At 46.7% G+C, this 144,179-nt stretch overlaps 2 protein-coding genes, 1 long non-coding RNA gene and 1 other non-coding gene across 8 annotated transcripts; 2 read left to right on the top strand and 2 right to left on the bottom strand.

Annotated features, from left to right (window-relative positions):
• Nucleotides 1–84,172: 84,172 nt before the first annotated feature.
• CUNH5orf15 (chromosome unknown C5orf15 homolog) lies at nt 84,173–96,835 on the bottom strand. Its single transcript, XM_040240110.1, has 3 exons — nt 96,629–96,835; nt 87,859–88,385; nt 84,173–85,620 (listed from the first exon to the last, which is right to left on the bottom strand). Exons 1-3 carry the CDS (start codon nt 96,765–96,767, stop codon nt 85,489–85,491), a joined length of 798 nt encoding a protein of 265 aa, XP_040096044.1. The 5' UTR covers nt 96,768–96,835; the 3' UTR covers nt 84,173–85,488.
• TRNAC-ACA lies at nt 85,928–85,999 on the top strand. Its single transcript has one exon. It is a non-coding gene; the product is annotated as a tRNA-Cys (tRNA).
• A 2,361-nt stretch (nt 96,836–99,196) lies between the features above and the next one.
• On the top strand, nt 99,197–103,685 carry LOC120863665. Its single transcript, XR_005721056.1, has 2 exons — nt 99,197–99,481; nt 103,125–103,685. It is a non-coding gene; the product is annotated as an uncharacterized LOC120863665 (long non-coding RNA).
• On the bottom strand, nt 99,640–134,238 carry VDAC1 (voltage dependent anion channel 1). 5 transcript variants are annotated; one of them, XM_040240107.1, is made up of 9 exons: nt 134,121–134,238; nt 117,006–117,078; nt 116,418–116,467; nt 115,362–115,514; nt 115,214–115,266; nt 106,334–106,561; nt 103,214–103,364; nt 101,489–101,546; nt 99,640–100,584 (listed from the first exon to the last, which is right to left on the bottom strand). In XM_040240107.1, exons 2-9 carry the CDS (start codon nt 117,070–117,072, stop codon nt 100,493–100,495), a joined length of 852 nt encoding a protein of 283 aa, XP_040096041.1. In that variant the 5' UTR covers nt 117,073–117,078; nt 134,121–134,238; the 3' UTR covers nt 99,640–100,492. The 5 variants fall into 5 exon arrangements, with proteins under 5 accessions (XP_040096041.1, XP_040096039.1, XP_040096040.1 ...); XM_040240105.1 differs by lacking the exon at nt 134,121–134,238 and adding an exon at nt 128,312–128,418; XM_040240106.1 differs by lacking the exon at nt 134,121–134,238 and adding an exon at nt 128,312–128,402 and having other exon boundaries at nt 117,006–117,075.
• Between the last annotated feature and the right edge of the window lie 9,941 nt (nt 134,239–144,179).

Here is a 144,179-nt window from a genome sequence, read left to right as displayed (position 1 = left end):
AAACTATGATGCAAATGAACCTATCTATAAACAGAAACAGATTCATGGATGTAGAGGACATGTGGCGGCCAAGGGGGAGGGGATTGAGGGAGGGAAGGAGTAGGAGGCTGGAGTTAGTAGATGTAAGCTTTCATGTATAGAATGGATAAACAAGGTCCTATTATATAGCACAGAGAACCCTATGATAAACCATAATGGAAAAGAGTACTCAAAAAGAAGACTATATATGTGTGTGTGTATACAACCTAATCAATTTTTGTGTAGCAGAAATTAATACAACCTTGTAAATGAACTATATACTTCAATTTTTAAGCCACCAAATTTGTTATAGCAGCAACAGAAAACTAATCGAACAGCCTGGTAAAATGTAAGTCAGATGCTGTCATCTCTCTGTTCAAACCCTACACTGACTTTTAATCTAACCCAGGGCAAAAGCCAATGACCTTACAAAGATTTTTAAGACCCACACTATATGAGTCCCACTCCATGCTCTGACTGCACTCCTGCAGCTTTCCTCCAGTCTCCGAGGAGTGTTACCCATCACAGAGGTCTCAGATTCCTGTTCCCGATGTGTGGACATCCTCTCCCAGTACTCACCATGTCTTTTCCTACTTTATTTTACATCTTCACATGTACTAAGGTCTGAATACTTGCCTCCCAACAAAGTAATATGTTAGGACCTAACTCCCAACGTGATGGTATTGGGAGACAGGTCCTTAAGGGCATAATCAGGTCATGAAGGAGCAGACCCTCACCAGATACTGTCAGATGACACCTTGATCTTAGACTTCTCAGCCTCCAGAACTGTGAGAAATAAATGTCTATTGTTTATAAACCACCACCCAGTTGATTCTGAAAGAGATGGGTATACCAGACCACCTGACCTGCCTCTTGAGAAATCTGTATGCAGGTCAGGAAGCAACAGTTAGAACTGGACATGGAACAACAGACTGGTTCCAAAGAGGAAAAGGAGTACGTCAAGGCTGTATATTGTCACCTTACTTATTTAACTTATATGCAGAGTACATATCATGAGAAATGCTGGGCTGGAAGAAGCACAAGCTGGAATCAAGATTGCCAGGAGAAATATCAATAACCTCAGATATGCAGATGACACCACCCTTATGGCAGAAAGTGAAGAAGAACTAAAGAGCCTCTTGATGAAAGTGAAAGAGGAGAGTAGAAAAGTTGGCTTAAAGCTCAACTTTCAGAAAACTAAGATCATGGCATCTGGTCCCATCACTTCATGGCAAATAGATGGGGAAACAGTGGAAACAGTGGCTGACTTTATTTTTCTGGGCTCCAAAATCACTGCAGATGGTGATTGCAGCCATGAAATTAAAAGACGCTTGCTGCTTGGAAGGAAAGTTATGACCAACCTAGACAGCATATTGAAAAGCAGAGACATTACTTTGCCAACAAAGGTCCATCTAGTCAAGGCTATGGTTTTTCCAGTAGTCACGTATGGATGTGAGAGTTGGACTGTGAAGAAAGCTGAGCGCCAAAGAATGATGCTTTTGAACTGTGGTGTTGGAGAAGACTCCTGAGAGTCCCCTGGACTGCAAGGAGATCCAACTAGTCCATCCTAAAGGAGATCAGTCCTGGGTGTTCATTGGAGGGACAGATGTTGAAGCTGAAACTCCAATACTTTGGCCACCTGATGTGGAGAGCTGACTCATTTGAAGACCCTGATGCTGGGAAAGATTGAGGGCAGGAGAAGGGGATGACGGAGGATGAGATGGTTGGATGGCATCACCGACACAATGGACATGGATATGGGTGGACTCCGGGAGTTGGTGATGGACAGGGAGGCCTGGCGTGCTGCAGTTCATGGGCTCGCAAAGAGTCAGACACTACTGAGCGACTGAACTGAACTGAACTGAACCCAGTTGATGATATTTTGCTACAGCAGCCCAAACAGACTAAGACAACGTTTATCACTACTGATATATATTTGTTAATTAATCTCTCCACAAACCTCCCCCAACTGAAAAGCTCCATGAAAGCAGGAAATTTGTCTTTTTTCTTTTACTGCTCTATTTATTCCCAGATCCTAGAGTAAAGCCTTCCAATAGTCAGTGGTTTGGAATATTTGTTGAAAGATGGATGGCCTTGCTCCTTGTCTCACAGAGAAATCATATTCTGGGGGAGGCAAAAGGAGGTAAGGAAAGCTGATTCTTCAGAGGGCCCACACCCCCAGGAAGTTTGCCTCTGCTCTCTTTTCAGCATCTGCAATGAACCAGAGAGTCCCAAGACCTGGTCTGCTGGCCATCTGGAGAGAGAATTGCATGTGCAAAGGCCAGAGGGGGACCCTAGCACTCCCAGCTGTCCTGGATCCCCTAGGAAAAGGCAACCGTGAATGACAAACTATCAACTCCCACAGGGCCAAAGCCTATCCCACCTCCCCACCCTCTAACCCTTCCACACGTTCCCCAAGAACAGGCTCTAGACCGACACTGCCCAGCATGGTACCCACTAGCCACATGAGGCTTCTGAGCACTTGAAATATGGCTCATCTAAATGGATACATGTAAATACGAAATACGTGGCAGATTTCAAAGGCTTTGTACAAAAAAAAGAATGTCAACTAGCTCCTTAACAGTTTTGTATATAAATCACACATTGTAATAACAGCATTTTGGATAGATTGGGTTAGATGTATTGCTCAAATTAATGTTACTTCTTTTCTACTTGGCTTGCATTCTATGTATGGGACAGTGAAGATCTAGAGGAAAAGGTCATCTGAGCAGTAGTTCTGACCACAAGTCGGGGAGGAGGGGGACTTACCTCTGAAATCCCCAAGCTTCATGCTTATCACTGTGTAGCACCGCAACTAGGGAGCTGGGTCCCCCTCCAGAACCAGGATGCACTGAACACTCTGGGTGCCTATGGAGCCCAGACCCCTTGCAGCTTGGGCCTCAGACACCAGCCAGAGGGGTCAACCACCCCTGCTCCATGGGGGGCCCCCTTTGCTGACTGTGGCCTTCATGCCCAGAGGGCCCTGAACATCGCCCTTCCCTAGGGTGGGCCTCACAGGAAATGTGGAAGGAGAAGCAATGAGTTAGGAGCTCACCCTCCTCACAACAGGCTCTCTGTCCAAGTTAGAACTGTGAAGACATGGGACCCAACGTGGACACCCACCAGGATGATCTGTGTCCCCAGCACTCAGGAGTCACCAGGGCTGTGCTTGTTTGATGACGTGGTCTGAGTTGTCGGCGGGAGCATCTGGTGATATGACACCTTGTTTTTTAAAATAAGATGAGACCCACATTTCTGGCACTAATGACTCTCAGGTCCAATTACCCTTAAAAATATCCCCCAGAGACGACTATTGTCACTGCATTTTTAGCACGTTCTGACTATTTCCAAGGCTGCAAACATTCCGGGGCCCAGCTGGGGTGCAGATTGCAGATGTGTGAGTCTGTGCGGGGAGCAGGAGCGGAGGAGGTGGGACCGGCCCCCTCTGATGTGGGCAGCACCTCAGCTGCTGCTGGGGAGGGGCAGCAGCAAGATGGGGTGCCCAGACCAAGACTTCCTGGGTGACCTTTCCTAGAGAGCTCAGAGACCAACCATCAGCCCTCCCCCAAATCCACTTCTCACCTCCCCCACATTCACAGGTTAGAGGTCTCTCAGGGACACATTGAGCCAGATACTCTGTGCATCTGAGAGTCCCAACCCCCTGGGTTTCCCAAAAATCTAAAGTGCATGTTACTGATGTTTTTGTTCTTTGAGCTTCGGAGATGCCAAACTGGAATAGTGAAGATTTAGAAACTGATGCAGGCATCTTGGGATTAAATCTCAGGAATTTTTTTTCATTCCCTGTATGGTTTTCAACTTTCCAGAGTCTTCCTGAAGTTCAGAGCTATCTCAGGCAGCTTCTCTCCAGGTGTAAAGTATCTGAGATAACTTCTAACTGCATTCTGGTTTCTGTGCTCCTCTAGCCCTGATCAGTGCCAGCAATTCAGAGAAGGGAAATTTACCTGGGTGTGTGTCAGCTAATAAAAACAGCAACGTGCTAACAAGCACATGCAATTTTGTGGCCTTCTTTATATTGTGCATTTCAAAATTTAAATGTATACATTAATTTCACCAAACATACCTGTTTTATCTTTTGTTCATTGGTAATCTTACATGATTCATCTGAAATAGTCTCTTTGGCTTAGAGAATGAACTTATGGTTGTGTGGAAAGAGATAGGGAGTTTGGGATGGACATGTACACACTGCTATATTTAAAATGGATAACCAACAGGAACCTACTGTAGAGCACAGGGAACTCTGCTCAATGTTATGCGGCAGCCTGGACAGGAGGGGAGTTTGGGGAAGGATGGATACATGTATACATATGGCTGACAACCTTCGATGTTCACCTGAAACTACCACAGCACTGCTAGTTGGCTATATCCCAATACAAAATAGAAAGTTTAAAAAAAATAAAAACAGCAGTGGAGGTCCTGGGTGAACGTGGACGCCCACCAGGATGATCTGTGTCCCCAGCACTCAGGAGTCACCAGGGCTGTGCTTGTTTGATGACATGGTCTGAGTTGTCGGCGGGAGCATCTGGTGATATGACACCTTGTTTTTTAAAATAAGATGAGACCCACATTTCTGGCACTAATGACTCTCAGATCCAATTACCCTTAAAAATATCCCCCAGAGACGACTGTTGTCACTGCATTCTAGGGTCTGGCATGACAGTGGGATGGCCATCACTGTTTAGAATAATCTTTAGACAGAGTCCTAAGCCATGGTTGAGTGGGCTGAGCTGGGAAGGAGATTCACAGAGGGGCTAGGAAAGCCACACACCCACCTCTGCCCCCTGGGACTAAAGGTAGAGGACACTGGGGGCGGGGCCAGGCCAGAAGTGAGCTGAACCCCCTTCTGAACTTTGGGGCACCTCTTTGGTCTCAGAGTATAGCAGGGACTTGGCTTCAGGTGCTGGTAGAATATGGGAGACTGGCAGGGAAGCTAGGCCCCACCTCTGGTCTCCTGGCCTTTGTCTCACCGGGCTATTGACCTCAAGAGCTAGTGAGCTTGATGGACATTTTCTTCCGTATGAATAGTCTGGCTGGTGGAAAGAAAGGACTCAGAGAATGTAAGTTCCAGAAGGGATCGAAGACTAGGCTTCCCTGTCCTTCATCATCTCCTGGAGTTTGCTCATGTCCATTGAGTCAATGGAAAGTGAAAGTGTTAGTCGCTCAGTTGTGTCTAACTCTTTGTGAACTTATGCACTGTAGCCCTCCAGGCTCCTCTGTTCATGGAATTCTCCAGGCCGGAATACTGGAGTAGGTTGCCACGCCCTCCTCCAGGGCATCTTCTTGACCCAGGGGTTGAAGCCAGGTCTCCTGCACTGCAGGCGGATTCTTCATCATCTGAGCCACCAGGCCCACCCCAATTATGAAGTTGAGGGCAGTGGGTACATGGAAACACAGACGTGGAGTAAAAGCCGCCTGGGTGCGAACCCCAGTTCTGCCACTTTCTGGTTTTGAGACCATGGGAATGGGAATAAAAATAACATCTGGTTTGCAAGGTAGCCGTGAGCCTTGAGTGAAATGCTGCATGGCTGGCCAAGCTTGCTGTCCATTGCTCGGGAGGTGGGCTGTGTGGCCACGTGTGCCCCAGGGCAAGACTGTGTCTCATATGGTGGAGGCTCTGGCTTTCCTTGTGTTTTCTGTATTGCGGCTCCACTCCATACACAGTGCTGTTTCTGAATCATACCCAGAGCATGGCCCCCACCACCACTCTCTGTTCCTCCTAAGATGGCGCCAGAGGAGTCACTCTGAGTCTTTGGGCCTGAGTTCGGGCATAGAGTCACCAGAGTTGGTGATTTATTTCCAGGCTGCCAACCGTTTCCCATACGGTTTGGTTTATGGGCTTTTAGGGCCACCCCCTCATGGCCGATGAAGATCAGGATAAATAAATTTGGCTAAGTTAGAAGTCCCAGGCCACAGAAGGTCACGTGAAGACTTGGACCCATGGCTTTTGTTAATAGGGCTTATTTCAACAGAGGCCTCTTACACTGTGAAGGCTCCAGGGTAGAAGCTGTAGGAATGATGGATGCACTCACTCTAATGGCTGGACTGGAGCTGGAAATCACAGTGAGGCAAGAACACGTGGTGCCCAGCGCTAGAAGGCCCTTCTGTCCAGGCCCCTGTGCTGGCCGCCAGGACCAGCTCAGAACAGGCCGGCCAGGAAACCAACTGCTTTAGACTCGGCTGTCTCATTTGGGTAGAGAGACTTGGGTGACCAGTACGGATGCCCTGGGCTTCCCAGGTGGCGCTAGTGGTAAAGAATCCATCTGCCAATGGAGGAGACATAAGAGACACAGGTTTGATTCCTGGGTGGGGAAGGTCCCCTGGAGGAGGGCACAGCAACCCACTCCAGTATACTTGCCTAGAGAATCCCATGGACAGAGGAGCCTGGTGGGCTACAATCCATGGGGTGTCAAAGAGTCAGACACAGCTGAGCACACACACTCCACCAGTGTCCACCCCGAGGGCCAAGGGAGCTCCAGCTTGCGAGTCAGGCCACTTGCCACCAGCTCACTGTGGGCTGTCACACTGGATCGGTTTCTTCACCCATCCTGGGAGCCAGCTGAACTGGATGGTCTGTAAGGATGGTGAGATTTGGGGCCCTCTCTCTTGTCAAAGGCCAGGATTTCTTAAAGTCAGGGGCACAAGAGACATCAGAATATGAGGCACTGTTTGCAGGGCAGGGATAGAGACACAGACACAGAGAATGGACACAGCGGGGGAAGGAGACAGCGGGGAGAACTGAGAAAGTAGAATTGACATACACACACCACCATGTGTAACACAGACGGCTAGTAGGAGCCTCCTGAATAGCTCAGGGAGCCCAGCTCAGCGCTCTGTGACGACCCAGACGGGAAGGGCGAGGGGCAGGAAGGAAACCCCAGAGGGAGGGGTACACGTATGCACATAGCTGATTCACTTCATTGTACAGCAGAAATTACCACAACGTTGTAAAGCTATTACGCCCCAATAAAAATAATTAAAAGGCACTGCCTCCCAAGATGAAAATCAGGCGCTTTACTCCAGAGAAGCCCAGTTTTCCAAGGAGTTCTTGATCACGATGACAGCAGAGGGTTTACAGATCCAGCTCACTCAGGAGCTGAGAACAAAGAACAACCTGAGCTGCTCTCAGCCCCCCACCCCCCACCTACGCCAGAGGCAGAGATAGTGGGTCGGGCAGGAAGGGCCTGGGTGCTAGAGACAGCAAAAGGAACGATGTGAGACCATCACAGCACTTTGGCCACCTCCACCTGAAATTACATCTTCTCCAGGGAACAGAACCCGGGATACCCCCTATTAAGTCTCTGGTTACGAGAGAACTACACTTCTCTGAAGAGCCTTAAGACCCCCAGCCCTCCCTTTTCCCTGTATCCTGCCCTCGTGTCTTCGCCCCCTGCTCTCCTTCACTCTTCACTCTCTCTTTTCTGGCTGTGACAGAGGAGTCCGTCTGTGTCAGCGCCAACGTGGCTTGCAGACGAGCTGACCCCCCTACAGAAAGAAAAGCTGATACTTGAAAAACTCCCTTGAACTCTGAGGTCTGGGAGGCCAAAGCCAGGGATGCAGGGCATCTCTGTCTCCAGTGCCAATCCTGTGCCTGTATATAACATCTTCATGATAAGTAATCCTCAGAAAAACTTCACGAGTAGACTCTGAAACTGTAGAAACCCTAAGAAAAACCTTAGCAAACCCACCCCTAAGTAGTAAACGCTAAAATATTGCTCTAGTATGCAAAAAAAAAAAAAATTAACCAAGTTACATTATAATAGATAAAGCAGACGATAGCAAAGAGTATTATGAGATACTCAAAGGTACAACATGTGTGTGTGTGCATGTGTGCACATGCAGGCAGTCAGTCGTCTTCGACTCTTTGCAACCCGCCAGGCCTCTATCCATGGAATTTTCCAGGCAAGAATTCTGGAGTGGGTTGCCATTTCCTACTCCAGGGGATCTTCTCCACCCAGGGATCGAACCCATGTTCCTTGCATCTCCTGCATTGGCAGGTGGATTCTTTACCACTGAGCCACATGCTAAGCCCTTGAAAAAAATTAACCAAGAATTACATTGTAACAAAGTAGATGGTAGCAAAGAGTATTATGAAGTACCCAAAGGTACAACAGAATAGATTTTTCTTTAATGAATCAACAATGGCAACAAGACATATGTGTGACTCAAATACCATGGCCACAGAATAGCACAGACACAGGAAGATGGACACAAATGCCCCCTGACTGTACATTCTACTCTCTGAGTGACAGATCAAAAAGATCAATAAATAGGGAAACTACAGAAGAACATTACAATTGTGATCCAACAGCTGACATAGGGAAGGAACCTGTGTTAGGTTCCTAGGGCTGTTGTAACAAAATTTCACAAATTGAGCGACTTAAAACAACAGAAATTCTCTCACACTTCCAAGGGCCAGAAGTCTGAAAGCCAGGAATCTGCTGGGTCATGCTCACTCTGAGGCTGGGTGCAACCTTTCCTGCTTCTTCACAGCCTGTGACAGTGCTGTCAACTCCTGGCGCCCCGGGCGCACAGCTGCATCAGTCCAGTCTCTGCCCTGGTCATCACAGGGTGTTTTCTCTCTGTGTGTCCACATTTTCCCCTCGTCCTGTAAGGCCTTCAGTCAGGCTGAATGGAGACTGCCCTAATGACTTCATCTTCCTTGATAATACCTGCAAAGGCTCCATCGTCAAAGAAGGTCACATTCAAGGGCACCAGGTGTTAGGACTGTGACCTATCTTGTTGGGGGAACACAATTCAAGCCATTACAGATCTCAGTGACAAAGCAAGAAGATACATTTTCTTTGCAAATGTGCTAGAAGCAGTAGAAACTCTATCTTGCATTTTTGCAGATACATGTCCGTATCTGCATATTTATCATATAAATAAAGTCAATACTCTCCTTAAATCGTACAAATCTTTTTTATATTATCAGTTGCATCTCATGTTTCATTTCTGGTTCTATTTGCTTCTATATATGTTCTTTCTTTGATCAATTGAACTAATGGCTTTGTGAGGTTTTCCAAAGCCTTAAATATTGGTTTTATCCATCAATACTCATTTTTTCTGTCTTATTTATTCAGTTTATTATTGCTTGCTTTCCTAATTTTCTTACCCTTTTTTTACAAATCTAAGAGCTTCAGTGGATTCAGTTCACTGTGTATATGGTTTTTTATCTTGTTCTCTTTTTATGTTTCCTAGAGACATAGGAATTTAGAATTATATAGTTTTTCTAAATGAACTATTCTGGCAACATCCCATATGGTTGATATTTTGTACTTTCAATTATTCTGGGTTTTGTTCTGGATTTTCCTCTTGACTTAAGCATACTTCCAGGCAACTTTTTAAATGTCTGTGTAGTAATACACTTCACCCTCAAATTACTTTTCATTTATTTCCAAACTTCGTGGGTTATGGTTGGAAATAAGGTACATGCAATTTTACCCACAGTTCAGCATGTTCTAGGGAGAATGTTCCTGTGTGGGGTGCTCAGATGTGATCACTGGCTCAACACATGTGACCAAGGATGGGCCCAAACTCTCAGACATGAGGCCCTAATATATAAGCCATGCAGAGCTGGCCCATCTCATGGGCATGCGTATGTGTTAAGTCACTTCAAATCATGTCTGACCGTGACCCTGTGGACTGTAGCCCTCCAGACTCTGCCCATGGGATTCTCCAGGCAAGAATACTGGAGTAGGTTGCCCTGCCCTGCTCCAAGGGATCTTCCCGACCCAGGGATCGAACCCAGATCTCCCACATTGCAGGCGGATTCTTTACCACTGAGCCATCAGGGAAGCCCAAGAATACTGGAGTGGGTAGCCTATCCCTTCTCCAGAGGATCTTCCCAACCCGGGAATGGAACCGGGGTCTCCTGCATTGCAGGCGGATTCTTTACCGCTGAACCATCAGGGAGCCCAACCTCATGGGTAAGTCTGGGTAAAACTTTGCTTTTAAAAAAGGACCAAGGGGTTCCTGGATGGCCCAGTGGTAAAGAATCAGCCTGCCAAAGCAGGAGACACAGGTTGGATCCCTAACCCAGGAAGATCCCCACATGCTGTGGAGCAACTACTGAGCCTGTGCTCTAGAGCCCGGGAACCACAGCTACTGAGGCCACATGCCATGACTATTATAGCCCAAATGCTCTAGAGACTGTGCTCCACAACAAGAGAAGACGACGCAATGAGAAGCCCACGCACCACAACCAGAGAAAGCCCGTGCAGCAACAAAAACCCAGCACTGCAGAAAATAAAGTTGTTTTGCATTTTTTTTTTAAGTACCAGTTCAAAAATTAAATTGCAAAGCAAGCTGAAACTTTATCTCCAAGAGGAAACTCCTTCATAAAGCATAGTAAAAATTCTTAAAATCTTCTTTCTCCACTTTTCAGTCTGTCAGCATCCCACCCACCTGCAGCTGTACCCACCCTTAAAAGCTCTCCCACCCAGGCTCTGTATGCCCCTGATCTCTTCTGTCCTTCCTCCTTCTTACATCAGTCTTTTTGCCTCCAACTTGTGGTTCTCTGGCCTACCTGGTGGAAAGTTGGCTGTGGGGCTCACCATACACAATCTGGGTCCTCCAGTTGGGGCTGGGTTGGGGAGGAAGTTGGCGAGAAGGAGGGTCTGGGTGCTTTCATCCTGCTCCCATCTGGGAAAGTGGCATCTGCGGCTCCAGTCGGAAGCTGGTGGCTGGATACAGATCCTGGAGTCAACAACCAGGGTCTGGGGACCTCGTTCTGAGTGCCAGACACGTGCACATGTGGCCTGGTCTTGGCTCTGGACCCAGCCCCAAGGACACCAGGGGCTAAGCCACCACTTGAGAACACCCACTCCAGCTCTCTGAAATGGCGCCCCCTGCTGTCTGTTCCAGGCCTTTCCCTCCTGTAATGGCCATGACCATCCCTACACTCACTCCACCAGGCTGGACTCCTCTCCCTTCTCCTCCTCCTCACCAGCCCTCACCCGACTCCCAGAGGCAGGAGAGCGCGCCAAGATGCCCACCAGAGAGAGAATCTTCCATGAGTTCTCCCACCTCTGGATTCTGCATGTGGCAGTCCCAATGCTTAGAATGCTCCATCTTCGGCTATTTCTTACTCAGCCTGCAGGTCTCAGCTTACTAGCTAGAGATTTGAGCATAGTGCTAGACACTATTCTAAGTATATTACATATATTATTCCATTAAATCCCCACAATAACCAGATGAGACAGAAATTATCATCTCCATCTCAGAGATGAGGAGACCGTAGCTCAGAGAGATGAACTCACTCATCCACAGTCCCTCAGCTTGCACAACTGGGACTGTGACCCCATGGGCTGTATCCCGCCAGGCTCCTCTGTCCATGGGATTCTCCAGGCAAGAAGACTGGGGTGGGTAGCCATTCCCTTCTCCAGGGCATCTTCTTGACTCAGGGACCGAACCCAGGTCTCCTTCACTGCAGGTGGATTCTTTACCATCTGAGCCAGGGAAGCCCACATCCAGGGCCACCAGACCCCAAATCCCCTATATTAAGCACCTGCTCTTCTGGCCTACCCATCACTGGCTCTGGAAGGCAACTCCCCACCGCATTTGGGTCTGTGCCTCCTCTGGCTCCTATAGCCCCCTAACCCTGCACAGTAACTGCTCGCTTGCCTTTCAGCCTTAGCCAACAGGCAAGGAGCTTTTAGAGGGCAGGAAATGGATTTGGGTTGTTAGCTGCTTTATTCCCAGCACTTATAAAACTCATCAAATGCTTGGTAAATATTGTTTAGATTAATGGATGAAGAGAGGGATGAGTGCACAGACAGGCAGATGGATGCTAAGTGCCGCAACATGGAGATTCATACCTGCCTTCAGGGAATACTCAGGACAAAAGAGGAAAGACAAGCCAAGAATAAGGATGCAGGGACTACGAGAGGGTGAAATGTGTGATTGGCTGGTAGAACCAGCCTGCTAGAGGTTTGTTCATGGGACACAGGCTCAGTGAGTCATTCTCAATAAATGATCTCATAGCTAGAACCTAAGATTGGTTAAAAGTAATGAATCAATGCTACAGTGAACTTCCTTCCTCCATGGGTATCTTAAAGGATTAAGAACAATCTCTAAAAGGCTTCTGCAAGGTGTTGGCACATAAGACATTTTGTCCATCATTTTTTTTTCTAAAGTATGTGCTGTTACTATTATTATTAGTGACAAGGGAGTCCATCCATTGATTTGCTGCTTGCCTTTACCTCACTTGGGAGTTCTGGTTCCAAGAATCCTATCTGGCATCAGGAAATACCTTGGTAAGATGAGATCAGGATGAGAACTCTGCGGCTTCTAAGCACAGCTCCATGGACTCCTAAGGGCTCCTTGTGTAAGATTTAGGGAGTCTGGGAACTTGGATGAGAAAAGAATGATGCCCTTGATTTCTTTTATCACTAAATGAAATTGATCATCTCCTTCAATTATGAAAGGAGATAACAAACCACAATAGATGAAAAGTACTGTGCCTTTGTCACCCACAGAAATCATAGTTTCATGTCAAATCAGAGGTTGCAGAAACCTTGTAATATCACCTATATCCATACAACTTCATAATTATGAAAGCTATAGTGATATCTTGTTTAATGTATTAATAAAACGATATATATATTTCTATAGCACAAAAAAAGAATAATCTCTAAACTGCAAAGCACATTTACAGCCTGCGCTAAACCTGAGAAATAAAACTATTGTTACCACCTTCTGCCAGTTTCATTTTCCCAACTGCAAAGTGGGATTATGTTTGGTTAAGGGAAAGTGGGCCCTAAAGAACTTTGAAACATGATGCCATGGTGCAGTGAATCACTCCCATGGAGGCCACAGCATGAGCAACAGTACAGACAGGGAATGCATTCATGCCCAGGGAACCACAGAGGAAGGTGGGGAGGGGGGGCGGTGCTCATTTGACCAGAGCAGAAGGAAACAGAGGTTAGAGGGCTCTGAAGCTAGTCTGGTGATTTCCAGAAAAAGGATTTCAGAGATTGTTGTGCGAACAGTAGGGTCACACTGACACTACCAGAGCACGGGGTGGACTGTTTACAGCTGTGCCTTAGGATGGCACCTCTGGAATACGATGTGTGCAGGAGATGCCTGAGTGGGGAGTGGGGAGCAAGTTAGGAAGTGGGCACCTCAAGGGCTCTGGCTGGTCACAGGGCACCCGCTCTTTTGGCCTGGAAGGTCAAGTGCCCACAGCATGGTCAGAAGCCGGAACTGAATTCTGGGGATGCCATTCTGGACAAGTCTGTAGGAGCCCAGAGTACTTCTGGGAACTAGATAGGGAGGTATGGGGGAGTGGGGACTGGTGGACGGAACCGAAAATTACAAGCTATCAGAGAATTTTTCTGCCTAGTTACACTTTAGCAATTTGAATCTCCAACACTAATTTGAATATTAATCATTTTGGGAAAAACATACACATGCAAATACTTTTCCTTTTGAATACCTATCACCGAGATCCTGACAGATGGCTTGCTCAGCATCCCTGCGTGCCTCCAGGATCTGGGCCAGTCATCCTGTTTTCTTGCACAGCCTCACAGATTCCTCCTTCACATAGTGCTCAAACCCTTCCTCCCTGGGCAGGTTGGGTCTTCCCACTCTGTCCTGGGGCTCCCTAATACTGAGGATTCCCCCAAGACATCCACAACCAGCCCCAGCTTGTGTGCACTGATGAACGATATTCCAACTCAATTAACCAAGTGTCAACCCATGCACCCCTGAGGGCATCTAAGCTGGACCTAAGAGTCTGACCCAGACTAAGGCAAAAGCAAAAATTGGAGCCAATGAGGAGGTTCTGAACTCCCAAGTAGTGGGTAGTATGCAGTGCGAGAAAGATGCTCAGCATAGCCTCAGAGAAGCTGTGAAAGGGGCTGGCAGCGTATATATCTCCTCCCCCGGTACCCCCATACCCATCTGGCCAGGACTCCAGGGAAAGCTCTGCAGTTTGGGACAATTGACAAGTGCCTAGAAACCCATGACAACTGGTACAATGATGAGGGTAGGCTCATGTGTTCTGAATCCTCCCTGTAGCCCAGGTCCTGTGCTAATAGCTTTCAAAGTACTATCTCATGAAACGGACACCACAGTACCCAGTGCATTTCTCACCTCTACTTCACAGATGAAAAAAAATCAAAGTCTGGAGAGGTCATGGCCCTTGTGCTGTGGTGGGCCCTGGACTGACCCTAGGTCTGAGCCAAGACCCTGTATCATCCTCCTCCAGGCCAGGCTGCCCTTGACCGTAACCTCTGCAGTTCCAGCCCCTAGTTCCCTCTCCCGCCAGTCCTTCCCAGCTGCTCGGCCGCTTCCCTCCCCTTCGGTGAGGGTGCCCCAGATCTCAACCTCACCTCCATCACAGCCCTGGTCACCCCAGCTGCAGACCTCGATCCATCCCACAGGCCCCATCCAGCTTCTCCCCAACCTCCCCCTCAAGCTGAGTTCCAGCTGGGATGCACGTGGGGACCCAACCTACATTGTCCAAGTAGGATTGAAGGATTGGTCATTCTTTCAGGAGGCACCTGCTGACGATGCCATTGCCAGCACTCCACCAGGAAGTGCTGCCAGGCCTCACCTGCCTCTTTCCCTGCTCTCTGGAGCTCAGGCTGCTCCCTGAGGGGGCCTATGGGCACCATATCCTTCCTTCACCAACAGAGTTGTTCAGACAATCACACCACAGCTAGCTCCATCCTCAGAGTCAGAAGCTTTGCTGTCCCAGCACAGGTGACCACCTCTCCTAACCAGAGTTGTTTCTGAGAATGATATCCAGGGGTACAAGGACAGAGGACAAAGGCAGGTCCTGGCTTATGACCTGTGATGGCTACATAAACAGAGAAATGAAAAGATTCTCAAATACTAGATAGGTGTTGAGGAGAGGGCCAGAATTACCTTTAGCCATGAAATTAAAAGACACTTGCTCCATGGAAGAAAAGCTGTGGCAAACAGAGACAACATATTAAAAAGCAGAGACATTACTTTGCCAACAAAGGTCTGTATAGTCAAAGCTATGGTTTTTCAAGTAGTCATGTACGGATGTGAAAATTGGACCATAAAGAAGATTGAGTGCCAAACAACTGATGTTTTCAAACTGTGGTATTGGAGAAGACTTTTGAGAGCCCCCTGGACTGCAAGGAGATCAAACCAGTCAATCCTAAAGGAAATCAGCCCTGAATATTCATTGGAAGGACTGATTCTAAAGCTGGTGGGCTTCCCTAGTGGCTCAGATGGTAAAGCATCTGTCTGCAAGGCAGGAGACCCAGGTTTGATCCCTGAGTTGGAAAGATCCCCTGGAGAAGGAAATGGCAACCCACTCCAGTATTCTTGCTTGGAAAATCCCATGGACCGTGGAGTGTGGTCCTATATTTTGGCCACCTGATGCAAAGAGTCTACTCATTGGAAAAGAGCCTGATGTTGGGAAATTGATGGCAGGGGGAGAAGGGGGTGACAGAAGATGAGATGGTTGGATGGCATCACTGACTCAATAGACGTGAGTTTGAGCAAACTCTGGGAGATAGTGAAGGACAGGGAAGTCCACAGGGTCACAAAGAGTCTGACACAATTGAATAACAGGTATTTATTGAGGACGGTATTTATTGAGGACGGAGGCTTTTCCTGAAGGAGGCAGCACTGAATAACCTGGATAGCCCTATAAGACTGCAGTTTGCAAAGGTTTTGTATGCTCATTACTTCATTTTCATCTCTCACAAAAACCCAGTAGGTTGAGGCATCTTAAGAATACTGTAACCAGTTTACAGATAAAGAAACCAAGCCCCAAAGAAGGGAAGAAATTCCCAAAGATAACTTACTTAATAAGGGATGGAGCCAGAGCACTCCACCACCACCAACAGCAACATTAAAAATAAGGTTAATTTCTATCTGTGCCCCGCCTTCCTGAAAGGAATATATGGATGCGGGAGAGAGCGGAGCCTTTTTGTAACTGTCACTTGGCAGAGTTCCCTGCTTTGCACACAGAGCATGGACCCTAGACACATTTCTGAGTTGAGGGGCCTCAGCGGCAATATCCAGGGCTTGTTGAACATCTTCAATCCAGATCTGAGCAAGGGAGACTGTCATCTGGGAAGGACCCACTCTCCGCAGCAACCAAACTCCTCCGTGACAAATGACAATGCCTATTATACCCTCAGCCCTGAGCAGACCTGGTCTCTTGAAGCCAAGATCCAGGTGTTATGCTAACCTGGGCTAGACCCCCGCTGCATGGCCAGCACCCCTTCTCCATGCCCCACGGGATGGAGAAGCTAATTTATTCAGATGTGTGACAGTTAACAGGCTTATCTAAAATAATTCTCTGAATTATTCATGTGATATTTGAAATCATGATTGTAAGAACAAATTAGCCACCCCAAAACTGGAAATGAAGGCTGCCTCATTAATAATGCATCGGGCAGGGCAGGCTGGATAGCAGGAGTTTGGGTGACTCTGAGCATTCCGATGGGAGAGTCCCAGCCCTGGGGCCCTTCCAGCAAGCACTGCCGGGGTCAGAACCGAGACATACCTGTGTTCCCTGTTTGAGGATGGATGTGCTTGGGCCTCTCAGGGTCCTTCCCTCTCTCTTCAGTGTCCCTAAGTCTGACCTTTTATGTTTGGCCAGGATTGCTCTATCTGCCCTTCTGACTCCTCAGCCCTGCCCAGGTCATGAACCAGAAGACCTCACAGAGGCCAGGAAGCCCTAGCCCTGGTCCTCAGAGTGAGAGCATGTCTAGTTGGGAGCCCACCACATCCACTGCTGAGCGATCCAATCCCTCTATTGTCCCAGGAGGTCTGCATGTGAACCTCAAGTCACACTCACCTCTCAGTTAAGGTCTTAAAGCGAGTGTGCTGGACAGGGTGACACCAGCAGCCTGTCTCTTTCTCTGAGACTTAGATCATGGAGGGACAGGAGGGGTGGGGAGAGAGTGCCTCCTATCTGTGCCTTAAACCTCATTTCTCCGGACAAGCAACCAAGAGCAGGGGCAGGAAGCATGTCGTACATTATGTCTTCATAGCTCTGCTACAAACTGACTCAAAAACAGGAGCTAGTCAAGCAGCTTCTCTGGCCTCAGTTTTCTCTTTTGGCAAGTGGGATGAGCAGTACCTGTATGTCATAATACCCTATGACAGACAGGACCATTTTAGAGGGAAATTATCGAGAGCCCAGTTGGGAAGCCCTTTGGTAAGCATAAACATAACAAGGGAAACCACTGCTGTCCAGTTCATTTATTTACCTGACTACACTCTAACCGTCCCACAAAGGGTAAGAGTAACATCAGCAATGATCTCTCGAGCCACACTCCTAATGCCAAGTTCTGGCCTCAGAGATCTGGAGACCCCTCCTGGCTCCATCCTAGATCTTCCAGGAGGTCTGGGAGAACACAGGAGGGCCTCTCCTCACCCCCACCCCCCACCCCGCCAGGGTGCCTCCCTGAGACCAGTGTGGCAGGTCGGGTGTTTCCACAATCAGGGCTGGGAGTGACCTTGGAAATGACAAATGAGGTGATAAAAATCAACTCCAGTGTGAGGAGGGAGTCAGAGCCCTTAGAGCGTGCACTGCAAGTGAGGCCCTTTCCAGACTAACGCAGAGTGGACGAGAGCCAGGGGTGAATGCAACCCAGCCAGTGCTTGCTGCACAGTCATGGTGTGAGCCCACTCTCACAGATATTAGAGGAAGAGGGTCAGCAGATACAACGCTGGCCACCAGCCCTGGCACCCTCGGTGGGAGCCAGAGGCACCGAGGGTTAGGTTATGGTTAGGCCGCCCTGGGGAAGCGTCCTCAGCTGACCTCCCTTCTCTGCTCCACAGCCCATGTCCTGATTCTACATTCTCCTCCCTGACCCAGCTTACTTCGCTCATCTTCAATCTCCTCAACCTCATCACTTCCTCCAGGGTGCCTTCCCTGACTTCAATGACTAGGTCAAACTTCCATGCTGTAGCCTCTCAGGACCATACCATGAAGGTGTCCCCCTTCCCTGGAATTTATCTTCGTTGTCGATTTTTATATAGACAGATTTGTAAACACAGATCAAGATTTATATAAACAGACACACTCAGGAAATTAGTAGGTAAACATCCACCTTCCCCCAGCAGGCTGAGCTCCGTATGGAAGGCTTCACGTCTGTGTGCCCTGCTGCCCGTCAGGCCTGGCTCACAGAACACCGTCAGTAAACACTTGTTGAATGAAGTAGCGAAGAGCAAGTGGGTGATCCTCTCTGTCCTCGGCCTTGGACCCAGGGGAGGCTCCAAGGTCACTGAGCTGACCGCAGAGGCAGGAGTAATGAGAGTAAGGACAAGGGAGCCCCCTCCTGCCGAGACCTGGCACCAGGCACAGTGCAGTGGGGAGACCAGCGCCTGGGAAGGCCTCACCTCTCACTCCACGGACCAGCCCCCTGCCATGGGGAGGCCAGAGAGACCCAAGAAGTCTCCCAGTCAGGCACCCGGAGAGCCTGAGCCCCAGAGCTGAGCAAGCCGTAGCACGAGCCCAGGAAAAACACACCAGCTAGGGGCTTCCGGAATCAGCCAGAAAGCGTGGGTTGTCAGGAATTTAAAGACAGAACAAGGGCCCGGACCTGCCCCCTGCCAATTTAATCCCAGTCCCTGAGGTACAAAGTAGGTCACTCGCTCCCCAGTGCAGAAGTGCTGTGTATTTTTATAACTAGGTTTGAACATCATCAGGTGATGAGCTTATAACATTGCTGTCCCCTAGGGCATGGCCTCAATTTATGAGCCTTATTTTTAACTGGAGAGAACAGTGCTGGATCAAACGCTACTTGTGTGTTAAGATCCCCTGGGAGGAAGTGATCAAACAAAGGGTCAAGGTGGACAGCCTAGCCTTGGACGGCAGGGCCTGATGAACTGTGCGTGCTGGGTACCTAAGTATCCTCAGGTTGAGTGTCCACAGCCTTTTGAGGGCTGTGCCTGGCTGTAATCAGCCTCCCTTTCCTTCTGCCTCCTCCTCCCTTCAGCACTTTATATTCTCTGCGTGCCTTTACTTGCTCCTCCGACCACTCAGGGAGGCAGGGGGCTCAACAGGTATTAGAACCACAAGAGGTACAAGGCCTCATGTGTGGTCACCCGCACATCAGTCAAGGCACGAACCCAGCCTGCACCTCCCAGGGCCCTGATCCTGCAGAAGCTTAGGGCCTTCAGCAAGGAGAGATGCCAGGATTCTGCGGATGCAGATGGCCCCCACGTGGCCAAGACAGGCCTCAGAGCAGAGTATTGCATGCTCACCAAAGCATGTCTCCTCCTGGGTCTTCAGCAGAATGGCCTTTCCCAGCTGCCCCGGTGGTGAAATGTGGCCATGAGTCCTGATCACAGGGAATGTGGACATAAGCGATGAATGCTCCTTGTATGCTCCTTGCAAGCCCGGACAGACCTCCCATGGGGGAGTCACCCTGGCTGCTTTCCATTCTGGCTGGAGGGGAAATGACCCCTAAGTGTCCGCGGGTCACTGAAGTCAGCAGAGTCATGACGCAGAGAGGGCCTGAGTCCCTGAATCACTGTATCAGCTGCCTGACCAGAGTCACCCCTACCGCTGTAAGAAATAAACTTCATAACCTTATTGGTCTAAGCCACTGAAACGAATTTTCTGTCTTGCCCTGATAGACTCCAAGAGCCCCAAGGGGCCATAACCAATACTGCCTAGCCTCTCCCAGCTCAGAAGGCACAGGGGATAGGTGCAGAGTGACAGCTGAAGGACCAGTTATCCAGCCAAGGGCAGAAAAACACCATGCGGGAAAGGAAACCAGAGGCCCTAGTGAGCTTGGTCCTGGCAGGAACTTTCCACAGGCAGGCACACCTGGGCTTCAGATCAGGCCTCCAGGGCTCTTGCAAGTCTGATCACAAAGGGAGGCAGAAGGACCTGATGGGAGAAGCACCCGCCTTGGTGGAGAAAGGATGGAGAAATGAGCACAGGTGCAGCGCCCGCTGATACCTCGGGCCTGGTCTCTCTAGCCCCAGCTGTAAAGGGGGAAAAGACTGTGAGGGTGGGATTAGGTGCTGCGTATAAGGCACTTTGCACCCAGTAAGCCCCACTAAAAGCCTCTGATCTTCTTAGAGAAAGTGGGGAACAAGGAGGCTGCTGAGGGCTCTGGCTGAGCTGCAGACACTCCTGAGCCTCTGTCACTTTCCCACCTGCCAAACCCCGAAGGCAGATCGCCCAGGCTCAGGAGCTACATTCAGTGGAGAAAACAGCCACCCAGCCCTCGAGTGCTCAGCTCTGAGCAGCCATACCCTCACAGGGGAGCATTTTCACCTCGGGCTGCCTGCTCTGGGTGACGTCACACCTCCAGGGATGATCCAGCCAAGCACGGCCAGGCAGGTAGGCTGGAGCTGCTGCTCTCGGAGGAGCGAAAGGGGTCTCGAAGTGAGCTGCAGCCATGGACACTCCAAACAGCCCCACAGGCAGGAATGCAGGGGGCAGGGTGAGCTGGCTGGGAGGCAGGCCGGCCTGAGTGTGCAGGACAGACGCACAGGGCCCGGAGTAAAGTCTGGAGAACTTTGGCCTAACACCAAAGACCACAGCCTACATGCTCCTTGCAGACTGGCCATGGGCCAGCAGGATGCCAACCAGATAGGGGCCAGGCCGATGGCAGAGGAACAAAGGGATCTTCGAAATGTCAGCGTGGGAGCTGCCCTGAAAGGACCACCTTGCCCCATAACCCTGGTCTCTTCAAGCCCAGCATGGGACCTCCGAGGGCCCAGGTTCATCACCCTGAAAAGTTATTGTGGCTTCGCCTTTGTCCCAGGCTCTCCTCACATCTGGAACACACCTCCATTCCATGCAAAGAGCCTGGTGCAGCCTCCTCTGCCCAGCACTCCGTCCCCCACCGAGTCTTCTGGTGTGTTCTCTTCCCTTCATGCCACCTCAGCTCTATTCAGGGACCCGGTAAATAACTACCCCTTCTCTGCCTGAACCTGAAAGTGAAAAGGGTTAGTCGCTCAGTTGTGTCCAGTTCTTTGTGATCCCATGGACTACACTCCACTAGGCTCCTCTGACCATGGAACTCTTCAGGCAATAATACTGGAGTGGGTTGCCATGCCCTCCTCCAGGGGGATCTTCCCGACCCAGGGGTCTAAGCCTGGTCTCCTGCATTGCAAGCAGATTCTTTACCATCTGAGCCACCAGGGAGGCCTTAGTCAACTGACAAATAAGATACTCAGGGAGGGAGAAACCAAAAGGTTACCTTGGTTTTTGAACAGGATGAACTGAGGAATTCAATTTCTCAATTGAATTGTATCTGAGGGCAAGGGGCTCTCTGATACTCGACCTCAAAAATAAGTAGGCTTTCCCACCCTGTCAGCTGGGGACACACCAGAGGACTGACAGCAATTAGGAGCACAGGCTGTCCCAGAACCGAGAGGAAGAGAAGGGGCAGGGCGGTACACCCACTTCCTCCCCAAAACCTGTCCACCAGGGACAGTAATGGGCAGGGCAAGGGGTCAGAAACGGTCAGGGAAAACCGGAGGTGTGGGAAAATGATATTTCCCCCAACTTCATGGTGAATAAAAACACTGACAAATATTTAAAATAGAAAACCAACCAACAAGGACCTAATATATAGCACAAGAAACTCTGCTCAAAATTCTGTAAAAACCTATATGGGAAAAGACTTGAAAAAGAATAGATACATGTATATGTATAATTGAATCACTTTGCTGTACACCTGAAACTAACACAATATTGTTAATCAACTATACTCCAACATAAAATAAAATTTTAATTAAATTTAATGTTTTTAATGTAAAATTTTTTAATTAATTAAAAAAAAATTTTTAATTTTTATTTTTACTTTATTTTGCTTTACAATACTGTATTGGTTTTGCCATACATTGACATGAATCAGCCACGGGTGTACATGAGTTCCCAATCCTGAACCCCCCTTCGACCTCCCACCCCATATCATCTCTCTGGATCATCCCCGTGTACCAGCCCCAAGCATCCTGTAAACTGTATCGAACACAGACTGGCGATTCGTTTCTTACCTGATAGTATACATGTTTCAATGCCATTCTCCCAAATCATCCCACCCTCTCCCTCTCTCTCAGAGTCCAAAAGTTCATTCTATACATCTGTGTCTCTTTTGCTGTCTCGCATAGACGGTTATCATTACCATCTTTCTAAATTCCATATATATGTGTTAGTATACTGTATTGGTGTTTTTCTTTCTGGCTTACTTCACTCTGTATAGTAGGCTCCAGTTTCATCCACCTCATTAGAACTGATTCAAATGTATTCTTTTTAATGGCTGAATAATACTCCATTGTGTATATGTACCACAGCTTTCTTATCTATTCATCTGCTGATGGACATCTAGGTTGTTTCCACGTCCTGGCTATTATAAACAGTGCTGCAATGAACATTGGGGTACACGTGTGTCTTTCAATTTTGGTTTCCTCGGTGTGTATGCCCAGCAGTGGGATTTCTGGGTCATAAGGCAGTTCTATTTGCAATTTTTTAAGGACTCTCCACACTGTTCTCCATAGTGGCTGTACTAGTTTGCATTCCCACCAATAGTGTAAGAGGGCTCCCTTTTCTCCACACCGTCTCCAGCATTTATTGCTTGTAGACTTTTGGATTGCTGCCATTCTGACTGGTGTGAAATGGTACCTCATTGTGGTTTTGATTTGCATTTCTCTGATGAGTGATGTTGGGCATCTTTTCATGTGTTTGTTAGCCATCCGTATATCTTCTTTGGACAAATGTCAGCAATCTGGGGGCAGGAGGTGGGATGGGAGTGGTTAAGAGCACAGGTTTCTGGAATCAGACCTGGGTCTGACTTTTGGCTCTAGCTGTGCAACACTCACTGAGGTTCTTGACCTCTCTTCAGTTTCCTCCTCTGTAAAATGATGGTGGTGGCCACATCCCTACCTCATGGAGAGCTTGAGAAATCAAGTAAGATCATCCACATCAAGCCCTCCACCTAACACCTAGGATCTGATAGTGGTAGCCATGGCAGCAGCCAGAGAAACTGCTTTCATTCCCCTGAAGGCTTCAGAGTGCGGCAGGCAGGTGGTCACAGACAGAATATCAAGCCACAGGGCAGGGCTATGTGGCAGGGAGAGCACAGCGTGCTATGACAGTGGGTTTGGTCTGGGGGAAGCAGGGCAGGGACAAGCATCTGGGAAGAAGTGACGTTTCAAATAGAGCTTGAAAGATGCATAGGAACTGGGAGAGTGGGGTTGGAGGCAGTGATGCTGGGGATGGTGGGAAGGTGAAGAATAGGAGGGAATCCAGGTAGAGGAACAATATGTGTGAAGTGGGAGGGGTTAAAGGACCAGGAAGCAGTTGGGGGCAATGGCAGCTATGTGTTAGGTGGGATGGAGGAAGCTATGCAGGAGAAGATCAAAAAGGCTGTCTGGGCCAAGCTAGAGAGGGCCCGGGCTAGGATCCTGAAAACCCAGGGGAACGAGTGTAGGGGTTTGAGACACTGAGTGCATGCCAGACACTCACTGACCTAAGCACATAGACACAGTGATAACCCAGGTGCAAAACCCTTGCTTCACGGCACCTGCACTCTAGTGGGATAGACAAGAAGAAGCAAGATATGCTGGTTACACATGAAAAAGAGAAATAAAGCAGAGAATAGGAATAGGAAGTGTGAAGAGGGGTTGCAGTTCTAAACAGGGAGTGCAGGGAAGGGCTCGATTAAAGTAACACCGTGACCAAAATTGCACGTTCAGGAGCAGGGCTTGGGTGACCAGTGGAGAACGCATGGGAAGGGAGGCTGGGGGCTGTGGCCACCAGCAAGGCTGAGGCTATGGTCATGTTGGGGGAGCCCTGTGGCTCTCCCCAAGGGATCCCCTAGGCTCACGCTGGCAGAGCGGGGGGCTTTTGTGCCCTCTTCTTTCTTGGCCACACATATTCCAAGCTGAGCTGGGAGGGCTACTTCCAGCAGGCCTGGTACTGAGCTGAGCTGTGTTGCTGAAACAAGAGATGTACCACACAGCACTGCCCGCCACAAACAGTGCAGGAAACTCACTGATTAATAGCGTTGTTTTGCAACCATGGGTCCGAGGAGTTTCAGGGCACTTTGTACCCACTAGACAGCATCATTTATTGAAAACAGTGAGATTGATGATTTCTGCCTGGTCTCAAAAAGACCTCCAAGAGGCTCTGTTGTTAGGCCAGGATCAAGGCAAGAAATACGCCTTTGTGACCAGTTGGGGTAAGAGTCCTGGCCAAGACTCCATTTCAGGCTTCTCAGTTCAAGGTGTTCCGTGCTGGAGGTTCCTGGTCCAAGAGAGGGGACAGCTGGAGCCCAACCCTGGCCTCTCTGGGTGGTGCCTCAAGGCAGACTTTGGCAAGGACACAGGTCCTTTCTGTAATGCCCTCGCTGCATTGCATGCTTGTCCTGCAATAAGCTGCAGGTTCTCAAGCATCGTGTCCCGGGGTCCTGTGAGTCTGCTTTCCAACTGCCACGTTAGTGCTCAACCTGACACTCCTGTTTCAAGGCGGTAGGCAGGGGTCCTCAGAGATTCTAAACTAGACCTTAGAAGCGGGCCACCACTGCTACCATTTTTAAACGTCTTTCCCTCCATACTCCAGTCACTGCTGGCAGGATGGGGCTCAAAACTTAGACATATTAAATGTTAACCAGTGAAAACAAGAAAACCTTTTTCTGAATTAAAACTTGTGGTGGTGGAAACTTGAATTTAAAATCAGATTTTCTAATTGAATTGAAGGCTATGCAATTAAGCAAATGAATGACTAATGAAATGATTATAAAGCACTTTGCAGAAACGGTATGTAAATGCAGGCGGAGAACAGCACAATGTGATGACAGTTGCACTGCCAGCTGCTTGTGGTTTGGGAGAGCGCAGTCCCGAGCTGTCCCGCAGGGAATGGGCACCGGTATTCAAAACACATCACTGTCCTGACAGCCCTGAAGCCGGGCCCTTCGCAAGAAGGGGGCATCCTAACTGCAGGCTTTGGGGTTTACCTGTAAGCCTCGGTGTTAAGAAGCAAGGGCATCACTTTGCCAACAAAGGTCCACAATGTCAAGGCTACGGTCTTTCTAGTAGTCATGCACAGTAGTGAGAACTGGACCATAAAGAAGGCAGAGCATCAAACAATTGATGCTTTTGAACTGTGGTGTTGGAGAGGACTCTTGAGAGTCACTTGGACAGCAAGGAGATCAAACCAGTCAACCCTAAAAGAAATCAACCCTGAATATTCATTGGAAGGACTGACGCTGAAGGTGAAGCTCCAATACTTTGGCCACCTGATGCGAAGAGCTGACTCACTGGAAAAGACCCTGATGCTGGGAAAAATTGAAGGCAGGAGGAGAAGGGGATGGCAGAGGATGAGATGGCTGGATGGCACCACTGATGCAATGGATGTGAACTCGGGCAGACTCCGGGAGATGATGAGGGACAGGGAAAGCTGGTGTGCTGCTGTCCATGGGCTCGCAGAGTCGGACACGACTTGGAGATGACAACGACTAGGTGACCATCGCAGCCCAGAAGGTGGGCAACTGAGCGGCCTCAGTGGGTCAACTGGGAGAAGTACCGCAGCATCAGGAAATGTGCCTTGCAGTCCCCCTTCCCAGCAAAGCAACCTGTAGCCACACAGATTTCCAGCCTCTTCAGAGACCAGAAAATACCTGCACATAGACCCTAGCCAGGTGGGAGCAAGGGCTCTGCCACCCTAGGTCCTAGGTTGGTCCATATTCATAGCTGAGGGTCACAGGGCACACGCTGTTCGGGAGGTGGAACTCCCTACAGCAGCTCAACGGAGTGGCGCACCCAGCACAGTTGTCCCCTGTTCCTTTACCTGGAGAAGGCTTCTCAGGGGACACGGGAGTCCCGGGGGACTGTCTGGCAGAGCCAGCTGAGCGCCTTGGAGGGATGTTTCTGGGGTAAGTGGGGAGAAGAGCAGAAGCCTCGGGAGAAGGTGGCGCATCCATCGCCTGCCCCCACAGCCTGCTTCCACGTACAAGGTCCCAGCCCTGCAGTGAACGGTCCACCTGTAGATGGAGTACCTGAGGTCCCCACTCTCCACCTCCACCAGGTGATATGGTCCCTGCCCCTTCAGTGGCCATGTCCACACATTGTGCAGAAGTAGAATCAGTGCAGACCCAACTTTTTTTCCTTGAGGGCACCTTGGAGCAAGCCATCTTTTCATAGACCACCAATGCCTAGCCAAGCATCGCAGAACTACCCTTCCACAATTAAACTTTCTAGTCTGCAGTCATAACATGTCTATAAATAAAGCACAGTTTTCATTAAGTTTGCTCTCTGAGGAGGAAAAAGTCTCCTAGAATCCAAACAGCACGGGTGGACTCAAACAAAGGCTTTTTCACAAAGGCTCTCGGGATCCTGGGAAGCCCCCTTTCTCAGGAAAAGCCTCCACTCAGAGAGGGGTTTGGCCAGGCTGCTGGAGGCTTTCGAGACCCTTGGTGGGCGTGAACACGAGAAGGTCTTTGGCGAGGCTGAGGAAGAGCTGTGGAGAGGAATAGATGCTGCAGAGCCAAGCTCGACTGCTGGCTGGAGAGACGGAGGATCTCATCCCCATTGAAACGGTAATCACTTCACTGGGTCATCACTTTGAAAAATAATGTTGCAAGAGGCACAGAGGCAGCTGGCTGTGAACAGCACACAGGAGGAGCGCACAGGGCTGCTGCTCAGAGAGGGGCCTGGGCAGCTGGACATCTAGAGCTCAGGGCCACAGGGCACTCCAAGAGGGATTCTCCACTCCTGAGCTGGAAGCTGAGGACAGGCCCTGGACCTGGTCGGGGAGGCCAGACACCCCAATATTCTGGCCTGTGGTGGCGCTGCCACCTTTGGGAGCTGCCCTCAAGGAGTGTTCAGGACTCAAGTTAACACTCTGAGAGGCTACTCCAGAGCACCTTCGCCACTGAATCCCCTTCTGGCTTCACCATCCTGGGAGGTAGACATTATCACCCTCATCTGACAGACAAGAAAACTAAGGTGAAAAGGAGATTAAGTAACATGGCCAAGCCTCAGTCCTGTGCTAGCCTGAGACAGTCCAGTCCTGGAAGAACCAAGGGACTTTTCTTGAGTCTGGGGATGGACAGTGCATAGATCAGCCCAGACACCTCCCCAAGCTCTAACCGCCCTGTCCTGCTCCACCTCCCTGCCCCACCAGGGAGCCACACCTGTAGTCGCTGTGCCCTAGGGACCTCTCCCAGGTTTTGGTACACTCTGGGTGACTGACCCGTAGGAAACCTTGAACCTGCCCTCTGTGCAGTTTTCTGTGTGTGATCGTCTATTTGTCTATCTGGTCAATAGATAATAACATAATGATAACAAGAAAGCTAGGCAACACATATGTTTGTAATGTGCCAGCCACTAAGTTGCCATTGCTGCTAAGTCGCTTCAGTCGTGTCCGACTGTGTGTGACCCCATAGACGGCAGCCCACCAGGCTCCCCCATCCCTGGGATTCTCCAGGCAAGAACACTGGAGTGGGTTTCCATTTCCTTCTCCAATGCATGAAAGTGAAAAGTGAGAGTGAAGTCACTCAGTCATGTCCGACCCTTAGCGAACCCATGGACTGCAGCCCACCAGGCTCCTCCGTCCATGGGATTTTCCAGGCAAGAGTACTGGAGTGGGGTGCCATTAAATAGTATTAAATTTATAATTTTTGGCTTCCCGGGTGGCCCAGTGGTAAAGGATCTGCCTGCCAGTGCAGGAGACTCAGGTTTGGTCCCTGGGTCGAGATGATCCCCTGGAGGAGGGCGTGGTAACCCACTCCAGTCTTCTTGCCTGGAGAAACCCATGGGCAGAGGAGCCTGATGGACTACAGTTCATGGAGTTGCAAAGAGTCAGACAACTGAGCACACACACCCAGAACAGTCACTCAGTTAAGCATTATCTAGCATAACCGTCAGAACCTGAGGGAGACGCTGCTATAATCCCCATTTTACATATGAGGCTTGTACAGACAAGTCACCTGTGGTGAGGTGGAGTCTGGAATCCGGGATCCCCCACTTTTAACTCCTGTGCGTCTACAGTTGTTTTCAGAAAACCCAGTTCACAGAAATCTGATAGTTCAGGGACAAATCATCCACATAACAAAAGGATCTTTCACTTTGGGAACGGACCCACCTGGGGTTGGGCCATGCTTCCTTAATGCGTTTAAAACGTGGTCTGATTTCCAGTGTCCTGCCTGTGTCCCGATGGGAAGCTATGGGAACCCTGGGTGCCCTGGCTGCTGTCCTGCCAATTTCCCTACAGGGAAGAAAGCTCAGTGTTCTGAGCCCAGGAATGCGGGCTTGGTTGGTGCCCCTCTGTCTGGCTGGGCTTCACCGTCTACCCTTGGAGAGGAGTCCAGGACACTCTTCTTGGGGCAGAGACCTGCACTCGGGCCCAGACCTGCTTGGTGACCTTGAGTGGGCTCAGCCACTCACACTCTGCTGGCAGTAACCCTGGCCACGGTGACTCGCCCTTGCTGGAGTTTCCGGGTGTATCTAATTAACGATGTAAAGCACTTAGACACACAAGTGCTTGATGGCTGGAGCTCATAAATTACCAGAGATGGAGCCCTGAGCGTTTTGATGCTTCACTTGTACTTGTTCTCAGTGATGAATAATTATCTTCTTAGACCTACAGCCCAACTCCACAACCAAACGTCCCCCCCTCCTCCCAGCCTGGAGGAGTCAGGCATGGACCCCTATTGCTGGGCTTCTCGAAGGTCATAGGCAACAACCAAATGCAACGCTTGGCCTCTGATTAGACACTAGTCTGAAGAGACGATTCTATAAGCCATATTTGGGGAAATTTGAATGTAGATAAGGTACTAGGTAGTATCAGGGGTTATATGTTAGGTACAATAATTACTGTGATGGTTAATTTCATGTGTCAATTTGACTGGGCCCCAGGGTGTTCAGACATTTGGTCAAACATTATTCTCTGCGTGTCTGGGAGGGTTTTTTGGATGAATAGGTAGACTGAGTAAATCAGACTGCCCTTTCTCATGCGGGGAGACCCATCTGCCCAGCTGAAGGCCTGAAAAAAAACAAAAGGCTGTCAGGCTGACCCACGAGTAACAGGGCATGCTTCCTGCCAGCCTGCTTGAGCTGGGACACTGGACCAAAGCATCAGCTCTTCCTAGGTGTCAAGGCTGCTGGCTTTCACAATGGAACTACTCCTGGGCCTCCCACTTGCTAACAATTAATACCAGTCTTAGGACTTCTCAGCCTCCGGATTCACATGAGTGAATTCCTTACAATAACTCTTTATGTACCTATATACATCCTGTTTCTCTGGAGAACCCCTACTAATACAATGGCATTATGATTTTGTGTCAGTAGTATCTTATTTTTTGGAGATGTGTATTAAATAACTATGGGTAAAATGTAATAATGTCTGTAATTTACTTTTAAATACTTCAGAAGTAAAAAGCAGATGAAGCACATATGACACGATGTAAACAGTAGGTCAGTACGGGTGATAGGCACAGGAGTGTTCCCTGTTACTGTAATACACATCATAGTATATATGCCCATTATCCTGTTCATTCTACTTTTCTGTATATATATTTTCATAATACAAAGTTTAAAAACAACACAAACAAGAAGAACATGATTTCTGAGACCTGCTGTAGCCAAAGGCACAATTTTCCCTCATAAGCAAAAGGCTGAGGGAGATGAGTACGTGACTGAGGAAGCAGAGCCTGGGGGAGGGGGTGCTGGAAGCAGAGGGCTCATACTAGTGTACAGACTAAGGAGGACAGGCACCCAGCCAGCAGACCTAAATATGTGTGGGGGTGTTCCTTCCTTAATAGTAGTTTACAGCTTGCTTGCCTGTCAGTTTCAAGCAAGTGTCCAGGAAGTGAACAGCATCCTCCAAACTGTGATTCAAGGCCCCAGGATCATTATTTCTGTGGCTCTACCATCTCTTACAGCCTTTGGTCATCTTCATACAGCTAATGAAAGGACAAAGAATCTGGCCCTTGAAGTGACATCTCTCTCTTCCATTCACATTCTATGGTCAAATGTTAGTTACAAAAAAAGGCTAGTCACACAGTCATGCTTAGGTGCATGGAATAGGGGTAGGGAAATGGGGATATAGCTGGAAAATGTTCCTGGATGGGCCTTCCAGATACTGCTCTTTGCAATGGCTGTGGGAGGGTGGATTTTGGTGGGCAGCCAGCCACCTCTGCCATACACAGCTTTGGCTTAGGTGTGGTTGAGCTAGTGATAGAATCACTGTGGTTTTAGAGCAAGTAATGAGTCTCCCAAGGGAACAAGAACAAGTTTAGCAGGAGGCCCCGTTCTGAGTCTGGCCCAGTGCTCAGACACGCTGTAGGAGACCACCAAGTGAGCAGCGAGGCCCCAGCCTCTAGGACCCACCAGATGTATTGGAACTCTAATGCATGAGATCAGCAGTCACCAGCCCAAGGCAGGAGATAATCAAATGCTGAGTGGTGCCTGGCACAAAGATTAGGGTGTAAATTTTGGGAGAAAAGGAACTGTTTCTGTATGTTGCTGGCTGACTCTTCTGTGCCCAGCACAAGGACTGGCATGGAGCCAACCTCATAAGACCTCTGCTGGCTCAAATTAAACTGCCTGGAGGAGACGGGGCAGAAAAGGGGGCAGGGTGGCCCTGAGTGCTCTGTTGACCTCCCTTGGAAGGATTTCTGGAGATGGAGGATTAATTAAACAAAGGCCTGAGGCCGGAACCAAATCCATCAAACAGTAGAACAGCATGGACGGCCTGGCCAGAGGGTAGCAGGGGTCCTTTAGGGTGCTGGGGAGCTGACTGGGCTCTTCTCCTCCATGACCCTGATCTTCGATGGGGACACATGTGAAACTATTGCACCAGACCATGAGCTCCCTGAGGGTCAAAGCCTGTCTTCCCGGCATCACCACGCCTGCAGGCCCTGACCCATGCTAGGTGCTCAGTGAATGAACTCAAGGGCTGCTAACGGGACAGTCAGCTGCTATGTGCACCATGAAGCTGCCCAGGGCAGGGAGGTGGCCCTCTACCTGTCTGCCCATTCTGCCTGGAGCTGGATTTTACTTCCCGCCAGAACTTCCTTTGTTTGCTCATTAACTTAATGTTTATTGTGTTCCACCAAGGGACCTCAAGAGGCCTGTAAGTTTTCCTTCTCCTGTACAAGCAAACTCATATCTGTCCTAAATGTCCTCATTTACCTCAGGTAATTAGTACAGAGGACCCCATCCTGGTGCTTCACACTCCCCCACCTCCAAGCCACCCTAGAAGCAGCAGCCAGCCTGCTATGGTAGCCCCCCGCCCTCCCCCACCCCACACCATGTCTCTAGAGAAAACCTGAGGACTTCCCTGGCAAGGACTGGGGGACAAGGGTTAGCTAGTGGATCTGAGGTTCCTCCAGGGGCCTCTGCAGCTGCTCAGGCTCCATCAGGGAACATTAGCCCCATCTGCGAGCTTCTCATCTGGCTTGCTTTCTCATCCCCTTCTCATTGGTTGGAACACTGATGCACTTGGGTATCATTTCTTACTTTAATTAGAAAACACACGCAAACAGCATCAAACATTCATGAGACGTGCAGGGGAGGGTCTCTTACAAACAAACTTTAACTAAAGTGTGGCTGAGCCCCCTCCCCACTGCCCAGCTGCATTGTTCCCAGCGTCCCTCTGGGCTGGTCGGCCAGGACAACTCCCTGTGGCCGCATTCAGCAAGGCCTCCGGACCAGAGCCTACCGACGGCTGTGCCGCTGGGCCCAGGACTTTGCAGCCTGTTTCCACCCTGACAACAGACTTTCTTTGCTGTCCATTTATCCTCATATTGATTTTGCTATAAACCCACACGGCACTCCCCTCCCAGGCCAGAGGGAGAAACCTCCATTGATTATATTGGAAGAAGTTTTGTTGTAAAAAAGCGAAATGCCTAAACCATCGAAATGAAGTAGGCTTTTTGAGGGTCCATAAATCACCCACGATAATGCTGCAAATGAACAGGGCTTCTTAAACACCCGGAAAATACGACACCATAAAACAGCTCTGACAAGAAATCACAGCCCCTCTCTCTCTGTAGCTGCCATGTGAAAAGCGCCATCAATAACAGTTATTGCTGTTTGGTAAGCAAAAGAGGGAAGTTGTGTCGGACTCCTTTTGAAAGTTCCCTCAAAGTCACTTTGCTCGAATGGCAGTGTGGCGTTTCTTCGCACGGTAAATACATCCCAATTATGAGCATGTCGTGTTAGCTTTTACAGTTCACTAATCACAAACTTTTTTGTATGTCATTGCCAACCAGTGTCTCCCTAATCGGGATTTATGATTTTGTTTGCCCGTTAGTGGTGATCAGGAGTGTCATAGCGATGCCCCAACTTTAGAGCTAGAGGGCTCACCTTGGGCCCAAGGTCATTTCCTCCTGCCCTCCTCTAGTCTGAAGGCCAAGGTTCTGCCTGTCCCAGGGAGAGACGGGTAGGGGCTTATGCAGAAACACTCCTCTGGAGTCCCCTTGTCCCCAGGGCCTAGGTCACGAGGCACCCTGGTCTGGTTCACCTTGAAGGTCCCACCTTCTCAAAAGCTCCAAACCACTCAGGGGGCAAAAATACTCAGCAAAGCCTGCAGTCAGACACATCTCAAAAGCAAATCAGCTTTGGCTCTTCTAAGAGAGATGCTGAGCCCAGAGTGCCTGTCTCTTCCCTGAGTCACCAGGCAGACACCGGGCTGGGTTTGCAACCAGCCAGCCTCTCAGCCCTTTGGGGCTCATGCCATGCCCTCCAGCAGACACACGTCATCAAGTCATCAAACAGGCTCCAGCCTCCAGGCCTCATAGAGCCAGGCTCTCTCAGAACCCCTGGCCTCTCCAGCCCTCATCTGGTTTTGTGGTTTGGCCCAAGTGCGTGCTCTGGCTGCTCCACAGCCCAGCAATTTCAGAATTAGTCAGCCAAAATTCACCGCTGCCATGACAGTGACCCCAGACCAGCACACTGGTATCACCTTAGTGTTGTCCTGGGCCCCAACCCTTCTCCAGTCCTATGGCTGAGTGTACGCACCAGGGGACAGGGGATGCAGACAACGGATGCCACCAGGCACTTCCTGCACTGGGGAGGACCATCAGACTGGGTGGCAGCACCCTGGGTGAGGCAGCCCGCAGACCCCTGGATGCAGGTCCCAGAGCAGGCCACTACACATCTGGGGGGTTACATCAGACCATAGCAAACGCCACAGAGCCAGGGCCACAGTCATTAGGAACACAGGGCAGAGCTGGGCCTATCAAGACCTTAGAGGACTCAAGCAGTGACTCCAGATAAAAACAAAACAAATCATAGCAAAGTGTAAGATGACCTCGCACTACTCTATGGTAAATACTTGCATGCTTTATTCAGGCAAAGTTTTCTCTTGGTGCCTGTATGAGTTTCCAAGGCCTGCCTTAACCAAGCACTACAAACTGGGTAGCTTAAAACAACAGGAATTTATTCTCTCACAGTTCTGGAGACCAGCAGTCAAAAATCAAGGTGTTTACAAGCCTATGGGAATTTTGCTGTATGACTCAGGGTACTCAAACTGGGGCTCTGAAAAACCTAGAGGGGTAGGATGGCGTAGGAGGTACGAGGGAGGTTCAGGAGGGAGGGGACATATGTATACCTATGGCTGATTTATATTGATGCATGGCAGAAACCAATGCAATACTGTAAAAGCAATCATATTTCAATTAAAAATAAATAAATTTTTAAAAATAAATAAATACATTTTTTTACAACCCACTCAAAAAGTGGGCAAAAGACCTAACAGACGTTTCTCCAAAGAAGATATACAGATAGCTAATAAACATATGAAGAGATGCTCAACATCACTCATTATTAGAGAAATACAAATCAAAACTACAATGATATCACCTCACCCCAGACAGAATGGCCATAATCAAAAAAATCCACAAACAAGTGCTGGAGAATGTATGGAGAAAAGGGAGCCCTCCTACACTGCTGGTGAGGATGTAAATTGATACAGCCACTACGGACAACAGTATGGAGATTCCTTAAAAAACTAGGAATAAAACCACCACATGACCCAGCAATACGCCTGAAAAAACTGAAAAAAGACACATGCACCCCAATGTTCACTGCAGCACTAGTAACAATAGCCAAGACTTGGAGGCAACCTAGAAGTCCACTGACAGAGGAACGGATAAAGAAGCTGCGGTGCATTTATACAATGGAATGCTACTTAGCCATGAAAAGAATGCATTTGAGTCCGTTCTAATGAGGTGGATGAAGCTAGAGCATATAACAGAGTGGAGTAAGTCAGAAAGAGAAGAATAAATATCATATATTAATGCATATATAGAGAATCTAGAAGGATGGTACTGACAAATCAGTTTGCAGAGCAGCTATGGAGATGCAGCCATAGAGAACAGACAAGGGTGGGGGAGAAGAGGAAGGTGAGATGAATGCAGAGAGTAGTATGGATGCATATACACTAACATATGTAAACAGACAGCCAATGGGAATTTGCTCTATGACTCAGGGAACTCAAACTGGGGCTCTGTAATAACCTAGAGGAGTGGGGATGGGCGGGAGGTGGAAGGATGATTCAACAGGGAGGGGACATATGTATACCAATGGTTAATTCATGTTGATGTATGATAGAAATTAAATCAATGTTGTAAACCAATCATCAATCAATTAAAAATAAATAAATAAAATTTTTTAATGAAATAATTTTTAAAAAAGGTATTTACAGAGCCAGGCTCCCCTAAAGACTTTGGGGACGATCCTCCCTGCCTCTTCCAGTTTCTGGTGGCTCCAGGCCTTCCTTGACTTCTAGCTACAGAACAATAATCTCTGACTCTGTTTTTACATGGCCTCCTCCATGACTGTCTTTCTTCTTTAGCTCTCATAAGGATACTTGCTATTAGGTTTAGGGCTGAGGTAGGCTTTCCTGGTGGCTCAGGGGTAAAGAACCTGCCTGCCAATGCAGGAGACCTAAGAGACGTGGGTTTGATCCCTGCGTTGCGAAGATCCCCTAGAGGAGGACATGGCAACCCACTCCAGTATTCTCACGTGGAGAATCCCCACAGACAGAGGAGCCTGGCGGGCTAGAGTCCATGGGCCACATAGTCAGACATGACTGAAGCGACCGAGAGCACACACACCCAGGCCAGGATGCTCTCAAGATCTTTAACTTAACTACATTGGCAAAGATCCTTTTTTCCCCACAAGGTCACATTCACAAGTCCCAGAATATGGGCATAGCTTTTAGGGGGCCCAGTTCAGCAAAAGCAAGTGCCTTGGTTTTGCAGGTACCTTAGTCCATGCTTAGCACTCTGGATGATGGCGAGTAACTTTTTTGAGCCCTGGATTTGTGACTAATGCTAATATCATTAGCTGTTACTAACTAAGACTTAATAGGTGCCAGTCACTGTGCTGAATTCACACCCTTTAGCCCAGCTAGCCCTCCCAGCTGGCCTGGGAGATGGAAATGATGTCATGTCCATTGTACAGAGGGAGAAATAGGCTCTGAGACACAAATGAAGTTGTTCAAAATCATTATTCAATATGTCAGTCACAAATCTAGGGTTCAAACAAGGTTCTCTGGTCCTTTCTTGGAAAAACTACACCATGCTGTGGACAGCTGCATACCCGTGTTAACATTTTCTCGTGTGTGCATGTGTGTGTGTGTGTGTGCACTCGGTCGTTCAGTCACGGCCCACCCTTGGCAACCCTATGGACTATAGCCCGCCAGGCTCCTGTCCATGGGGTTCTCTAAGCAAAAATACTGGAATGGGTTGTCATTTCCTTCTCCAGGGGATCTTGTCAACCCAGGGATCAAATGCATCTCTCTTGTATCTCCTGCACTGGCAGGTGGATTCTTTCCACGGAGCTTCTTACCCACTCCATGTTTCCCTCCTTATATATACAAAGACATGGTTTTGTTTTTATTTTTTTCTTTGATTATCATTATGGACTCTCGGATTTTTCCCCCATTAAATGTCTTAGAATTTCCATGATCATCATTCAGTTCAGTTCAGTTCAGTCGTTCAGTAGTGTCCAACTGTCTGTGACCCCATGAATCGCAGCACACCAGGCCTCCCTGTCCATCACCATCTCCCGGAGTTCACTCAGACTCGTGTCCATCGAGTCAGTGATGCCATCCAGCCATCTCATCCTCGGTTGTCCCCCTCTCCTCCTGCCCCCAATCCCTCCCAGCATCAGAGTCTTTTCCAATGAGTCAACTCTTCGCAGGAGGTGGCCAAAGTACTTGAGTTTCAGCTTTAGCATCATTCCTTCCAAAGAAATCCCAGGGCTGATCTCCTTCAGAATGGACTGGTTGGATCTCCTTGCAGTCCAAGGGACTCTCAAGAGTCTTCTCCAACACCACAGTTCAGAAGCATCAATTCTTCGGCGCTCAGCCTTCTTCACAGTCCAACTCTCACATCCATACATGACTACTGGAAAAACCATAGCCTTGACTAGACAGACTCTTTTTGTTACTAAATTTGTCCGAAATTTGACCCTTGGGATCCCCTTATGGCTGGTTCTTATGTCTTTCAAACATGACCCCATTAAACCTTGGATCAGTTCCTTGCTTTCCAGTCTATGATATTCCAGGTCCACTTTGTACTTTCCCTGCTCTAGAAACGGCATCAGCTGTTCACAGCTTAACAGACTTAACCTCCCAGCACGTCAGGAGGAGTTCTGACTCAGCCACCCCTGATTTGCTCTGGAGCTTCTTATGGGGCCAGGGATTGGGGGCGGGGGGGTGGGCGGGGACACAAAACTTCTCAGGAGTGATGGGTGTCTCCTTCCAGGTCTAGATGTTAAGGCAGTTCAAGGGGATGGATCATCTCTGGTCTCCAGGGCAAAGAAATGACTCTTTGCAGTGCAATTTTCCTGAAAAAGACACAATGCAAGAGTCCTCTTCTAGACCGAGAGAGTAGGAATTGAGGGGTTTCGGGCTGGAATCTGTGCAGCAGCTCACACACCACCCACTCTCTCCTTCCCTCCCAGTGCCCCCTTCTCCCTGGCTCCCCTCCAGGGAAGACTCAACCTTGCTTCTCCTCTGAGCTCCTGGGCACAGGCTCTCCGCCACCCATGGGGCACAGAGGCCACCATCTGTCCCTCTAGACTCTGAGCCGCTCAAGTACAGGTGGTATGGGGTCTGCATCGAGAGTCACAGTAGGTGCACAAGTGGGCTATGACTGTCTGCAAGTGCTGTTTTCTCTGCCTCTTTTTAATATTATCTCAGGGCTTGTGATTGGTTCTGATCATTCAGCCTCCGGGCGTGCAGAGCTCTTGCTTTTGGTAATTACCCCAAATCCTCCCAGCTTCAGACAAAGGGAGCTGTTGCTCTGTGCAATGGGGTCTGGATGGTGATCATTTGTGACTTATATTAATATTTACAACAATAACATTTTTCATGGGTAAGGTGGGTTTTGCTTTTTTATTTTTTTTTGGTCACTGCAGGAAATGAAATGCAAATTAACAACTGTAAAGATTATAACATAATGAAATAGGACATAATGATGAACTAATGAATTAAGTGACTCCGAGGCGTAGAGGGAAAAAAGGCCCTTCAAAAGCAAACACGTAGACGGAGCAAGAGACTAGCAATCTGGGGAGAGGGCCGCCCAGCCCCGGGCCTGAATTTACCCCTCCTGGGGGATGGTCTCTCTCAATACTTTATCGGACTCAATGGCTCTCCTCTGTCCAGCCAGTTGCTTTAGCCAAAACAAAACAAAACAGGAATCCTCCTTGACAGCATTCTCTGCACATCCCCTCAAGTCAATGTGTCACAATTCTTAAAGATTTCCACTTCCCTTGAACCACCACCCTGCCTATTCCTGAGTTCAGGAGCCCATTCCCCTAAATACCCCTCCCCACCCTGCTGGAAGCCTTAGCCCCTCCAGTTCACCTCTATCAGTCACTGGTGCAAAATATAAGTATGTGCCTGTCATTCCTCCTTTTTAAAAAAATGAATCAATAAATTGAAGGACAGGGAAGCCTGGCATGCTGCTGTTCATGGGGTTGCAAAGAGTTAGACGTGACTGAGCGACTGAAAAATGACAACAAATCAATAAAGCAAATAATAAGAAAAATACTTTCAAATAATAAAAAGCAAAGCAAATAATAAATCACCAAACAAACAATAAATATCCTCTGCAGTGATTCTCCATTGCTTTCTCCTTAGTCCCTCTTTGTTCAGCCTCAGATAAAGGAAACTATTGAAAGACGTCCCTATGAAAGAAGGCTCAGTGCCACACGGAACAGGTGTGCAACACTGGGAAAGGGGCGCCTCAGAATGGCAGCGGGAGGTGTTCTCCACATGGATAGTATCAGAAGAGGGGTGCATCACTGCTGCAGTCAAAACTTTTTTGGTTGCAAATTCAGAAATCCAATTCAAAGTGACTTAAGCAAAATGGGAAACTAAAAGTCTAGGGATTTCTGGCATGGTGGGATCCAGGGCAGAGACGATGCCTTCAGGGCTCTGTCTCCCTCTGGGTCTCCTCGGTTTTGATTCTGTGCTGGCTGTTCACTCTTATGGGTAAAATGTCCACTAATAGCTCCAGCTAAGAACCATGAGGCAAAAGAGAGCATGTTTCTTATTCTCTGTAATTCTAATAAGGGCCCTAAGTGTACTCCAATTAGACCTACTTAAGGTCATGCATCGGAGAAGGCAATGGCACCCCACTCCAGTACTCCTGCCTGGAAAACCCCATGGACGGAGGAACCTGGAAGGCTGCAGTTCATGGGGTCGCTGATGGTGGGACACGACTGAGCGACTTCACTTTCACTTTTCACTTTCATGCGCTGGAGAAGGAAATGGCAACACACCCCAGTGTTCTTGCCTGGAGAATCTCAAGGACGGGGGAGCCTGGTGGGCTGCCGTCTATGGGGCTGCACAGAGTCGGACACGAGTGAAGTGACCTAGCAGCAGCAGCAGCAGGTCATGCGTGTGAACCAAACACTGAGAAACAAAAAAATGCAATAGGCGTCTTCCTTGAAAACAGCTTCCAGCAAGCATGTCCTCCTGGTTTCCCCCCTACCTCCCTGGTGCCTTCTTTTCAGAATCTGTCAGTTTCTCCCCATCTCTCCCACTATTCAACATTGGCCAGTTGAGGACACAAGCTTCAGGCATCTTCTTCTGCTAACAATCCTCCACTTGTGATATCATCCAGTCTTGTGACTTTAAATGCACTCCATCTGCTGACCCTCCCAACTTGATTTCTCCATCCCAGACTCACTCCCCAGCTCCAGGGTCTCTTGACAGCATCACTCTGGACATCACAAACCTTACGTTTCTAGGATGGAAAGCCTGTCTTTTTGCTCCAAGCCTGCTCTTCATACATCAGCCACTTCTCAGTGGAAATCCATCCTTCTATTTGAATATGCCATAAACACCTTTACTTCCTCTCTCCCTCCATATCCAAATGGTCAGCAAATATGTCAAATTCTGACCCCTTCCACTTCCTCCTCCCCAGTCCAGGCACCCAGTGCTGTCTCTCATCTGGGTTACACTGAGCCAGCTTCCCAGGAGGCCACCCTGCTTCTACCCTTGCCCAGCCATCCATTCTCAACAAAGTGCTCCTGTCCAAACATGGGTGAGGCACCATCACTGCTCTGCTCAGAACCCTGCAGGGGAAGTCTGAGGTCAGGGTGCCAGCATGGCTGCATTCTACTGACAGCTCTCTTCCTGGTTTACAGACAGTCTCCTTCTCACTGTGTGCTCACACGGTGGAGAAAGGCAGTTCTGATGTGTCTTCCTTGTTTCACACGGGCATTAATCTTATCATGGGGTCCACACCCTGAGGACTTCATCTCAACCTAATTACCTCCCAAAGGCCCCACTTTCCAAACACCATCACATTGTGGGGTAGGGCTTCAGCATGTGAATTTGGAGGAGACACAAACATTTGGCCCCTAGCACCACACTGAGATGAGGTACTAGTGGACTAAATTTCCACACTCATAGGGAAGGGAAAGGGACACACTCCCTGTTTAGTCTCAGCAGGCGGGGGCCAGTGCTGGCCCTCACCCAGGCGCTAACACCTCACTCCATATCCTCTTTGATGGCTCATCTCCAACCCCGTTGGCCTCTCTACAGTCATCAGCCCAGGACACCACACTGGCCCTTCCTGGCCCAGCAGGCTGGCCTCACTCTCTGGCCCATCATGCCCAGATGCAGGCAGAGAGCTGCCTGGGGACGGCACAACATTGAAGTAGACACTTCCAAGGTCCAAGAAGGCCCACTCAGGCCATAAACCCAGGCTGGGTGGTGTCCCAGTCTCTGAGAGGCTGGGGGAACCTCGCGTGGGAAACCGGGTAACTGCATGGATGGGTACCAGGCTGGCAGGTTGTCCCCCAGCGCCTCCTCTCAGGCAGCCTGAGCAGATGAGCCCTTACAAACACCGATTCTATTTTCATACAAATGTCTGTGGTTGTGGCAAATACACAACTGGGAGACAGAAATATGACATAAAAGCCAAGTCAGTTCTGCAGAAGGTGCTTCCTGGTGTTCAGGGGGCTTCAGAGAGCCGTGTTAGCCACCTGTCAGAAACAGTGAGGGAGCCAGATGGAGCTCTTTGGAGAAGCATCAAACAAGTTGGAGATGAATCTTCATAGAAAGGGGTAATGCAATCAGGCCCAGGGAGCCGCTGGTAGGGGTAGGCAGTGCTATTCAGGAAAGCAAATAATTAACGACAGTCTGCTCCACTCAGCTTAGGAGGGCAGCTGCCGCCACAGGACTCAGCTCTCTCCTGGACCACCACCAGCGCCCCTAGCTACTGCAGAGGTCCCCTTCCTCCTGGGGAGCCCAGTGATTCCTGAGAACATCACCGAGTCCAAGAGCCCAGGAGGACTCGGTACCAGATCTGCGGCTTTGCATGAATTTCCTGCCCTGCGCCTTTTTCCTCTCCAGTTACCATCTGAAAATGGCAAAGGAGGGCTCTTCTTCTGAGGAGAAACCAAAGAATTGATGAGTCCAAGTCATCTACTGCAGCATGAAGTGAAGTGAAGTGAAAGTTGCTCCACCATGTCCAACTCTTCGCGACCCCATGGATTATACAGTCCATGGGATTCTCCAGGCCAGAATACTGCAGTGGGTAGCCTTCCCCTTCTCCAGGAGATCTTCCCCACCCAGGGAATGAAGCCCGGTCTCCCTCATTGCAGGCAGATTCTTTACAGCTGAGCCAGGACTGCAGCATGGTTATTCTTTACAGAAATGAAGGGAAGGAGTAAGGAGGGAGGCTTCTAAGGTCCAAAGTCACAGGCAAAGCCAGTGCTCCAGGAAGTTAAAAGGGCAGCCTTACTGCAGGGCTCCTTAGACATGCTGATGAACGTGCAGGTGACATATTCCCTTACACCCTCTGTGCAAGAGACCAGAGTTTGCTGATTTTTTTCACAAAGCTACTTGAGGGCCCAAAGTTCTCAGAGCACATTCTGGAAAACGCTGGGTGGGCCAGCTGTTTTCTTTTTCAATGTCAAAATTAGCAAGTACTAATTAATGTCCCTTACTGATCCAGGCTACAAGACCTGGACCTCAGGCAGGAGTCAGGCTCACCCCCCAGACTGTGGCAACATGGACGTGTCGTTTCACCCTGTGCTGCCTCAGTTTTCCCATCAATCGCACAGTAGTCATAACGCCTGCACGGTTCAACCCACAAAACGCCCCCTGCACATACTCTCCAGTATCGTGGTCTCACTTTGCTTCTTCTTCTTCAGCACCTCGGGCTTTGGCAGGAAGAATATTCTGGAAAGGTGGCCCAGCAGCTTTGCAGGATCCAGAGACCAGAGAGAGCCCAGAGTGTGTGGTGGCGACCGAGGACTTGCCAGTGCCACCTACAGCTTGGGTCTTGCTTCTCAAAGCACCTCTGGAGGCTATGGGAGACCATGGGGGCCCTTCCAGAAGCACCAGGGGTGTCCTCTATTCCAGGGTAGCTTCGGCAGGGCCTGGGGCTGGCCGAGCTCCTCCAGCCACAGTGAATCCCTTTCCAAGAGGAGTGTTTTTCCAGAGGCTCAGAGCCTGACCATGAGTCACAGCAGGGCCCCCACATGAGAGCGTGACCACCCTGCTGGCATTTTCAAGGCTCCTGCTCACTGCATCGATGCAGTAGGTGGAGGTAGACAGCAGCTCTCAGCTGAATAAATGCAGAGGAAGTGTGAGGCTCAACAGTCCTGAATTGGGAGCATCCGAACACCCACTGGAAAGCTGGGGTGCTTGAAACACAAGCGGAGAAAGTGCAGTGCAGTGATGGGGGCAAGCGAATGGCCTCTAGAGATATTGGAGAGGTGCTGTAGACACTACCCCACACACACACTCTGCACCACGGGGGGAGTTTGTTTTTGTTTGAGTCCAGTACTGCCACTTACTGACTCTGTGGCCATGGGTGATCGACTGGCTCTCTCTGTGCCTCGGTTCCCTCATCTGTCCAGTGGGGGCAGGTGTAAACAAGATCACGTAAGTAGAGGGAACTTTAGCTCTAAGTAGAAGAGAGCTCCAAAGACGGGCGTTGGCCTCTGGCTTTGGACCTTGAGGTCAGGAGACCTCCTTGCCTCCCAAGCAGAGGCTTTGCACGGTGACACCTGACAAAATCACTTTATCAGAAACATACATACAGTTTGACACGCAAGGATATTTACTGCGGTGTTACCCATAATAGCAAAAAAACTGGAAACAACCCAAATTACCCAAAATAGGGAAAGTGTTATATGACTGCACATCCACAGAGTGGAATACTGTGCAGCTGTTAAACCAAAGGCAGAAGTAAAACTCTGTTTACAAGTGAACCTCCACCCTGTAAACCTCTAATACAGATAAGGTGTGACTATAGGGTAAGATACCGGAATGGGAGTTGTGCCGACCTCTGCCTGAGGTTGGTTGCATGAAAATTTTTTCATTTGTTCCCAATTTCCTGAGACAAATTACTTGAATAAAATGAGCTTGAAGAGTTTCACGCGCGTGCCACCCACCAAGGCTGATGAGAAATCAAACATCTGTTGGGATTTAGGGAGGCCTCTTTCCCTTTCCTAAAGTCGGGCAGTATTCTTGGGGCACAGAGCAGAATTTTCAAGAAGAAGAATCTAACATCTTCAGTCCTCTCTGCTCACCCCTGATGTGGCATCAATGGTGGAGCTCTGCGAGGCCCATCTCACACACTGTCCTCCCTGAGGTCCTGCCCCTCCTTAGGGACCGCCTAGGCTTGGGGCACTATCTCCGTTGTTGTAAAACCTGCAAATGAAACCACCAGCCTCTTCCCAGGTTTAGGAAAAGGGCCCCAAATGTTTCAGCGAGAACAAAACTGACCTATATTCAGATTAACTGCCGCCTGCGCCCTGTATGTCACACACACCTCGGGAAGCTGTACCAGGGACCAGGACGTTGGAGGACTGCTGCTCGGTGTGCGTGGCACTGGAAAAGGTCTATGGAAGGGCAGCTGGCATCCCAGCAGGAGCTTCAGGAAGGCCAGGGGGAAGGCCAAGGTTTCGGGGTCTGGTGCCGGGCAGGGCCGGGCAGCAAGGCTGCGGGGAGGGCGCAGAGGCTGCCGCAGTGAACAGCACACTCGGAGTGGCTCACGTGTCACTGTGAGAAGGTGGAGGCAAAGATCGTGACCCAAGGGCAGAACCATGGAGATCTGGAATATGTGACTCCGGGCCATATCTTTCTATCTTGCCCCTGGCTCCCCAAGGCCCTCCATGAGCCTGGTTCCAGAGTCTAGGGATGGGGGGTAGCAGTGGACACTCTGAGAGGTTCCCCACTTCCCAGAAGCCTGAGCCTGCCCCTACCAGGGTCAGTCCATCCCCCAGTGGCTGGGCTCCAGGCCTTGCAACCCCTCGTCCACGGACACTCACATTTCTGTTCTCTATCAGGTCAGAAAACGGGGCTGTGCTCTAGAGGGAGTAAGCTTGATTTGGTCTAAACATAGCAGGACAGACTCAAGAAGCACCCACAGCAACATGCCAGCTAGGGGAAACCTTTCATCTGTCTCAAGCTCTCAATGAGCCCCCTGCACACACGGCTGTCCGCCCTGTCTCAGCCTGTGTCCCCCTCTTCCACTTTCACCAAGAGCTCTATGACCTGCAATTAAGGCCTAATACTATGTGCTTCTCGGCAGCTGGTGAAGAGGGGAGGGCCTCAAACAGCCCACCTGCTTTGCCCCTCCCTCAACCTGCCCCCACAGATAAAGTGCCCTGACCAATAACCTTCCAAATCACAGGGGCCAGGCACAGTTCCTGCTTAACCCTGAGTAACAGGGCTCAGTTCCCCGCCAGTCACTAAATTGCTCAAACAGGCCAGTCACATCCTCCCACAGGAACGGAGGCCACCTCACCCCCTTCATACTACAACAGCTGCCACTCATCAAGCCTGGTTGTCCACTCCATCCCCACATGCAGCCTCCGTGTGGCCCTATTTCATGTGCTGCGTCCTCCTTCCCCAGGCTGGGCGTATACATGACCCATAAATCGTTGTCAGTCTCATCTGTCCAGTTCTGGGAGCTAAGTGTCCAACATTCCCACCATCCTAGGGTGAACAAAAAGCAATGAAAATATCATTATATTCTCTCTGCCCTGAGGTGCATGGTGGCCTAGGCAAAGCCAGCAAGGGGAGACACCCAGAAAAAGCACACAGGTCCAGACTGGGCCTAGGGCTCTGTCCCTGAGAAAGGCGCTCTCTGCCAGGCTGCCCACAGCCAAGAGGTCTGGACCACTTCCACTTTTCTAGTCCTCTGATTAAAAAACAAAGACATGCCAAGATAGAGCTATAAACCTGTGGCATGTTTTAAAGACTTACATTTAACAAATTACTTCTTTCAACATTAAAATCTCACTTGCAATAATTCCTAAAGTCTGAATGTAAAGAGGTAGTTGTGAATGGGAGGCTTAGGTGCCTGCTCCCTGCCCTGGCACCAGGCTAGGCCCTGCACCCCATGGGGAGCACTGGGTCCACATGTGACTGGCCAGACCTGTCCCAGGGACCATGAGGCCAGAGCGTCTCCAACTCCTTCCTTCTCCTGCCCTCCTGCCGCCTCCCCCCCGCCCCCTGCCCCCCGCCCCCGTCCCGTCATCCTCCTGCTTTCAGACCTCTGAGCTATGGAGACCTGGCTGTACCAACTGCCCCCTGCTGGCCAATTCTCTGCTTGCCCCTGGGACTTGCTGGGCTGGGGTGCCCAACTTCCAGCTCTCTGTCAGGGAAGCCAAATGACCTTGCCATCAAGCTGCTGGTTTCCAGCTCTCTGTCAGGGAAGCCAAATGACCTTGCCATCAAGCTGCTGGTATGGAACAAAGCCTGGATTCATCAGGAAAGGCTAAGGGCTTTTGTGAGAACTGAGGCCAATCCCTGCCTCATCGCTGTCTCCTGACAAACCCTGGAGCGTTGTGTAACCCCTCCTGAAGTCTGGCAGCCTACGCTCCCCTCCTAGGGGAGCACCCCTCCCCTAGGAGGCTCTACCCCTCCACAGCCTCCCTTGTAGGTATTGGTGGTCTCCCTGACCCTCTGAATCAGGCAATGGCACCAACCATGAACCAATGTAAACCCATCATCCTGCTCCCATCACTCCTCCTAGCCAAAGGCCTCAGCCCAGTGCTGCCTGCTCGACATCCTTCATACACCCCGGTCTCAGAGAGACTTCAACTGACCCTTCCACCTCCTTCCGCTGGCCTCCGCTGTCGCCAGAAGTTTCCAGGCAGGTGGAGGAAGCTCTCAGCCATGGAGCATGGGTGCCTCTGGTTCTCAAGTAGTGTAGGCTCGCTAGACAGTCCTTCTTTTACTCACTGCACACCCACTGCACACCCACTGCATGCCAAGCCCTGTGCAAGGTGTGAGCAACACGGGGAGAAACAAGCCGAACACTGCCCCTGCCCTCATGGAGCCTACACTCTCACAAAGGTGGCAGACAAGCAGCTAACAGCACCACCAGTGAGGATGCAATAACGATTAGAATCAGAGGTACCCAAGAAAAACCCAGAGCCTTACAAGTGTGCCCTAGGGGGTGCCCTCCACCAGGGCAGGGGTGCAGGGGTTAGGGGAAGCCCACCTGCACAAGTGAGGTCAGGATGTGAAGGTTGAGGGGAAGGGCAGTTAGGAGAGCAAGAAGAGGAAGGTGTTCTGGGCAGGGAGAGGAGTACTGTTTGGAGCCCAGGGCTGGTGCTTATGAAGTCCCAAAGGAAGGTGCCTGGGGTCGTGGTGTGAGAAGCACAGTGGAGGTTTGGGGGTGCTAACAGCAGGCCATAGCCAGCCCCTAGCCCTGGGACATGGTCCACTTGAGTGAATTGCTCAAGCAAGATCCTCTGAGCAGGGTCCCAGGACTGCCTCCGACGACAGCTGGCTCCTTCCAAAGACTGCCCCCACTGTGTCCTCCACTATCTCAGTCTCCAGAGAGAAGCCAGTCAGGACAGAGGACCCAAAGATCAGCCCAGATGAGGGACAGGGAACTGGCAGGACCACAGGAGGGGGCTGGGGTGGCACCTCCCTCTGTGTAGCTTCCAGGGGCTCCAACTGTGCTCCTCCAGGCCAGGCCTGGTGGTAATGACCAGTGTGGGGTGGGTGTGTGGGAGGAGGGTGCAAGCAGGGTGAGGGGCGCATGAAGCCAGGACTGCCTGCCGCACTTCAGACCGCCTGCCCCTCCCTGCACCACCAGCCTCACTAGTCACACCCCAGATGGTACTTACTGTCAGCTCTGCTACTGGGTAATTAAGCTCCCAGAGGTGCTATATTTAAGGTTTTGTCAGCACTGCTATTTATAAAATGCTGCTTCTCAGGCGTGGATTGGAAGCTCAAGGGGAGCTGGGGGGTGAGCACGGTGCTCCTCCAGAACTCAGAGCCACTGGCAGCCCAGGTTCAGGGCCACAGAGCCGGTGGGAACATGCAGCGTCAGCACAGTAGACACAGCCCAGCAACACACCACCACCATCCTGGCTGCAAGGAGGCCAGCGTGCAGGGCAGGGCTGGTCTCCACCCGCGCTGCTCTCTGCCTCACATCCCCGCATCCCCCTCCTATCTTCAGTTGTTCAAACCCCACCATCCTTCAACATTCAACTCAGCCGCCCCTCCCCCAGGCCTCCTTTGTGTCTGCAGCCCGCTTCACCTTGATGCCGCAGCTGGCTGTGTTCCTGGTTTACAGAAAGGCCTCTGCTCCACAGAGGCAAACAGCCAGGGGCTTTGTGTTTTATTTTCCTCTCATCCCCGCCTCCAAACGCACTCCACTGGATCTCCTTTCCTGTCGCTTGGAGACATCTCAGGCAAATCCTATAACTTTGGGGTCACTTCTCGCTGTAAGGATGATCTCATCTTCAGGTATTAAAAAGCCTTAGCCAGCCCCAGTTTAAATCCAAACTTTACACAACGGGAATGCACTTAACAAAGCTGAACTGTACAATTTTCAGTGGTCCAGATGGGGTCGGGAGATAGGGATAAATCAGGAGTTTGGGACTGACATGTATTTATTGGGTGTGTGCTGAGTCACTTCAGTTGTTTCTGACTCTTTGTGACCCCATGGACTGTAGCCCACCAGGCTCCTCTGTCCATGGGACTCTCCAGGCGAAAATACTGGAGTGGGCTGTCATGCCCTCCTCCAGAGGATCTTCCCAGCCCAGGGACTGAACCCTCATCTTTTAGGTCCCCTGCATCGGCAGGCATGTTCTTTACCACTGGCGCCACCTAGGAAGCCCGTGTACACATCACTATCCAAAATAAATAACCAACTAGGACCTACGGTACAGCACAGGGAACTCTACTCAATATTCTGTAATAACCTAAATGGGAAGAGAATTTGAAAAGGAATAGATGCATGACTGAATCACTCTGCTGTTCACCTGAAGCTAAGACGACATTGTTAGTCAACTATTTTCCAATATAAAATTAAAAAAAACAGGTCTTTAAAACAAAATGGTCAAGATGTTACACGTTATATAATGTGCTATTTATCACAATTAAGAATACATTTATTTAAGGGTTTTTTTTTAAGTTTTACTTTCACAGCCACTTTTAGCCTTTTTGTAGCCCCTAGCACAGGCCCGTGCCTCAACTCAGGAACCGGTGGTCAGGGCATGTCACCTGCAGAGAAAGAAGCAGAACCAATAGGAAGCATATACGTGTGACAGAGAGGATGACTAATTTTAGGAACTGGCTCACATAATTATGGAGACTGGCCAGCCCAAAATCTGATGTTCCAGTTCTAATGCCGCCAGGCAAGAGAATCTCTTACTCAAGAGAGAGTCTGCCTTTTGCTCTAGTCAGTCCACAGGTTGGATGAGGCCCGTCCACACTGGGGAGGGCAGTCTGCCTGACTCAGCCTACCGATTCACATGTTCATCTTATCCACAAACACCCTCACAGACACACCAGAATAATGTTCAAATCAACAACTGGGCACCGTGGCCAGTCACGTCAACACACAGCAAAGACAGCAGAAGAGAGCCAGGAGGCCCGGGTTCCATGTTTCTGGCCCTTACTCCTTGCTTATCTCTCCGGGCCCAAGTTTCCAAGTCTCAGAGGATGAAACAAGGCCTGTGAACCTCTCCATCAGCTATAAAGTGCTCTACACCACGTGAGCTGTGGTGGTGGCCGCGGCAATCATTTTGACAATTTTAGCTGCTCTCGGCAAATGGCCGGAAGGTTGCTGAGGGCCTTGGCAGGGTTCCTACCTGCAGCTGGGGTCACTATGTGGGTGGAATAATTGCCAAACACCTTCCTGGCATGTTGATTTCCAGAGGGGATTTATGGGCCCTGGGAGTCGTTATTTCAGAGCAACTTAACAAAAAAGAAAAAAAAGTAACTACGGCCTCATCATAAGCACTTATTCCTCTGGAAAGTTGTTTGCAAAACACAACAGATATCAATAATGATGTTCATGGAGTTGTAAATCTTCTAAGCCTGCTTTCCCTTCCTGGGGACTAAGGCACTTGATTTGGTTCTCAAAGAGCTCAGAAGTTTCCAAATAGATAACAGAATCCCAGAGTCCATTAAGCAAGGTAATTTACAATAGTGGCAGGCCAAATTCAGGGAAATGCATTAGAGAAGCTTCCCATTTGGCTTGTAGAAAAGACATTATTCTGAGCACACACACAATGAATGCCGTTAGGCGACAATGAGGACACTGGTTAGCTCTCCTGATGAGTTTATTCACCCTCCTCACCATGCAGTGCATTAATTTTGAGTGAAAGCTGTACCACCAGATAAGATTCTCAAACCCTTGACTAGACACCTGGGACCTCATTTCCGACCCACTAAATAGGCATCCCTGGACATTGTAACAAGGAGAAAGGGGAAGAAAAGCAACTTCACTTAGAGCTCTGACTCAGACCTTAAGCCATCCCTGGTCAAAGGTGTGCAATAAAGAAACAATTTCAAACTTCGTACTTGGAGAGATCCTGGAGAGAGTTTAGGGGGAGAGAATTAAACACAAACTGATGACTGTAAAATTGCTCCTTTTTTGTTTCATTTTTCATGTTTTAAATGCCAACCAAAAGTTTGGCTCTGTTCTCTGCTGCTCTGTCCCGTCTGCTCTTTCAAGCTCCTGGGGTGCACTGCAGTGTCCTGGAGTGCATCAAGACAGGAAGCTCCCACCCAGAGAAAAAATTAAATCACACTTGCTTTTCTGTGACCCACCTGTGGAACAACCCAGACAGATAGAAGAGAAGCTAATCTATTGATATAATTCAGTAATTACTGAGCTCCTATTGTATATCTTTGTTGCAGAGGACAGAAAAGCAACTCTAACTTAAGCAAAGCAATGAATTTACTGGTAATTGGGCTTGATCAGTAAATTAACTCTTTCTCTGCCCGCTGACTCAGTGTCATGAGGAGCCCAAAATGGCCAGATGGCAGTCTCAACTTCCAAGTCTACTGTGTGACTGTTATGTTTGCTGGTGAAAGCTTTTCTCCCTTGGAAATCAAGACTTCAAAACAAGCTGAGCCCAGAGTTGCAGGACCATGATGCAAAAATCATCTGAGTGAGTTACTGGATATAGGAATGCAGGGAGCCGCCCCCACACTCACTCTCTTGATTCTTAGATCCCTGTATACTGGCTGGAGGAGAAACAGTGCCATAACTGGTCCTTGATTCAGACTGTACACTGCATGGTATAAGACAGAATCCCAGTCATTCAGGATGTTATCTCCCAACTGGTGCCATACATGAATCCCAGAAGGCCAATCCACTGTCATATTGAGCTGAATTATTGAAATTTCCAATTTTCTAAGTCAAAAACAATTGAATAATGACAATTTCACATGTTTCAACCTACTTTCAGGCAGCTACTTCTCAGCAATGGGTTACATGGTAAGACCAGTGAATTCCATAGGCATGTATCCATTGCTGTGTCTCTTTTGCAGTGAAATGAGTTCCTTAGTCAGAAGTACGTCCCTGAGTATTTTACACTGAATAAGGCATTCTATAAGTCCGTTATTGCTGGTGCCAGCAGGAGGCAGGGAAGACAAATCCATACCCAGAATATCGTCTATTTCAGAGAGAACAAATGGCTGTCCCTCCATGACAGAAGAGGTCAAATATCCCATGGAATGCTGGTGTATCAGGGGCTCAGCACTGGTCTCTGCTGCTGGCAGGTTAAGCACTCAGCAGCACAGAGATAACCAGATCAGTCGCAGAGCAGACAAGCCCAGGGCTTTTGAGTCCATGTGCAGTCCTGGTTCTTCCACCATGGGCTCTTGGTTGACGGGCCCATTGAGCAAGCATTGGGAACACTGGGGAAAGAGGCTGACTAACTTTACAGAAGATATCACCATGTCTACCTTACTCCTGAAAGCCTCCTTCGTGGTGGACATGATTTGGTGAGGATTCACATGGGATAAAGCCACTTTCATGCCTTGTGTCCTTCCTGAGAGGGAGGGAGGGAGGGATCTGGGAGGAAGGGAGGGAGATAGACTGATAGGTAGGTAGATAGAATATATCCTTTATCCAATGCCGTGTGGGGCCACCTAAGACGGATGGGTCATGGTAGAGAGTTCTGACAAAACGTGGTCCACTGGAGAAGGCAATGGCAAACCACTTCAGTATTCTTGCCCTGAGAAATCCATGAACAGTATGAAAAGTCAAAAAGATAGGACACTGAAAGATGAAATCCCCAGGTAGGCAGGTGTCCAATATGCTACTGGAGATCAGTGGAGAAATAACTCCAGAAAGAATGAAGAGACAGAACCAAAGCAAAAACAACACCCAGTTGTGGATGTCACTGGTGATGGAAGTAAAGTCCAATGCTATAAAGAAAAATATTGCATAGGAACCTGGAATGTTAGGTCCATGAATCAAGGCAAGCTGGAAGTGGTCAAACAGGAGATGGCAAGAGTGCATATCAACATTCTAGGAATTAGCGAACTAAAATGGACTGGAATGGGTGAATTTAACTCAGATGACCATTATATCTACTACTGTGGGCAAGAATCCCTTAGAAGAAATGGAGTAGCCATCATAGTCAACAAAAGAGTCTGAAATGCAGTACTTGGGTGCAATCTCAAAAACAACAGAATGATCTCTGTTCATTTCCAAGGCAAACCATTCAATATCATGGTAATCCAAGTCTATGTCCCAACCTGTAATGCTGAAGTAGCTGAAGCTGAATGGTTCTATGAAGACCTACAAGATCTTCTAGAACTAACACCCCAAAAAGATGTTATTTTCATTATAGAGGACTGGAATGTAGAAGTAGGAAGTCAAGAGATATCTGGAGTAACAGGCAAACTTGGTCTTGGAGTACAAAATGAAGTAGGGCACAGAGTTGTGCCAAGAGAAGGCACTGGTCATAGCAAACACCCTCTTCCAACAACACAAGAGAAGACTCTACACATGGACATCACCAGATGGTCAACACTGAAATCAGATTGATTATATTCTTTGCAGCCAAAGATGGAGGAGCTCTATACAGTCAGCAAAATAAAAAACAGGAGCTGACTGTGGTCAGATCATGAACTCCTTATTGCCAAGTTCAGACTTAAATTGAAGAAAGTAGGGGAAAACCACTAGACCATTCAGGTATGACCTAAATCAAATCCCTTACGATTATACAGTGGAAGTGTCAAATAGATTCAAGGGATTAGATCTGATAGACTGAGTGCCTGAAGAACTATGGACGGAGGTTCCTGACATTGTACAGGAGGCAGTGATCAAGACCATCCCCAAGAAAAAGAAATGCAAAAAGGCAAAAGGGTTGTCTGAGGAGGCCTTACAAATAGCTGAGGAAAGAAGAGAAGTGAAAGGCAAAATGGTTGTCTGAGGAGGCCTTACAAATAGCTGAGAAAAGAAGAGAAGCTACAGGCAAAGGAGAAAAGGAACAATATACCCATTTGAATGCAGAGTTCCAAAGAATAGCAAGGAGAGATGAGAAAGCCTTCCTCAGTGATCAGTGTAAAGAAATAGAGGAAAACAATAGGATGGGAAAGACTAGAATTCTCCTCAAGAAAATTAGAGATACCAAGGGAACATTTTGTGCAAAGATGGGCACAATAAAGGACAGAAGTGGTATGGACCTAACAGAAGCAGAAGATATTAAGAAGAGGTGGCAAGAATACACAGAAAAACTATACAAAACAGATCTTCACACCCCAGATAACCATGATGGTGTGATCACTCATCTAGAGCCAGACATCCTGGAATGCAAAGTCAAGTGGGCCTTAGGAAGCATCACTACGAATGAAGCTAGTGGAGGTGATGGAATCCTAGTTGAACTATTTCAAATCCTAAAAGATGATGCTGGTAAAGTGTTGCACTCAATATGCCAGCAAATTTGAAAAACTCAGTTGTGGCCACAGGACTAGAAAAGTTCAGTTTTCATTCCAATCCCAAAGAAGGCAATGCCAAAGAATGCTTGAACTACCGCACAATTGCACTCATCTCACATGATAGTACAGTAATGCTCAAAATTCTCCAAGACAGGCTTCAGCAATACGTGAACCGTGAACTTCCTGATGTTCAAGCTGGTTTTAGAAAAGGCAGAGGAACCAGAGATCGAATTGCTAACATCCACTGGATCATCAAAAAAGCAAGAGAGTTCCAGAAAAACATCTAGTTCTGCTTTAATGATTACACCAAAGCCTTTGACTGTATGGATCACAACAAACTGTGGAAAATTCTTAAAGCGATGGGAATATCAGAACACCTGACCTGCCTCCTGAGAAATCTGTATGCAGGTCAGGAAGCAACAGTTCGAACTGGACATGGAACAACAGACTGGTTCCAAATTGGGAAAGGAGTACATCAAGGCTGTATATTGTCACCCTGCTTATTTAACTTATATGCAGAGTACATCATGCGACTTGCTGGGCTGGATGAAGCACAAGCTGGAATCAAGATTGTGGGGAGAAATATCAATCACCCCAGATATGCAGATGACACCCCCTTATGGCAGAAAATGAAAAGGAACTAAAGAGTCTCTTGATGAAAGTGAAAGAGGAGAGTGAAAAAGTTGGCTTAAAGCTCAACATTCAAGAAACTAAGATCATGACATCTGGTCCCATCACTGCATGGCAAATAGATGGGGAAACAATGGAAACAGTGACAGACTTTATTTTGGGGGGCTCCAAAATCGCTGCAGATGGTGACTGCAGCCATGAAATTCAAAGATGCTTGTTCCTTGGAAGAAAAGCTTTGACCAACCTAGATGGCACATTAAAAAGCAGAGACCTTACTTTGCCAACAAAGGTCCATCTAGTCAAAGCTATGGTTTTTCCAGTGATCATGTATGGATGTGAGAGTTGGACTATAAAGAAAGCTGAGTGCAGAAGAATTGATGCTTTTGAACTGTGGTGTTGGAGAAGACTCTTGAGAGTCCCTTGGACTGCAAGTAGATCAAACCAGTCAATCCTAAAGGCATTCAGTCCTGAATATACATTGGAAGGACTGATGCTGAAGTTGAAACTCCAATACTTTGGCCACCTGATGCAAAGAACTGACCCACTGGAAAAGACCCTGATGCTGGAAAAGATTGAAGGCAGAAGGAGATGGAGGAGACAACAGAGGATGAGATGGTTGGACAGCATCACCGACTCAATGGACGTGAGTTGAGCAGGCTCCGGGAATTGGTGATGGGCAGCAAGGCCTGGCATGCTGCAGTCTATGGGGTCACAAAGAGTTGGACACGACTGAGCAACTGAACTGAACTGACCTCTTATCTAAACCTCTACCAATTTCTGATCTTGTTCTTTTCCAGTCCCTGAGCATCCCGTTAAACTGTCAGCCACTGCCCATTAACTACAGTAGATTCACACTTAACACCTCTGAGCCCAGAGAAGATGGTCAGCCACAGGAGGTTCTCGAAGCTCTGTCCTCTTGGAGGATTTCTCTTCAGTTCTTTCTTTCAGAGACATTCCTACCCTAGCAATCCTCCTCCACAATGTGCCAGCATATCCTGGAGAACCTTTAGCAAACTAGGCCCTTCTTTTTCTCTCATTCAAGTAGTTATAAGGAAACTCCCCCATTTGGCCAAAGGTGTGGGTTGAGGGAGAGAAGGCAGTGAGGTAAGAGCAACTGCTTACTTACTCATGTACCTTACCTGTACTTGCTGGTTTCCTCAGCAACCACTTCCACCTGAGGGACTGCTGCTATGGAAGCCCAGGCCATGGCTGTGGTCATACAGGACCCAGTGCATGATGGGTAGTTCAGGGTCCACGTTCACTGACATTAGCAATTTAGTTTACGAGGGCCTGAGAGGAAATCGGGAGTTTTTTTCCAATGGAGAACCGTTATTTGCATTAAAAAGTATGGCTTTTTTTTTTTTTTTAATCCTAAGGGTCTCTGCCTTGATTATTATCGTCTTGGGGTTTACTAGAGTCTCCGTGAAGTGTCCTATTTACCACAGACACTTGCTAGGTCCTAAAGCCCAGTCTCAGAGCCTCTGTGCTGCTGCCTGGACCTCCTGCAGAGTCTTCTCTTGCTCTGGGCTCTGTGCAAAAAAAGAAACCTATAAATTAATAAATAGGTCCAAGCAGCACACTCAAATTTTTTTTCACATTGTATATATTGCTTCCAAGATCTAAAGAGGCCCCTCGAGCATTGTGCCTCCTTAAAAGCAAGGGGCAACTTTCCTTTCACTTTGAAGAGTTTTCATGAGGTTAATCTCACATCCTCTGGCTTGTATGTGTCTTTCTTTCTTTTTTTTTTTTTTTTTTTTGTATGTGTCTTTCTAAGGGTTCTAAGATGATACTAAGTACTTCCTGCTCATTTGGTCCAATCAGCAAGCTGTCATCAGTGAAACGTATCTGTGTGATGCTCTGTGGAATGCTAAGATGATCAAGATCTCTACTATCTATATCATGGTAAATAGCCGGGAAGATGACATAATCCTGAGATGACCCTAGAAAGGTGCCCTGTCAGCAGTACCTGACAGGTAAAATCCAAAGTACCTGGCAGATCATACCAAGTACCAGGGGCTGTGTTGATTTGTTCCAATAAAAATGCCACAGCTGGAATGGGGGCTGCAACCAGAATTACCAGCAAATCTACATTTATGATCATCCATAGTAATTTTCCAAGATCCCCTCACTTTCGACATGGATCAAATATATGACCAGTTAAATGGGCATATGGTAGAAACCACTACCTCTACATCTTTCAAGACTTTTTGATGCTAATCTCTGAAATCCTCCCCCTACCCTCCACCAATCCCTCCAAGAATGCAATACTGGTTTTCCTACCATCTTTGCGGAAAAGGGAAACTGTATTAGCTCTCACTTCACAGGTCAGGGAGCTAGTGTGATGATTCTGCCAATTGCTGAGTATATCTAAGCCAATTACACATCTAGAGACCAAGGCAACATCACAGAGCAGGGCCGTGGACCCAGGCTGAGATGAAGATTGTCCAAAACCTCATCGATCACCTGACCGTCATAAACCTTTTCTGTGACTGGTAGACTATACCAACATGTTGAATCCCCAGGACTTAGCAAAGAGTAAGTTTCAGTTTCAAGTTGCCCCCAAAAGGATTACATATTTCCTTAGTCCACACCCCAGTAAAGGGCTCTGGGTTCCCTTGGGGAAAGCATGGGAGCACAAGGCACTGCTGTAAATTTCTTCCTCAGGAGGACTAAGGATCCCTCTTCAGTCACGTGGTTTCAGGTATGTGGCCTGGCATAGATCTGAAAAACTGTGAGAGAGACCATGGCTATTCATGGTGGGTTCTGCAGTCAGGCTTCTGGCCACTGGACCTCATCTTTCCTATGCAGAATAAGTAGTATTTGAGTATGCTGCCCGTCTACTTCATCTCTGGGAGCACCATGATAGAGCAGCTACCAACCAAAATGTTCATGAACAAAAATATTCTGGTTACCATACTGAACACGCGGCAAGGAGGAAGATACCCGAGTCACCAGTGCCATCTGGCATTGGCTTTCTCTGGTCACAACTTTCTCACTACCGTCCTCTCTTGAGTGCTTTGTGGATTCTTTAGAGACCAACTTGGGAACATTTAGTTGCCTTTTCCTTTAGATGGCTTTGGATTTCCTCCCTCCCTCAATCTGTGGGAACGTGTGGGTCTACCTGTCTTTAGGATTGCCTTCCCCTCCTAGTCTATCTTTTTGGACCAGCCCTCTGCCCCTGTGTCCACATCTGGTCTGTAAGAGCGTTTCCATATCAATGGCCTTGATTGTGGCAAAAGCATCGCTGTTGTTGCTTGGTCACCAAGTCATATCTGACTCTTTGAAGCCCGCCGGGCTCCTCTGTCCATGGGATTTCCCAGGCAAGAACACTGGAGTCGCCACTGGAAAGTTGCCATTTCCTGCTCCAGGGGATCTTCCTGACCCAGGGATCAAACCCACGTCCCCTGCGTCCCCTGCGTCCCCTGCGTTGGCAGGAGGATTCCTTACCCCTGAGCCACCAGGGAAGCCCTGGCAGAAGCACGGCTCCAAGTGTTCCTCACCCTCCCTCTCCCTCTCCTTCCTCCCCTTTCTCTCCTCCTCCCATGTCTTCTCCTTTCCTTGTGATTCCTCTTTCATCCACGCCCTTCTATCTCACATTTAGACTCTTCAGGTGTCTATCCAGACCCCCAACTCCAGAGACCACACAGAAGTGATTTTCCTACAAGTAATCTTAGCAAACCCCTCCTGCTAGACTTGCTGGGCTTGCAACCTAGGATGAACCTTAGGTAGAAAACCCATTTCAACAACCTGTCACATATCCATCAGTTCAGTTTAGTTCAGTTCAGTTCAGTCACTCAGTCATGTCCGACTCTTTGCGACCCCATGAATGGCAGCACGCCAGGCCTCCCTGTCCATCACCAACTCCCGGAGTTCACTCAGACTCACGTCCATCGAGTGGGTGATGCCATCCAGCCATCTCATCCTCTGTCGTCCCTTTTTCCTCCTGCCCCCAATCCCTCCTAGCATCAGAGTCTTTTCCAATGAGTCAACTCTTCGCATGAGGTAGCCAAAGTACTGGAGTTTCAGCTTTAGCATCATTCCTTCCAAAGCACACTCAGGGCTTAACATATGCATAGATGATTACATAAGCATGAACTGTCTCTAGAAGGACACACAAGAACAGTGATCATACAAGGGAGAGGATCAAGGGACAGGAGTGGGAAGGAAATTTAGTTTTCACTATTCACCATTTTATACTATTTGGAAAAAAAGGTAAGATCATGGCATCCAGTCCTGTTACTTCATGGCAAATAGATGCAGAAAAAGTGGAAGCATTGTCCTGGGCTCCAAAATCACTGCAGATGGTGACTACAGCCATGAAATTAAGAGATGCTTGCTCCTTGGAAGAAAATCTATGACAAATGTAGACAGCATATTACAAAGCAGAGACAACACTTTGCCAACAAAGGTCTGTATAGTCAAAGCTACAGTTTTTCCAGTAGTCATGTATGGATCTGAGAGTTGGTCCATTAAGAAGGCTGAGTGCCAAAGAATTGATGCTTTCAAACTGTGGTGTTGGAGAAGACTCTTGAGAATCCCTTAGACTGCAAGGAGATCAAACCAATCAATCCTAAGGGAAATCAACCCTGAATATTCAGTGGAAGGACTGATGCTGAAGTTGAAGCTGCAACACCTTGGCCACCCGATGTAAAGACTTGACTCAATGAAAAATACTCTGATGCTGGGAAAGATTGAAGGCAGGAGGAGAAGGGGATGACAGAGGATGAGATGGCTAGATAGCATCACCAACTCAATGAACATGAATTTGAGCAAACTCTGGGAGATAATGGAAGATAGAGGAGCCTGGCATGCTACAGTCCATGGTGCTGCAAAGAGTCAGACACAACTTAGCGACTGAACAACTATTGTTAATTAATCACTCATGTAGATAATTCAGCAGTTTTTTAAAATGCAAATTAACCTATCACATTTTAAAATAAAAAAATTTTAAGTGACCTCCTTGCTTCTGATCTCACTGGACAGTCTTCTCAGACAGAGACATTCAGAGTCTCAACTCAGGAGCTATGTGGTCTTGGAGAAAGGTGCTAGTGAGCCAAAAAAAAAGCCTGCTGTTGACTTGAGAGGGCCCCTGGCCCAGCTTCCCCATCTGCTAGGCACTTGCCCGGCCATCCTCCCTGAATTCCAGGGAGTCAATCCATCCGTCACATCCAAGTGTGGCAAAAGGCCTTTCTCAAGCCTGAAGGCCACGGTCGTTCCTCCCTCCTCTAAGACTGGACAGGGCAGGCGGTGCTATCCTTCCAAGCTTCGGGGTCCTCCAGATCATGTGAGTAGCTGGGATACTAAGGGCTCTGAAACATGCCTCCTGCTCCCCAGCCAGCCTCCTGTGAGCTCCGTCTCCCAGATTCTGCCTCAGCAACGTCAGCCCTGAAAAACCTCTGAGTGGACCTCTCCACGCCTCCGACTCTGTCTTACACAGTGGGAACTCTGTTGCTGTTGCTCAGCTGCTCAGCCACGTCTGACTCTGCGACCCCATGCACTGCAGCATGCCAGGCTTCCCTGTCCTTCACGATCTCCTGGAGTCCGCTCAGATTCACATCCATTGAGTCACTGATGCTGTCTAACCATCTCATCTTCTGTCACCCCCATCTCCTTAAATTAAATAGTATAAAAAATACATGTATAATATCATATGTGTATATATATAGCAGTTATATCATAAAGTCTCTTGCAAAAATGCAATTGAGTAATCTATGTGAAGAACCTAGCTAGTGTTAAAGTGGTCAAAACTGTCAGTTATCATTATTACCCTTATTGCTCTTATTATTTTAATACACAGAGTACGCAAACAACCCCAACTCATCTACCAGGTAGGACACAAGCCCTCCTCAGCTCGGGCAGTGAAAAGCAAGTCTCTCAAAATGGACTTGGAGTGAACAGGCATGCACACAATTCCCTTGAACTCAAGCCCTTCTACAGTAAAAGCCAGTTTGGGTGGGGCCTGGTGGTATGGAGCAAGAGGCCTCGAGCGTGGGCACTGCCTTGAACATGCAGACATTTTACCATTACAACACTTTCTGATTGATCTCTTCACTCTGGCTGCCAGTAGGTAGATGGTTGAGGGGTGGAGGGAGCAGGCTGTGAGAGATTAGCATTTTCTTTTCACAGGGCCCTAGAGAATAGGCGAGGGATTTGGAGTAGCTACAAAGATAACTCAGGGCTGCTTTGAACATCTGAACCGAAAGCACTTCTGAAGCCAAGAGGCTGGGCAGCGACACTGATCTTTAAGTTCATCAGAACTAGTACCTCCGATGTGGGCTGTACTGAGGGACCCGGGATCTGAACTCCTCAGGGAAGTCAGTCAGGGATCTCCTAGCCCATCTTTGCTGGGGACCAGAGGGACAAAAATCCTTCCCAAAGCAATGAGTCAGCGTTCAGAGTCCGGAGCAGATCCTGGTGATGGCAGCCCTGTCAGTGGAGTCATTTCTGGGACGTGCTTGCCTGTTTCTCAAGCAGGAGACAACGGCCAGAACTGGGTCAACAGAAACTTCTCAGAGCAGAAGCCAGCTCATACGTTACGTTCTCACTGAGGCCTTCCACGAGCAAGAAAGGTCAGGCTGACACAACTACATCCCACCAGAAGCCTTCCCCTTCCCCACTGGGAAAAACTGGCTCCCAGGCTATGAAAAAGATGAGGTTTTTTCACAGGCTTTTACCTGAGCAACACTTGACAGCTAGAGATTTGCCTACTGAAACCAGTGCCCCATGTGGCCAATTGGTCTCTCAAAAGCAGTACCGTCCACTAATGTGTATAACACACCTGGGGATCTGCTCACCCCCAATCTCTAGCTCCGACCAAGTAGCTGTCTGATTTGGGAACCATCTGCATATCCCTAAGGAAGCAAGGTGTCAAGGACTTGCCATGGAATCAGCTCAGTCCACTGAGGCCCCTGCCATTTCTCCAAGCTCCTGGAGTCAGTAGAGCTGCAGGCCAAACACAGGATGACTTGACGTTGGAACTGACAGACCCCAAGTGCCCAAGGCTGGAGGGAAAGGGGAGCGAAAGTTACACAGCCTTTTACTCTGTCAGGCGGAGCCTTGGACCCACTGTCAAAGCCAGAAGCCCTCTTCCAGGATCTTCAGAAACTGAAGCTTCACTTTTCCTGAGAACACAGGTGAAGGAGGGTCCCCTTTAAGGTGTAGTCACACTGCCCCCTGCTGGACAAAAGGCAGAATGCCAATAAGGGCCAGCCACGGCCAGCGTTTGTAGACATCGGCCTAGAAGAGTGAGCTCTGGGCAAGTCACCAGGTGTACAGTAAGGGCTCAATACATGTTCGCCATTGTTACCATAGCTGTTTAGTTTCTGTCACTGTTGTCAGTGTTGGCATACAGTAAGCACTCTGGGAAGTCAGTGTGGCCCGAGACGGGTAGTGAAGCAGGGGTCCGGAAAGGGCTTCAGATGTGTGGGAGTTAGAAGAGCCGAAGGGGGACCGTGAGCCAGAACGGAGTTGGGACGCATCAGGTGAGGCAGCGTGATATGCTCCACTTCCTGACCTTGCCTTGGCCACCTCAGTGACCAGAAAGACAGCTTCCGCAAGTGTGAGCCCTGCGTGCAGGGCCCTTCCTCTTGAGTTTAAAGTAGTGGCACACACCTGCAACACCATTGCTTACAACACTGTTGCCTGCAACAGCACTTCCCACTCCCAGGGACGGCCTGCCCCCAACCAGCCAGAACAAACACCTGTGGGTACAGAGTCCCTCAGCCCCTTTCCACTAGCGAACCCTCTGCAAACTTGGGTTTCCCCCGTACTACACACGTCAGCTGAGCTGACCCAGCTCAATCTGAGCTGTAGCAGACCAAAACTTCAAGTGAGCTAACATGACCTTGCTGTTTTCATTTCCATCAAGATAAAAAGATGCCAAGATAAGTAACTATCAGAGTTAATACTTTAACAATGCAATAGACCTTGTAATTAAAAATAAGCTGAAGGAGACCACAAAGTGATTGCAGTATTGTTTCAAGGGCCAATTATATATATTTTTAAAAAGCTGCCTCTCACTCTGATGGGAGAGTGAGAAGGGAGAAATTGAACTTATTAGGGCTGAGAGCAGTTCATGTACCATGAAAACCCAGTCCTCGAAGTCTTATCTATGGGAAAGCTTTGGATCCATTTGGCCAGTATTGGCTCACAGCTTCATATATTTTTGCCATTCATTAATTTGTCATCTTTGGTTTTGTTTATTTTTGTTTTGCTTGAGTCAGAACTGTGAACTCCCCCTTGTCTCCCTGTCCCCAACGCTCCTCCCCTTCTGGTACATTCCTGGAGAGTCCAAAGCTCCGTTTCTAAGCCTTGGTCCCATTACTCCCTGGTGATCATAGCTGGTATTACCAAAGAGCTTACTTGCTTTGTACAACAGAGGTTATAGAACAGAGTCCCCTTTCTTGACTAGCACTCACACCTATTCTGAGAACTAGGAGGCGTTATAAATACTGCCCGGGAATGCGGCAACTGTGAGTTCTGTCGCCACCTAGAGGTGGTGCCGACTAGCTTCCCTCTGATCCTCTGGGCAGTCTCCCGTTCCTGTTGTCCAGCTGTTCAGTCATATCCCACTCTTTGCAACCCCATGGACTGTAGCCCGCCAGGCTTCCCTGTCCTTCACCATCTCCTGGAGCTTGCTCAAACTCATGTCTATTGAGTCAGTGATGCCATCCAGCTATCTCATCCTCTGTCGTCCCCTTCTCCTCCTGCCTTCACTCTTTCCCAGCATCAGAGTCTTTTCCAATGAGTCGGCTCTTCACATCAGGTGGCTAAAGTATTGGAGCTTCAACTTCAGCATCAGTCCTTCCAGTGAATATTCAGGACTGATTTCCCTCAGGACTGACTGGTTTGATCTCCTTACAGTCCAAGGGTCGTAGCTCCTGAGTCAACCCCATTCCAGCCACAGGCTATATACTATATAGTCCACATACTTCTACCTAGAGAACCTCCTCTAAGCTACCTTTTCCAGACCCAATTATTTATTTTTAAATCCATAAATTTCTATCACAATTAATTCTAACCATGATATTATAGACTTTGTTTCCCTCACACACACACACAAAAATATGTGTTTCCTTAAAAATCTAAGCCTGCCTATGGACAGACACCATGTTGGTTGGTAAGCAGCACCATCAGGCCGGGACATTGGGCAAATGGGAAAAAGGGCTGTGCAACCTGGTGGGAGGAGCAGAGAGAGAAGATGGGGAAATCAGGGCAAGGAATGCTAAGGGTACTGTCCAGGCGCACAGGCCTGGGCAGCATCTGACCTCACCCTGGAAGGTTTATCCACCAATGTGGCCAAGAGAGCCTCAAAACTACACCCCGTGGGCAAGAAAGCCCTGCCTGCCTTCCCTTACTCTACAGCTTCAGACCCACTAAGCCAGGCGGCTCACAGAGCATGACCAAGGAAGGAAGTCAGAGAGGTATTTGTAAAACTAACAATAAGCAAACCCAGAAATCATCTGTGGAAACATAGCAAGTCTCTGGAGTCTCAGGACCCTTAGATGCTGCAGAGATCTCCCTTCAACAGAAACTGGATTTTCAGAGAAAATACCAACACATTATTTGAGGATGGAGATTCACTTATTCAAAGAACACACAGATCTGCAAATGTTCACCCTGACCAATGGTCTCCCTGCTCCAGAGTGAGGCTAAATAGCATCTAAAATAGAGATTCCCCATTTCTACCTCCCAGAAACCCACCTACAGACTGAGGGTCCCAAGAGGGCAAGAAGAGAGGGTGCAGTCCCAGGAGTAACTCAGGAATGGAGTCCAAGGATTCACACCTAACCCTACATGTGGGAGGAGGGGGTTGCCTCAAGCTCAGACAGCTATTCCTTAGAGAAGAGAAGGGAAGTCAGGACTCCTCAACCCTCCAGAAAGACCAGCGTCCTCTCATACCTTAAGCTGTGGAAACAACTAGACATGGGCTCTGGAGAGGACCTGCTCTAAGAGTATGTGGGTCTCCCAGAAGGCCAGAGGTCCACCTCTGTGGACCAGTGCCCCAGCCTCCAAAATGGCATCTCTGGGTCCCTTTCCAGAAAATAAATTCAGTCTGTATGTTCTTTTATTCAAATAGAAATATGGGAAAAATTAGTTTATTGCGATTTTTTTTCCCTCAATTTTCTTCGGAACCAAGATTTGACGCCAGAAGCCAACTCAAGCATCATATCCCGGATGAATCATCCCCTTACCCTGCATCCCTGGCTGCCAGCATAGGACCTGGCTCAGTACAGGCAGTCATCAAGTGTCTATTACATGAATGAGTTGCCTGTGGGCTCCTGGAGCAGGGTGAAATGCAAACTTTATACTTCGTTGTAGGCGTAGCATGTCTCAGAGTTACTGCTCTGTTTTGGTGTTTGACTTGGCAGTGTCCCCTTCCTAATGGGCTGAAAGACATCGCTTGTGTGTCCTCCTCTGCTGAAACACGGTCTATGACATGCCTTTCTGCCTTCAGGCCCAAGGTCTGGAGTCTGGTCTGTATGCCAATGACTTACAACAGCAAAGAAGCCAAATAGATTTTGAAAGTGTTGTGTTCCCATCCACCTTCAACCAGGTAACAGGACAACCTTAACTTCCTTGCTGCAAAAAGGGCAAGCTAATGTAGGCAAAGCTGACTTCTCAATGAGAAATGAACACACTCTTTATTTGTTGGCAACAGTGAGGTGGAGGACCTCCAGGGTCCATGAGACTCTTGCCATCAATGCTCATATAGTAGAAGTCCCCTTGATTGAAGTACACTAAGGACAGGGAGATCATATCTATTCATTGGCAGAGCCTAACAAGTGACTGTCCTACTGCTCAGAAAGAACTGACAAAGGCAAGGGGTCAGAAGTGGCTCGCTCTGCCTGACATCTGTCTCAGCACTTCTGCCGACACATAAAGCCTTTGACTGTGTGGATCACAATCAACTGTGGAAAATTCTGAAGGAGATGGGAATACCAGACCACCTGACCTGCCTCTTGAGAAATCTGTATGCAGGTCAGGAAGCAACAGTTCGAACTGGACATGCAACAACAGACTGGTTCCAAATAGGAAAAGGAGTACGTCAAGGCTGTATATTGTCACCCTGCTTATTTAACTTATATGCAGAGTACATCATGAGAAACGCTGGGCTGGAAGAAACACAAGCTGGAATCAACATTGCCGGGAGAAATATCAATAACCTCAGATATGCAGATGACACCACCCTTATGGCAGAAAGTGAAGAGGAACTAAAAAGCCTCTTGATGAAAGTGAAAGTGGAGAGTGAAAAAGTTGGCTTAAAGCTCAACATTCAGAAAACGAAGATCATGGCATCCGGTCCCATCACTTCATGGGAAATAGATGGGGAAACAGTGGAAACAGTGTCAGACTTTATTTTTGAGGGCTCCAAAATCACTGCAGATGGTGACTGCAGCCATGAAGTTAAAAGACGCTTACTCCTTGGAAGAAAAGTTATGACCAACCTAGATAGCATATTCAAAAGCAGAGACATTACTTTGCCAACAAAGGTCCATCTTGTCAAGGCTACGGTTTTTCCTGTGGTCATGTATGGATGTGAGAGTTGGACTGTGAAGAAAGCTGAGTGCCGAAGAATTGACGCTTTTGAACTGTGGTGTCGGAGAACACTCTTGAGAGTCCCGTGGGCTGCAAGGAGATAGAACCAGTCCATTCTGAAGGAGATCAGCCCTGGGATTTCTTTGGAGGGAATGATGCTAAAGCTGAAACTCCAGTACTTTGGCCACCTCATGTGAAGAGTTGACTCATTGGAAAAGACTCTGATGCTGGGAGGGATTGGAGGCAGGAGAAGGGGATGACAGAGGATAAGATGGCTGGATGGCATCACTGACTCGATGGACGTGAGTCTGAGTGAACTCCGGGAGTTGGTGATGGACAGGGAGGCCTGGCGTGCTGTGATTCATGGGGTCGTAAAGAGTCGGACACGACTGAGTGAATGAACTGAACTGAACCCATTTCATCCAGAAAGAGGGAACATGCTGCCTCTAATTATGATAAAGCAGACAGTACCAGTCCAGTCCTCCCACCATAAACAAATATAAAACTGGAATACTTATTTGCTTGTTCATTCATTGATTTATTTCCCAATCATGTTTCAAAGAACCGGAGTCAAAACAGAGCATAACAGTACTGCTTACTGAGCTGAAGAGGCAGAGATCAGAGTTTAGAGCAGCTAAAGCAGCTATAATCTGAGAGGTAGGTCACTGAAAAGACGAGAGCTGTGGGACTTCCCTGGTGGTCCAGTGGCTAAGATCCCACACTCCCAGTGCAGGGGGCCCGGGTTTGATCCCTGGTCAGGGAACTAGAGCCCATAGCCATAACTAAGAGTCTGCATGCCGCAACAAAAAGATCTCACATGTCACAGCTAAGATCCCGCGTGCTGCAACTAAAAGCCAGCACAGACAAGTAAATAGATACATATTGTTTTAAATAAATAACTTTATTCCTTGAGGAACTAGAAAAAAAGAAGAGCAAACGAGCCCAAAGCTACGCAGAAGGAAAAAATAAAGATTAGGAAAGAGATAGAGAACAGAAAAATAATAGCAGCAGGAAAACCAAAAGTTAGTTCTTTGAAAAGATCACACAAAACTGACAAGCTTTCAGCTAGACTAATAAAGGGAAAAGGCAGGAACATACAAATTACCTAAATGATTCAAGATAAAACAGAAAATTTTCTACAGATTTGTGACAAGTAATGAGACTGAATCAGTAATCAAAACCTCTGACAGAAAAGGTCAGGACCAGACGATTGCACCGGTGAATTCTACCACACATTTAAACAAGAGCTAACACCAATCCTCTCAAATTTCTCTAAAAAACAGAAGAGGAGGAAACATAGAATGAGAATGGCCTTTCATTCTATGAGGCCAGCCTCACCATGATGCCGAAATTAAATAAAAAATCACAAGAAAAAAATTATAGACCAATACCCCTATGAATACAGATATAAAAATTCTCAGCAAAATACTAGCAAACCAAATCCAAGAGCATATTAAAAGGATTATACTTCATGACCAAGTGGGATTTATCCCAGGAATGAAAGGGTGGTTCAAGTACGAAAACCAATCAATGTGATATATCACATTAATAGAAAAGGGGGAGGGGAGGAAATCATCTTAATTGATGCAGAAAAGGCATTTGACAAAATGAAAGAACTTTCCATGATTTAAAAAACACTCAAAACTAGGACTAAGAGAGAACTTCCTTGACATGATAAAAAAACATTTACAAAAAATACACAGCTAAAATCATACTCAGTGGCAAAAGACTGATGTGGAATAAAACTAGAATACCCATGTTCACCAGTGCTGTTCAACATTATACTGAAAGCTTTAGCCAGAGCAATTAGAAAACAAAAAGAAACAAACTACATTCAAGTTAGAAAGGAAGAAGTAAAACTATATTTGCAAATGACATTATTCTATATACTGAAAATCCTGAAGAATCCAGTTACTAAAACTAATAAACAAGTTTAGGAAAGCTGCAGAGTACAAGATGAAAATACAAAAATTTGTTTCTATACACCACCAGTGAACAATTCAAAAATGAAATTAAGAAAGCAAATTCATTTACAATAGCATCTAACAGGATAAAATGCCTAGGAATAACTTTAATCTAGTAAAAGATGTATACACTGAAAATTTTAAACATTGCTGACAGAAATTTTAAAAGGCTTAAATGCAAAGACATCCTATGTCCATAAGGCAGTGATAGCTTACAGTGAACCATTGATGTTGGATTCAAGATCTCCAAAGAAGAAAATTTAGCTTCGGGACCAGGCTTGATCACTTGATTCTCTGTCCCTTTTCATACTTTAATAAAACTCTGCTACACAAAATTTCTTGAGTGATCAAGCCTGGTCCCTGGTCCCGAAGCTAAATCTTCTTCAGAGATCATGAATCCGAAAGCTATCATCTTGGGGGCTCATCTGGGATCTTCAGGACAAGGTAAGAACACTCAGAGCTCCAGCCTCTCTGCTTTCTCAGGATACACATTTTCTGCTTTACTAACTCTACGGTGTGCTTCTGTGAATGAATGACACACCCTGTGCAAAGCAAGTGAGGAGCCCTGCTCTGCGGTTTCATGGTGCCTCATAATAACTGAAGGCAGGCCCAAAAAGGGAAGCCTTGTTGGGGGGTTTATACCAACCTGCCAATGCCAAGAGACACCCAACGTCCCTCGGAAGGGAGCAGCCAGAAATGGGCGAAGTATGTGGACCAAACTTTCCTTTCTCGGTCACCTTTTCCTGGTCTCTTTGACCATTTTGTAATTGAGCGGGGAATTACAACTACAAACATAATCTGTTGGATCGTAGACTTTCAAGGGACTTGTGATCCATGCTGTTATTGTGCACTTTTACTTAGACCCCATGTATGGAAGCGCTTAGCCTTGCTAGACTAGGCAAGCCTTGCTAGAAAGCTACTAAGAGCACGTTTGGGAGTGAGGCGGAACTCTAGCTCCAGGAACATCCCTCAGGCTAGAGGGTACTCTCTTGGCTGCGTGCCTCAGGGGCCAGCGACCTGAAAGTGAGTCTCTGTCACGGCTGTGCCTCCTCTCTATGTGGATAGAAGCCCTGCTGGTGACCATGAGGTTTCTGAGGACACAGATTGGGAACTGCAGGATCTCGTCAGATTGGAACTGCAACGGGCTTCTTCCTTTGGTAGCGCTAGCTCTTGGCAGACGGGAGAAGGCTCTCTGATGGCTTCTGTCTCAACTCCTTAGATATTTCTTTTGTGGAAGCTGTGGAAATGAACTAGAAGGGTTGGCCCTAGTAGCTTGAGGAAAAAATCACTCTTTCCTCATTGGCCAAGCCTCCACAACCTCTTTTGCTATCACATATACTGGTGTGGTGACACTCTTGGTTGTTGTTCACCCCTTTATGAGTCACCATTGGTCAGGACTGTACTCAGGAATGTGTATAGGCACGTGAAAGACAGATGCTTCCCCTATAGTGCTAGCTTGGGAGGCATTCCAGGCAAGCTACTCTGTTACGCTCTGGGTGGCATCAGAGCAAAGGGCAAGTCAAACAAAGGTCTTGGTGGCATGGAACTAAATCAACCTGGGATGCCATCAGGTCTACCCCTGGTGCATCTCCACCCGGCCTCAGTGGTAGAACCGGGAGGGACGAGTAAGATGCCTGTGTTGGTAAGGGATGGACTAAGTCCAACCAGGGAAGGAAAGCTTTGGTGGAGAGTCTGTCTACACCCCCATCTAGAGCAGGGAAGGACGCTTCCGGTGGAAAAAAGCCATGGCTGTGGATGCCGTTTTTTTCTTTCTTACAGGTGGGAGCTAAAAGGTCCAGAACCACTCCTTTAAAATGTACGTAAGAACTGGGACAAGTTTGATCCCTAGAATTTAAAAAGACACTCCTGATCTTCTTCTGTGATACTGAATGGCCAGAGTATCCTTTGGGAGCTAGGGAACGCTGACTGGTGAAGGATCTCAGTTATTACTGTTTTGCAACTAGACCGGTTCTGTAGAAAACAAGAGAAATGGGTAGAAGTGCCGCATGTGTTGCTCTTTATCTCTCTGTGAGACGTGCCAGACTTGGGTCCTAAGGATGCAGGTGTGGATGTGTAGCCTTCAGCTCCCTCCTGTCCTCTTACTTTGCCCCTGTATCCAGGGCTCTCAACTGAACAGGCTGAGAATCAGGGCACCCTTCCAGGAAGGGTTGCCTCAGTCTCGGTAGAAATTCAAACAGTACCAATTGCAGTGGAGACTATTTAGAGGAGCCAGAAAAGTATATAGAAGCTGTTACAGGACTAACTTTATGAGCTTACTTGAAGAGATGTAATGTATGTCTGGGGATAGGCACTGACTCCTGACTCAAAAACTTGAGTTTTGGAGGAAGCTACTATTTTGGAGATGAATGGCTTGAATGTGAGACAAGGGGAAAGAGGGAACATGAAATAGACCCCCTTTCTACTAGGAGCCAAATGGTTCCAATAACAGAGCCACTTTGCCAGATGTATTCTCAAAGAACTTAAGCAAGCACATGATAAGAGTTTAGACTATGCTAAGCTGGCTGACACAGAACAGGGAGAGAAGGAGACTCCTGGTAAATTCCTAGATAGACCTTGGGAGGCTCTCCCCAGGTTTACTGATGTTGATCTTAAAAGTGCAGAGGGAGAAATGATCTTCAAAGATAGATTTCTCACTCAGTCAGTTCCAGATATCTGCCATAAGTTATGAAAACAGGCGTTTGGACCAAATCAGTCTTTAGAAAACTGTTGCAGCTGACTCAGATGGTATATTACGGTAGAGAATATGAGGAGGAAAATAGAGGCAAAAAAGAACCAGGCAAAAGACTGAAGCCCCATCAATGGCTGTTAGATCTGCTCTGAAACAGCCTAAGAAAAATGCCCAGATGAAAAGGGATGGACTTGTTATTACTGTGGAAAGGAAGGGGCATCTCAAGCAGGATTTCCCTCAGGCATCTAAGCCGCCCCCAGCTCCAGGTCCAGTCTGCAAAGGACCACACTGGAGAAGAGACTGCCCTCTGAGGTGTAGGCCCCAGGGGTCGGACTCTCAAGACAATCTGGATGGAAGGTGCCCAGGGGTCCCCACAGAAGCTCCCGTCCTAATTACACCTGAGGAACTCCAGATATTAATAACTGTGGAGGGCCAATCAGTTGACTTCTCTAGGACACTGGGGCAACTTTCTCTGTGGTCACTGAAGCCCCTGGTCTGCTCTCCTCCCGATCCAGTACTGAAATGGGACTGTCTGGATGAGCCAAACGCTATTATTTCAGTCATCCTTGAAGCCACAACTGGGGTGCTGTGCTGTGTTCACGAGTTTCTAATCATGCCCGAGTCTCCCTCACCCCTTCTGGGGAGGGATATACTGAACAAGGTCCAGGCCTCTGTTTCCATGAATATGGAACCCACTCTTTTAACTGAACAGAATGTAAACCCTAAAGTATGGGCTGATGGAAAAACTGTGGGTCGAGCACAAAATGCTGTACCTGTCTTTATCAAGCTCAAAGACCTCACCTATTTTCACATCGAAAGCAGTATCCCATTAAAGCCTGAGATGTTAAGGAAGGGTTAAAACCCATCATTGAGAATTTAAAGGAGCAGGGGCTATTAATTCCCTGTTAATAGTCCATACAACACTCTTATTTTGGGTGTAAAAAAGTCAAATGATAAATGGAGACTTGTTCAAGATACACAAATAATGTGTCTAATCTTTATACTTTATTGTCTGAAATTCCTAAACGAGCCAAATGTGACTTTAAGACAATGGAGAGGATTCTTGAGCATGACAGGCTATTGCCTCATTTGGACTCCAAGTTATGGGAAATTTGCCCAGCCTTTATATAAACTTTTAACTGAGACTCAGTAGGCCCAAACCAACAAGCTGGTTTGGTCCCCAGAGACACAAAAGGCTTTTAAGGCTCTTCAAACTGCTCTCTTACAGCCTCCAACTTTGAGCTTGCCCACAGGATCAGAGCTTAGTTTGTTACTGAAAAAAGGCTATGGCCACATTGCTTAAGGGTAATTGTTAAGATTGTTTTACTAATGCCTAAAGCTCATAAGTTTACTAATGGGTGAAATTTTACTGTACTGACTTCTCATGATGTAAGTGGGATCTTAAACTCTAAAGTTCAGAGTGACAATGTCTCTGTCTTTAAAGCTGCTGTAACGCAAGGGATGTCAAAAGCTCTAGGAATAGAGTATCACACTCTTCCTTGAGACGCCAATCTTTCGAAAAAGTTGAAAAGGCTAATGACATTATTAAAAGACATCCATGTAAGCTAACTCAGGAAACACAAGACAATTGGTTTACAGTTCTACCCATAGCTTTAATGAGGGCTCGAACTACCCCCCTCCTCAAAAGAAGGGACTGTCTCTATGACAGACTGTTTTTGTGCACAGATATTGCCATAGATCCTGAAGCCTTAAAATTAACTATGTGACTCAGCTTTTAGTTTTCCAACAGACATTGCTGCTGCTGCTAATTCGCTTCAGTCGTGTCGGACTCTGTGCGACCCCATAGACGGCAGCCTACCAGGCTCCTCCACCCATGAAATTTTCCAGGCAGGAATACTGGAGTGGGTTGCCATTGCCTTCTCTGTCAACAGACATTACCAGGAGGTTAACTCCTGACCCAGTCTTTGAGTCAAACAAGCCGCTGTTTGAGCCAGGAACAAAGATGGGCCTGAGAATCTAGGTGAGCTTGCTTCTGGTGATTCTGAAAGTCCTGAGCCTGCCATTCGACCCTCAAGACAACACCTTCTTGTCCTGGGCTCCTTCCTACACCACATTCCAAAATCGGTCTAATTGCTGGGTCAATGGAGCACTCCCCTCCTCATCAACTGAAGACTTCCCATGGTGGGTTTCTCTGCTTCAAGGAAAGAACTTTCTTCAACTCTGTGATGACATCTAACAATGCTAAGATGACTGATATAACTATGGACTTAATGTAACTTTTAATTTTGATTATGTTTTAACTTGGTTTAATGACTATTTTGCCTTATATCTGTAACTATAAAACGCGGTTTGTTTCTAACTGTCTGAAAGCTTTTAAGTTACAAACGGTCGTCCAAGCTCCTATGAGTGCCACAACCTCCTCCAACTATTACTTGAGGCCCCTGGATCAGAGACCCTCAATATGAGGATTAGGAGAATATGTTGTCTCAACAATTCAGGGACAGCGTCCCATCATAGCAGGAAGTAGTTATGGGATGAAAACGATGGCCCTTTCCCTTGACAACATAATTCACCTAAAAGAAAAGGGGGAAATGAAAGTCAATTGCTAGGCAGGTTGATAAGAAGTCCAGGGTCCCCAAGGAGGAGAAAGGGTCTGGGGCTCTCAAGGCAGAGATAGGGGTCTGGAATTCTCAAGAAAGAGGAAAGGACAAACATCTTTTTTTTTTCTCTACATTCCTTAGTCTTAGTCCCATAAAATGTCCTTTTCTTTAAGCCCTGAACTGATGATTACACAACAAACAACTCAGTTTAAACTCTGTACTAAGCAATACATGAACCGTGAAATTCCTGATGTTCAAGCTGGTTTTAGAAAAGGCAGAGGAACCAGAGATCAAATTGCCAACATCCGCTGGATCAAAAAGCAAGAGAGTTCCAGAAAAACATCTATTTCTGCTTTATTGACTACGCCAAATCCTTTGACTGTGTGGATCACAATAAACTGTGGAAAATTCTGAGAGAGATGGGAATACCAGACCTCCTGACCTGCCTCTTGAGAAATCTGTATGCAGGTCAGGAAGCAACAGTTCGAACTGGACATGCAACAACAGACTGGTTCCAAATAGGAAAAGGAGTACGTCAAGGCTGTATATTGTCACCCTGCTTATTTAACTTATATGCAGAGTACATCATGAGAAACGCTGGACTAGAAGAAACACAAGCTGGAATCAAGATTGCCGGGAGAAATATCAATAACCTCAGATATGCAGATGACACCACCCTTATGGCAGAAAGTGAAGAGGAACTAAAAAGCCTCTTGATGAAAGTGAAAGTGGAGAGTGAAAAAGTTGGCTTAAAGCTCAACATTCAGAAAACGAAGATCATGGCATCCGGTCCCATCACTTCATGGGAAATAGATGGGGAAACAGTGGAAACAGTGTCAGACTTTATTTTGGGGGACTCCAAAATCACTGCAGATGGTGATTGCAGCCATGAAATTAAAAGACGCTTACTCCTTGGAAGAAAAGTTATGACCAACCTAGATAGCATATTCAAAAGCAGAGACATTACTTTGCCAACAAAGGTCTAGTCAAGGCTATGGTTTTTCCTGCGGTCATGTATGGATGTGAGAGTTGGACTGTGAAGAAAGCTGAGTGCCGAAGAATTGACGCTTTTGAACTGTGGTGTTGGAGAAGACTCTTGAGAGTCCCTTGGACTGCAAGGAGATAGAACCAGTCCATTCTGAAGGAGATTAGCCTTGGGATTTCTTTGGAAGGAATGATGCTAAAGCTGAAACTCCAGTACTCTGGTCACCTCATGCGAAGAGTTGACTCATTGGAAAAGACTTTGATGCTGGGAGGGATTGGGGGCAGAAGGAGAAGGGGATGACAAAGGATGAGATGGCTGGATGGCATCACTGACTCGATGGACGTGAGTCTGAGTGAACTCCAGGAGTTGGTGATGGACAGGGAGGCCTGGTGTGCTGCAATTCATGGGGTCACAAAGAGTCGGACATGACTGAGCGACTGAACTGAACTGAAGGATTATATAACAACAATGTATCCTGCTTGAGGACTGTTTCTCCTTCCTGAAAACCTTCTGGCTAATCCTGTTGTCTTAAAATGTAAATTATGGGAGTGGGTCTAGTAAGATCTTTACAACCTTGAGACAGTCTTTTATTGTAATAACTAATTTTTAAAGTATATAACTCCCTTGCTAGCACTAGCAAGAGGGGCACTCTCCATCCCCCTTCTGATGTCTATGTCAGAAGTTTTCTCTATCCTTTTCATACTTTAATAAAACTCTGCTACACAAAAGCTCTTGAATGATCAAGCCTGGTCCCTGGTCCCAAAGTTAAATCTTCTTTGGAGATCACAAATCTAAGCTATCATAAGCTATCAGTAGGAAGACAACATTATTAAAATGTCTATTCTACAGAGATCTACAGGTTCAATGCAACCCCTATCAAAATTCCAATAGACTCCTTTGAAGAAATAGAAAAGCTGATCCTCAAATACATATGGACTTCAAGGGGCCCCAAACAACCAAAACAAGTTTGAAAAAATTTTTGGAAAAATTTAAAAATAACCTAAGACTCATACCGTCTGATTTCAAAACTTAGGACAAAGCTACAGAAGTCAAAACAGTGTAGCACTAGCATAAGAAGAGACACGTAGACCAGTAGGATGGAACTGAGAGTCCAGAAATAAACACACATATCTGCTGAAATTATTTTTGACAAGGATGCTAACTAAGCCTATTCAATGGAAAAAGAACAGTCTTTTCAACAAGTGGTGCAGGAAAAACAAAAGGTAACGGTCCTAAGACAAAAGAATTTCCACATTCAGAAAAGAATGAAGTTGTAACCTTTCCTCACAAGATATAAAAACTAACTCCCAACGGATCAAGAACTAAATGAAGAGTTAAAACCATTAACTTTTAGAATAAAACTATCTTTCATGACCTTGGATATAGCAGTGACATCAAAAGCATAAGCAAAAAAAGAAAAAATAGATAAATTGAACCTTATCAAAATTAAAAACTTTTCTGCATCAAAGAACATAAAATGGGAGAAAATATTTGCAAGTCATATATTTGATAAGGAATTAAGATCCAAAATATACAAAGAACTCCTACAACTGAACAACAAAAAAAACCAACCCAATTAAAATCTGGACGAAGAGATATAAAAATAACCAATAAGCACATGAAAAAATACTCAATATTCTCAATATTACAATAAGATACCACTTTATACCCACTAGGATACAAATAAATAAAGGAATGAATGAAAATAACAAGTGTTAGCAAAGATGTGGATCTGGAACCCTTCTACATTGCTAGTGGGATTGTAAAAATGACGCAGCTGCTGCGGTAGTTTCGTAGTTCCTCAAAAAGCTAAACCACAGCAATTTCACCCCTAAGTACATACTCAGAAAAATTGATAACAAGGACTCAAACAGATATATGTATGCCAGTGTTAATTACAGCAATACACTAGAGGTAGAAACAGGGCTTTCCTGGTGGTCCAGTGGTTGAGAATTCACCTGCCAATGCAGGGCACACGGATTCAATCCCTGCTCTGGGAGGATCCTACGTGCTGCAAGGTAGCTGAGCCCATGCACACAACTACTGAGCCAGTGCTCCAGAGCCCATAAGCCACAAGTATTGAGCCCACACCCTAGAGCCCATGCTCCACAACAAAAAGAAGCAATCACAGTCAGAAACCCATGCACCACACCAAGAGAGCAGCACCCACTCACTGCAACTAGAGAAAGACCACAAGCAGCAACAAAAGATCCAGCATAGCCAAAAACAAAATTTTTAAAAAGGTAGAAATAAGTGTGCATTAACAAATGAACAGATGAACAAATGGAATATTACTCATCCATTAAAAGGTACGAAGTTCTAATACAGCTACAACATGAAAACATTCTACTATGTGAAATAAGTCAGATACAAAAGAAACAATAGCATATGATTCCATTCATGTAAAATATTACACTAGGCAAATTCATGGAGACAGAAAGTGGATTTGAGCTTAATAAGGTTTGAGGGTGTTTCTATTGCATAATGACTGCAGTTTCAGCTGAGATAATAAAAAGGTTTGGAAACAGTGGCGATGATTGCACAACAGTGTCAATGTCATTAATGCCACTGAATTACACATGTGAAAATGGTTTAAATGATAAATTTAAGCTATATTTTACCACAATAAAAAGGTTAAAAAAGAAAACCAACAAGCAACCTCAATATTCATTGCAGCACTGTTTACAATAGCCAGTACATGAAAGCAACCTAAATGTCCATTGACAGAGGAATGGATCAAAACATGGTACATATATACAATGAACTATTACTCAGCCACTAAAAAGAACGAAATAATGCCATCTGCAGCAACAGGGTTGAACCTAGAGAGTGTCATACTGAGTGACGTAAGTCACACAGAGAGGAGAAAAACCATATGCCATCCCTTATATGTGGAATCTAAAGAGAGGATACAAATGAGCTTACTTACACAACAGAAACAGACTCACAGACTTAGCAAATGGACTTATGGGTTGCTAGGGGGAAGGGGTATTTAGGGATGTTGGGATGGTCATGTACACACTGCTATATTTAAAATGGATACCTAACAAGGACCTACTGTCTAGCACATGGAACTCTGCTCAATGTTAAGTGTCAGCCAGGATGGTTGGGGGATTTGGGAGAGAATGGATATATGTTATATATGGCTGAGTCCCTTCGCTGTTCACCTGAAACTATCACAACATTGTTAATCGGCTATACCGCAATAAAAAATAAAATTAAAAAAAAAAACCAACAGCAAAAAAAGGAAATATTTCAATTACATGAAGAGCCATTTCACCAAAGAGGATATACAGATGACAATCACATGAAAAGATGTTCTGTATCATCATCTATTAAGGAAATACAAATTAAAACCATAATAAGACATTGCTCCACAGCTAGCAGGATGCTTAAGCAAAAAATGGTGACAACACCAAATGCTGGTTGGGATACAGGGAAAGTGGTTCACTCATTTGTTGCTCATAGCAATGTAAAGTAATACAATCACTCTGGTAAACTCTTTAGCATTTATTTAAAAAACTAAATATGCAGCTACCATACAACCCAGCATTTGCAGTCTTAAGCATTTATCCCAGAGAAATAAAAACTTATGTTCACACAGAAATCTGTACCTAAATGTTTATAGCAGCTTAATTCATAACTGTCAAAAACTGGAAACAATCCAGATGTCCTTGAGGAGGTGAATAGTTAAAAACTACATGGCATATCCACACCATGGAATACTACTTGGCAACAAAAAGGAAGGACCCACTGCTACGTGCAAGGGCCCAGATGAACCTCCAGATGATTATGCTGAATGCAAACGCCACCCCCAAAAGGTTATATACTATACGATTCAATTTATGTTACCGAATCCCAAGTCTGCGTGCCAGGTCCCCAGACCCTGCCCAGCTGTCACCACTGAGGCAGCCAGGCACCCGCCAAACTGTCCCTCAACCAGAGGAGCACCAGGTCTGTCACTGCTGGTAGGTCACAGAGACGGGGGCGAGGGAGGTTCCCCACTGCCTCAAGTCCCGGGCCCGGCCAGCGGTGGGCTTGGTGAGGGCTCTGGAGCCCCATAGGACACAGCCCGCAGCCTGTTCCTGGGCCACCAGCTCACACAGTGGCCTAGGACTGGGTAAGCCGGAGGCCCAGCGGGGGAAGGCCAGCATCTGCCTGTCACCTCACTTTCCACCCAATGACCACGAAAGAACGTATACAATGCATACCACGTGATTCCATTTACATGCAGTCCAAAACTTACTACAGCGTTTAGGGATATATATTTACATGGCAAATCTAAAAAGAAAAGCAAGGTAATGGTTCCCATGAAGGTCAACTAATAACTCCTGACAGAGGGAGAGAGATGGTGATGGTCGAGAAAGGGAGCAAGGATGAGGGTGATAGCTATTACTACATAAGCATTTGCTTTTTAATCACCTTTAAGCTGTACATTTGTCACGGTCCTCTAGAGCGTTATGTTATGTTCATAATAAATACAATTTTTAAAGGAAGAAAAAGAGAATACACCTAAATGTTTAGGGCCTAAGAGGAGAAAAAGCTTTGGATAGTTTTTCTTCTAACTTTTGAGTAGCTGTCTCATTTTCTATATTAACAGGCAATTAGTAATTAAGGGAGTCTGGAGTCAGACCTTACCTTAATTCAAATCCCAGCTGTCTCTTATCAGCTCTATGACATCAGGAAAGTCGCTTAACTGTGTGCTTGTTTCCTGATCTGTGAAGTGGGGATAATAATAGTAACCACCTTATTTAGCCAGTCTGCAGACATGGAAGAGTGCTTTATCTGATCCGTGGGATACCCTCATTGTTAGCTGCTATTGTAACAAGTCTAAATTACCTTGACCATGAAGAAACAAAGCCAAGGGAATTCCCTGGACTTGTGGCCAGGACTTAGGTTAGGACTAAGCACTTTCACTGCCATGGGCCTGGGTTCAATCCCTGGTCAGACAACTAAGATCCCACAAGACAAGCGGTGTAGCCAAAAACAGCAACAACAAACAAAAAGCAAAGATGAACCCAGTTTTTGGTGTGTAATATTCATCACACTTCACTGTGACTGCTTAGTTTCTTTTCTTCTCTGCCTGACAGAGGGCACCACGGGGACAGAGACAGTGTCTGCCTTGACCCACCGTCCTCCCCATCTCGCAGCACAGAACCAGAGGCAAAGGGGCCCAGGTGTTCGGCTTTTAATGCAATCCTGTGGTAATGGCAGAAGGTGGACACCTGAGGGTGAACCTTGGCACCCAAGCCCTGCCTCCATCCTTGCAAACCCCCCCTCCCCTGCAGAGCTACACGATCCCAGCTCAGGCATACTGAGGAGCCGGAAAGAAACCTTCCCTGGGGTCCTGGGTCTCACTGCCTCTAGACGAAGCTTCTTGGTAGCAGCCCAAGTCATGATAGGAAGGAGGCTGCGAGGTTTCAGGGAGCCCTGGGGGAGCTGGGTAGGCAGTCCCGGGACTGTAGGCAGCTCCTAGCAGCTCCTTCAGCCTCTCCCCTTGGGGGACCCAAGGCTTGAGCTGGCTCTTCAGTGTCATCAGTGACAGGTTGGGAACTCTTCTCCATACACAAAGTTCTTTCACAAACATAAATCCGTTTTTTTCTTCCCTACAAACCCGTGATCTGATCAGCTGCCCATTTTACTCAAACATAGAGCTCAGACCAAAGTCATCCAGCCCTGACCTCACCCCACACTCCTCCTTCCCTTCCCTTTCTCCCAGGTCTGTCTTCCTAGAAGAACAGGTAGATACAACCTGAGCCAGGACATCCTTAGCCCCAGCCAACCCCAGGATGTGCAAGTTAGCCCTGGAGACCCCAGATTCTTCCTCACTCCCAGGGGATCAGGAAATGGGTTTGGCCTCTCCCAAGAGGCTGCAAAATGGCGTGCAAGGGACTCTTAGGGCCCAGAGGTCAGGCCCAGAGTGGGAAGCCAACCAGATCTGACTCCAGGGCCCACCAGAGCTCTAACCCATGGCAAGGCACTGCCTCCTTTGGAAGGGTCTCAGGTGGGAGTGCTGGCCTATCCATACTCCAAAGGGTGGCCTGGGAGAGAAGCCCAAAGCCCTATAAAGAAGGGCATGTTGGAAGGAAAGGATTCCCAGAACATGGCATCTCTAGATTTCCCAGCAGAGAAATAAGATGGTTTGGGGGTCTGAGGGAAAGAACTGTAAGGTTTCAGAGCAGAGATATTATTGGTGTGTTAGGTATAGAAAGGCCTCCTACCTTTAAAAACAGCAGGGCTTTTAAATCTAGAGCCTCATCAATAGTGCCAAAGGAGTCTGGGACTCCTTAGGAGGGAGTTTGAAGAGAGTGGGCTTAGAGCTAATGGGGAAAAAGCTGCTGCTTACAGGTCCAAAATCCCTGGAGTCACTTGAGTCTAAGCAGGTCACCACCACACAGGCCTCTTGAGATGGGAGTCAGAAGCAGCTCCAGTTCCATCTCCAGAACCTAGCCTGGCAACTTACCCTTCTCAAGGAAGTAAAACCACAGGTGAACAGAATTTAACTATAACTGACTTCAAACCTCAGGACAGCACCCTTTTCAGCTCCCTTGGAAGATTTCTGGCCTTCACAAGTTACTTGTAATCTCTTGAGCTTCTGCTGGGATGTTTCCACACCATTTTGAGCTTACTGCTGAACCCAAAAAGGAGGCAAACTGTTGCACCACCAGATCAGGCAGAAAAAGGGCAAAAGGCAAAGTCAGCTAGAGAGGGAGAGAGAACCAGAACACTGGTAGCTGTGCTCACAGTAACCTTCATCCCCTTCGCCTTCATGGGCAGCAGCTGCTCTGATCAGAACCTGGGGTTTGTGGGAAGAAGCAGTGTCTCACACAATTAACGTGGGCTTTCACTTGATGTAGGATTGTGGGTATTCAGACAAAGTGGACACACTCCATCATGGTTCTCCCCCACTCCCTGCAGTGCTAGGTCCCAGATGTTACTAGTATTAGACTGTATGCCAACTTCATGAGCCCATTTTCTCATCCTCTAATTTCACAACTATGTCATCAAATGATTGGTTTCAAGGGGCCTAGCAGGCATCATCGGAGAAGGCAATGGCACCCCACTCTAGTACTCTTGCCTGGAAAATCCCATGGATGGAGGAGCCTGGAAGGCTGCAGTCCATGGGGTCGCTGAGGGTCAGACACGACTGAGCGACTTCACTTTCACTTTCATGCACTGGAGAAGGGAATAGCAACCCACTTCAGTGTTCTTGCCTGGAGAATCCCAGGGATGGTGGAGCCTGGTGGGCTGCCGTCTATGGGGTCGCACAGAGTCGGACACGACTGAAGCGACTTAGCAGCAGCAGCAGAAGGCATCATGCAGTCCTGAGTAAGGGGCTAGAGATGAGACAGAGCCAGTCTCTGGTCTCAAGCTCACACTCTGGGGCAGACAAACTATAGAGACAACTGCTTCCTGCACACATTCTATTAAAGAGCTTGCACTCACCCTCTACAATTCACATATAAGATCAAATTCCCAGTGACTTCCCTGGTGGTCCCATGACTAAGACTCCACACTCCCAATGCAGAGGACCCAAGTTCAATCCTTCATCAAGGAATTAGATCCCACATGCCACAATTAAGACCCAGCACAGAGCCATGTGGCCTAGCAGTCCTGGGTTCCCTTACCCTACCACTCTCCACCCAGGCACCCCTTCACTATAGTCTCTTGCTTTGTCAGAAAATAAAGTCTGGGATAGCAGACTGGTTCCAAATAGGAAAAGGAGTACGTCAAGGCTGTCTATTGTCACCTTGCTTATTTAACTTATATGCACAGTGCTAAGTCACTTCAGTCGTGTCCGACTGTGTGTGACCCCATAGACGGCAACCCATGAGGCTCCCCAGTCCCTGGGATTCTCCAGGCAAGAACACTGGAATGGCTTGCCATTTCCTTCTCCAATGTATGCACAGAACATCATGAGAAATGCTGGGCTGGAAGAAGCACAAGCTGGAATCAAGATTGCCAGGAAAAATATCAATCACCTCAGATATGCAGATGACACCACCCTTATGGCAGAAAGTAAAGAGGAACTAAAAAGCCTCTTGATGAAAGTGAAAGTGGAGAGTGAAAAAGTTGGCTTAAAGCTCAACATTCAGAAAACAAAGATTATGGCATCCAGTCCCATCACTTCACGGGAAATAGATGGGGAAACAGTGGAAACAGTGTCGGACTTTTTTGGGCTCCAAAATCACTGCAGATTGTGACTGCAGTCATGAAATTAAAAGACGCTTACTCCTTGAAAGGAAAGTTATGACCAACCTACATAGTATATTCAAAAGCAGAGACATTACTTTGCCAACAAAGGTCCGTCTAGTCAAGGCTATGGTTTTTCCAGTGGTCATGTATGGATGTGAGAGTTGGACTGTGAAGAAGGCTGAGCGCCGAAGAATTGATGCTTTTGAACTGTGGTGTTGGAGAAGACTCTTGAGGGTCCCTTGGACTGCAAGGAGATCCAACCAGTCCATTCTGAAGGAGATCAGCCCTGGGATTTCTTTGGAAGGAATGATGCAAAAGCTGAAACTCCAGCATTTTGGCCACCTCATGTGAAGAGCTGACTCATTGGAAAAGACTCTGATGCTGGGAGGCATTGGGGGCAGGAGGAGAAGGGGATGACAGAGGATGAGATGGCTGGATGGTATCACTGACTCGATGGACGTGAGTCTGAGTGAACTCCGGGAGTTGGTGATGGACAGGGAGGCCTGGCGTGCTGCAATTCATGGGGTCGCAAAGAGTTGGACCCGACTGAGCAACTGAACTGAACCGGGGTAGCCAAATAAATAATGTTGTTTCATTGTTTTTCAGTGGCTCAATCATGTTGGACTCTGCGACCCCATGAACAGCAGCATGCCAGGGGTGTCCTTCACGATCTCCTAGAACTTGCTCAAATTTATGTCCACTGAGTTGGTGATGCTATCCAACGATCTCATCCTGTTGCCCCCTTCTCCTGCCTTCAGTCTTTCCCAGGATCAAGGTCTTTTCCAATGAGTCAGCTCTTTGTATCAGGTGGCCAAAGTATTGGAGCTTCAGCTTCAGCATCAGTCCTTCCAATGAATATTCAGGGTTGATTTTCTTTAGGATTGACTGGTTTGATCTCCTCACAGTCCAAGAGAACCTCAAGAGTCTTCTCCAGCACCACAATTCAAAATCATCAATTCTTTGGTGCTCAGCTCTCTTTATGGTCCAACTCTCCCATCTGTACACGACTACTGGAAAAACCATATAGCTTTGGTTATACAGATCTTTGTCAGCAGTGACGTCTCTGCTTTTTAATACAGTCTAGATTTTTCACAGCTTTTCCTCCAAGGAGCAAGCATCTTATAATTTCATGGCTGCAGTCATTGTCCACAGTGGTTTTGGAGCCCAAGAAAATAAAGTCTGACACTGTTTCCACTGTTTACCCATCTATTTGAAATGATGTGATGGAACCAGATGCCATGATCTTCATCTTTTGAATGTTGAGTTTGAAGCCAACTTTTTCACTTTCCTCTTTCACTTTCATCAAGAGGCTCTTTAGTTCCTCTTCACTTTCTGCCATTAGGGTGGTATCATCTGCATATCTGAGGTTACTGAAATTTCTCCCGGCAATCTTGATTTCAGCTTGTGAGTCTTCCAGCCCGGCATTTCGCATGATGTACTCTGCATATAAGTTAAATAAGTGGGGTGACAATACAGCATTGCTGTTCTCCTTTCCCAGTTTGGACTCAGTCCATTGTTCCATGCCTGGTTCCAAATGTTGCTTCTTGACCTGCATACAGATTACTCAGGAAGCAGGTAACATGTTCTGATATTCCCATCTCTTTAAATAATAAATATACATACATATTAAAAAGTAAACAAAGTTGAAAACCTTTAAAAATAAAGTCAAAACCCAGTCAAGACATGCCTGCCCTCCTGAGGGGCTTCTCTAGTGCTCTACTGGTTAAGAATCTGCAGGGAATACAGGCTTGATCCCTGGTCTGGGAAAATCCCACATGGTGCATAGCAACTAAGCCGGTGTGCCACAACTCCTGAACCCAAGAGCCCATGCTCCGCAACAAGAGAAGCCCACACACTGCAACTAGAGAAAGAACACTCCCAGCAGCAAAAACCTAGAGCAGCCAGAAATAAATAAATCTTAAAAAAAACAGACAGACATGCCTGCCAGCACAAATTCTAAGTGTCTGCTTCTGCCTGCCTCATGACTTTCAACACATTCTTTTTCAGATAAGACACAGAAATGGTAACTAAAGTATTATCTATTATGCCATTAGTACCAACATTTGGAGCAATGCTCCTGGTCTCTCCAGAAACTGACACTGAAAGACTACACCACATATGAATAGGATACATTGGTGCTGTAAGACTCAATGTAGGTCTTATTTGTGCCATTCATTTCTATTTATGCCTCCTTTGCCTCATTTAACCCAACAAACCAATTCCAATACAGAAATATTCACCACAATATTACTTCTGAGCCAAAAAGTGGGAATGATCTCAACAGTCAAGAGGAAAATAGTTAAATTATGCAGCTATTAGATGTTTTTTAAAAATATTAATGACATAGAAAATGCCCATGATCTGTTAGGTGAAAAGCAAGATGCAAAACAATATGAAATCAAGTTCATTTAAAAATTGTTAACATACACATGTATGTATGAATTACACACAGACTTATAGACCAGTGGCTTGGGTGCCTTTGTAAGACACTGGAAGCATTTTTGATCAATGTACAATCTGATGCTCCAAGTCAGAGGCTATTTGATTGCAGCACTGGGACATGGGTAGCAAAGACTGTGCCATCAGGAAGCACCAAAGAACCCCAGATCCACTAAGGGGGGCAATCCTCCAGGATGGCAGAGGCTTCAACAGGAAGACAACAAGGAAGCAGGATGCCAGAAGTACAGCACACTGATTTAGCTGCTTTACTTTCCTTTGCAATCCTACTTTGCTATGGTTTCAATGAACCACAGTACATAGCCATAAACTAGATCTAAAGTAGGATCTAGAAATGTTATGTGGAATTCACAGAAGCAGAGTCCCAGTGCTAAAAGGAACAAAAGCAAGCTAATATATTTTCTTTTTTTTTCCTCCCAAAGATACACTACCCATCTATCACCACCCAGTGAAGGATACATCATTAAAATGAAACACGCTCATAAAATCGTGAATTTATATCTTTGCCATTTATTTTTTAAAATCTTATTCAAAATATTAAATAATACAATTTCAGATATGAAAAAAATTACTGCAAGAACAGTTCAGGTGTACTTCCAGTGTGCCTCTCTTCCTTACTCAAACAGTAAACTGTCCACCCAAGAGAAAGGATGGACTACCCTGCCTCTTCCATCTCTATACAAACCATATGCCCACTAGCTCACCTGGGTTTTGTGAGTGGCGTTTAACATATATTAGGGGTTATGTTTTCTAAAAAGTTGTTGTGACACTTGTAAGTCAACTATGTTTCAAATCATATATTTACATACTGATCAACTCCTTATGATAGAAAGACAAGTCAAAATTAAATATAGTAAGTAATTTCCAGTTGCTATTAAAAAAGAACAAGAAACCAAACACAAAGGGAGAAAGAGTCAGTGTACATATACAGCCTTTATGTATACAAACAGGTATAATTTTAATTTGAAAGCCCTAGATCCAATATTATTTAAATTACAATGTCTCCTAAAATTTATTCAAACTTACTATAAAAAATAAGCGAGTGAACAAATATGATATAATTTTAAACTCTGCCCCTTGCTTGAAAGCTTGGAGGAACCCATGCTACAATCAATTGCTAAGTAAAAGCAATTGTACGTGTATTTAATATTTCACAACAATTTCTACCTCTAAATTTAATTCAGTAATTCAAAGCAAAAAAGCTATCTATAACATTTTATTTATGTCTACTGCAAACTGCAGAGTCTCTATTGCCAGAATTTTTAGACACATTTATTAATGTGCTACTTAAAATCGTGGTCAGAATGAGCAATAATAAATTATACATAAATTATCCAAAAATATCCAAAGCAGAGAGTCCTGGAAGAAAAAAATGTTACTTATATGTAAAGCATTATTACATACATCCTTGTAGATTACAGTTTGACAGCACAAAGAAATGTGTGCTTAAGAAACAGCATTTGGATGGCAGAAAGAGAATCTGAGTCAGCAATATCAGGTGTGTTAGAATTTAATTGTAAGTTTGGGATTTTTTTAAAGTAGCATTACTAACACTTCCAGAAGAAGTACAATAAAGAAATCTAAAACAATAAAAAACTAACAGGTAACGCTTAGCTCCACATTTTGGACACCTGACTGAATTCACCTCTAAAAATGTAGATAAAAAATTATATACTCCTTGTTTGTGATACTTAATTTCCAAAGCACCAAGGCAAAATAAAGAGAGGCCCACCTCTCATTTAAGTATGAACTGCCAATGGCAAACATCTGCACAATATCATATAAAAAGTCAAGCAAATAAAATTACATAATAAGCAAATGCAAATCACAGTGCTTTAAAATATATAATCATTGGTAATCTTCAGAGAAGGCATTGCTTCATTAACATTCTGGTCAAGACGATGATATTCCACTGTTTTGGAACAAAAACCATCACGCCATTTCCTGCTTTGAACCAGAAGGAAAATCTGGAATAAAACAGATAAAATCAGATATTCAAGAGAAAATAGAGGACATGCTAAAAGTTTCTGCAACTGAAATATATGTCTCCTAGGTTCCCAAACACAAAAGTAAAATGTCAACAAAAAAAGGGCTATTTTGTTTTCCATCTTGTAAATAAGCTGAAACAGTGCTTTTTAAATTTTAATGTGTATAGAAGTCCCTGCTAAAGACTGATCCCTGGCCTCTCTCTTCAGGGATGAGCTAATAGATAGCAGTGGAGCCCAGGAACCTACCTGTTTAACAAGTGCCTTAGGTGTTTAAGTCCCTAGGGCTTCCCTGCTGGCTCAGACGGTAAAGCGTCTGCCTACAATGCAGGAGACCCAGGTTCAACCCCTGGGTCGGGAAGATCCCCTGGAGAAGGAAATGACAACCCACTCCAGTACTCGTGCCTGGAAAATCCCATGGACGGAGGAGGCTGGTACGCTACAGTCCACAGGGTCGCAGAGTCAGACATGACTGAGCAACTTCACTTTCTTTCTTTAGGTGTTTGTAATAGAGATGGTCCAACACTGAACAGGGGAATAAAGCATAACTGGCATTCAAAATTTCATCCACCTACAAATACAGAGCTAGTGAGAGACCACCAAACCACAAACAAACCAACTCAAAACCACAAATGAGATATTAGAATCACTGGTTCTAAGAGCTGGAAGGCATTCTGAAATTACCTCTGTATCATTTTTGCAGGTGAGAAAATCAACATCCTAAAGGGGAGGTGGGTGCTAGGAATCACAAAGCAAGTTACAACAAAGTTAAGAACTGAGGTTTCCTGACCAGTAAGTATTGAAAAGGACACTGTGTTTGATTTCCCTTTAAGTATTTAAGAAGTTTATCTATTTAGCTCAGGGACTACAGAGCACCCAGATGACCCTCACACTAAATTATCCATACAGTCCTATTTATGCCTCCTCTGCCTCATGTAATCCAACAAACCAATTTTAGTACAGCATGTTCTGTACCAATAATAATAATCATATTATCATTTCTGGATCAAAAATTGAAAACAACCTAAATATTCAACAGGAAAAAGTTAAATTATATAGCTATTAAATCATGTTTTTAAAGAATATTAATGATATGAAAAATGCTCATAATTTGTTAGGTAAAAGGCAAGATATAAAACTCTATATGAAATCAAGTTCATTTAAAAATTATTAGCATACACATATATATCTGAATTATACACACATTTACAGGCCAGAAATATACCAAAATGTTAATAATGCTTAGCTCTGGGTAGTAGCTTACATTTTCTTTTCTACATTTTTCTGTGTCCCTAAAAAAGACATCTAATACTTTAACAACCAGGGGAAAAAGTTATCAAAATAACATTAACTTCAATGTAAATAAATTAGAAGTCCTAAATTAACATCTCTCTCCACAAGCACTCCCAATGAAGTAGCAATGCCAAATTAAGACATAAAACCTTTAAAAAAAAAAAAAAATCATCGGGCTTTGGTTTTGCTCAAAATCAACTGGCTTCTTTTTTCAAAAAGCACATGTAGTGGCTTCCCTGATAGATCACTTGGTAAAGAGTCTGCCTACAATGCAGGAGAAAGTGAAGTGAAGTCGCTCAGTCATGTCTGACTGTGCGACCCCATGGACTATAGCCTATCAGGCTCCTCCATCCAGGATTCTCCAGGCAAGAACACTGGAATGGGGTGCCATTGCCTTCTCCAGGGGGTCTTCCCGACTCAGGAACTGAACCCAGGTCTCCCGCATCGCAGGCAGACGCTTTTACTCTCTAAGCCACCAGGGAAGCCCCCGGTTCAATTCCTGGGTTGGGAAGATCCACTGGAGAAGGGATAGGCTACCCACTCCAGTATTCTTGGACTTCCCTTGTGGTTCAAACGGTAAAGAATCCACCTGCAATGTGGAAAACCTGGGTTCGATCCCTGGAGAAAGGAAAGGCTACCCACTCCGGTACTCTGGCCTGGAGAATGTCATGGACTGTATAGTCCATGGGGGTCGCAGAGTCAGACATGACTGAGCAACTTTCACTCACTCACTCACATGCAGTAAAGCATTTTGTCATTTGTTAAAAATCCACACAGACATACAAGCTGATGAGATATCATAATATTTTACCATCAACTGAAACCTGATTAAAAGAGGGAAAAAACCTCTGAATAAGCAAAAGCATTAATAAGTATGACTGAGATAACAGAGGGCAACTAGAGGGGGTGAAAAAATCTCAAACTTACCTTCCTTTTGTTGTGATATGTAATATAAACAATAGCAATACAAAAAGCAAAAATAATAAGGTGGAAAAAGAAATGGCTATCTTCCTCTTCTATATTTGAGGGTGGGGTTTTAAAAGGTCTCTCTGACTGTTCCATTTCCATGTAGCCCCTGTTTTCTTCCAAGGCTTCACTGGACTCATCATCCCGGGGGCTGGTGGTCCAATCATAGTCTGGTTCTCCATAATCCCCATTGTCCAGAGTGTCTTTGGCAGTGGACGGAGAACTGTTCAGTGTGAGAAGATCCTCCTCCTCTATGCTAGGATCTTCATTGTTATCAACTTCCTCTTGGGACAGAGAAGTAGTAGGCAAGGGATGAGGGGACACGGACGCCACTCCACTTTTTTCTGTACTAGTTGTGGGAGGGAGAGTGGTGCTGGTTTGGAAAGCAGAAGGTGTGGTTTGGTTTTCATTTGTTAAAGCATTCGTATTTGGAGTAGAAACATCTGACTTGAGTACAGGCTGGCTCAATGACTCAATCTGTGATTGAACTAAAATAAGTAAAGAAAGAAACGTTACACTGAAATCTCCAAATTTATCTCCACCAAGATAAAAGGAAATACACCTATATTTTTCACTAAACTAGGATTAGTCACCTTTCTGTTCTGCAGGTAGTGAAATCCAACCTTTGTGAAATTAGAACAGGGGGCACAAGCTCTGTATGGACTTTGCCATCGTGACCTAAAGTCAGATCCCTCTCTATTCTTTCTTTTTCTTATGGTGGCAGGCTATGAAATGCAACAGGTCTCTTATGCTGCTTAAGTTCTTCCTGTCTGGCAAGGCAACTGTTATCTGATGAATATTTCATTTTCTATTTTTCATTTTTTTGTTTCATTTTAAATTGAACACCCAAATTCAGATGTACATGCTATGCTGTCAGCAATCATACTGTATTTTCCTAGCCTGTTTACCCTTCTACTCTCTTAGTAGACCATTCACAGTTTGCTCTGTCCTCAGACTTCTAAAACCTTTTCTGTTGTCCTCATTGTCAAAGGCTAATATAGCTTCCTGACTTCTCTCAGAAAAATGAAGCCCTCAAAAGAGAAGGTCCACAAACTACCAGAACTCTCGGCTCATAAGTCCAACTGTCTACCCGACATGTCCACTTAGATTTGTCATTCAAATTAACACGTTCAAAATGAAATTCTGACTTTCACTGCTAGGAAGATGGAGTAAATGTATTTTTCCCTATTCTTCCCAATAAAAACAAATAAAACTCTTCCTATTACATATAAAATAACACAACTGTGAAAGGTGGAAAGAATAAGGCAGAGCGATCAGAGACCTCAGGACCTGAGAAACAACCCAGAGTTGACTATCCCAAATTTCTTTTTACCTCATGTATTCCAGACTTGGAGCTGAAGAATCCAGTAACCTGGAAACACCCAAGAGTATGGACAAAACAGGCCCCCCAAAAAGCCTGCTCTCTTGCCAGAAGGTCAGGAGAGAGGCAGCCTAGCAAGAAAGAAAACTTTCAGACGACTGCTCTTACTCTCTCCAAACAAAGAGCACCACTCTCCACTCACACTTACAGCAAAGACCAAGTGGGGAAGCTAGATTACCCCCTGACCAAGCTGCAATGAGGTGCCCCTTCACCTCCATAAAAGGATGTGTCAGAGGAAGCCTAGTGGACAGTCAAGACTTTAGCCACGGCCCAGCAGTAACGAGGCTGTCCCCACCAACATGTCAGTGCAAGCGACAAGAGGAGCCAAAACTCCCACCTCTGCCCAGAGCTACCAGGACCACCACTGTCCTTAATGCTCAACACATATCAAGCAGAGACCCTAGATGTCTAGCTTTAACTGCAAGTACTGTGCACCAACCCCCACCTCCCCTGTCAAAGCAATGTCATAAAAAGCAACTAAAAGAGAAAGTTTAAGACCAGAATCTTAAAAACACAAAGTACCACAACTTACCACATATGAAATACATAATCTGACTGGCCCTTTAACTATTAAAGAAACTGAATTCTTAATTTTAAAATTCCCCAAAATTAAATATCCTAGCCCACATGAGAATGGAGAATTCACTGGAAAATTTCACTGGAGAATTCTACCAAATGTTTAATGAAGAGTTAACATCAATTCTATACAACCTCCTCCAGAAACCTGTGGAGGGAACACTTCACGATTCCTTTTATGAAGCTCCTAAAACCAAAACCAAAGACACTACAGAAAAAGAAAATCACATATTGGTATCCTTTATGAACAGAAATGCAAAAATTCTTAACAAAATATTAACAAATAGAAACCAGCAATATAAAGTTCCCTGGTGACCTAGTGGTTAGGAGTCCAAGCTTTCACTGCCCAGGTTCAATCCCTGGCTGGGAAACTGAGATACCACAAACCATGTGGAACAGCCAAAAAAAAGAAAAAAGAAATCACCAATATATAAAATGATACTCCATGATTAATAAGGTTTATTTCAGAGATGCAAGATCGCCTCAATACTCAAAAATCAATGTAATCTAACAAGCTAAATTAACCTTGGCCTAAGACTCACACCTTTTGCAAAAATTAACTAAAAAATAGTTCACAAGTTTAAATGTAAAACTACACAGATTTTAGGGGCTTCCCTGGTGGTATACTGGATAAGAATCCAGCTCCCAATGCAGGGGACATGGGTTCAATCCCGGGTCCAGGAAGACCCCACGTGCTGTGGAGCAACTAAGCCCATATGCCTCAACTACTCAGCCCACGCGCCTTGAGCCTGTGCCCCACGAGAGAAGCCCACACACCACAACCCGAGAAAGCCCGCCCGCAGCAGCGAGGACCCACCACCACCAAAGCTTACATAAATCCATTAAAATAATCATTTTTTTAAAAAGCTACACAAATTTTAGGAAAAGACCTCCAACAAAATCTTCAGAATCGTGGACTAGATAAAAAACACAATACATAAAAGGAAAAACTCATAAACTGGATTCCGTCGAAATTTTAAAACTTTTGTTCAGTAAAAGACTTTTGTGAGGAAGATAAGACATGCTACCAAGTGGAAGAAGTATCTGTAAGCCCCATACCCAACAAAGGACTAATATCTAGAATACATGAAGAATTATGACAACTCAAAAGTGAAAAAGCAAACAACCCAATTAGAACATGGACAAAAGACATAAAGAGACATTTCACCAAAAAGAGTATAAAGATGGCAAACAAGCACATGAAAAGATGTTAACCATTAGCAAAACGCAAATTAAATCTCAATGAGATATCACCATACACCTATTAGAATGGCTAAAATAAAAAATAATGACCATGTCAAATGTTGGCAAGGATGCAGGGTAACAAGATCACTCACATTTTGCTGTGGTTACATAACATGTGACAACCATTTCAGAAAACAGTTTGGCAGTTTCTTAAACTAAATGTGCAACTACCACGTGACCCAGCAGTTACAGTCCTAGGCATTTACCCTAGAAAAATGAACACTTATGTTCACATAAGAATCTTTGCATAAATGTTTATAGCAGCCTTATTCACAACAGCCAAAAACTGGAAACAACTCAGATGTCCTTCAATAGATGAATGGTTAAACAACTGTACTACACATACATGCCAAGGAACATTACTCAGCAATAAAAAGGAACAAACTATTGATACATGAAACAACTCAGATGCATCTCCCAAGAATTATACTAGGTAAAACCAGCCAACTCCCAAAAGCTACATATTATATGATTCCATACATTGCATGTACAAAATGATAAGATTATAGAAATAAAAAAGATTAGTGGTTGCCAGGAATTCAGGAGGGAGTAGGGATAAGGGAAAAGTGAGGGTGACTTTTAAAAGGGCCACAGAAAAAATCCTTATGGTGATGGAAATGCTCTGTATCTTGACTGCATCAATATCAGTGTCTACTGCACTACAGTTTTGCAGGATACTATCACTGAGAAAAACTGGGTAAAGGGTACACAGAATTTCTGTATTTTATTTTTTTACAACTGCAAGTGAATTTACAATTATTTCAAGATGAAAAGGTTAAAGACATGAATTTTTACTCCCCACTCCGAAAAGAGAAGACAAAGAAACAAACAACAACAAAAAAACTCTGTGCTATCTACAGTCTCCTTCTCAGTTATGACAACTCCATTTCTCTGTTGTTCAAGCCTAAAGCCTTGCAGTCATTATTTTAACACTCCACATCCAATCTGTTACCCTACCTTCAAAACATATGAAGAATCTGAAGAGTTTTCACCTCTCCATTGCTACTGCCTAATCCAAGCCACCATCCTCTCACCTAGATTACTACAGCAGTCTTCTAAATGATCTGCCTGCTTCTACCATAATCCCCAGTGTCCACTCAGCAGCCAGTCACCCTGTAAAACCTAATGTTAAATGATGTTACTGCTCTGCTTAAAACCACCCAGTAGCTCTCCATTTCTCTCAAAGGTGAAATTCAAAGCCTTTATAATAGCCTATAAACTCCTATATGATCTGGTCCCCATTATCTCAATGCTATTACCTCTTACTAATCTTCCAAACTATTCTATCCCCACTGCCTACTTAACAGATAGCAGGCATTCAATAAACACTTATTGAACATGCTCTTGACCCAACTCTCTCCACAATCCTACACTGCTTCCCAAGTACTGTTTCTGTACCTACTGAAAGTGAAAGTGAAGTCGTTCAGTCGTGTCTGACTCTTTGCGACCCCATGGACAGTAGCCTACCATGCTCCTCCCTCCCTGGGATTTTCCAGGCAAGAATACTGGAGTGGGCTGCCATTTCCTTCTCCAGGGGATCTTCCCAACCCAGGGATCGAACCCGGGTCTCCTGCAATGCAGACAGACACTTTACCATCTGTGCCACACCCTCTCAAAAGCCTTTCTCATAGTTCTCAGCCAGGTAAAACCCCACTGACTCTTCTAAGGATATCTCCAATATCACCCTATTTGTTGTTGTAACTCCGATACCTAGCATCAGCTAGGAGTCTACCAGGGAAGCTCCAGGTAGGAGTAGAGTTAATAAATATTGTTCAAGGAGCAAAAATGTGGAAATTAGGACTTCCCTGGTGGTCTAGTGGTTAAGATTCTGTGCTGCCACTGCAGGGGGCACGGTTTGAACTCTGGTTGGGAAACTAAGATCTTGCATGCCCTGCAGTGCATCCAAACAATAAAAAACACTAGACGTTACATTCAAGAAAACAAACTTGGAATTCATCTGAAACATTTGATGTAAATCAGATCAACCTTCTGGACCACCACTCCTTCAAAGAAAAGAGGCTGACCCAGTCAGCTATGAGTGTATTCAGAACAAAGTGGTAACTCTGACTTCACAGATTTACTTGTTCAAGTTTATATATATATATAGCACCCAACTCCAGTACTCTTGCCTGGAAAATCCCACAGACGGAGGAGCCTGGTGGGCTGCAGTCCGTGGGGTCGCTAAGAGTGATTCAACTGAGCGACTTCACTTTCCCTTTTCACTTTTGTGCACTGGAGAAGGAAATGGCAACCCACTCCAGTGTTCTTGCCTGGAGAATCCCAGGGATGGGGGAGCCTGATGGGCTGCTGTCTATGGGGTCGCACAGAGTCAGACACGACTGAAGTGACTTAGCAGCAGCAGCATATATGTATATAACTTTAGATTTCTAAATATATGTCCCATCTCTACCATTCCCTATTTGATATTACCTCTCTAGTTAAATGTTAACTTTTTAAAAATTAAAAGTTTTTAATTTCTCTTCTACTGGTCCCTTTTTAAAAACTTCCTTACACTGTATCAATATTTCTCTGAGAATTCATTCACACACTGAATTCTGAGAAACAATGCCTTAAAAATTGAATACATTACATATTAAATAAATTAAGGCAACATCTGGGAGCAATATGATAGCAGAACGTAGAAAGTAGGCATTTTTGAAATAGCATGGCAGACTTGGTCTTACAGTGAGTATCCCATAATCCAAAATAATGCTTACATTAGTTTTTTTTTAATTCATCAAAACAAACACATAAAACTAAAAAAAGTCTCAGAGATTGCCAAGAATACACCCAAGCAAGCACTGAAAGTTTAACAAATCTAACATGGAACAAGTTTAAATAAAACTGATATGGCAACTTTCTAACGTTTTATGGTTACTTGAAGTTTGAAACTCAATGCATTCTAGCTAGACTTTCATTTTCTTCTGACAAGAGTAACTATTCTGAAATTACTCTACCCTAAGGTACACTTACAAAGAACATTTGTGTCAGCCAAAGTTCTACACATGCTACTCTGTACTGTAAGGAGCTGCCTCCCTATTAAAAGCACATGTCAGAAGATTGTCAACCATCTTTTAAAAAGTTGTTTCTGAAACTATAGTTACCAGCTACATATACCCCTAAACCATGTATCTTAAGCCTTCCAGCAAGAAATATAAATGTTTACATGTCAGTTTTTTCTTAGATGATTAAATGACCAAAACAACCATGCTACTTAAGTACTTTAGGAACAGGAATATTTGCATCAACAACAGAAATCCCTCTTATTTACTAGCTATGAAAGGACCTTAGGAAAATGGACCACAGTCCTTCCCCAGACTTACAAACACTTCTGGGAGGGTGGTCCACACACTCTCAGTCCTGCTGGGGAAACCCAACTAAGTAATCACAGCGCTATAGCAGAGGAATGTATGGCTAGACAGCCCCACTGGCAAGTAAGTGAACACTATCCCATTCATACTGTTTTTCATCTGAACTCAGAAAAGATTTAGGCATAAGGACTGTGCCTTGGCCTGAAAATAAAAAGGAGCTACTACACAAGATACTGCTTAAACGCATTATAAATTTTTATTAGTGCATTTGTTCCTCCCAAGTCTCAGAACATGGTTTACAGGTTTCATTTCTCAATAAGGCCTTCAATATCTTGATTAACAATGTAACATTTCTAAGAAAAGGAGTACTTAATCATGTAGCATTATTTAAAATAGCCAAGATACAGAAACAACCAAGGAGCTCAAGAATCAATAAATGGATAAAGAAATTGAGGTATATATACAGGATGAATTATCATTCAGATATAAGAGAATGGAATCTTGCCATCTGCAACAACGTGAGTGGATATTCAGGGCATTACACTAAAGTGCAATATGTCAGTAAGAGAAAGACAAATATCATGATTTCATTTACATGTGGCATTTAAAAAACAAAACAAAAAAGCTAAACTCATAGATACAGAAAACAAAATGGTGGGGGAGGCAGGGGGAGAGAGTGGAGGTGAAGGGAATCAAAAGATACAAACTTCCAATTATAAATTAAATAAGGCATGCAGATGCAATGTACAGCATGGCGACCATAATTAATAATACTGCATACTGGAAAGTTGCTAAGAAAGTAAATCTTCAAAGTCCTCATCTTAAGAAAAAAAATTGTTAACGATGCAAGGTGCTGGATGGCAACTAGACTTACTGTGGTGATCTCAGTGTATACAAACATCAAATTATTATGCTGTACACCTGAAACTATATGTCAATCATGACTCAAAAAACTAAAAAAGAAATGCTTAAATCCTACAGATCCATCAGAATGAAGCAGGACTATCTAGGATACAGAGGGACACAGAGAAGAGGGACTATGTTTACAAAGAGTCTCACTTGTCCCAGAACTCCTGTCTTCCTAAGCCCCTCAGAAGTCCAATACTCTAGCATTCTGGCTCTTTACCAAGCACCAGAACCTCCCAGTCCTCAGAGAGGCAACAGTACTCAAAGATAGTTCTTTTCCCTTTTGCTCTCCAAAATATTCCATCAGCTCAGCCCAGTCACTACCCCTACCCACCTTCGTCTTTACGGCTGATCTCATCGTCCCTTGGCCCAGATAAACCCCCAGGCACCCACCCCTGACCTTGGGACTCTCTCTGGATACCACACCTTCTAAACTCTTCAGCACCTCTCCCCTCTGTCCTCTCTTCTAAACCCTCCTAACTCCCATCTCTATAAAGGAAAAGAAAAAAAAAAAAAGCTGTGTGCCATTCCAGTTCCACAAGAATCAAGCCATTAGTCACTGCAAGTGCCCATCACAGTGGGCCTGAGGGGAATTCAGGACAGAGAAAAACAGGATGAAGTATTCTGCCTTGGATATAAGGGTCCTATCTAAGGAAATGCCTCTTTAAGGAAAAACTTCAATAACCCCAGATTCCTGTGTCTTCCCATATAGAGAAAAGTACTAAAATTATAACCTTCAGATCTGTTGTTATTAGCAATAATCTTTTGATGTTCGACTGCATGTCCCAGTAAAAAAAAAAAAAAAAAAAATTCATACATATTCTGGCTCCTCTCTCGACCTCTTCGAACAACTGCTCAGAACTGAAAAGCTGGCTCCACCCGCTACAACCTTTAGTAAGACATTGAATAAACACAACTCACAGCTCTTACAGTTGTGCGTTTTTTGTGTTTTGTTTTGTTTACTCCACACCTCCAAGGAATTTTGGAGACCGTATCACAGGCATTCTCTGTAGCAACCCATTCTTCAAGACTCTCTAGACACCACGGCCACTCCTCCTTCCCCGCCCTTCTACACACTCGCTGCCCGGGCGCCCGGAGCTTTCAAGCCCACTTCTGAGGCCTCTTAAAGACCCTACCTTCACAGACCCCTTCAGGCGGCCTCGCCAGGGCTGTGGAGACCATGCCCCTCTAGATACCGCCACCTGCTCCGGACACTCGGAATCGCCCGTTCCCTGGCGGGGTCCGTCTTGGCGTTCCGCGCCGGGGCCCGCCCCGTCTTCCCGCGCCCGCCCCGCCGCCGCGCCCCATTTACCACTGGGTATGATGGCGGATGTAAGCAGGAAGGCCAGGACCAGCGGCGACGCCAGCCCTCCGCGGACCTGGACACCTGGCCTGGGCAGCCGATTTGCTTGCTCGGCGCCGCTCATCCTTCTCCGGGCGGCGGCAGCCATCACGGTCTCGGCCACGAGCCTGCGCGGTTGCTAGGCTCTGCGTCGTGACGTCAGACACTGCGTAAAGCATCGCGGCGTTTGTAGGCGTTTGCGTCCCGGCGTGATGACGTCGCGGCCAGGAATGGAGTTCTGGAAACGAGAAAGGAGAGGTACAGCGGGATTTGGGGGAAGTGGGAGCCTCAAAGTCGGCTGCAAACTAAGGATGTAATTTGTAAGGTGTGAAGAGGGTCACATCAAGCCTCTCCCTCCCACGTGATGGGCTACTATACAGCTAATTGTTTTAGAACATTTTTATAAGTATTCAACTTCGTAATAGAGTGATCCCAAAAGAGAAGTAACTGCCCTCCCCCTCCCAAAGCCAAAGGAAACATAAATATTAAGAATGGGTGGTGGAATTTTAGGTTAATGTTTTATTTTTTACCTTTCCCCATAACCATTTATTACTTCAACAAATACTTAGCACCTCTTCATATTTCAGTATACAGCACTGAAAGAAACTCCCCACCTTTGTGGAATTTCTTTTCTTGTGAGGGAGACTACAGTGTAAAATACATACCATATAAGGCTAAAGGTATTATGAAGGAAAAGCAGAGAAGTGAGCTAGGAAAGAGGAGTAAGCTTCTATTTTTAAATCCTGTAACTTAAAACCCCCAGTATATGAAAATACAAATTTAGAAGCTTCCAGAAGTTCCCTTAAGGCCCCAGCCATAATGCTGTGGTCTGTGTGTTCTGTGAATGTTTTCTTAATAAATGTATGTAGGCTTCAGGTCATAAAATTACATTTGATTGATTTGCAGGAAAATCATGTCATGAAACAAGACATTTATTTTACCCCACAGCTTCTCCACTCTGGTCTCCATGATTCCCTAAGAAGCTTGCTCCTCCCCCATATACAGTTGAGCTGCCTCTCTGAGGAGAGAGGGCCTGTGTTCTCCTGAATCTGCTTTCCCTTAACATTTATCTGGCCCTGGTGACCGCTCAGAAACACACAAACTCTGTGTTGTTAAGAAATCTAAAAGGTCATTCATCTATTCATTTCCCCAAGCCAACCACAAGCCCAAATAGACTGAATGGTACCCTTATTGCAAAACTTTCAGGGTAGCCAGGGTTCAAAGTCCTCCCAAGTTCCCCTAGAGCTTTCCCTCTGTGAGTACAAAAACCATCACTCAGTTTTACAAATAAGTCTCAATTGTAGTGTCTGCATGTTGGGAGATTCAGGCTTAATCTGGCCTTTATCCTGTAATAAACACCTTCAGTCCTCTTTTTTGTCCCCTTTGTTCCTTTGTCCCCGTACTAGATTGTTTCAATTCTCCTACTGGTGTATCATGAACTCAGGGCATTTTGCACAATATTCTGACATGCTGCATGCAACAGACAATATATAAATGGAAAATATTCCCTCAGAGAGCCCTTTGTACCTTTTAAAATATCATTACTGTACGTAGCATCTGACTGGATGTACCCAACAAGCTTTATGCACCACAGTCTCTGAACACATTTAACAAAGTTCTCTTTGAAATAGCTGCAGGTCTTTATGAACCTAATGAAATATGACAAATACTGAGGCCAGGAGGTTTGGGGTGACCAGTTTGCTAAAAGTAAATCTGATACCTGTTTGGAATTGCCACTTCCAAACATCCATAAAAAGGAATTCTGCCTAAAACCATTTATCGCTGAATAGGAAGAAAGTTTACATTTGATGAAGCTGAGTAATACACATGCAGAGTTACTGTTCTGTTCATGTTTTATAAATGCTTAAAGTCCACAAGTTGTTTTTAAATACATATGGCAGAATCCATCCCCAGTGATCCATACCTTTATATGATCCCCTGCCTTTGGGAGGGACAGGTGAATGTGAGCTAGCACTCCTGTGATTAGGTTATGCTATGTGGACAGTTGACTTTAATGGGAGACTATCCTCAGTGGACCTGACCTAATCAGGTGAGCCCTTGAAAGGATTAGGACACTATAAAATAGTTATGGGGATGTAATGTACCATAATGTAATGTGACCATAATTAATGGTCTTAAAACTTCTCATCAGGGACTTCCCTGGTGGTCCAGTGGTTAAGACTCTGAGCTCCCAATGGAGGGGGCATGGGTTTGATCCTTGGTTGGGGAACTGAGATCCCACATGCCACATGTCCAATAAATAAATAAAATAAAAACATAAAAAAAAAGAAACTTCTCATCACAAGCAAAAAACAATTCTGTACAAGTAATGGATGTTAACTGGACATCCAGGTATGGTGATTATTTCACAATACATACAAATATAAAATCATTTGTTGTACACCTGAAACTAACATAATGTTATATGCCAATTATATCTTAATTTTAAAAATAAAATTTTTGAGAATTAGGTGTTTGGGCTCTTCTGGAGGAAATAAGTGTGGCAAGGATTTGCTGGTGAAATTTTTCTGTTCCACCTGTTCCAGCTTTCAAAATGGAGACGATCACGTGGCAAAGAATGCGGATGGTCTGTGTTTGCTGAAGCAGCCCCTAGCTGATGGCTGGCAAAGAAATATCAATAGAAACCACTGTCTTAGATCTAAAGGAAACTGAATTCTGCTACTACCATGTGTGCCTAGAAGAAGACCCCAAGCCTAAGATGAAGACACAGTTCGGCTGACATCCTCATTTCACCACTGTGAGAATCTTAAGAGAGCCCAGGTACTAGTGCTTCGACTTCTGGCTGACATACCTGTGAAATAAGTAAGTATTGTTTTAAGCCACTAATTTGTGGTAATTTGTTATGCAGCAATAGAAAACTAAAAATATCACACACACATAACCACAGCAAGAGGCTGAAAAATAAGAAACATATGCCCTGTTTATTTACACTTTTATTAATAAAGACAACCAAAGAAGGATAAGGTTTCAATATTTTATTCAAGTTTTATTTTAAGTGATGTTAATTACAGCATTTGAAGGGGAGAATCTAATTCCACACAAAATGGAACTCTAAAAGGTACCCATTAAACTGCTAGAAAATAAACTTTAGTGGCAAGAATACAACAGAAGTCCAATTTTGATTCTGAGTGTTGTCACCATGTGATTACAGTCACAGCGACTCTTCCCAGCTTGCAGCTGGGGCTCTTAGAAGCTATTTCATACTCTGGTGCAAGGGCCAAAAAACCACAACATGAGAGGGAATTAAGTCCTGAATTATTGGCTTCATCACAACGTCTCCACCCCAAAATGGCACAAAAGAAACAGCTACCACACCCTGCAGACTACTTCTTGTGTAAAAGAGGTGATGGATGGAGGTGGAAAAAGTCCCTGCCTATAAAAGTCCCTTTCAGATAAGTTTGTACATACCATCAAACAAAGAGCCTCTCCTCGATCAGTTAGGGTAGGAAACCAAGGTTCAGTTCTCAGGAAGTTACAATTTCATTCGATTACTCAATAGGAATTTACAAAGTGCCTGCAAATTATCAGCTTCCACTTGCAGCCATTTCTAGGTAAAAAAGAAACCTGACATCTCTAATGGGGCCAGCAAGCTCCCCACCAAGTCTACAACTGAAAGGACCTTTTTTGAAATTGGGTTTCTTCTGTACCTCTGAAAGGGTAACACCCTAAAGCTGAATCATCTTTAACCTGGAAGTCTAACATGATATTTAGCAATACTTGCATCCCAGACATACAACATTAAAAGGTACACTAAATTCTGAAGGTAGCTATGCTGCAAAATAGTTTAAAATTAAACGATTGTACAATATTCATTTATGCTTGAAACTCCAGTCCTAGACCAAGCTTGTGGCCACCAGCATTGACATTCTTGCCATCCAGCAGAGCCGACAGTGTCAGTTTGATACCTGCAGGAGAAATCAGGGAGAGGAAAGGAAGAGAGAGGTAGAAAAGAAAGGAGAAGAAAGGTTAGCTCAGGAGGATCACTGCAGCACACTGGAGACACCGCATCAGGTTCAAAACCTGTTCCAGCCGTGTGTGATCAGCAGGAGCAAAACCACAGGGCCCTTCAATCCCTGTTACTCAACACCATCTGACTAATGACTAGGCAGCCTAGGATGAGCTGATAAAACAATAACGATTCTTCCACAGCTCACCCAAATCCACTTAGGGGACTCTGCTTTCCTTTATCCTCTCAATATCCCTGCTATAATCAGCACCATGCAGTAAACTTCTTTAGCAAAAGCCCCCTGAAACAAAACCCTAGCCATGAATCAGACTCCAAGGTCTTACGCTACCACTCACAGCACAGATACAAACACACGGATACATACACACCCACACAACTAAATGCTATTTTCTCTAGAATAGCTTGATTCTGCCCATCATGTAATCTTAGATCTCCAGAATTCAAAGCCCCAATTTAACCAAACTAACCCCAAGGTGGTATTATTTGCTATAGCTGTAACATTAATTCGATGGACTGGCCTAGCTAACTTTGCAGAAGAAACCTGGAAACCAGTTTTACAATGAGGATGATCGATAGGCTGGTTTTAAGAACTTGCTGGAAATAAGTATCAAGTAAGAAAATAACTCAAAATGTAATATATGTTAGGCTTGGCCTTTTTTCTCCTACTTATCACCTCTCCTGTTCTCCATATGTTTTATAATGATAGCACTCCTTTATAAACATTCAACTGTAAAATGATATACACTGATTTACAATGTTCTGTACAGTTATTTATAAGCAATTAAACTAAAGCAGCAAAACCAGCACCACATTTTAAGACAACTAATTTCACCAATACATACCTGGCTTTAGGGTCTGGGTATATCCTAATCCTATCAGGCTGGAGTTGTTCACTTTAGCCTAGTCAAGGAAAAGGTTAAGAGTGAAAATGTTAAATACTTCATGTTACAGTCTCCGAACTAAGAGCTTTTTAACCAACCAACTCTGGATTTCAGTATCAAATTCTATTTTTTCATGACCTCTTTGTTTACAGGATTCATTAAATTCAATATGAAATATATTAAATTTAGGAACTAGGTCTCAGAAAGTAACACAGAGGGATAACACAATTTTCAATTAAAGGGAAGTTATTATTTACATTTGATCCCTTATGGTATGTGGCCCAATTCCATTTATACTGAGTATATCTGTATTTTTGAGTATATCTGTATTTTTGAGCAGGTGAGAACACCTTCACTTATGGCCAGAGACCTGAAAGACTTTCTTGTATAAAAGAGTTCTTCAAGATCTACTTGTTGTGATAAGGAAGTACAGAGCAAATATCTGATGAGGTTATGAAGCTTTTGTTAAGTGGCAGAACATTGTTTGAATTTTCTCTTCATGAAAAACAGAAATAAAAACCATAATGACATGAAGGAAATTCAGCACAGACAAGCCTGAATATTTGGAGCAAAAGAATTCCTGGAGAATGACTTAAATCTTATACTTAGTGAGTGCTGATTAATAATCAATAAAGCAAATGAGTCAATAATAATTTTCCCTTTATTCTCCTGCCTGAGTTGTAGGGAAATCCGGGCCTCTCCCTGACCCCTTTCTGGGAAGTGAGAGGTCAGCAGAGCAAGCTCAGGCTGTGAGAACATTGAGTCCTGGCAAAAGCGAGAGCTACCAGGGCACGTGTTTTCCCGCTCACATGGCTGTTTTTAGACCTGGCATCTCCCACAGGAGAAAACAGGAAGGAAGGCCTCCAGGCAGGCAGTGCCCCATCTAGCTGTTCCATTTTGCCCATGCCATCCAAATAACATGGCCCCCTTTCCTTTGTTTTAAAGTGCCTAACCTTAAAGAAGCCAAATTCAGTTCCTATCTCAGGAGACTGTAAATTACACAAGCCAGCCCAGAAAGCATCCTGCAACATGAGACTTCCTCATTCTACCCCAAAAGGGCTACAGGTGGCAGTGCCCTGTGACAACAGAGATGAGCTCAACAAGATTTAATGCAAAAACTGCAGCAACCCAAGGGTCCACGAGCTATGCTACAGGGGTCTGCAAGATAAGAGGCCAATCAGTCAATATGAGGACCTGATTTCTTAATATGCAGTACAGGAGCAGGGAAGGAGAATGAAAACTGAGGGGGGAAGGAACATTTAAAACCTTGGGTTCAAGGTTTACAGTCTGCAGCATGGACTAGGGACTGGTTAGAGAAGGAGGCTCCACAGCAAGGCACTCTGGTTCAAACACAAACCCCAGCACTTAGCAATTGCCTGCCCTTGGGGAAGTCACTCAGCTGCTCTGAGCTTTCAGTTCCTCATCTCTGAAAACATGGATGGAATAGTTTTAAAACGGCACTTATCTCAAATGGGTTGTATAAGAACTAAATACAGCAATTCACATATAATAGGCTCCATACAATGTTTGGCACCCACAGTAAGTACAGTAAGTCCTATTACTCTCATTGTTTTACTCATGGTAAACCCTTTCACAGTGAGAAGAACCACTATCTGAAGCATGGAACTCCATCAGCCCAAGGGATCAGGTGGGGTCGCAGCAATGCATGATGCCACGGGCACCCACCGAGAAGCAGGCGTCAGGGTCAATCTGGTACTTGGCTGCTATTCCAAAGCGAGTGTTGCTGTTTCCTGCGGTCCAGGCCAGATTAACAGCAGTCTCCAACTTCTTGTTCACCTTCTGATAAATGGAGCCACCAAACTCTGTTCCATCATTTCTGCAAATAAGCACAGCACAGATACCAAGCAGCTTAGCAAGAGGGGCTGAGCTGGGCAAAGCCAACCAAGTCTTAACAGAGGATGGGAATGTTGTAAATGGACTGAACTGATCACAAGACAGGCACCAAATTACAGGAAGCCTGATAGGAATGGCACAGACACCAGGGTTGGGAAGGTTCACAGAAGGTAAAAGCTATCTCAGACATCACTGGGAACATGCAAGGCAGCTCAGTCAACTACTCGGGCTGCATGGAACTTGAAGTTTGCTTCCAAAATATTCTTTAAAATAAAAATGGTGACTAGGGCAATGGGATTGTGAATTCTGAGTGATTTCTTCCTTCAGCTGCTAAAGTTATTACATTTATGAAATGCTGTATTATAAACATAGAGATCAAGAAAAAAGCCAGAAATGGTAAGAAAGTCCAGGCCATTCATACTCCTCAGAAGGCAGCCTATAGCCAGTGCTTAGCACCAGCTGCTGAGGGTGCACGGCCAGTAGAAGGAGCAGCAATTACAAAAGAACTTAACCTATAATTGAGGCTCGTTGGCCCATGCATACTGTTGACCCATGCTGCAACACCTACAGTCTCGGTGAGCCCTGAAAAGGAGCAACTTGCCATATTATAAAATGTTTCTGTCTTTCAAAAATGGAATGAAACCCAGCAGGCCAAACTGTTTCCTCTCTTCGCAGCCTCTAGGAATACCCTCTTCCCCTCCCTGACATTTTTAATATAAAAATACAATGTCAAAGTTCTGCTCCATCATTTTGGGTGTCTCCAGTGGAAACGGCACTGGAAACTGTTAAGGCAGAGCCTATATACTTTGGAATCCAGCAAAGAGCCTAGAACTCACTAACCCAACAAAAAAATTGTTGCTGTTTCATTACAAACTCTGCTCTTCACTAATACGCTCTCCTAAAGTAGATGCTCACAGAATACATTCTAAGTTCTTAAGTTCTCCCCTGAAATTTAGCCAGTCAGACACTGATTCCAAAAAGTATAGGAAGAGCCCAGACACCACCTGATTCATAGGGAATCTAACTTCTTCAGAAAGTCAGTATGCTATAAAACAGCAGCTTGTCAAACACAATAGATTCTGGAGTGACTGGTATAACGCAAAGAGGGAAATTTTCTTGGGCTTAAATGTGTTTAAATGTTAGATTTCTCAATGCATTCTAAAACCAGCAACACTTCCTTCCTGTACTGAACTCTTAAAACCATAGACAGAGGGAACTCGCTGTACAGAATTCATCTGTATGAAGCACACAGAATATCTGCTACACATCTGGGCCGCTGCAAGACCACAGCAACCCAAACTAGCTGTGTCAGCTGTTTGCATGCCAGTTCCAAAAATGAACCATGTCCACTTATTGAAAGCCTTGAGGCTCAGATAAGAAAAATAGCTAACAGTCATTGCTCTTCCTGCTGCTGCTGCTGCTGCTAAGTCACTTCAGTTGTGTCCGACTCTGTGCGACCCCAGAGACGGCAGCCCACCAGGCTCCCCCATCCCTGGGATTCTCCAGGCAAGAATACTGGAGGGGGCTGCCATCTCCTTCTCCAATGCATGAAAGTGAAAAGTGAAAGTGAAGTCGCTCAGTCGTGTCCGACTCTCAGCGACCCCATGGACTGCAGCCTACCAGGTTCCTCCGTCCATGGGATTTTCCAGGCAACAGTACTGGAGTGGGGTGCCATTGCCTTCTCCTTGTTCTTCCTAGAACTGTACAATTTCCCAATTCCAAACCAAGGAAGCACTTTCTGAATCAGCCAAAATTCTCAATTAAAAAATACTTCTATGCTTGTGATATTATTCCTATGACTTTCCTGCATGTCATCTTTTTAAAATTTACTTTTTTTTTTTTAACCTTTTTTGAGTATACACTTCTGTGAGTTTTTATAGACAAACTTGTGTGGCCAGAATATAGAACAGTCCCACAATCAAACTCCCCTGTGCACCCCTTTGTATAACACCTTCCCTGTTCCCCTCTCTCAACCATTGGGCTGTCCATCCCTATAGTTTTCCTTTGATGTTTTAGTTTTAAAAGACTCACATTTTATTAATTTTTATGCTAATATACATCTTTGTTAATTTATTATAAAAACTCAAACTTTTTATTAATAGAAATGTTACTAGTTTAGACACAAATACCATTTACTTGTCTATAAATTTTAAGTCACTTCTTTAGTGACCTCTAGTGGAGAAGGAAATGGCAACCCACTCCAGTGTTCTTGCCTGGAGAGTCCCAGGGACGGGGGAGCCTGGTGAGCTGCCGTCTATGGGGTCGCACAGAGTCGGACACGACTGAAGCGACTTAGCAGCAGCAGTAGCAGTGGAAAGAAAGAGATCTGGTAAAGTTGTACCCAGTTTATACCACTCATTAGTTTCTTGTATCTACAGAGATACCATGGATGAAATTTTTGTTTCCCTTCAGTCTAAAGCAGTACTCCACTTCAACCCTCAAGTCTGATTACCAAGGGTCCTCTCTAACCTACCCTGTAATTTTCCCTTCCCTTCACAATGCTGTCCAGGGAATAAACTTCTGAATGGACTGCCATGCAGAGAAGACAGTATTTAACTGAGACAGTCATCTCCTAATTTGTCTGCCATGCCAACATTCCATTCAGTACAGCGAGCTGGTTCTCAGGCAGTATACAGAGAAAGAGAGAGGGCTACATCTCCCCACCCCCACCCCATTAACTAAAATGAAAGGACCGCCAATGTCCCTAAGGCTGCAGGGAAGGGATGCTCCTGTGGACCGACATCATGCTCTTGCCATAACTGATCAGTCTTTCTGTGTGCACCAGGGACAGCATTTTACTGTCCACAGAATAAGAAGAACCTACATCACCTCAGGAAATGGGTAAGTGAGAAAAAAGAAAAACACTAGCAGGCCATTTGGCTCATCTGATTCCAACAAACTCATTTCACAGTGATTAAAAATTGAGCTTAGAAAAAAGTCATGAACACTTACACGTTAGTGTGAAGCTGGAACTCATCAGTCTTATACCCAACCGCAAAGTTGCTCTGAGTCACTCGAGACTTTGCAGTCTCAAAATTCATCTGGTAGCCAGCCAGCCAGCCTTCATAACCCAGCACCAGAGCGCCCCGGATGGAAGGACCGGCTATGTCAAAATCCACATCGCAACCCAGGTTGATATGTTCCCTCTTGTACCCTGTCTTGATTTTAGCATTTTTTTTCCTGGAAGAAAAGAAATCATTAAAATCAGAAGTTAACTCATTTTATGACAACCACACCAGAGACACACATTTTAAAACACTAATCCCTATTTGAATAGGGGGGTAGGAAGGCAAAGTCAGGGCCCCAGATCTCCTTAAGCAGCTGTTGCAACCTCTCTTTAACCACAATTCAAAATAATGCAGAAATGCCACCTTAATGAAGTGAGAACACAGGCTTGTAAAAGAAACACTACGTGATTTTTACTAGCATCTCCCTATGCTTAATGTAGTGACCTACACAGGCATTCATTAGGTAGAGTGCCACCATGTAATTATGAAACAGATGCATCTTTGTTATTTTCCACATCTGTTGGGGGGAAAAAAAGTCTGTCATGAAGGTAGCTATCTACACAGCAGCTCCTTTTCAACAATTTTCTTTTTTGGTCACATCCCACAGGATGTGGGATCTTAGTTCCCCAGCCAGGGATTGAACCTGGGGCCCCAGCAGTGAGTGCACCAAGTCCTAACCATTGATTGGATCACCAGGGAAGTCCCTAAACAGCAGCTTTTACTATGTGGCTCACTTAGTAAATAAATAAACAAATATTAGATCCTTTCTAAGTAAATTCAACAGGCGGCTTTTAATTCAGTATCCATGCTATTCCAATGAGCATAGATTTCAGAAAACCAGGTAGTGAGGTAGAACCTGGGTTCCTGCAGTCATAAGGGGCCAGGAAGCCTTTGTAGTCTGAACAAGACCCCAGATTTGCATGTATGACCAGACTAGTGCCTCCCTTCCCTATTTCACAAGACCCAGCATTTCTCAGGAAGTGCAGGTGAGTTGTGTCACCTTCAAATACACTATCATCATGCCTTTTACCAAAAATCAGCATTAGAGACAAGATCATATCTATCCAATAAAATTGACTATTTCCAACTGATAGTTTCTGTCATTCAACTGCAAAATGAACATCTTCCACAGCAAGAACACTTCCAGTGGAGACCTCAGGAGAAAGCAGGTATGCTTCAAGGATCAAGAACCACATAGCCCTGTCCACCCCAACTTCATTCATACTGAGATTAAAGCTTTACCTCCAGCACCCAGACTGTGGGCCCTAAATACCATTCCCTCCTAAAAGGAACCAACACTCCTCAGAAAACTGCAGATTACAGGTTGAGGCAGGAAAGGTGCAAGATGAGCTTGAAGCATCTATCAAAGCTATCAAAGAATCAATGTTGGAGCAAAAGGACTTGAGAACTAACATGAAGAGGCTCCCAAGGGCTTCAAACATGGGACAGTATGAGCAATGGATTGAAGTATATCAAATGTTTCAACCTACAAACTCAAGACACATACACATTGGTCATCTTTAGAGACTAGTGAACCAATTTGTTTTGAAAACAGTCAATTAAAAAGGCACCAAACACGTATCCCACCTTTCCTATACTAACTATACCGCAAGATAACCAGAGTTGATGAGAAGTTTCTCTTTATTGAAATATTCCAGCTAAAAAAAATGAAGGAAAGATAAAGGTAGAAATATCACCAGTGTGTAACCCCTTGAGTAGATCATGAATGGCACTAACATACAAAGAGAAAACCAAATTCCTGTGTGCATCCTTATGGAAGCATATTTCAGCACCACACCCGCCCAATGGACTCTAAATGTGATGAAGCCTCTAGACTTAGCAATCCACAGGAAATGTGGACAGGGGGGACAAGTTAAATCCACAGGGGGACAAGTTAAACAACACCACAGAATATAAACAGCAAAATTCATGTGTAATTCTAGAAAACAAATGATCTCATTTTAAAAAATAAATCTCAGGGGAAAAAAAAAGATTCTTAAAAACTAAGATTTAGGGGCCATATGAACCAATCTTTATGCATGAACAATTTTTGATTCTATAAAAATGTTTCATGAAATCAGCTAAATCTGAAGAGACTAGACTTAACAATATGAAGAAATTATGATTAATTTTCACAATATAATGTGGTTACGCTTTCTTCAAAAGGAATCTTATTTAATGATAATATTAAAATATACACAGATAAAATTATGTGATATGTTACTCAAAATAATCTGAGGGTAAGAGGGACTGATTATGGATGTATAAATTAAACATGACTGGCCATGGGATGATAATTATTAAAAGCTCAGTGATGAGAACATGATGAAGGTATAATATACTTTTTGGCAATCGTTTGCATGTTTGAAATTTTCAATAATAAAAAATGTAAAGATTAAACACTCCAAGTTTCAATGAGTCAAAATTTCAGAGATCACAGGTGAAAATAAAACTAACAGCCTTCCCTAGTGACAATGAAACTTGCAACTTTTGTTCAAGTTGCTTCTGTGCATTTTTGCAAGCTTTGAAGAAAAGGAGTGACAACCAAACTCTCTCTCTCTCAATAAGAAAAACTTAAAGGACTTCCCTGATGGTCCAGTGGTTAAGACTCCATGCTCCCAATGCAGCGGGAACATGTTCGATCCTTGGTCAAGGAACTAAGATCTTGCAAGCTGCACGGGGTGGCCAAAAGGAAAAAAAGAAAACAAACCTATTTAGGTCTGCCTGCTCTTTAGGGGAAGAAACCTGGGTTATGACGATGTACCTAATTGGCACCAAGCAGGGTAGGATAACTGATGGAAAAAACAGCTGCTCAGAGGCTGACATTTAGAAAGAGAAACCAAGACATGGAAATAGCAGGTATCTTCTAAGCACAGGGAAAATGCTGCTGCTGACACAAAATACAACACCTGTGCCAGGGCCTCTGACCAGTGGTGTGGACCAGCCACAGTGGACAGTTACAAGGTGCCTCCACGTGTCACCTCCATGGATTCTGGCCAGAGGCACCAGGTCCCCAGGGAATGCACACTGCAGGGGCGGTGACCCAGGTTTCTCTCCAGGCTTGGCTCTAGGGCAGCATTCCACACCTTTGGAGCTTTTCCCCTTTCAGATATTATTGGGATTCTTTTGAAGCTATTTAAACAATGGTGCTAATTTGACAGGCACCTGAGAGGTATACTCTAAGCTGTGGTTAATGAGCTGGCTCTATATGTGGCAGGTACCCATGTCCTGATGAGGTCGTCTGCAGCCTCATCTGCCTGTGGTGATGTTTAGCTCCTTAAAGGAAGCCAAGATGCTTTCCCAGGCTGTACCCCTCAGACACGTGGAAAGACAGCTTTCATTTCCCAATCTTCATCAAGTCCTCAAAACCTTCCTCAAATACCCAACAGCAATGAGTACATCTTATGCCCACAGTCTTGGTTACTAAACACCATTCCTCAGTAAAAGGAACCAAAGCTTCTTGGAGAAACGGCTGATAGCAGGACTAGAAAAGGACAAGGACACTTTCTGAAGAAGTGTTCACAACAGGGGCTTGTCAAAAGCACACAGGACGTCAGCTTGAAGGCATTCCCAATGGCCATACCTGGGACAGCATGAGTAACAAAATAAATTATAGTAAGGGATTATAACCTGTACAGTAAAATAAACGTCTAAGAATCTATACTGATACAAATAACTGATCAAATAAATAAAAAAGGTGGTGAAGGAAGAACTCTTCTTCACAGTAAAATCTCAATAAATGTAGAAGGGATGATGGGAACAGAAAATCACCATTTGCCAAACATAATTGTTACAGGCCAGAATCACTGATGGATCCAAATACTTGTTGAGTCAAAGTATAAAAAATAAAATATCTGCATGGTCTCAAAGCATCTCCCACACAAGATACTGGTTAATTATAAAGAGAAAAAAATGTTTTACAGATAAATATGCAAACACCACTTTAATCAAGTGACCCAAGTACCATCACCAGTAATGAGGCTCTTTAACAAATACCTCCTGATGTCATACACCAAGATGGAGGGAACACAACATGAAGTCTGAGGTTGTCACAAATGCATAACCTGCGTTTAACCATGAGAAAACATCAGACAAATCCAAATCGAAGGATTCTACAAAGTAACTGGCCAATTATCTTTCAAAGTGACAAAGTCATAAAAGATAAAGACTATGCCCCAGGAAAAATGATGGGACACTGAAAGAGGAACTCCCCAGGTCATAGGTGCCCAACACGCTACTGGAGATCAGTGGAGAAATAACTCCAGAAAGAATGAAGGGATGGAGCCAAAGCAAAAACAGTACCCAGTTGTGGATGTGACTGGTGATAGAAGCAAGGTCCGATGCTGTAAAGAGCAATATTGCATAGGAACCTGGAATGTCAGGTCCATGTATCAAGGCAAGCTGGAAGTGGTCAAACAGGAGATGGCAAGAGTGAACGTCAATATTCTAGGAATCAGGGAACTAAAATAGACTGGAATGGGTGAATTTAACTCAGATGACCATTATATCTACTACTGTGGGCAGGAATCCCTTAGAAGAAATGGAGTAGCCATCATGGCCAACAAAAGAGTCTGAAATGCAGTACTTGGATGCAATCTCAAAAACAACAGAATGATCTCTGTTCGTTTCCAAATCAAACCATTCAATATCACAGTAATCCAAGTCTATGCTCCAACCAGTAACGCTGAAGTAGCTAAAGTTGAACGGTTCTATGAAGATCTACAAGACCTTTGAGAACTAACACCCAAAAAAGATGTCCTTTTCATTATAGGGGACTGGAATGCAAACGTAGGAAGTCAAGAAACACCTGGAGTAACAGGCAAATTTGGCCTTGGAATGCGGAATGAAGCAGGGCAAAGGGTAATAGAGTTTTGCCAAGAGAACGCACTGGTCATAGCAAACACCCTCTTCCAACAACACAAAAGAAGACTCTACACATGGACATCACCAGATGGTCAACACTGAAATCAGATTGATTATATTCTTTGCAGCCAAAGATGGAGAAGCTCTATACAGTCAGCAAAAACAAGACCGGGAGCCGACTGTGGCTCAGATCATGAGCTTCTTATTGCCAAATTCAGACTTAAATTGAAGAAAGTAGGGAAAACCACTAGACCATTCAGGTATGACCTAAATAAAATCCCTTATGATTACACAGTGGAAGTGAGAAATAGATTTAAGGGACTAGATCAGATAGATGAGTGCCTCATGAACTATGGACAGAGGTTCGTGACATAGTGCAGGAGTTAGGGATCAAGACCATCCCCATGGAAAAGAAATGCAAAAAAGCAAAATGGCTGTCTGGGGAGGCCTTACAAATAGCTATGAAAAGAAGAGAAGTGAAAAGCAAAGGAGAAAAGGATAAGATATAAGCATCTGAATGCAGAGTTCCAAAGAATAGCAAGGAGAGATAAGAAAGCCTTCCTCAGTGATCAGTGCAAAGAAATAGAGGAAAAGAACAGAATGGGAAAGACTAGAAATCTCTTCAAGAAAATTAGAGATACCAAGGGAACATTTCATGCAAAGATGGGCTCGATAAAGGACAGAAGTGGTATGGACCTAACAGAAGCAGAAGATATTAAGAAGATGTGGCAAGAATACACAGAAGAACTGTACAAAAAAAAATCTTCACGACCTGGATGATCACGATGGTATGATCACTCACCTAGAGCCAGACATCCTGGATTGTGAAGTCAAGTGGGCCTTAGAAAGCATCACTATGAACAAAGCTAGTGGAGGTGATGGAATTCCAATTGATCTATTTCAAATCCTGAAAGATGATGCTGTGAAAGCGCTGCACTCAATATGCCACAAAATTTGGAAAACTCAGCAGTGGTCACAGGACTGGAAAAGGTCAGTTTTCATTCCAATCCCAAAGAAAGGCAATGCCAAAGAATGCTCAAACTACTGCACAATTGCACTCATCTCACACACTAGTAAAGTAATGCTCAAAATTCTCCAAGCCAGGCTTCAGCAATACGTGAGCCGTGAACTCCCAAATGCTCAAGCTGGTTTTAGAAAAGGCAGAGGAACCAGAGATCAAATTGCCAACATCCGCTGGATCATCAAAAAAGCAAGAGAGTTCCAGAAAACATCTATTTCTGCTTTATTGACTAGGCCAAAGCCTTTGACTGTGTGGATCACAATAAACTGTGGAAAATTCTGAAAGACATGGGAATACAAGACCACCTGACCTGCTTCTTGAGAAACCTATATGGAGGTCAGGAAGCAACAGTTCGAACTGGACATGGAACAACAGACTGGTTCCAAAGAGGAAAAGGAGTACATCAAGGCTGTATATTGTCACCTTGCTTATTTAACTTATATGCAGAGTACATCATGAGAAATGCTGGGCTGGAAGAAGCACAAGCTGGAGTCAAGATTGCCGGGAGAAATTTTAACAACCTCAGATATGCAGATGATACCACCTTTATGGCAGAAAGTGAAGAGGAACTAAAAAGCCTCTTGATGAAAGTGAAAGAGGAGAGTGAAAAAGTTGGCTTAAAGCTCAACATTCAGAAAACGAAGATCATGGTATCTGGTCCCATCACTTCATGGGAAATAGATGGGGAAACAGTGGAAACAGTGTCAGACTGTATTTTTTTGGGCTCCAAAATCACTGCAGATGGTGACTGCAGCCATGAAATTAAAAGATGCTTACTCCTTGGAAGGAAAGTTATGACCAACCTAGACAGCATATTCAAAAGCAGTAACACTACTGTGCCAACAAAGATCCATCTAGTCAAGGCTATGGTTTTTCCAGTGGTCATGTATGGATGTGAGAGTTGGACTGTGGAGAAAGCTGAGTGCCAAAGAATTGATGCGTTTGAACTGTGGTGTTGGAGAAGACTCTTGAGAGTCCCTTGGATTGCAAGGAGATCCAACCAGTCCATTCTGAAGGAGATCAGCCCTGGGATTTCTTTGGAAGGAATGATGCTAAAGCTGAAACTCCAGTACTTTGGCCACCTCATGTGAAGAGTTGACTCATTGGAAAAGACTCTGATGCTGGGAGGGATTGGGGGCAGGAGGAGAAGGGGACGACAGAGGATGAGATGGCTGGATGGCATCACCAACTTGATGGATGTGAGTTTGAGTGAACTCCGGGAGATAGTGATGGACAGGGAGGCCTGGCGTGCTGTGATTCATGGGGTCGCAAAGAGTCGGACACGACTGAGCTGAGCGACTGAACTGATGCCCTAGGTTAGAAGAGACAAAGGAGACTTTGCAATTTAAAGCAATGTAGTATCCTGAACTAGATCATGAAAGAGAAATAAGACATCAGAAGGACAAAAGATTAGCTAACAAATCTCCTGGTCTGATAATTATATGAGATAGTAACATTAGGAGAAGGCAAGTAAAGAATATAAGAGGATTTTGTACACTATTTGTGCAGCATTTTTATATATGTTAAGTATAAAAATAGTTAAATTTCCAAATAAAAAAACTTTCTGGTTATGTATATATTACTGTAAGTCCTAGAGACGTCTCTGCAAACTCCCCAAAGGCAGTGAGAAAACCCTTTACAAATTCCAAAGTGTGCCACCTCAGGGCAGCAAGCAAAGTCCTAAACAGCAAATTCAAGCACGTGGGCACATTCTCCAGCCCTTGTGCTATCAGTGTCTCTCTGGATAACTTCTCCCATCACGGTGCCTGGGGGGAAGCAGACAAGCAGGAAGGCCATGCTCCTACAGGAGAAACTACAGCAGAGATGAGAACAAGGTAAATTCAGCTCCTGGCCAATAATCTTCCAACCATCCATAATCAAGTTATAAAAAGACTATAATCTAGAGGCAGGATCCCAATGTGCCCAGTCCTTGTGGTCACCCTGCACAGGGTCTGAACTCGGGAGCATCTCCCTCTAATAAATATTCATTGGAAGAAGAAAAAGGAAGGAGAGAGAGAAGAAAATAACATCATATGGCAAAAAATGGAATTCAGAATGCCACTGAACCACACACCTAAAAGACAGTTGAGGTAGTAAATTTTATGTGCATTTTACCATAATTTTTAAAAACTAAAAAAACTAAGAAATGAAATTCAATACATGCCCTTGAGGCTTATCATCAGTGTGCAAAACAACCTTCCCAGATCTAAAAGACCCAACTGCTGAGTGGAAAAAAACAAGAGTGTGTTCTGGAGGAGAACAACTCCCTCAGCCACTGTGAAAAGCTCCAGGAGCTGAGGCAGACCAACACATCCTCTTGCCTCCCGTGCTGTGCTGTGCTTAGTCACTAAATCACATCCAACTCTTTGCAATCTCATGGACTACAGCCCACCAGGCTTCTCTGTCCATGAGATTCTCCAGACAAGAATACTGGAATAGGCTGCCATTTTCCTCCTGCAGGGGATCTTCCTGACCCAGGGACTGAACCTGCATCTTCTGTGTCTCCTGCCTTGCAGCACTGATGGCTCATTACCTTCCCTGATGGAAGACCCAGGTCCTCAATAACCAGCAAGCCTAATCTGCCTGTGGCTGGAGGGCCTGAAGCAGAAATGTGCAGCCTCAGGAGCCACCTTGCAATTAAGCCCACACACTCTCAGTGTCCCTAAGTAGGAAGCTGGGGAAAGGGCTCTCCAGCCCGAAAAAAATAAGGCTAGCAACAGCGACCCATTAGCCCCTGCTTCCAAACACTGCCCTACCCTACAGCCTTGGCCACTTAACATTTACCAACAGCCTCACTCACAAGGAATGGAGCATCACTGGACCAGAAATCCTGCAGCCTCCTCAGCTGAGGCCGGTAAAACAATAACAAATAGCACAGAATGAACCTCACCATAAAACACTGCTAAGTGTCCTTAAGGAGAAAACAGATGAAATTCTTACCCAGTGTTTGGTGAGAAGGATGAATCAAAGGTCAGCTTCAGGCCACGCGCAAGCTGAACAGAAAAGAAATTCACCAACAGGTTTAGTCACAAGACAGGCCAGCAGACGTCACTTGGTAAAACTGCGTCTTCCCACAGGTGACCATTACCTGATCTTCCACAGTAATCTCCGTGCCTAGCGTGTTGTCAGTGTTCCATTTCTCTGTAAACGTCAGGCCGTATTCAGTCCATCTGTACTTGGTTTCCAGGCTGCCCGTCACTTTGGTGGTCTCGGTGTTGGCTGAACCTGAGCTCGTAAATTCCTTTAAAGAAGACAGTCACAGCCTGCATGCCAGCACTTCATTCTGCATCACTCCACCCCTAAATGGACTGTACTTTCCTTTATGCAAAAGGTGAGACCCTGAACTTGTGGGTGCAAAAGCTCCATCTATAATTCAATTAGATATTTAAAGTGTCAAAAAGGCTTCCCCGGGGGCTCAGTGGTAAAGAATCCGCCTGCCAATATAGGAGAGGTGAATTCTATCCCTGGGTTGGAAAGATTCCCTGGAGAAGGAAATGGCAACCTATTCTGGTATTCTTGCCTAGGAAATTTCAAGGACAGAGGAGCTTGGTGGGCTACAGTCCATGGGGTCGCAAAGAGTTGGACACGACTTTGCAACTAAACAACTATTTAAAGATGGAATCCGCTAACTAAAGGAATCTTACGGAGAATTCTATATCAGGAGACAGGTTCCTTCCTCCCCTACAACTCTTCAGTATGGACAGGAAGGCATCCTGTCCTCCTTCCATCCTGTCTCCAGGCTCACACAGAGAAAAGGCTTTGCGCTAAAGCGGACATTGCAGTAATTCTACCCAAAACTTCTTCCTTCCAACAATTACCACATGCACAATCTAAAAGACACTACTAATTTTTTTTATTAAATAATCATGTGGTATGGGACACAGGTCAATTTTGAAATAAGATACATAAGGAAAAATAAATCGGAGGCCTGCCTCATATTCCTATGAGTATTAATAGATGCTGAATTGGGGACCTAGTGGCTTGGTTCCCCTGGACCACCCATTCCACAGAAGAGGCAATAAATGTGACAACCACAAGTTGCCACAATCAGAAAAGTTCCTTTGCTTGCCATTCAGATGGAAGTTATTTATTATTTACTGATCTACAATAAATATCTGTACTCTGTGTGGGCCAGACAACTTACCAATCCATTCTCGGATTTTGTTTTCAGATCAAGTTTTATTAAGCCAAATCCTAAAGAAAGAACATGGTCACTGTTAATAGGTTAAATATCTCAAGAGCAGCATCTCTGCCTCCCTTAGGAAATCTTAAAAATGCCATGAGTGCAGAGGGCACCAGTCTCCATTGCTGCCTGCCTCTGTGGGTGGAGCTTGGTTGCCATGGAGACTGGTTGCCACGGAACAGTGGCAGACGGAACAGGCACAGCCCCACCTGCAGCCCCAGCGGAGTCTGAGAAAAAGGTGTGTGACAGCGTGAGCATCAGCCTAAGGAGAAGCTAAATTTAGAAGCCGCAGTCCACCGCAGCGGCACCCAGACCTGCTCCCGCCTGGGAGAGGAAACAAGAAGGTCCACTAGTCTGAGCAATTCACTTGCCGACCTGAACTGGGTGCGCAACCAAAACTGCTTGACTAGCCATAGGAGGCTTATCTCTTTTCCCTGACATGAAGGTTCTAAGAGCTGACTGACCCAGCTCTCTCAAACTGTGACGGGTAGAATACCAAACAAGTGGACCCAGTCTCTGAGCTGAAACGCCACTCCGTGCAACACTCACCATAGCCCTTGGTGAAGACATCCCTGGCAGATTTGCCAAGATCAGCATACGTGGGAGGCACAGCCATCTTCTGCTATAATAAAAGAATCACCATAATAAACACTCTGGAAATTACCGATACTCATTTTCCACCAATAAAAATCATCAGCACTGACTTCCAGGTACCTTTTTCCCCCATGTGTGGACAAAAGAAACCTGTGTGGTCTCCTGCTTCTTCTGCGGCCAGAGGTGGAAAACCCAGTAGGTGTTTATTGACAGCAGACCAATCTGATTTTGGAGACCTCTTCTCTTAGGTATCCCCAGGATTAAGCACAGGCCCAGAATATGGCAGGAGTCAGTCAGTATTTGCTAAATGAACTGACTGTCAAAGACACAACCCCATGAGCCAGCTACTTTACTGAACTGCAGGACTCTTGCCAATAAGACATTATCTTCTTACAAAATATTGACTGCTAGGACATTAAATACACTGAACAGAAATCAAGGCTTTTCAGAGTATCATATTTTCCAAACGATTCTGATTTCATTCATTCAACAAACATTTATGGAGTACCTACTATGTGTCAGAATGGACTCAACATTTCACAAAACATTTGTATTTTATGGGAACCCACTTTTAGAGTATCATATTCCTCACAGAGGAAAGAGTAAAACCTACCTACCTACCTAGGCAACTTTTTCCCATGGAAGGAAATGCAAACACATCCCTCCCAAATTTAATTCAAACAAACATCTACTGAGTACCAATGTGACTTTATTTTTAAAACCGACTCTCAAAGTACTACTTGGGATTGATGCATAGCACTATGTCAGTCAACAAGCATTTATTAAACACCTCAGTGTTCAAGGAAGGCAAGAACTTCCAATAGTCCTCACCTTAAGGACCACGCTGTGTTGCCGGGAGCCTCCGCATTGCCACATTATAGACCCAGAATTAAGACTCTAATCTGGACGGCACACACCCCGTGCTCCACCCAGGAGGAGAGGGGAACGTGAGGAAGCATTATCTTCTGCATCTTCTCCATCTCCAAAACTGTTAGCCTCAAAACTTCACGTGACCCAAAGATGGGTCTATTTTAAATACAGGACACCTAAATCACCAAACGGGAACTGCATACACCCCATGTAAAGCCACATACAAATGTACCCACGGAAATGAACGTCCACAGGGCATGTTCCTGGTTAAGTGGGAAAGCAGTGAAAAGTGGTCCAAGTGTCCCGGGGAAGCAGCATCACAAGTGGAAGTTCAGCCTGACCAAAGCCTTAACTTCAAAGACACTGCAAGGGGGCACACAGACCCCACAAGCATAATGTTTAAAAACAAACCAACCTGCAAGCCTCCACAGTTTAAATTATAAAACTCTGGTCCAAGTCCTAGCTTACTTTTTTTCAGAGGTTTTGCTAGCTCTGTCCCAGCTCCCTTTTGTATCAGAGCAGAGAGGAGCAGCCCAGTAAGCTGTTTACATGATCCTATTTTTTTGCTGTTGTTATTTCTCGCACATGATTAGGCTGGAACCAAAGGCAACTCAGCCCACATTAGGATCAGGGCACAAAGAACACGGGGGGAGACCCATTTTAGGCTGCTTCGACTGGTTTTTTCCCAAGTCTACAGACTTCCCTCTCCCAACCTGTTCCCCTTTTACCCCAGACAAACCCCGTAGGCACACCCACCCAGGGACAGACCAGGAAACCAACCACCAAGCCCTCCTTGCTTTAGCCCACAGATGGGCCTGGGCCCCTCCCAGGAGAAGCAAGGAAACAACCGGGGATTGAAGGCTGAGGTAACAGAGCCCCAAGGAAACGTGCAGAATGTCTCAGCAAAGGGCCCCGAACATTCTGCACACACACCAGCACTAACAGTTATCAGTGGACAGAGGACCCCTCTTCAGTGCCGTCCCCTTCCCACCTGGGCACAAACTCAGCCCCAGCTGGGTGACAAGGAGAGCAATCCAGTACCAACATCTCCAGGTCAGCTAAGACCCCCTGTACCTCAGGGGTCAAGGCCTTCCCAAGTACCCTCCCCTGGCTCCAGGACCCACCTCACCAGGCACACACGGCTTTCATATCTGGACCGGTCCATCCCTCAGGAAAGAGGCAGAACACTCATCATTTAATGCTCCCCAAATGCCCTTGCTTATCCCTAATCCCCTAAACTGAAAAGCAAAGCCACCTGTCAAAACACACTCTACCCACAGCAAAAATCACCCTAAAGTGGCCACTAAGGAGATTACCATCCAGGACAAGAGAGGTGGGATGGCGGAGCGAGCGCACATAAGACCAGGCTCTCCTTGCGTCCCCAGCACAGCAGCTGGCAGGGAGGGCGCACAGGAGCCACGGGCTGAGTGGAGCCAAACCCACTCCTCAGCCTGAGGCAACACCCGCCAAGGAGGGCATGACCCTGCCGCCCTCTTCGCCAAAGGCTCCCTACAACTGCGTGGCTGTAGCTCCCTCTTCTGCTCTTCTGTGGTCTTCCTCTTTGCCTGCCTCTTGTCTCTGGCTGCACTTATCTGACAGGACTGAAGCAGTTCCGCCTGTTTGAGCTCAGCCTTCTTACAACGGCAAACAGCACCCAACACAGTTCTCAGCACCTGCTTCAAAAACAATCACACTGTAGAAATGATGACTGCCACCCATGCTTTCTCAGGCCAGGACTAGAGGGAGAGAGAACTCAGCTTCCAGCTTCAGTTAACAGCCTGCCTGCACTGACTCGCAGGCTGATCCCTGGTCCTGTCCCCTCCCGCCACCTGGACCGGCTCCAGACCACTCCCCATCGTCTCTGCAGCATCCGTCCAAGTGTCTTCAGAAAAGGGAACCATCGAGTGCTGCTGGTGAGGGTGTAAACTGGTGCAGCCACTGCGGAAAACAGTATGGAGATCCTTAGAAATGTCACATGATCCAGCAATCCACTTCCAGTATTCATCCAAAGGATACAAAAACACTAATCCGTTAAGACGTGCACTCCTATCCTCGTCACTGCACTGCTTACAACAGCTAAGAAATGGAAACAGCCTACAAGCCCATCAGCAACTGAATGGATGCTGAAGATGTGGCACGTGTGTATAAGTATGTGTCTGTGTGTGCATCCACACACACGTGACACAATGCTACTCAGCCACTGGAAAAAAAAAAGATGAAATCTGGCCATTTATGACAACATGGATGGACCTTGAGGGTATCACGCTAAATTAAATAAGTCAGACAGAGAAGACTTGTATGTAACCTCCATCTGGGAGGGACATATCGTCTTTGAGTCCCCTGTGATTTCACTCATATGTGGAATGCAATAAATGAACCCAAACAAACACAGAGAACAGAGTAGTGGTTACCAGAAGGGAAAAGGGTGGTGGGCGGGGGCAGGGGCTGAGGGTGAAGGACCAACTATATGGTGACAGATAGAAACTAAATTTTTGGTGGTGAGCACACTGCAGTGGATACAGAAGTAGAAACATAAGGTTGTACACGTGAAGCACAGACTGTTAGAAGCTCAGCTTCCCGAGACTGAGCGTAAAACAGGGTACTCCGACACGGGCAGGCAGCCAGCCCTGGACAGACGGAAATCAGAAGGGGAAGGCAAGACCCTGGGTCTCTACCTGGGTGACGACTTCAAGGCAAAGCCTGGGAGCATGGTTCCCAAAGATAAGTGGGAAGCAAGAAATGGCCAGGTCAGGCTGAGCAGACCTGCCTGTAGTCACTGATGACTTTGAGAAAGACAAATAAGTCACACCAGAAGACAGGAATCACTGGTTCCCCTCAACTGCCTGCCAGCCTACCTACCCAACACTCCTTGGCTGACCTTGAACAGATTATGCAAGCTCCACTCCAGCTGAGGAATGAAAAGCCAGCCCATACTGGAAGCTCAGACGGGAGAGATAGTATATCGCCCAGCGTGGTCTGCGTAACAGTTATGTAACCTCCATCACGGGGGACACATCCTCCTGGACTCTTGAGCTACACGACAGTGGCAGCTTCTCCGTTCCCAGTTCCCCACTACCCCTAAAAAATGCACACCTGCCCCAGATCACACCACTGAACTCAAAGCATCCTGGAGCCTGGCATGCGCACATTTACCCAAAATATGGACAAGGCTATGTGTGCAAACATGCCAAGTCCCAGTAAATAGCAGGTATTCAGTACAAATGTCTGTTTAATGAGTAAATGTGCAGCAAGCATCAAAGTATTTTTACAGTAGAAAAAAAGGAAACAGTATCTGATAATAGGGACAAGTAAACAATGTAACCAGGAGGCAGGAGCTCCGCCCACTGGGAAGCTGCAGCACCAGCACAGGTGGGCAGGCTGCTCAGAGGGACTCTGCAGGGGGCGACAAGGGCTCCACCTTCTGCTGGGCTTTTCTGGTGGGTGGGGGTGGCTGCCAGGGGTGGACCCCAGTCATGTCTAACTCTTTGCAACCCCGTGGACTGTAGCCCACCAGGCTCCTCTATCTGTGGGATTCTCCAGGCAAAAATACTGGAGTAGGGGCTTCCCAGGTGGCTCAGTGGTAAAGAATCCACCTGCCAGTGGAGGAGACACAGGAGACACAGGTTCGATCCCTGATCTGGGAAAATCCCACAGGCGGCAGAGCAACTAAGCTGTGTGCCACAACTACTGAGCTTGTGCTCTTGAGCTCAGGAGCCACAGCTACGGAATCCGTGTACCAGGACTACTGAAGCCCGTGGCCTAGCGTGTGTGCTCTACAAGAAGCCGCTGCATGGAAAAGCCTGTGCACCCCACTACAGGGCAGGCCCCGCTCACTGCAGCTAGAGAAGAGCCGACGCGGCATCGAAGAGCCCGCGCAGCCAGAAAATAAATAAACAGAATTATTTTTAAAAAAGCATTCTGGAGTGGGTTGCCATGTCCTGCTTCAGGGGATCTTCCCGACCCAGGGATCGAACCAGTGTTTCCTGCCTCACAGGTGGATTCTTCACCGCTGAGCCACCCAGCAAACCCACCACGGATGTTGGGGAGACTCACAACTAACATGCCCCATCCTCACAATGACCTAAGAGGAGACCAACCGTGCCTTCAGAAGATAGCACTGCCACTTCTAACCTCAGAACCAAGCATGGACTTTATTCAAAGGGCTTCAAGGAGCCGCATTACAGAGACTGACACATCTGTGTGTGGGAAGGTCATTCAACCAACAGATTCGCACAAATACAAATGACAGTATCTACTGCTGGTAAAAATGATCACTCCAGTTCTCGCCAAGCAGGAGAGTATAGTACAGTACAGCCCCCGAGGAGCCCATTGCTGGCAGCGCCCAAGGAGACATGCAGTCATCCTAGAGGCAATTCTACTGCTAGGAACACACTTGCAGGGGCACCCAGTGCTCACGAGGATGCACAGTACCCAGAAGCAACCTAAATGTCCACCACCAGAGAAACGAATAAAAATTACGGGGCTTGCAAACTAAGGCACACCGTGTGGTAATCAAAAAGGATGAGGGAGATTTCCACACGGTGGCACAGAGAGTCACTAACAGGTCAATGAAAAAAGCAAGTCACAGAATATGTATGATTCCATGTGGCTGAAGGAAAACTTACTGTGGCTCCCTCGGAGCTGCTTCTAGAACGGAAAAGGGGTTTAGGAAAGGAGCGAGATTAAAATAGCATTTTCATTTTTGATTCTATTTAATCACTTAAGTTGTCTGGGCACTTGATAATTTTTTTCTAAGCTAAGAACAGAAAATTTAAAAACCTAACCAATGTGTCTGAAATTAAGTCACACTGCAAAAGGCTGCTACAGCAGAAGTACCAGAAGGAAAAGCTCTCTCAGTGTCGATACTGGTTCCAGGAAGAGAGTTAAATCACAGAGGTGGCAGGGCTAACAGGTAAGGCCTGCAGGGGGCACATTCGACCCTCAGGTGACCAGCTGTAGCTTTGACCACCCTGCCCAGAAGGGAGGAGGAGGGCAGAGCTCCCTAACTTCAGTGAGCGTGACTCGCCTGAGGCACTGACTCAGAAGCCTCCTTCCCCCTCGCAGCCTTTCACTGCTTATCACACAGGCAGGGCGTCCCTCAGATGCCACAGAGAAGAGTGGGCTGGCTCCCTGCACCAAGCACCCACCAGAATCCCCCACTTTGAAGTATGCTCTTTTCTCCACAGAAGCTCCCTTGGAAGGATCCAGGCAGCAGAGCCTTGATGCCCTCAGAGAGCCAACGACCACTGCAACAGCTGATACAGAGAGCGGAGTGGCCACGGGTCCAAAGCGCTCAGGCAGGAACAGCTGAGAGCAAATCTTCTGAACACAGGTAACACCCAGTGAATCAAGAGACAGCATTTTCAATGACAAGGGTATAAGAGGACTAGGACCTAAATATCAAGAGCCACCTGCCATGGAATTTCTCCACTCATCTGAGTACCCTGGTAGCAGGGCACAGTGACTAATGGAAGAGGCTACGAGACTGGCAGAGGCTCTAGCTGTGTGACTTTGGACAAGCCACTTGTACACCTAGGGTCTCATTTTGCTCATCTATAAAATGGGGCCAGTAACAGAGTCTTTCTACTGCCGTTGCTGCAAGGATTAAGTAAGGCAAACAGAACACGTAGAATTGTCGGACACACAGTGAGTACTCGATAAATGGTAGTGTAGCCACAACCCCCTACTCTAGACATTCTTTGTTTGCCCCTCCAGATGCACTTTCCTCCTCCATCCTAATCCGTGCCCCAAGAACTGATCATGCGGGCTGTGGGGCAGGCTCAGCCAATAGAGAGTACCAGCAGAAGATGGGAGAGTGAAGTTGGGGTATTCATCCCCCAACTTCATCCCTCCCTGCTGGGCCTCAGGTGGGCAGTGACTTCCCTCTACCCAAGGCCACATCTGCCAAAGGGCCCCCTCCTGGTTCTAAAGGACCCAGAGGCCCACACTCCCTCTCAGGTCCCCCACACTCTGCCCACACCTTTGCAAATGATCCCTTCATCATGCTTTCTTTAATTACCCCATGGGAGTGTACATCTGATTCCTGCAGGTCCCTAATCCACACACAATCATTGCCATCAGCATCACCATCTTTGGTTCCCCTTAGGAAGGAAGACTTGTACAAAAGCCTTGGGCTCTGCTCTTTCTTTTCCTTTTTCTAATATTTATTTATTTGGCTGCACTGGGTCTTAGTTGTGACACTCATGATCTTTGATCTTCCTTGAGGCATGGGGGATCTTTAGGTGCAGCATGTGGGATTTAGTTTCCTGACCAGTGATCGAACCCCTGCATTGGGAGCACAGAGTCTTAGCCAGTAGACCACCAGGGAAGTCACAGCTCTGCTATTTCTAACGCCATTCTAGGCAATCTGTGGAGGGCAGAACGGGGCCAGCCAGGGATTAGAGCAAAAGCAACTCCTCCAAACTCTGGGGCCCAGGAAAAGAAATTTCTCCAGGAGGAGGCCAGAGCTGCTCTGAAAGCCAACATGTGAGGCCAACACCATCAGGAGCCTCGCTATACCCACACTTTCTCACCAGAAGAGGCAGCCCAGGAGAATGGCTTTGACTGGATCTCCGGGATGCTGGCAAAGCAATGCCCGGGCTCGGGGAGGTCTGTGCTCTCAGCGCGGCTGTCCTCCTCCCCCCACCCTTCCATGAGTGTCTCACAGAGGGCAGCCAGGCTTTCCAGGCGTTGCTTCTATTTTAAAACACCCTGGAAGCGGGGCCACCACCGGCACAGCCTTCCACAAGCCTCAAGAGAATGTAGCTGACTTGGGGTGACCCTGCCTGCCCACCCACCCATCAAGAGGAGAAGACCTGGGCTGGCAGGCAGCACGCCAAGGTCTGGGTCCCAGGAGCCCCTGGGGCTCCTGCCCGAGCAGGAGGTTTGCTGCCTGGCTTGCCCCAGTGGAGGTAAAACAGACAGTGCTTGGGTGGGTAGACCCGGGAGTCCAGCACACCTGAGTTCCCATTCTACTCCACCACCACTCTCTCGCTCTGAGATCTTAGGCAGGTCGTAACCTATCTGCATCTCATTTGTCTTCAGTTCCAGTGCAGGGTAAGAGTGCCTTGACTCAGCAGCCCTCTCAAGGACTAAATGAGACTGCTGGTATACAGCACTTAGTACACCAGCAACTTAGTACATAAACAACTAAGCAACAACACAGTAGCTGGTACCCAGAAAACATGTAACAGGCACAGGTAGTATTTATTTAAGATTGTCACTTTATATGTTTCCTATCATAATTACAGCTGCTGGGCAGGCTGCCAAAAGGTCATCCTGAATCACAGGGTCCAGACTCCTCCCCAACCATAATGAGGCATTGTTTAGCTGAATACTGTCCAGCCAGGTCCTGGAAGAATGCCTCCCTCCTCATCCCAAGAAAAAACTGACCCTTCTCCTGACAAACACCCTGAGCCACTGCACTTGCAATAAATAGAGTGACTCCTCTGACTGCTGGTCACCCACCCAGGTACACACTCACTCTGATCAGTGTGTAAAAGAGTAACACTTTCCCTCTGAACAGCAAGGTCTACCTTGCAAAAGGCATGCAAATCTATTAGCTCCTCAGAGTGGCACCTTGGAGTGGCAGCTGCAGAGTGAAAGCACCAGGACTGGGGGCTGGCCAGACCAGACCCTGAATTCCAACACCATTCCCACTGAGCTGTGTAACCTTGGGACGGTTATCTCACCACTCTGTGCTCAAGCCTGCTGACCCACGAAATGGAAACAACAGTACTCCTCCCCCAGGGCTCGGAGGGCAGCAGATTCAACATCATAGTTCATATGTCAACCAGCCAGGAGGGTGCTGAGCAGGCCCTCAACAAAGAATGGCTGAAACGATGATCATCACACTCTCACAGTAGAGAAACAGGAATGAGCAAGTAGCTCAGCCTGTGTACTAGACCCTGTGGCTCATGTCAGAGCTGTGTTGCACAAGCTCAGTCTGCTCCCCAGGACTCTTTCCAGCATAGTTCCAGGTAGAGAGCTAAGATTTCCACTCACCCTCAGCCCTGGGAGAGCAGGCAGTGAAATGGAAGCTTGTGCCCAAGTGCAACTGAGGGGCAACCATAGTGGAGCCCAAGGCTGCCCTGAGCACTCTGAGGGGCTGCCTGCAGGCTTGGGCTGACCCTCAGGCACATGTGCCTCTCTTACCAAAGATGTCACTCCTTGAGAAATCCCCATTGACAGCAAAGTGGACTTTGGGAGCATCTTACCAGTAAAGGTAGGGGTGAATATCCCCCATGACCACCAGCTTGGAGGTGGTTGTCCACATCTGCCTAGCATCCAATGGGGCCAGAGACCCACAGACAACTCCTCACTCCTGGTCCTCCATTTATCTACAAACAGCCCATGCCTACAGAATAGCAGAAATAAAGTAATCAACTGAGAACAGCCTCCAACCCCAGGGTCAAGCACTTTATTCAGGACAACTCCAGCAGAAGCCTCTGACCCACTCACCATCAGAGAGGGAAGAGGCACCAGGCCCACGGGCTTTAGGAGAATCCCCTTCACCAAAGTCACCCTCCCCCACAAGCCAGAAACGCCAGTTCAACAAGCTTCCCAAAGGACTCGGAAAGTCACAGAATGAGGATAACATGTTCAAAGCAATTATTTCAAATTAGGAAACAGTTTTGCCTCTCACAGCTCTAGGGCTCTACACACTGCTGTAGCTCCTTAATTATTTGTGACTCTGCTAGACAAAGACTACCTTCTGGAAGTGAATGAGATGCGTGTCCCTCAAAGAGGATGTCCATGATCAAGGGACTGTGGGCTGGGCCTGCAGCCACTACATATAACCTTCAATAATCCCACAAATATTGATACTCAGTGAGCACCTACTAAGTCACACTCTGGAATGGCAAAAAAAAAAAAAAAAAAAAAACTATCCTTCTGTCAAAAGGGTGAGTCTACTTTGGATAAAAAGTAAGAGTACATTTACCCCCCCAGACCCTTCTCAAGTACCCACTACTGCCAAGTGGCACCACTCCAAGCACTGAAAACAAAGCTGCATCAGGCTTAAGTCTGACCCTGTAGGAACTCAGTTCATAGCTGGGATAGAAAGAAGGCAGACCCTGGGCAATGTGCCCTGGCCTTACCAACAGCATATTTAGGCAAAGGAGGAGCTCATTTCCCTATTTTCCCTGGAGAGGGGAGGCGATTCGGCAGCTCCAGGCCTCAGGTGGAACAGGCTTAGGCTCAGCCCAAGTCTGCAGCCACATTCAACTTCCTGCTCCAGCCTGACCTTGGCTGTCGGTAAACTTAGAGGCTTTTCGTGAATTATCCTGAAAGTTACTCAATGCCTGGCACACAAATGTGTAATAATAATGCTTAAAATAACAGGGGCTACCTTTATTGAACCCTTTCCAGAACACCACGTGGCACAAAATAGTCTGCAGGGGTTGGGCTAGATTCCGCCAAAAAGCCTCAAGGGTAAGTGTCAAGGTTTCCTCCAAGGCCTTCTCCATATCAGGCACTGTTCCGCACACTGGAAGTTAATCAACTCATTCTTCCCAAAAACCCAATGAAGAAGAGGGATAATTGCTCCATTCTACAGATGAAAAAACTGAGGTTTGGTTTCTTCCCCACTGTGTGACCTTGGACAAGTCACTAATGCTGTCGGCCTCAAATCCAAAGGACTAGGAACCAGTTTCCTGCATCCACCACTGCATTCGGTGAATGAATGAGCCATCAATTAAACAGGAATTTCTCCTAAGGCCAAGGAGACCACAGGGCTCCCCGCGGAACCTCCTTTTCCAACGCCTAACCTTCTACCCAGGTCCCAGCTCCGGCCCGGGTCGCCGCGGCCTAACTCGACCGTCAGCCTCCCGTTCCTCCCGAAAGGCGCTGGCACGCGCGGACAGTGCTGGAGGCCAGGTTCTCCGGGCGTGGACCCGATAGGGCGTGCAGGGCCGGACCGCGGGACCACGATCGAGGCGACAGTATGGCTCGCACAGGCCCGTGAGCCCGGCCCGGCGAGCGTAGGTGGCGGGCTGGCCCCTGCCCGACGCGCGCTGTAGGGATCGAGGGCCAGAGGGCGCCTCCGAGGAAGGTCACCTAGACCGGAGGCCGGCCGGGCCTCCACGCGGCGGCCCGTGCCCTTCCGCCCGCAGGTCCCCGCCGGCTCTGGTCCCCAGCCGCAGGCGCCTCGGGATGTCTGGCCTCCCGCTCCCGCGCCCGGGCCGGCTCGCCGCCCGCCCGCCCCGCGCGGCCTGCACTGCCCGCCGCTGACCCGCCAGGCCCGCGCGGGCCACTCCCGCTCCCCGCCCCGGCCGGGCCCTGGGCCCCTCGCCCTCGCCCGCTCCGCGCACCGTCTCCTTCCCCAGCTCCCCGGGGGTCGGCCCGCGACCGAGGGCGCAGGCAAAGCCCGGGCCCCTCTCCGCTGCGCCTACCTCAGAAGCGTTGGCAGTGGGCTCCGCGGCGGCTACGGCGGGGGCTGCAGCGGGAGGAACGGAGCGAGCGGCGGGGCGGGGCGGCGCGGACGGCGGCGGCGCAGACCCGCCCCGACCCAGCGCGCCCGGCCCGCGAGCTCCGCCCCTTGGGCCCTCCCGGGACACCTCCCCGGTGCGGCCCGAGTCCGCTTCCAGCTCCCGAGCCTCGGGCCGACCTTTCAGGCACCGCCCCACCCCAGCCGGGGCCCGCAGCGGATGCTATGCCCACGGGCGTGAGCGGGAACGCGTGATTGCCTGCGCGCGCCCGGGCACAGGGCGGCGGGACGGCGTGGGACTGACGTGCTCAGGGCTGTGTGCGTGCGCGGGGACACGCTTGTCGCCGCCCGCGCCGGCCGTCCCTGCTGGAAATCTCGCCTGGTTGAAGGATTCGGGGAGGGAGGCAGGGGTCTTCTGGTTAGCTAAGCAGTGGCCGAGGTCCTCTGCACCAACAAGAAGACACGCGGGGCTCTGGATCTCCTGCTCGGCCTCAGGGCTGGGAGACAACACCCCCTCCCCCGGGACTTGATGTGGCGGGGGACGCTGGACCACGGCCTGGCCTGGGCGGACAAAGTGACCCCCAGGTCCCCCACCCCTCGCCAGCAGAGCCCGCGCGGGCTGTTAAAGCGGGTTCCGAGCCCCTGAGGGCAGTTACAGCTCTGGCCAGAGTAATGGGCGCCTGAGGCGGCGCGGATACAGAGTAGCGCCCCTGAAGGCCGTTCCTCGGCTTTTGGCTCCCAGCCCCCGACACAATGTTTCAGGCTCCTCTGACCCCGCTTCTTGCCTCTCTAGGCTCGCAGATCCCGATCCCGACAGGGGCTTGGAACCCAGCGCGCCGAGAAAACCCCCGTGCGCCGAGCATGCACTCAAGATGGGGAGACAGTTTAAATCGCTCGCGTTGAGAAATGAAAATCTCGTTTTGCAAGAATGTCCTCTGCTGAGTCCAGTGGCGCGCGGACTAGCTGAGGGCTCCTCGGACAGCCCTTGTCCAGGCAGGGCCTGCCTCCCCTTCTGGCGCGGTTAGAGTGCGCAGTCTCCCTACCAGGCCTGCGAGACCCACCCCTAGCGGACTTCGAGAATTAATGAATTCCTGCTGCTGCTGCTAAGTCGCTTCAGTTGTGTCCGACTCTGTGCGACCCCATAGATGGCAGCCCACCAGGCTCCCCCGTCCCTGGGATTCTCCAGGCAAGAACACTGGAATGGGTTGCCATTTCCTTCTCCAATGCATGAAAGTGAAAAGTGAAAATGAAGTCGCTCAGTCGTCCAACTCTCAGCGACCCCCTGGACTGCAACACACCAGGCTCCTCCGGCCATGGGATTTTCCAAGCAACAGTACTGGAGTGGGGTGCCATTGCCTTCTCCTAATGAATTCCTAGCCAGGTGAAAATTCTGCACATCGTTCGCCTTCAGCCAGCAGACGTTCTCCAAGGCTTGAAGAGTCCAGGGACCCCCTGGAGGCGGCGCCAGTCTATAGAATCAGGACACTCGCTCACAAGCAACTGTGGCACAGATTAGAGTAGGCAACTGGGGTGTGGAGAGAGGCAATCAGGTCAGGCTGCTGGAAAGAGGTGGCAGCTTCAGTGCGGGAAGTGGCAAGTGGTGTTACATGGTCCTGGGGTGTTGAGAAAGAAGGCAGCTTAGGCAGGGGGCTGGGGGCAGGGGTAGGGATGGGGAGAAGAACAGCGCCCTGGCCCCTGTAGGGGCTAAAGTCTTACTGAAAATATGAGGAGGAGTTCCTGGACCCCTTGAGGTGCTGGAGAATAGAAGACCCACGCCACAACTCTCCCCAGGCCCATGATCTGTTCCATGATTGACTGGGGACTCCGGGCTCCCCAACCTGGCCGTCCCCACCTCCACAGCCCACTCCTGGAAGAGGGTCTGACAGAAAAAGCCTCTGAGTCACCCACCAGTGCAGTGAGGCAGAGTTGGGGACAAGAAGAACTCAGGGAGGCAGGCAGGACCAGACTCTAAAAGGACAGGGCTTCAGAAACCTTACCTGAGCTAGGAGCAGCTGCCTTCCCAGGGTCAGTAAAGCCCAGGTGTGACATTTGAACCAAATCTCCAAGGTGCTCCTCCCCTCCAGCACCTCCCTGTCAATCCCCTTTCCATGACCTTCGGCCTGGGGAGAATGCCCCATGCTTCTGGGGTTCCTCTAGGTACTACTTACAGTTTAATCCACCTGAGTGCCCTTTGAGTCACATACTGGCTGTGTGACCCTGAGCAAGAGGTCTAGTCTCTCAGTTTCAACTTTAGAGGGTCGTTACGCATGTATGAATGTGAGAGTTGGGGATGACAGAGGATGAGATGGTTGGATGGCATCACCAACTCGATGGACATGAGTTTGAGCAAGCTCCGGGAGTTGGTGATGGACAGGGAAGCCTGGTATGCTGCAGTCCATGGGATCTCAAAGAGTCGGACATGACTGAGTGACTGAACTGACTGACCGTGAGTTTAAAATGGGAGACATAGAAGTAAACACTCAGAAAACTGTGAAGGGATCAGGCTGGTCACAGAAGCCCTGAGGTCCAAATGTTGACCCCTCCCCACCGCAGTCCTGATAGAAGAGCTGAGTAAAGGTAGCCTGTCCTACCACACTTACCACACCACCAAGAGCTGCTCAGCCAGCCCACCTCCACTCCTGCCACAGCTGATTGGGATGGGGAGGGGCAACAAGAGCAGCCAATCAGGTCCTCTCTTGCAAACTAGATCAAGTCTAACCATTATCCTTTGGAGGAATGACCCTTCTCTTCCTCCTTTGAGTTGTTCAGTTGCTAAGTCGTATCCAACTCTTTTGGACCCCATGGACTGTAGCATGCCAGGCTCCTGTGTCCTCCACTGTCTCCTGGAGTTTGCTCAAATTCATGTCCATTGAATCCATGATGCTATCTAACCATCTCTTCCTCTGTTGCCCCCTTCTCCTGCCTTCAATCATTCTGAACTGAGCATCAGGGTCTTTTCCAATGAGTTGGTTCTTCACATCAGGTGGCCAAAGTATTGAAGTTTCAGCTTCAGCATCAGTCCTTCCAAAGAATATTCAGTCTTGATTTCCTTCAGGATTGACTGGTTTGATCTCCTTGCAGTCCAAGGGACTCTCAAGGGTCTTCCCCAACACTACAGTTCAAAAGCATCAATTCGTTGGTGCCTGCCTTCTTTATAATCCAACTCTAACATCCATACATGACTACTGGAAAAAGCATAGCTTTGATTGTACAGACTTTGTCAGCCAAGTGATGTCTCTGCTTTTTAATAGCCACTGAACAACAGCAACAACAACAGAGTGAGAGAAGGTGATATAACAACAGAAACAGAGATCGGTGAGAAAGAGAAGCCAGAAGATGCTACAGGGCTGGCTTTGAAGATGTAAGAAGAGGCCATGAGCCATGTGATGCAGGCAGCCTGGAGAAGCTGGAAAAAGCAAGGAAATGGATTCTTCCCTCGGGACCTCTAGAAGGAACCAGCCCTGCTGATACCTTAACTTTAGGCCAGTGAGACTGACTTTGGACTTCTGACCTCTAGAAATGTAAAATAATAAATTTCAATTATTTTAAGCCTCTAAACCTATGACAGTTTGTTATGATGGCAATAGGAAACTAATGCACGAACCTCTGGAAGACCATATTAAAAATGATTTATTGGAATGCTGTCTTAGTTCAGGCTGCTATATGTAACAGAAAACCAGGTGGCTTAAACAAGAGCCATTTACTCCTCACAGTTCTAGAGACTGGAAGTCTGACATCGAGGTGTTAGCATGCCCAGGTTCTTGCTAAGAGCTTTCTGCCTAGTTATGTCCCTGCAGGGTCTTCCTTGGTATGCGGAGGCAGAAAGATCTGTGTCTCCTCTCCTTTTCATCAGGGCATGAATCCCATTGTGGGGGCCCACCCTATTGACCTAATCACCTCTCTAAGGTCTCCTCCCAAGACCTTTCAAATTGGTGATTAGGGTTTCAGCAACTGAATTGGTGGGAGGTGGGGGGAGGGGGTGGGGGGGGAGCGTGGAGCACAAACATGCCATCCAAAATAAATGGCAAGATTCCAAGTGACTTTTCTCTTTTACATTCTCTACTTTCCAACTTTTAAATAACGTGGTAAACATATAAAAATCAAGCAACAATAAAAAGAGGCAGGGACTCCTGCTATATAAAGCTAATTGCAGTTTGGAGCACAGATGTTCCTACCCTTGTGTGGCCAACCCAGGCCTCTATCCAGGCCCTGCACTGGTACTTGTCAGGTCCCCTACGAGGGACACCAGTGTGTGTGCCTTTGCACATGGTGTGGGCTGTGGGGGTGGGAGTAAGGGTTGTGAGTAGGATGGGCGTGTCCTGGAATCCTACCGGAGACCTCTGAGCTAAGAGAAGCAAGAGTTTCTCCTCTGCTTGGCGTGTGCTGGCTCCTTAGAGAGATGAAGAACACCAGGAGGAATTCAGCTAGGGCCCCCTTTTATTGCAAGGGATAAGAAACCCTTTCCCAGACCCCACCAGAGAGTGAACACATCTGCTTTTCCCTAAAGGCAGAAATGGAGTTGCCTCTTCCCCAGCACTTGCATACTTACATTCACTGAAAGAAAGTCTGATGAAGAATTTCCAATTTCTTTTCTTTTTCTTTTAAAAAAATTATTTATTTACTTTCGGTTATGCTGGGTCTTCGTTACTGTGCGTAGGCTTTCTCTCGTTGAGATGAGCAGGCTTCTCATTGCAGTGGCTTCTCTTGTTGCAGAGCACAGGCTCCAGGGTGCGAGGGCTCAGTAGCATGGGTTTAGTTGCCCCATAGCATGTGGAATCTTCCCGGACCAGGGATGGAACCTGTGTCCCCTGCAGTGGCAGGTAGATTCTTATCCACTGTACCACCAGGGAAGTCCCGCAATTTCTTCATCACAGACTGCTCACAGGCACAACTTGGTTGCTTTTTGATTTTGTTTTTATTTAAATTGTGAGTGAGGTCAAATGAAGTTTAAATGGTTTTGTGTCTGATACCAACCTGGTAGGGCTGCCCAGAGGTGCTGGCTCCAGGCACTGTCTGTCCAGGCCCGCCATGCAGGGAGGAGTGGTTTACATGCTGCACACGCACAAGCCACGTGGATATGTGGGGCTGAAATTCCGGCCACGCACAGCTCATGGAGACTTGGGTCCCGATAAGACTCTGTCCACCACAAGGAAAGGCCTGTGTTTTTGCTTCTGGGCAACTTTCCACAATCTGTTGGGATGTGTCAGCTGGCAGCTAAGGCGCATGTATCCCTCTGCCAGGCATTGTCTGCTGCTTTTCCCACAGCGGGTGGCTTCTCATTCTCTGGGCCTCAGCTTCAATGCGGCCTTCTCAGAGCTGCCTTTCCCCACCCACAGGCTAAGGCAGGTTCCTTTCTCCTCTCCGCCCTTACTTGGAGCTCAGCCCTTTTCCCCTCCATAGCACATTGCACATTTTAAATGACTTAATAGGGGACTTCTCTAGACCTTTGCAGGTCCAGTGGCTAAGACTCCATGCTCCCAATGCAGGGGGCCTGGGTTCAATCCCTGGGTGGGGAATTAGATCATGCGTGCCACAACTAAGATCCTGTGTGCTGCAACTAAGACTCAGTGTGGCCAAATAAAAAAATAAAAATTTAAATTAATTAAATAACTTAATAGTTGGTTTGCTCTCTGTTATCTGTCCTCCCCCCTCCCCCACTAGAATGAGTGCCAGTCACATTGCCGCTGTTCAATAAATGGTGAGTAAATAAATGACTGACTAGATGATGAGGGATATGGGGCATAAAGAAAGGGGACTGAACTGGAGTCACTTACCAGCCCTCTTTGCAGGTTGCACACCTTGGGGACAGCTATTTTCTGTCCTAATGGCTGGACATCTAGGAATCGGGCTCTATGTGTTGAGAATCCTCTGGAAAGAATGGACTCACAACCGTGGAGTAGGCTGGGACTGCTTAATTTGTCCATGTAGTTAAGCATTTAATCTGCACACAAGAAAGGTCTGACCTTTGCCCTAGACTTCTGGAAAGAAATCTCAGCCCTTGCAGTGTCATGCCAGATAGGAGTATCTTTATTTAGGGCAAGGGTTAGGCCACAGGGCTTATCCTGTGGCCACACAGAATAGACAGTGTGATTCAGGGTGGGGACTGGCCATGCAGGATAAGCTAGCAGTGTGATTTAGGGTGAGGGCTTTGACTCTCAGGATGTCAGACGGACTGGAGGCTGCTCTCAGCTGAGTGGGCAGTCGATTGCAGAGCCCCAGGGAACCTCGGGATGCCAAAGCTTGCGAGAACTTCCCAGTTGGCAGTATTCCATGTGCACTGTCACACATCACTGCTGGAGGAGTTAAGAGTGTCCAGGAGTCCACCAGCAGAGGACAGCTGGATGCTCTGTGTTTGCAGCCCTCCTGGACTCTGCCCCATGCATGTGTCTCATCTTTTGGCTAATCTTAATCTGTATGCTTTCTGTGTAACCAACCAGGAAGTTTAACGGCCCTTGGTGAGTTCTGCAAGCTCTTCTAGTGAATTAGCAAATGTAAAGACTGTCTTAGAGACCCCAAACTTGCAGTTCGTATCAACAGTGGGAATCATTCTGTGGACTGTACTCCCTCTGATGTTACACTGCCATGAACCCCCCACCACACACACACACACACAGCGCCCTGAACTCTCCACCACATATACACACATGCACACACATAAACACAGTGCTCTGAACCCCACCACACACACACACACACACACACTTACACAGTGCCTGAACTCTCCACCACATATACACACACAGAGTACCCTGAATCCCCCATCACACACACACACACACACACAGAGTGCCCTGAGCCCCACCACCACATACATACACACACATACACACACACACAGTGCCCTAAAATCCCCACCACACACACACACACACACACACACACACACATAAACACAGTGCCTGAACCCCCTCACCACACACACACACACATACACACATACACACAGTGCCCTGAGCCCCACCGCCACATACATACACACACACACAGAGTACCCTGAACCCCCCATCACATACACACACACACACACACAGAGTGCCCTGAACCCCACCACCATACACGCACACACACACACACACACTGCCCTGAACCCCCCACCATGTACACACACACAAGATGCCCTGAACCCCCCCACATGGATGCACACACACACACGCCTGCACGCGTGCGCACACACACACACACACACACACACACACACACACTGCCTGAGGACTGGCCTCTCCTGGTTTCTCCTGGCTGACTGTGTTCTGCTCTCAGACCAGGTGTCTGCCCTGGTTGGGACCACACCGTCTGCTGGTTCTTATTCCCCAAGGCTTCCTCCAGGAGCTGGAGAGTAGCTGCTTCCTCTGCTCCTCTTTCCCAGCTGCCGGAAAGAACTTTCTTTCCCGTGTAGGCAGTGACAGGTAGACCAGTCAGCAGCCAAGTTGGCTGGAAGCCCTAGTGTCCCTGCCGTTGTCCCTCCCCAGCCTCTCACGGCCCCTCCTCTGTGACTGCTCTAGTCTGCTGGAGAGGAGACTGCGGACGATGGGCTGACCAGCAAGGGTTTTCTCTGGAAATGCCTGAGCTCTCCTAAAACTTATTAGGACCCTCCTTCTTCCACTGCCCACCAGCTCCCCCAGCGACCCAGAAAGGGACTGCAGAGCCAGCACAGCCCAAGATAGCAGCTTTCGATGCCTCTCGAAGTTTTGAAGTTTCAGGTTCAAATCTAAACTTAGCATCCTTGCCACTCTGGTATTATAAAACCAGCTCTTCTGTGAGTCTTACATAAGAAGATAAGGCCCTTTATTCCCTCCCTCACTGCTCCCCAGCTCCTCCTCCCCTCTGGGAAAATCCTTGCTTCCCGTTAACTGTGCTAACCCTCCACCCCTACCCAAGGAGCTCACCCCTCCTTTCCCTAAACCCCAAACATAAAACTCATTATTCCACCCACAGTAAATCTGAAGAAGGAAAGAACCAAGTTTGGCTTCCTTCCTGCCTGGTGTGATATCAGCATCATCCTACCCAACCACAGAGGATTGGACGACATGACCTCCTCGTGACCTCTGAGCCTCAGGCTCACTCAGCAGAAGGTAAGGAAACACACTTTGTTTTCCAGGGGTTATGGAATGGAGAGCTTATTCACAAAGCCTTTCAGGGAAAATAAATAAATCAAGTTACCAACGTCTTAAAAGACACATAGGTGGCCTAAAGGAAAAACCAGCCCAAGAAAATCCAAACTTAGTACACAGAAATGGAAAAGTGATGCTTCAGAAAATGTAGTGCATGTGAGAGGCACCCTGGAGCGCTGGCAGAATGTGCAGGTGGCTGGGCCTCCCCCTTAAGCTTCTTCGTTAACATTTCTGGGGTTGGGAAAGCACCTGCATTTTTCACAAGCACCCCGAGAGATCCTGGAACAGCAGCCTCAGAGAATGGCTGTGACCTTACGTAACTTCACAGGAAGAAATTCAGGGTGTGGCTGCTCTGAACACCAGTTCCCTGAGGTATTAAATAAAACCAATTCATTTTTTAATATCCCTCTTCATCAAGATCTGTGTGCTGTAAAGAGGGATGACTGTCTAGGAAGATGCTTTACTTTTTGCCCTCGTCCTGTCCCTCTCACTCATTCATTCAGCCACTATTCACTGCAAGTTGCTATTTTCCAGACACTGGCCTAAAACCTGGGGATCTGGGTTTCCCTGGTGGCTCAGTGGTAAAAAATCCCCCTGCCAATGCAGGAAATACAGGTTCAACCCCTGGTCCAGGAAGATTCCACATGCCACGGAGCAACTAAGCCCATGTCCCACAAATACTGAGCCTGTGCTCTAGAGCCCGGGAGCCAAACCTGCTGAGCCCATGTGCCACAGCTACTGAAGCCTGTGCTCTAGAGCTCGTGCTCCACCATTAGAGAAGCCACCACAATGAGAAACCCATGCACCACGACTAGAGTAGCCCCCACTCACTGCAACTAGAGAAAAGCCCGCACAGCAGCTAAGACCCCGCACACTTTATAGCCTCAGTTCAGTTCAGTCCCTCAGTCGTGTCCGACTCTTTGCGACCCCATGAACCACAGCATGCCAGGCCTCCCTGTCCATCACCCAAACCCATGTCGGTGATGCCATCCAACCATCTCATCCTCTATCGTCCCCTTCTCCTCCTGCCCTCAATCTTTCCCAGCATCAGGGTCTTTTCAAATGAGTCAGCTCTTCGCATCAGGTGGCCAAAGTATTGGAGTTTCAGCTTCAACATCAGTCCTTCCAATGAACACCCAGGACTGATCTCCTTTAGGATGGACTGGTTGGATCTCCTTGCAGAGAGTCCAAGGGACTCTCAAGAGTCTTCTCCAACACCACAGTTCAAAAGCATCAATTCTTCTGGGCTCAGCTTTCTTTATAGTCCCAAGTTTATAGCCTCCTGCTGCTGCTGCTGCTGCTGTTGCTGCTAAGTCGCGTCAGTCGTGTCCAACTCTATGCAACCCCATCGACAGCAGCCCACCAGGCTCCCCCGTCCCCGGGATTCTCCAGGCAAGAACACTAGAGTGGGTTGCCATTTCCTTCTCCAATGCATGAAAGTGAAAAGTGAAAGTGAAGTCACTCAGTCATGTCCGACTCTTCGCAACCCCATGGACTGCAGCCTACCAGGCTCCTCCGTCCATGGGATTTTCCAGGCAAGAGTACTGGAGTGGGGTGCCATTGCCTTCTCCAAGTTTATAGCCTAGTCCCCTGCAAATAAGAAGTGCAACTACCCTGCTGGAGAGAGAGGCCCATCTGCCTTCCCACCCCTACTGTCATCCCCAGTAACCATCTCCAGCTCTGCCAAGCTCCCAGCTTAATGCAACCACAAGCATGACCCCAGGCAGCACAGTATGGAACAGAGGAACCTCCTAGCTGAGCCACTGCACTGGCACAGGCTTCGGATGAGTGTGGCTCAGACAATGGCGAGAACAGCAGTGAAGGTGGGGAGAGTGGAGAAGGTAGATGAGCCTGTAGGGCTCAGTGATGGAGATGATCCTTCTGGCTGTGTATCGAGGGGCTGATGCTGTCTGTACTGAACTGGGAGCTCTGAGGAGGGTCAAGTATAGAAAAGACAGCGAATTTGGGTTTGACTATTGGAGGCGCCAACCAGCATGGGGGAAGGAGAGTCTGAGAAGAGGAGAGAGCAATCAATAAAGTTGACCTGATGTTTTTCTTTTTTTAACAATTACATCATTAAATATTTAACCAAAATAATAGGGAAATGTCCCATTCCCGCTGACTTCCCTGGTTGCCACACACCCTGGCTGGCCTCATTTGGGGCTTCCCTGCCCCAGCCTTGGGCTTCCCTGGTGGCTCAGAGGGTAAAGCATCTGCCTGCAGTGCAGGAGACCCAGGTTTGATCCCTGGGTCAGGAAAAAGGAAATGGAGCAGAAAATGGCAACCCACTCCAGTATTCTTGCCTGGAGAATCCCATGGACAAAGGAGCCTGATAGGCTACAGTCCATGGGCTTGCAAAGAGTCAGACACGACTGAGCGACTTCACTTCACTTTGGCCCAGCCATAGGGAGAGGCCCTGAACTGGAGCCCCCACTGGAGCCCACCTGAAGGCAAGTTGCTTCCCTGTGTCCCAGGGCTGGTTGAGCCAAGGGTGCACTCCCAGACACCGACCAACAGGTGGCAGCACATGTCGCGCCGGTCACCAAGAGGCCTCTGAACAACAAACTATCTAAGAAGCTTTCCCTATGAGACAGGCATCAGTTCAGTTCAGTCGCTCAGTCGTGTCCGACTCTTTGCGACCCCATGAATCACAGCACGCCAGGCCTCCCTGTCCATAGCCAGCTCCCGGAGTTCACTCAGACTCACGTCCATAGAGTCGGTGATGCCATCCAGCCATCTCATCCTCTGTCGTCCCCTTCTCCCCCTGCCCCCAATCCCTCCCAGCATCAGAGTCTTTTCCAATGAGTCAACTCTTCGCATGAGGTGGCCAAAGTACTGGAGTTTCAGCTTTAGCATCACTCCTTCCAAAGAAATCCCAGGGTTGATCTCCTTCAGAATGGACTGGTTGGATCTCCTTGCAGTCCAAGGGACTCTCAAGAGTCTTCTCCAACACCACAGTTCAAAAGCATCAATTCTTCGGCGCTTAGCTTTCTTCACAGTCCAACTCTCACATCCATACATGACCACTGGAAAAACCATGACTAGACTCCCGCATTTACACTGGCAGCTCATCTTCAGACAAAGATTTCAGGCCACTAGGGTGCTGGGCTGGTTTTCTCATCCAGCTCCAAAGGCAATCTCCAGGGGGCATCTGGCAACATCCGGAGAGATGTTAAATTGTCTCCACAGGGGAGCATGTGCTTCAGGTAAATGCTGGAGAGAGGCCAAGCCCACTGCCAAGCATCTTGCACAGGACAGTCCCCGCAGCAGGAGTTATCTAGCCCAAAGGAGCAACAGTGCCGAAGGTGAGAAAACCAGTTTAATCAGATTCTCAAGAGTGGGTGCCCCAGGAGGTTTTGGACATCCACAGACCAGGGGCCACTGGACTAGGCTGACTCCCAGCCTCCCCTCCCCCAGCAGCCATGAGAGGCCTCTGTTGCCTCCCTCACCTGCAGTCTCCCCTCTCCTCACAGACCTCACCTCTTTCATGCCTCACTCAACAGTTCCTGATCCGCAAGCATGGCCTAGGCACTGTGTCGGCCCTGGAGAGACCTCAGGGGATGGAAGCTCCCTGCCTATTTCACAGAGCTCGGAGGCTGCAGGGACAGACAGCATATTTTTCAAATGTAACGAGTGCTATGTGGACACAAACAAGGCACTGAGATACCAAAAACTAGAGGGGCTTCAACCAGCTTTAACCAAGAGGACTGGAAAGGCCTCTGAAAGGTGACAGTTGAAGTCTGAAGAAGGAACCACCCTCTTTTATTGAAAGTAATACTAACATGCATTTCTTTGCATTACTCACCATCTGTCCCCACCCTCTTACTGTAACTGCAGCTATGTTCCTGTTTGTATAATAAATTCATCTCCAGACCTTGACCCTGAACTGCTATAGCATTTCAGCCATCCCTCAAGGATGTATACATTGTGTCATCCATTTTTTTTTTTCCTTGTTGCTGTGTAGTTTGGTGTTGGTTATTTGTAACAGCATTCAATGTTTCAGTGTGGTGAGAGTTTTCTAAATGCTTCCCCATTTGTTGCTCATTCATCCTGTGGGAAAAGACATCCGAGTCATCTAATAAGAGTTTCTGGAATCATGGTCAACTCACCAATCTCACCAGCCTGGAGTTGCCCTCCACCTCTCCTCTCCTGTGAGTGTCCACTGAGGTAGGTGGGATGCCCACCATCTTACGGTGGGACAGGACCTTGAGATGGGCAAATGGACCTCACATCAGGGGTCAAGAGGGAACCTTGATAAAGTATGGATTCCTGGGCTCTGCCCCCTTTGCCCAATCTGGATCTCAAGTATAGGTCAGTGGAGAGGGTTTAAAAGGGTTTCCCTGGTGGCTCGGTTGGTAAAGAATCTACCTACAATGCAGGGGACCCAACCCAGGTTTAATCCCTGGGTAAGGAAGATCCCGTGGAGAAGGGAATGGCTACCCACTCCAGGATGCTTGCCTGGAGAATACCATGGACAGAGGAGCCTGGTGGGCTACAGTCCATAGGATGACAAAGAGTCAGACATGACCGAGTGACTAACACTTTCCCTTTTTTTTCACTTTTCAGAGGATTTAAAATACATCCACTTACTCTTTCACAGTCCTTCCTTCGAAAGGTGGATCCTAGTTCTCCTCTCCTTGAATGTGGACCTGAGGATTTAGTGACTTGCTTCTCATGAAAAAAAAATGCAGTAGAAGTGATACCATATGACTTCCAAGGCAGCTCAGAAATGACATCAGAGCTTCCGCCCTGCTTTCCCTAGTATTGCTCACTCTGGGAGAAGATGGCTGTGTTATAAGGACACTCAAGTAGCCCTGAAAGAGGCCCACGTTGGGAGGAACTGAGTCCTCTTGCTTACAGCTGTTCTCTTTTGTCTGGGACAGCCCCAGAATTAATTCACACTAAAACCCCACATCCCAGGAAACTTCTTAGACCTGGGCAAGTAGTCCAGTCACCCCAACAGGCAGCATCACCTTTCCAGCCAGTCCTCCAGCCCCAGGCCTGCCACCGCAGCCCTGATCAATATTTCACTGCAACTTCATGAAAGATTCTGAGCCTGTTTACATGGCTGAGTCACTCTTTAACTCCTGACCTCCAGAAATTATGCAAGATAATAAAGGTTGTTTATTATGTCCCAATATACTAACTGTTGTTTCAAGTCACTACATTGGGGCCAATTTATTAAACAACAATAGATGAGTAATATGCTCAGGACTCTCTGTTTCATGACACTCCTGGGTGACATGAGCTATGAATCAGCATGAGTGAACCATGGATCTGGTCTTATTCCCTAAAGCAGCACTTCCAATAGATCTTTCTCCAAGAGGAAACAGTGGTGCATCTGTGCTGTCCAAAGTGATAGTCACTAGTCAGCTGTAGCTACTGAGCTTAGAAATGTGACTGGTAGATTCAGGGAACTGAATTTTTAAATTTTTAATGAATTCAAATTTAAAGATTACACGTATATAATTTCACTTATATAACATTCTCAAAATGACAAAATTATGGATTGGAAAGCAAGTTAGTAGTTACCAGGGGTTAGGGATGCTTGGGGAAAGAGTGATGGGTGTGACTATAAAATGGCAACTTGTGAGAGATTTTCATAGCCATGGAGTAGTTTGGGTCTTTTTTTTTTTTTGCCTGCGCCAGGCCAGTTCTTGGTGGTGTACTCACTAAGTCATGTCCAACTTTTACAACCCCATGGACTGTAGCCTGCCAGTCTCCACAGTCTATAGGATTTTCCAGACAAGAATACTGGAGTGGGTTGCCATTTCCTTCTCCAGGGGATCTTCCTGACCCAGGGATTGAACCCAGGTCTCCTGCACTGCAGGCAGTTTCTTTACCAACTGAGCTACCGGAGAAGCCCTTAGCTGCGGCATTTTAGTTGCCTCATGTGGGGTCTAGATCCCCAACCAGGACCTGGGTCTCCTGCATTGGGAGTGCAGGGTCTCAGCCACTGGACCACCAGGGAAGTCCCAGCCATGGAGTAGCTCTGTATCTTGATTGTGGTAGTGGTTACATAAATCTACACATGTGAGAAAATGATACAGAACTATACATACATTGTACCAACATCAGTTTCCTGGTCTTGATATTGTACTACAGTAATATTAGATGTAACCATTGAAAGAAACGGGCGAAGAGTACATGAGACCTCTTTGCAGTGTTTTTGCAACTTCCTGCAAATCTATAATTGTTTCAAAATAAAGAGTTTACGTTTTTTTAAAATATGAGATAAGCATGAAGCATTAAATAGCACAGGTAGCTAGTGCCTAACATGTTGGACCGTGAGGCCCCTAAACAATGCGCAGGTCCTCCTGGAATATCTTCGAGTCATTTGGCCTCTGTTCAGAACTTCCTGGCGACAGGGAACTCACAGCCTCTCAAGGTCTGTCTGGCAGCTCTAATAAGAAGAAAGTTCAGGCCAGCAGGTTTTGGGGTAGAAAAGTTTTCTCCTCAACTCTCCATTTGTGCTAGAATCATGAATTAGGCCCAGATTTTCTAGAACAAGTTCTCACCCCTAGGGAGCCCAGGGGACCCCACAGGAAGACTGCCCTCGTCATCCACCACTTTCATTACCATCACTTGTCATTCATGATATGGACCACAAGGACCTCACAGTGTGTCCCAAAGCAGCCCTGGATGACCACCTTGTCAGATTAGCCATTACTGACCATTCCAGTTGATTAGGAGAGAATTAAACCCAGGTATAGGATTTCAGACAGCGAAGAACCTCAAAGACCTTCTGGTCTTATACTTGCCTTTTATAGATGGGGAAATGAAGACTTGGAATAAATCTGTAAGGATCAAATCCATTTAGTTCAGGGAAGCATGCATTACCTGTAGTAGACTGAATAGCGCTACATGCTAGCTTTGAAGATTGGAGAAAGAGGCCAGGAACCGAAGGATGCAGGTCCAGTCTAGAGGCTGGAAAAAGCACAGAGACAGACTCTCTCCTAGAAATGTGGAGGGAACATGACTTTGACAATACATTGATTTGGGCTCAGTGAAATCATTTCCAATATTTGGCCTCTAGAACTCTACTGCAGTACATGGGGTAGCAGAGTTAGACACAACTGAGCAACTGAACTGAACTGAACACTGTAAGACAGTAAATTCATGCTGCTTTAAGCCACAACACGGGCTTCTCAGACAGCTCAGCTGGTAAAGAATCTGCCTGTAATTCAGGAGACCCCAGTTCAATTGCTGGGTCAGAAAGATCCCCTGGAGAAGGGATAGGCTACCCATTCCCCTATTCTTGGGCTTCCCTGGTGGTTCAGAGGGTATAGAATCCTCCTGCAATGCGGGAGACCTGGGCTCTATCCCTGGGTTGGGAAGATCCCCTGGAGAAGGGAAAGGCTACCCACTCCAGTATTCTGGCCTGGAGAATTCCAGGGACTGTATAGTCCACGGGGTTGCAAAGAGTTGGACACAACTGAGAGACTTTCACAAGCCACAAAATGGTGGCAACTTGTTACAGCAACATTAGGAAACTAATATATTGCCTAACAAAACTACATGTGTACCTTCCTTCTGACCCAGCAACCCACTTCTAGGAATTTACTCTGAAGCTACACCTCCAATGTGAAATATGCACGCACAAGATTATTTGATGCAGAATTGTTTGTAACTCCAAAACACTGGAAATGACTAAGTGTTCGTGCATAGGAGAGTAGTTGAATAAACTCTGATGTGACCAGTTGATGAAATAGTATGCAGCTATCA

This window comes from Oryx dammah, unplaced genomic scaffold, assembly GCF_014754425.2.
Source record: "Oryx dammah isolate SB20612 unplaced genomic scaffold, SCBI_Odam_1.1 HiC_scaffold_5, whole genome shotgun sequence".
Classification (NCBI taxonomy): domain Eukaryota; kingdom Metazoa; phylum Chordata; class Mammalia; order Artiodactyla; family Bovidae; genus Oryx; species Oryx dammah.
Note: the sequence above shows the minus strand (reverse complement) of the source record. Positions and strands in the feature narration are given on the sequence as shown.

What these genes read in the sequence shown, in the direction of transcription:
- CUNH5orf15 (XM_040240110.1), bottom strand. Translation starts at nt 96,767, where the DNA reads ATGGCTGCCGCCGCCCGGAGAAGGATGAGCGGCGCCGAGCAAGCAAAT. An exon ending in ATCCGCCATCATACCCAGTG is followed by an intron (nt 88,386 to 96,628) that starts GTAAATGGGGCG and finishes TACTTATTTTAG; the next exon opens with TTCAATCACAGATTGAGTCA. An exon ending in CATATCACAACAAAAGGAAG is followed by an intron (nt 85,621 to 87,858) that starts GTAAGTTTGAGA and finishes GTTTTATTCCAG; the next exon opens with ATTTTCCTTCTGGTTCAAAG.
- VDAC1 (XM_040240107.1), bottom strand. Translation starts at nt 117,072, where the DNA reads ATGGCTGTGCCTCCCACGTATGCTGATCTTGGCAAATCTGCCAGGGAT. An exon ending in AGATTACTGTGGAAGATCAG is followed by an intron (nt 115,267 to 115,361) that starts GTAATGGTCACC and finishes TTTTCTGTTCAG; the next exon opens with CTTGCGCGTGGCCTGAAGCT. An exon ending in TACCCAGACCCTAAAGCCAG is followed by an intron (nt 100,585 to 101,488) that starts GTATGTATTGGT and finishes TTTCTCCTGCAG; the next exon opens with GTATCAAACTGACACTGTCG.